The following is a 129,744-nucleotide window of genomic DNA, read 5'->3' on the forward strand; positions in this document are numbered from 1 at the left end:
TCTAGGCGAAGAGAAGACAATTCATTAAGCTGCGAGGTTAATTGGATTTCATTGACTTTGACTAGTGCAAGCAGATTGCCCTTGCGAAAGGGCAGCATAGGCCAATTCAGGGAAAACCTGTTATTATTAAAGATAACGATGCAGGAAATCTGTGATCAATATACATGTCACTTTACCTATTGTTGCGAATGGTGTAAATAATGTTCATAAGACTCGTGTACACCAGAGCCGTATAGTTTCACAGAGTCCCGCGACCAACAGAAGTGTATACGGGAGCTCGGTCGATTCCAAACAAGCAGGCCACGCCTCCTATTTTTATATAAGTTATAATGGAGAGGCCGCAACATTAATCAACAAAAACTACTCCCATTAGCAGTCACTTGAAAATTGATTGTTGTATCATGAACCATTTGAAAGAAAACAAAATTTCCTACATAAAGCTACTAATAACGTTTTTGTAAACACGTAAAGTAAATGCAAAAAAGAGCGGTATTGAGAGCGAGGTATGAATGTTCCATTAGAGATCAGTATGTCGATCGGGTTTGTTTGGAATCAGACGTTTTTGTTTCCGGTTTTGGTCGCGAGACTTTGTAAAGCTGTATGGCTCTGACAGTACAGAGCTGTATAACTTCACAGAGTGTCACTGCTAACGGATGCGTATGTCAGAGCTCGCACGGCTCCAAACAAACAAGCCGCACCCACTGTTGTTTTATATAAGTTATAATGAAGAGGCCGCAACACTAACCAACAAAAATTACTCCTATTGGCAGTCACTCTGAAATTGATTGTTGTATTATACACCATTTGAAAAAGGACAAAATTCCCTACAAGAAACTACAAATGATTTTTTGTAATAAAGTACCGTAAATGCAAAAGAGTGAAACTTTGAGAGCGAGGTAAAAATATTCTATTAGAGATCAGTATGTCGATCGGGTTTGTTTGGAATCAAGTGTTTTTGTTTCCGGTTTTTGGTCACGGGACTCTGTGAAACTATATGACACTGGTGTACACAAGCTGACAAGGTCAGCTAGTTCCTGTCAACAGGCTAACAATTATTTTAACAATATTATCTTTAGCTCTTTTAATAATGTTCCATGTAATATCCATTCTATTTATAGAGAGAGGTATTTTAAATGCTACAAGTATACGTCAAACCATTTATTTGATTCGATTAACTAACGGTTGCTCTTTTTCGTGATTTTTCTGTGGCATAATTTGGAAAACATGTTTTCTAAGATGAAATTATAACCAATGATGTACGCTAATAAAAAGGTTAATTGGTTTGACTATGGCTGGAAGGTAGAGGGTACCGACTTGTATTCATGTGCGTATAGTTGGAGTTGACTAGGCTAATTAAAATATCCCTGTGTAGTTTGCGTGGCTGGATGACAGGTGTTGTCTGACGCTAATATCAATCATCAGGTTTGAGAATGGTGCATGAGGATGCTAGCTTTATTTTGTTTTTACAAATGGAATTTATCCAGGACTCAATTGTATTTCTCTCATCAATACTGCTGCTTGTAGTAACATCAAACTCAGACTGTGTGAAAAGCCTTTGCACTTTGGTACTGGTCATTGTATCATCCTCTCTTTTGCTCTAGGGCATTTAGCTTCTCTATGTCTGACCTTACTCTAGCAATCAGTTGATAGGCATAGTCGAGTCACTGCAGTCATGATTTGTCTGCTCCTCGAGTTGCTGCTGTTCTCACTCGCCATCCCTGCCAGGGATTGTCAGGATATGGTTTTTACTTACCACGGCTATAGAGCTATTGTCATGTACACAAACGCTAATGGTCATGGCCAGTGGATGGGGACTCTGCGAGATGTAGGTAGTGGTATGACGCAACCACGAGCTGTTTTTAATTTTTCACAAATCGGAGTTGTCGACTTGTCTACAGGGATATTACATCAGATTTACAAAAATGTGACGGGTGAGTGAAACTACTAGCTTGAAACTTGATAAACTCTGACAATATTACAGATACTAGTTCTCTGTGCCATGAGAGACCGCCAGGAGTGCCAATAAAGCACAGAGAATAAGTATGTGCACAATGATTCGTAAGTATAGAAAGTAAATAATTGGCGCAGTGGTTAGTGTGTCGGTTACACAAAGCCTATGGTTGGAAGTTCAAATCCTGGACGATGTAATCATTTTTTTCACCGCCCAACCGTGGCGAGGGATCGACACGGTTCATATTATCGTAAATATTTTCCGTTATGAATCTGCATAGTTTTACATTGGTCTTACTAGAACGATTTATTATGCTGGTTGAACATTGTAGAAAAAATGTCAATTGTTTTACTGATGCATATATATTTGTAAAAGGTTAAAATGTTTTTTGTTACTTTATTTTCTGTGATCATTTCAAAGCGCAAGCAGATAATTATTCAAACTGTTTAATGATTGCTGACATGAGCTGGCCAGGAGAGACAAAGTCATCTTGAGAGTTCAGCAGCTAAAACTGACGTTGCAGTTGTTTCGTTTGTTGTCACGAAAACATGAGTTTAATTTTGCTCCGCCCTATGAATGACGGCTAAACTAGACTGTAAGTTGATCTAGCAGCACCTTTGGATAGCTGCCATTGCTTGGTTTGTCTTGATTAGCTAAAGTTGATGTTATCAGGCTCATAAACTAAATACCAATGCCAAATATTCCCCATTTATTTTATTTTCACTAAAAATACATGTATGAAAATACATGTATTTTTAGTGAAACATATACAACAAAAAAATTTTGTTATATATGTTTATGAGAAATATTGAGTGAATAGCAGCAGAGGCATACTCAGCGGTAATTAGGCATTTCATTTTTGAAGGAAAAGGACAAGGGAGGCAAATATTACTTTCATTTTGTCATAAATCATAACATGAAGTTTGTACCGCAAAAATTTTGGAAAATTTTCATGTCACGCTTTCTTTAAACTGCTGATAAACATGCAAATCAATGATAACAGTGCTATTGTTAGCACTTAAGCTTTAGCACTTGTTAAAGGAGCTTGATGTGGTCTGTTCTAATACCTCTACTCTGAGCTTATCTGCAAGTCTAGAGGTTTTCTTACAATTGAAGATGGTTAGTAAAGAATCTCCATTATACATATGTTGATTAATTACAGTTAAACATCTACCTTAGACACACAACACTTCATACATATTGTGCACTTTCAGGATACGGTGTTGTTCCTTTCCAGAGTTGGCATAGTATGTAGGGATGTAGAAACCATAGTAATTATATAATGCAAACATCCCCTGGTAAAAAATTATCAAAATTTTATATAAGGGCTGTACATATTAAAAGTTAGTAACAAAATAGTATGTTAACCTTAGTAACTATAGTTATCTACAAAAGCTTTATTATATTTAGTGAATTTATTGGTTACGATCTGCATTAAAATGTAACATTACAATTTTGCTATGAGTACTGCGTACTGTAGAAAGTTCTTACCTTTAAGACAGACATGTGTATAACAAAAACTTTGAATTCAATTCAAATAAGTTTAGCTTACTAAGCACACACACTTAAAGCTAAGTATTGGTATGTATTTTCAACGATTTTACTGAATTTCAACTTTTTATCACTAAAATTTTATCACTCATCAGTTTCTGTCTTTGTTTTCACTATAACTTTTAGCAGACCTGTTTAAAACAATTTTCCACTGAATTCGGCAAGAAAACCATACGATGCTGTTTTCGTAATGAAGTAGATTTTTGTTAGCAGGTCAAGTCATTCGCTACTGCATTAAATTCTGACCGAATGATTATTCTCCCCAAATTAATTCAAACGGATTTTCGAAAAATCGATATACCGCTAGTATTTAAACAATATCTCGAGAATAAAAACAAATATCGTTTGACTGTAAAATGCATCTTATTTAGAAAGAGATTCTCTACAAGATATGTATAAAATTGTTTAGTAAATAAAATATCACTCTAGCCACTTTTTGCGTTGAACCAACGCGGTGTGTTTCTTATATCTATGACGACAACGATCTGGTTTTGCCGTTTTGAAAAATAATTAAAAATGGAATTGTTGAGCCAAAAAATTTTCTCTTGGTTGCACGTGATTGGCAACGAGGTTGTTTCGTTAGAGACAAAATTTGATTAGTCTAGCTAATGTGTGGGCTTCGTCGTACTTATATTACTGTGCAAGCCGAAACATCGACTTGCACAGTAATATAAGTATTACTGGGAGCTTAATAACTCTTAATTCCCTTAACTCTTTCGCTACTCTTTGAGTTCGCTACCCGCTAACTCTTTTGTGGTAGCGAAAGAGTTAAGGGAAGTTGTCTGACTTCTGTATGAAGAGATTGCAACTCCAACTTTGCGACTGGTTTTGAAGGGAAACTATTACCGTTTTACACACGAGAATTGCTGAACTGAAATAAATCGATCATCATATCTCTTTTAGGCGTTGTGAAAATATTTTCAGCGGACAGCATTTCGGTGTCTTTTTTATTTTGACATAAGCATACCGATTGACAAATTTGAACTTGGGCAAAGATTTTATTGAAATCGTATGGTGAGGTGAAAAAATCATTATGTCCCACTTCGTAAGGTTAAAAAATCGTATATCAGGGTAATCGTATCATGAGGGTGCACTGTATTAGTAAGAGCAGTAGACAACTGGCTTACTTGAAAACCGTTCAATAAAAGCAATGAATTAATATTAACTCTTAAATGTTGACTGGCAATAAAATTCACATTACAGTTATTTAATATCAAAAGATTCACCATGTCTTACTCTGCTGTGTTGTAGGTGCAAAATATGTGGAAAGGTGATTACAAGCTCTTAAAAGCTAAAAAACCAACACTTAATCACAGCCACACGAGACCGCCGTAGTTTGGATTCTCTTTCCAAAACGGCTCAAATGTGATGTACCCTAGGACACTTATGTATTCGCGGCATCTAACTTTCGCGTTTTCGCGGCAACAGCCTCTCGCGAAAATTTCATGAGCGAAACTAAACTATCATAACGAACGAGCGAAAACGCGAAAATAAATGGCTTTCTTCATTGATATTCACAATAAAATCGTCATATTTGAAATGCAGACAATTTTCGTGTGTGGTTGGCTCATTGGGCAAGTTTTGCTAAACTCATTATAGCTAATACACCGACTGAGCAGCTTGGCAAAACAAATTACGATAATAAATTTTTTTTGGAAAAGCCTAGACAAATGAAGAAGATGATGATATTAGTTTAGTCATTGAATTTGTAACTGATGAGGATGACAGTCTGGTAGGAAAAGTCATAAAATTGAATAATAATTATTGTGGTGATGAATTTTATTACCAACCAAAAGCAATAACAACCCAGTGCCATGGCCACCGCGGTGCCGCGTGCTATAAATACTTGAATTCTAATATTGGTACCAATCAGTCACTGCGGCTTTGACGTCATTGATAGTCTAGGAAACAAATGGCAGCAAGCGATCAAATTACATTATTGATCTAGCCTACACATTTCTACCTGCGGTTCACAAATACAAACTACCGTACTTTTCGGACAATTAGCAGCTACTTTTTGCTGATGATTTGAGCCATGCGGCTTATAGGTAGGCCTACAAGGGTGCGGCTAATCACTGTGGCTTATTCTGTGGCTTTTTCTTTCACTAGGGCGCACTAACGGGAATCTCCAATTAGTGCACTTTTAGCTGTGAAAGAAAATACGAAACAATGCCTCACGGTACTGTCCCGTTAGGCACTAAGTTAAAAAGCGTCGGATAATACGAAACTGTGCCGTTCTGCACTGTTCCCTTTTAAATGGCGTTAAAAAGCACAGTCCTTAGTTCTGCGGCCTATAGTAAGGTGCGGCTTATGTATTGTTTTATAATCGTTTTTGGAAAATAAAGCATATGTAGCTTATATAGAGGTGCAGTTTATAGTCCAAACAGTACGGTAGTCCCAAATTGAAAAATATTTCGTACCAGCGAACTGGACAGGAATCTGTTTGTTCCACTGCATTTATTTTCACATCACTATATTTTCGCACTCATCAGAGCTGCGAAATTAAGTTCCAGCGAAATTTTACTCTGTATGCTACTCACGAAACTAAATACTAGCGAAATATAAGTGTCCTAGTGTAGTTGTGAAAGATGGTTTCTGTTTACACTTTCATGCAACCTTATTCGTCAAAATATTTTCACAAATATACTTCACGCATTCAATAACACCATGGCTATTGTTCTTACGCGTCTATTTTATCATCATTGTAATTCTGTCACTTTTAGCAGTGATATCTTATAACTTACCGTAAAAATTCATTTAATTTTTTAACCTTAGCTCGAAGGAGTACATATCATTGTCTGATAATCATGACATGGTAACCTGTGATAATCGAAAAGTGCTGCAAAAATTATTTGCGAAGTATTGGGTCACATGATCAGATTACGACTTGATGATTTGATCAAGCCAAAACAAAACTAAAGTAGCGAGCATCTATATTTGATACGGGGTCTTCGGTAAAACCCGAAGTGTTTGTCATAAACTAGTGCTACGATAAGTTTTATATTGAGCTTTTTATTGGCCTTTCAATTCCTGTGAGAACATCACGTGACAAGACAATAACCAAACTGTAATGAATACGTCAGATAAATAAAGAGATTCCAATCTACGGCGGCTTTTCGTTTTACAGCTTTTAAGAGCTTGTAATCGCATTTCCACATATTTGGCACCTACAACACAACAGAGTGAGACATGGTGAATCTTCTGATACCAAATAACTGTAATGTGAATTTTGTTGCAAGTCAACCTTTAAGTTAGCCATTGGCAATGTGCCAGGCTAATGACAAGCGGCAGCCCTCTGAATGACAAATGAATGGCTTACCTCTCTGTCTTTCACCTTGAGTTTGCAAATAGTTGCATGTAATGTTCATGGCCATAAAACTATGTCACAAATGTTAACAACAAAGCACATGGTTGGCATGGTCTCCCCTAATATAGTGCAAGGTTCAACGTATTTGAACTGATGTTCAACTTGTTTTTAAGTTTGAAGTTTAGTGTAGCAAGAATAGAGAGGCAGTCCTTCTGTTCCAAAGGTCTGCCTGTTAATGGCTTGATGGAAATGTTGGCTTGAACTCCTTCGTTCAAAGAGCCTAGGTTTTCGCCATTTGCTAGTCTGTCATCCTGTGTGATAAAGATCAATTACTCGATTAGTTTTGAAATTTTGTTATCGTTCTGCTAACTGTCATACAGTTAGACTACTTGGTTTTTTATACAAAGCTCTCTCAAAGCAATTGCCTTGCATATAAAGCAAAAGAGATCTCATTCTTATGTAGTGCAATGTCACAAATAATTTCACCTTTGTTCTTAACCAATCTGTGGATCAGGCATTGTACGCAGACTAGCGTGTATCTGAACTGATCTATTTCATAGAATACATTCTGAACAAATATATGATGATGGATGGAACATAGTTCATGCATTTTAGTTGTTTATATTGAGTAGCCAACTTATGAGTGCAATAAACAGACCAGTGTCAATAGGACAGTAAGCACGATTCACATGATAATGGGAAAGGTCCACATAACAGTGGGCATGGTCCACATAACAGTAGGCATGGTCCACATAACAGTGAGCATGGTCCATGTGACAGTGGGCATGGTCAACATAACAGTGGGCATGGTCCACATAACAATGGGCATGGTTCACATATCAATGGGCATGGTTCACATAACAGTGGGCATGGTTCACATAACAGTGGGCATGGTTCACATGACAGCGAGGATGACTTACATGTAGTTTATATGACAGGGCATGATCTACATGGCAGTGAGAGTGGTCCACATGCAGTGGGCATGGTCTACATGACAGTGGTTATGGTTTAGTCTTCAGAACAGTAGGCATGGTCCGCCCAATGATATATAACCTCCCCACAAATAATGCAGGTTTTACTAAATCTGGTTTTATGTTTGTATACAATTTTGGCTTGTAGATTCAGTATGGATACAGTGATGTGAATATTCCATTCTTCTTGTGTTCATATTATTTTTATTGGAAATCTCTAAAAAAGTGTCTCTCTGCTCATGCTACCAAATGCGCTATAACTGGGTTTTATTTTCAAAATGTGTGTATGCAGATGCACAGACAGTACGCCTCGTGGGTACCAGGGTTGATGTGTACGGGCGAGGTGGTGAAAGACTGGGCACAATAATTTCAGATGGCGTGCCTCATTTTAACGGGTCCTGCGTCAACTACGTTCTGGCTGATGGAGAGGTGGAAGCTACTATCTATGTCGGTTTGTAACTATTATAATAAGCGGAGTTACCCTACCATCACCTTAATTTCTTTAGCCATGTGTTATGGAACTTTGTAAAAAGTTTTCATCGAATGTGTTAAAGCTGCTGTTAAATCCATAATGCTGGAGCTCAATGGGATCATTCTCCTTTACTTTATATAGTGAATATAGTTTATACAGCCATAAAGAAAATTGGGCTGCATCTGCTACCTCCTCTTAGATGCAAACTATACATGTTTTGCATTTTTGATTTTTTAAATATTTGTCAGAAACATTCTTGTATACTAAAATGTGCATACGATCATATCCTTTGATCAAAACATATTAAGGTGAGACATCTACCCAAATTTATCAAAACTGTCTTTGTTTATCTAGTACATTAATTTGGTTTTCAAATAGAGGCTGGTGTTGTATTTTTCAAATAGCTCGTTAGAATTTTGGGGAGATAAATTTGACCCTTCTGCGGGTGAAGGGATGTCGTCTACATTTTGTTTTCTTCTTCCAGTGGAGTGACATTAATCTTTTTGGATGCAATAAATTTCCAACTTGTCAAAGATCTCTTAATAAATATGCATTGGCAAGCTGAAAAATATCTCTACCGGTTGATATCTATTGCTTGCAATTGACCTGCAATGATATTATAGCCTGTGCCCTGCTTTGCAATTTTTGCAGTTTACAATTTTTATTTCGTTCTAAATTTGAAGTTATAATTTTATTTTATAACTGTATTTAACAACGTTGCATAAAAGCTCACTGCACTCATTGATATGTTTGCTACAGTTTGCAGCCAAAACTGGCTTTTTATGTGCAACAGAACACGAGTTTTGGGCGTTGATCCATTGTAAGCCGTTTTAAGATAACCGCACGTAAGCTATCAAATGATATGGTATAAATCTACAAGTTTACAAGTTATATTACAATCATAATAATCTATTAAATGTTACAAATATATATTCAAAAACAAGTGACATAAACAAACCATGCTTATAATATGTGCAGAAACAAAAATTAACAGTTTTGAAACAAAAATATTTGATTCGTTTGCTCGAATAGCTGCATTGTAATTGTTGCTTATTTTTCTTTTTCCGGTGGTGCGGCATTAAACCTTTTGGATGCCATAAATCTGCTAACTTACCTCCAACTCGTCAAATATCTCTTAATAAATATGCAATTTACTTACATTGCTTTACCATATTGCTCATGCTTTCCATTTTAGGCTATCCGGTGCAGGAAAAGCTAGAGAATGTTGCAGCTCGGGATACACTGAGTTTAGACATGCGATGGGCGGAGAATAACTCTTTTATAGAGTTCTTGGGAGAGCCAAAAAACTGCTCGGTCTATTTCGATATTAATGATGTGCTCAGACGAGAGGTGCTTGTCAACAGCACCCATTTCATATATGGCACTAGAAATGAATCTCTTTACTTGCCAGGTATTGCTCTGATAATATTATCATGCCATGATTGGCCTTTGTAACAATCAAGTGATAGTTGCCTCCTCTTTTTGTTATACTGTGGCCAATTGTCAAATATTCAAATAATTAATAACAATTATTAGAACTCATGTTGTTGTGGAAGTGGCTAGCTAGTTTAGTGTTTCATTCTGCGTGCTTAACCATGAAACACCTGTCATACCAGATGAAGGATCTTTTAAGATTTCTTGAGGTTGTCCTCTTATTTTTTACATATCAAACATATTTGGCACCGAGACAGGCAAGTCGTAGATTTTAAGGTACTTTAAAATTAATCAGGAAAATAAACTTTTTCCTGATTAAAATAGCCAAAAAATAAAAAAATAAATTTTCTCGTTAGTTTTGAGTTTGACGTAATTTCTTGTAATCATTAGCAGTGACATAGCCAGGTATGCATTTTTAACCTTGAGTTGTGTAGTGTAGAGCACATTGCATATATAGTTGCACTGTATCTGTAGTTCATAGTGACGAATTTTTGTGACTGTTTACTTATTGCCTAATCCACACAGCTATGTGGTTTAGGTAACTAAACCAGGCTGCTAGGCTTACTACATGGTATCCCTTGGGTTAGTCATTCCTCCACAGTGCGCAGTACACATGGCTGAATTACAGCTCTATCACTGTTCCAAACTGTGCACTTCCTTTATCTATCACATAATTAGTTGTCATACTAAACTGTCAACAACAATATTTCAGATGTTTGTCCTATAGCTGTGGTGAATACACAATCAATTTTATTCATGACCAAAAGCTGTAAACCATCATCTAACACCAAAAGAGAGCAACAGTTACAAGTACTATTATATGAAACGTTCTTCAAGTACATTTTATTGTTAGAAGTGTTCTCATATCATCTTAAGCACTGCACTGTTTGTGTACAGCTTGAGCGAAGATTTCGTACATAAAGCATGTTTTGTTAACACTAAAAATGTTACATCAAATTAAATAAATGTATACCAAAAGTTGACAGTGTCGTATATGTTATGGGACTACAGAAAGTGTCTGTATGGTGCTGTAAGTAACTCTACTCGATTGTCTGTGTGTGAGAGATTCTTCTGTTTATCCACCATCTTAGGTCTCTGCTAAGACATTGCTCTTGATTACAAATTACTTTTTGGGTATTAGCAATAACACCATAAAATGTATCTGTCAGAATATATTACAAAGATAGACAACTCCAAGTATCTGAACAACTGATGATAAATGGATAGCTTGTGAGTATATAGAAATTTACATTAGACACATTTGAATGCTCATTAACATGTTGAAGACATTGAAGGTCCACGTTGTGTAGTCTACTAAAAAGCTATCAGTAAATCTATCGAGTCTATAAAGTGGACACATTGCAATTATGAGCAATGTTCTTTTGTAGGAGATATGTATGTGGGTGGTTATGATTCTGTCCTTACCATTGCGTCACACTCATCCAACTCCACACTACACATGCCTGCGGTTCAGCCCCATATAAATATCACCAACAACACAGTAAGGATTTCATACGATCCTTTTGCCATCCTCATGAGAGGACCGTATGTGACAGTGAGTGAAACTAGTGGCAGCTTTTCTATCGCTGTTGGTGGCAGAGGTAAGTTGATGGTCTTCTGATTTTATGTTAAATATAATTTGCAATTTATGACATGTTTTGTAATTCAGTGTAGCAACAATTGGTTTATGTTTCACATGATAAACAATCATGTTTTATAGGTAAATAATGGAAATATTTTCCTTTTTTGTACATCTAAACCGGGTAATTTTTACCTTCCAATACTTCATACTTCACTTTCACATAACATAATTAAAGACTTAATGAAAAGTACTTGTTTGGTCAGAAGCGAAAGAATGAAATTTATTTTCAAATAAAGAAATTTAATGAGATCTCTTTAGTCAAAAATTGGAGTTGCTAGTATTACAAACTATTGGTGTCGGTTTAAGCAGAGTTGTATGACCTATCCTTCGTGATGACTAATTTGTAAATTCTCAAACCAAGACTGGCATCTTACTCACACTGGCTTATGTCAAGATCTTTCTTTTGTTTTCATGAATATAGGAAAAATTCTTTTGAATTTCAACTATTTACATCTCACCGATAAGCATAGCATTTAATAGTTCATTTTCCAGTGTAATAAAATTATTACCGCAATTCTACATTTAGCATTCTACTAGTTAGATAGGATGAAAATAAAGATGTTCGTCGATAATGTTGAACAAACATATGTAAAATTTTTACCAGACCACGAAACCTGCAGCTCGGTGAATAGCGTCGAAGACATTTTCTTTGGTGAACTTTTAGAAGCTACACCTGTGGTATGCATGTGCCGTGTTTCCTTATTAACCATTGACATTGATACACCGCATTGTCACTATATATTATATATGATGTATATATGTATATATGATGTCAGTATGTACATTGTATTATATATGATGTCAGTATGTATTATATATGATGCTAAATATTAGCTATGTGTAATTATTTATTGCTTTGCAATTTGTAGTATTTTTTGTACTCATGCAATTCTGTAGTGAGGAATGGCTTGTAGTCAATACATGCACATAAAAAAATTGAGATTTTGCCACTTTTTTCTGTTGAACTTTGAGAAACCTTTCCATTTGTTAGCGCTGAAGCTGGAGTACTTGTCAAAGGAGCCTGATGTGGTCTCTCCTGGTACCTACACACTGAGCTTATCTGGAGGTCTAGAGGTTTCTCTTTCAATTGAGGATGGTTAGTGAAGAATCTCTGTTATACATACATGTATGTTGATTAATTACAGTCAAACATCTCCCTTAGGCACACAACATTTCATACATATTGTGCAAGGTTCAATGTATTTGATGTGATTTTCAACGTGTTTTGAAGTTTGTTTTATAAGTAAAGAGGCTGAAATTAAGAATTAAAAGGAAACCACTAAAAAGTTGTAGTATTTAGAAGCTAAAATAGTTTAAACTTCACTTAGTCTGTGTTAGACTAAGTTACCGTGTGTATCTCTATTACTTCGACCTAGTCTATGTTAGACTAAGTTACCGTGTGTATCTCTATTACTTCGACCTAGTCTATGTTAGACTAAGTTACCGTGTGTATCTCTATTACTTTGACCTAGTCTGTGTTAGACTAAGTTACCGTGTGTATCTCTATTTTTTCGACCTAGTCTATGTTAGACTAAGTTACCGTGTGTATCTCTATTACATCGACCTAGTCTGTGTTAGACTAAGTTACCGTGTGTATCTCTATTTCTTCGACCTAGTCTGTGTTAGACTAAGTTACCATGTGTATCTCTATTACTTCAACCTAGTCTGTGTTAGACTAAGTTACCGTGTGTATCTCTATTACTTCGACCTAGTCTGTGTTAGACTAAGTTACCGTGTGTATCTCTATTACTTCAACCTAGTCTGTGTTAGACTAAGTTACCGTGTGTATCTCTATTACTTTGACCTAGTCTGTGTTAGACTAAGTTACCGTGTGTATCTCTATTTTTTCGACCTAGTCTATGTTAGACTAAGTTATGCTGTGTATCTCTATTACCACCTCTAATCTCGCACCTCGATCACCGAGTCTACACTTCCAATCGCCGGTTGTTCAAGGTACAGTAACCATAAAAACTTCTTTATTGATTATTTCCTTATATAATTATTAATCTCTTTAAATTTCTTCATAATGTATTTATTTAAAAATGCTTTTAGATTTCCTATGCATAGGAGGTATGTAATGGTTTGCCTCATGTGTTATATTATATGTAAGAGTTCACATTACACATGAGGCGTGTGGATTCCAATCAGGTACCCCCTACACATTTTTAGGCATGTTTGGGTTACCTATGTTTTTATTGTTTGGGTTTTACGAGGCTAAATGATAAAGTGTATGTTTTGTAATTTTTATACACATTTCCTGTCTTTCAGTTACTGAGAACTGAGCATCGCATTATAACGTAGCAGTTTGGTGTATGCTAGAATGTATTATCAGACTTTTTCTAGGATCATGGATGAATTAATTCATTAATTACATCTCATTGAAATTCACATGTAGAGGACAACTTCACGTAAGATTGCAAGAGTGTTTCATGTGTACCCTATCCTAAAATAGATGTTTTCTTTCCTGGGTATGTGTGAGTGCGCTTATTGCAGTGTGTGATTAACTATTTGCAGCATTATTAAGGAGTTGAATAAACTCTGATGCTATCTTACTGGAGTGTATGACTGAACACTCGTCAGTTTTAACACATACCGTCCGTTTTAACACATACCGTAAAACCTCTAATTAAACACCATGGTGCTCTATTTTTCATCCCTTTCTCAATAGTGGCAGTCAATTCGAGGCGGCGTTCAAATAGGAGCTAGCAGTGTATTTTGCAAATGCCTCGTCAGATTTTTCGGGAAATAAATTTAGCCCTATTACAGACCAAGCGAACGTCGCCTATATTTTGCCCTTTTCTCCGGTGGAGAACCAATATTAAACCTTTTGGAAGCAATAAATCTGCTAACTTACCTGCAACTCGTCAAAGATCTCTTAATAAATATGCAGCGAGAAACCGAGAAATACATGTATCTCTACTAGTTGATATCTATTGCTTGCAATTGACCTGCGATGATATTATAGCCTGTGTCCTTTTTTGCAATTTGTTGGCATCTTCAATTTTTATTTCATTCTAAATTGGAAGTTATAATTTTATTTTATAACTGTATTTAACAACGTTACATAAAAGCTCACTGCACTCATTGATATGTTTGCTACAGTTTGTAGCCAAAACTGGCTTTTTATGTGCAATAGAACAGGATTTTTGGGCGTCGATCCATTGTAAGCCATTTTAAGATAACCGCAAGTAAGCTATCAAATAATATGCTATAAATCTACAAGTTTACAAGTTATATAATGATAATCTATCAAATAGTACAAATATATATTCATGGACGAGTGACATAAACAAATCATACTTATATTACATGCAGCAACAAAAATTAACGTTCAGGAACGAACATCTTCTAGTTGTCCAATACCTCCCACAATATCTTCTGGCTTCAACTCTTCTTCTGTACTGCTGAACTAGTTGATATTAGCGTCCAAACAATTTTTTGGCAAATTGAAATGTTCACGTGCTGCATGTAACACAAATGCAACGTGTCAAAGTTTGCTCGCTAAATGTAAATTTTGGCCCAAAATTTGCAAACTGTTTTTCTATGCATGTTCTTCGAAGTATTAAGACCGCGTTAAACAAGGAACTCTTATTAGTCTGAGACAGTAATTTTTTCTATGGCGTTGCTTTCAAAGTTCATTTACTATCGTAAATTTACACCCTTTTTTATAGATACATGTACTACGAAGTATCAAGACTGCATTAAACAAGGAACTACTATTAGCCTGAGACCGTTATTAATTATTTTTATGGTGTTGCTTTCAAAGTTTTAACGAAAAAAAGCGAAAAGTTTCAGAATTGGACAATGGGAGACTTGATTGTTATTAATGTTAACGATTCATTATTTATATGATCTTGTGGGCACTTTCTACTAATCACTTGATATTATAGATTCATAAAGATCAAAGATAATCAAAGTGGCCGTCAAATGGAGATGGCGTTCAAATAGAGGGTGGCACTCTATTTTTCAATCCATCTCTCGTAGTGGCGGTCAAATAGAGGTGGCGTTCAAACAGAGGTGGCGTTAAAATAGAGGTGGCGTTCAAATAGAGGTGGCATTCAATTAGAGGTTTTGCGGTATGTATAGCACTGTAGTAATGGTACACAACTCTGTTTTAGGACTCCTTACCATGGAAACCACAACTAATGGTCTAGGAACAACAACAGAAGATAATATGGTTGTGACGAGCACTACTGCTGCTCCAGCTACAACTGACCACACCTTTGAAATGAGAACAGTAACAACTGATATTGACCTAGTTACTACGACGAATGATCCCACTGTTGAAACAACTGATAGTGACCCAGTTACCTTCACCACTGACCTCAAATATGAAACTATTACTGGTTTTCATCATATGACCCCGACAACTGATATTGACCTAGTCACATCGACAAATGATACCCCTGGAACAACTACAGACATTGATCCAGTTACCACGATAACTGATGTTGACTTAATGGCCTCGACAAATGTCTACACAATTGAAACAACTGACAGTGACCCAGTTGCCACTACAACCGACTACTCCTTTGAAGCAACAACGGATAGTGACCCAGTTGCCACTACAGCTGACTACACCTTTGAAGCAACAACAGATAGTGACCCAGTTGCTACTACAGCTGACTACACCTTTGAAGCAACAACTGACAGTAACCCAGTTGCCACTACAGCTGACTACACCTTTGAAGCAACAATTGACAGTGACCCAATTGCCACTACAGCTGAATACACCTTTGAAGCAACAACAGACAATGACCCAGTTGCCACTACAACTGATTTTGATGTACTTGCAATGACTACTGACAAATTATTGAAAACGACATTTGGTGGGAACCTAGTAACAACACAAGAATCCCTAATGACATCTGATACTGACCTGACTAGCACGACAACCGGTCAGACATTTGAAGATACAAAAACTGGCATGGCGACCTCTTTGACAGATGAAACACTAGAAATAAGAACTGACACCCCTAAAATTGGTGTTGCTCTAGTCGCCATGACAACTGACCATGCCTCAGAAATAGTGAGCGGTACTGGCCCAGCTACTACAAATACCCACCTTGCATATGAAGAGGCCACTAATATTGGGGAACATGTTATCAGAACTGACCATTTATTAGAAACTAGAAGGTTGCTTACAACGACTGATATTGACCGTGTTGTTGAAGTGAATAAATCCACTTCTCAAGCAACTGAAACTGACTTGGGTACTACGAAGCACAGTTTAGACTCATCAGGTCAGAGCGTAAACACGACAGCAGATTTTGACCTAGTTGCTTCATCAGATGACCCAACAACTAATATCAACCTCAGTGCCGTAATCACAGAAACCCATCAACAAGTAGCAACTCGTGAAATGGTCATGAATGGACCTGACAAACATGGCACAATCCAGGATGTACATCAAACAGTTGACACAACAGCATCTTCATTGAGCACACAGAGAGCCTTACCTGAAACGCCAACAACTGTCAATACAGCCAGTTCATTGCGGACTAATGAATATTCTACCGTTGCAGATATAGCCAAAGACACGCTACAGGTTTTATCAGCCAATCAAGGTAATGTGTCTACAGAGAGAGCTATCCGCCTAGACACAACCGCGTCATCTACTTTTCGATCTTTGTCAGATAGCGCAAGACAGGCGACCGCCACAGCTGGCAATAAGTCTGATGCTATGAGAGTGACGACTGGCAAGTCGACCACGCAAAAGGAGTCGCTTTTAAACGCACGTCAAACATCTTTGCAATCAGTTATGGCTACAAGAATACACAGTATGCCAGTTCAACATTTGGTCATACCCACTACAGTAGGTCAGAAATTGCCTTCCAACAACCAAACAGATCATGACAAAACTAGCAAACAAGCCATTCCACAATCATCGCTTGGTGAGACACCTCATCAGGAGCGTACTACAATTGCTACACCATTAAACAGTACTACACAAGACATCCGCGTATCTCGTGATGCAAATGTTTCTGCTATTGCAGCTACTTCTGACACATCATATCTAACAAGGATAAATTCTCTCCCAAGCTTCAAGAAGGCCTCTGAAAAACACCTTTTTACAAAGCTGGAAAAAAATGATGCAACAACGGCTTCTGGAAGTCTAACCACAGGTACCATTGACATGGATGGTACGATCTTGATGACCGATGAGCAAGGTTACACAGAGAGTCTTACACCCATAGGTAGATGCTTTAATACATACTTTTCCTTACCTTAACTTCAACCATATTACTCTTTGCCTCAGAGTTGTTTTGGAGAATAACTGACAGCATTTTAAAATAATCCATTGATGACAATACAAACATGTTTTTAGTTTTCACCAATAATCTTGATATTAGTAGCATGACAGACATACTTCAGAATAATTTTTTAATATACGACACTGAAAAAAATATTTTGCCTAAACATAGATATCTGTACTTCAGAAATTCAGAAGAAATTTGATGTCAAGGTAGGCCACCAATCTGTGAATGTGATGTGATGGCTGCTGTTTCAATCATTTCTTTGCCAGCTTTTCATGCTACTAATTTGGTGGTAGTCAGTGTGCCGCGCAAGTACCGTAAAACATTCTGTATGGTATTTACACATCCTACATCAGTTCTAGAGTGATGGCTATAAAATTACATCAATATCCCATGTATACAAGTTGAACATTTGACAAAATTCTCTGTGCAAAACAATGACTATTAAAGGTCAAGCTCTGCTTTAATAATTAAGGATTTTGATCGACCAATTTTTAAACATTCTAGCAGAAAAACTGTGGTTTTAATATAATCAAATAGTTTTATTTTATTGAACTTACATAAAAATATTATTTAACCAAAATTTTAATGCTACCAGTTACTAATAATGCATGTACAGTGCGTACTGTCAGTTAATTTTCAACACAATGGTTGGGGAAACCATGAGCATGTTTGGATTGGCACCTCTTTGCATTATCGCAACTGCATGCCTAAATACAAACAAATACTTTAAAATCCAATTGAATTTTCACCCTAAATAAACTACATGTATATAATTTAGTACAACTGGCTTTAGTAGATTTACCAAAATTACCAAATCTCCATTTACTGAAACAATATGAAGTTTTTTTTTACAACAGTTGCACTTATTACAAGCACTTTTTTAATATTAATTTGTCCTAGAAAGGTTTGTAGCCCTTTGTTATAAACAATTCAGAGTGTCATGAAAGTGAAAGCTTTATCTTTGTTTCAAATTAGCTGTTTTAAAGAAGATGCTAAACACCCAAATTTTGTATATTTGTATTGAGTAGGCAATTCCTATTAAGCATACATTGTTATGCGTTAAACTTGTTGCACGCTGCAACAAACATTTTTATAATATTGTATTGTATTTTTGTTTAATATGTTCATCTCGCAGCGGAAAACTTAACAGATATGTCAAGTAGTTACATTTGGTAGTAAAATGAAGGCGCTATTTAAAACAACGTAAAAACTACATGTAAAAAGCTAAACGATACATACGAAACTAGATAAATAAAATAGTAATGAATGCAAGAGGTTTTCTTTGACACATCACTTTTATGTTGAAAACATTCAAATGATGGTACATCTGTGGCAATACAGGAGACAGATGTTGAGCAGGTACATGTAGCGATAGAGATATGGAGCCTAAATTAAATGAACTTCAAGTTAACATCAACAATGCTTTTTTAGTTTTCACATAAATTTTCAATTATCACGGGCAGCTTGTCAGCTTTTACCAGTTTTAAGCTTCTTTTTCGTCACAGCACTTTCACAAACTTCCTAATAGTAGCTACTTGACAGCTTTAAAAAAATTTTAAAGAATTGATCCCAAGGTGTTTTTCATGTTTCCATGATATGCTGTTTTGATTATTTAGCAATCATTGCCCTTTTCTTTTTTTCGCTACTATTAGAGTATTCTGAAGCTCTAAACTAAGAAATAAGGTATATAGCAATTTAACACCGGTTAGGAAAGGTAGTACTGATTTACAAAACTACCACAAATCATGTTTACATGATCGTGAGCTTTGTTATTGAAGATATTATGATCTTGCTTGTTTTGGTAGATTTACATCAAGTGTCAATATGCTAATATACATACTTCTAAATACTTATTCCATGTAAGAATTTTATACACATTGTGCTGGTTCTGCAGTCATTGTTAACCATTCAAAATCGTTCGAATTGCAGTCACCAATGAAACACAGAAATATGAGATGGGTACACATGGAAACATTCTAGTCGAACCGAGAACTGGTCAGTCAGAAATGGATGAAGTCATGTCAGCGATTATGAAAGAAAACGATGAACCAGTACGTCGCCGGAGCATTCAGATAGCCTATGCAATTCTGTTGTCAATTGTCGGCTTTGTAGTCGTTGTTTTTGCTGTCGTGGGAATAACATATTACGTACGGTATCTTAGAGGCGAGTCCTACATTGTTAACAAGATGTAACCTGTGAATTCGAGTATGCATTTTTTGTTTTCGGTTGATGACTGTCAAAACTGCTGAAAGTTCCTCATTATTATTCATTTTTCGTTTTTCAAGTTTATCAATGTTTAATATAGTATAGTTGAAGTAAATCATTTGATATATATATATATATATATATGTAAAGACAATGTCTATGCACAAATGGTAGTGGCAAATAAAGAAAACAAATGCATTAAGTTGCCTAGCAAAATGAATGTGGAAAAAAATTTGTAATACTAATGCATGGTTTGACAGGAGTATGGTTAGCTGGGAGCCTCCTCAGCAGTTGTGTGTGTATCGAGAGTTGGAGGCTTTTTTGCGTCTTTCCGTTGATTTAAGTACATGGAAAGTCTGTGGGTAGGCAATTTGTTGTCCTTTTCTGGGAGCATGTTTAGCCAGCTGCATTTAATACATCTATCGGCCAGTGGTCGCATCCTGCTTAAAGATATACATGTTTGTAGGATTTATATTGCCTTAAATTGCAAATGACCATAATTTAAATCCGTGGCGAATTTTCTTGTGAAATACAACAAAATAATACGAAAATGCAAGCTACAGAAATGTACAAAAGTATTTCATGCTAATTAAAACATGCCTTGGATTTTTAATGAACATCACTTTGAGCAAGGTCAGGCAGCCTTCTGATACATGCGGAAACAGCTCATCAGGAAATGAAGGGTTTCCTTGGATGATGTTATCTTTTGTAGCTTGGACATCTTTATGATAAAAGGGTGTGACTCCGCATAACATAAGGTAGGTGAAGACTCCTACAGACCTGTTAGCAAGAGCGTCATAATGTAAACATCTTGCAAATGATAAGATGTTTTAAAACAATTTTAATGCTGGCTTTTGTTCAGCACTGCATTCCGTTGCACAGTATCAAATGAAGTTCAACAAAAAAATTTTTGTACTTACACAAAAGAAAGCATAAAACAACATTTGGAGTGCTTTATGTAAGGCTGGTATAGACTAAAAACTATCAGCTTGAAGGAGATTAGAAAAAACATTTCTATGAAATAGCACTTAATTAAGTATATGTTTGTTTGTTTATTTTCATCTATAATATAACTACAAAAAATAATATGAAGAGTGTTTCTTACAGTATAAAAGAACAAGAGAAATAGAAAAAAAATGTCACTCCAGGGCTATGTAGTTAGGCTATGTGGACTATGATTTAAAACAATGATGTCTTTTTCTGCAAAACGTAGTATGAAACATTTCACTTGAGGCGCGAATTGCTTCTGTGCTGCCATATATTATTGTTAATCAAAAAGGGATTTGACGTTAGGAATAATAGAAATTGTGTTGAAGATATTTACCAAATGTCTGTGGTAGGAGCAACACTTTTTGTACTGATAACTTCAATCGACTGAAACTCGATATCATCAGACAGATCAGGTGATTCACATTCCTTGGCACACGTATCTTCATTGGCATCGAGAAATCTTGCATACTCGAAACCTGTTAGTTTTAGAATTCGACTTTCCGTAACTAGTACAGTTTCAGGCTAGAAAAGAGAAAGGACAGACAATTACTGTGAAATACATGCAGCCCTGAATGTACATGTAGCATAGATTTGCCAAAGAATTTGAGGAAGGTGTGCCATAAGTTTATGAAAAGGCTCCTTGGAAATCTAAATCTCGAGTCAGCTTATATTACCCAGAGACTACAATATAAGGTGCAAAAATTGACAAATATTTCTGCCAAAATTTTGGACAAAATGTTTTTATTATCTAGACAACTGACCGCTTTTTCAGCCGTTGCCAAACAAAGACCAGAACGCAATATACTCACAAGGATGTTGAGGTGCAATACATTGATTTCTTGGAGGCGCTGAAGAGCTTGCATTAGTTGCCGAGTGTACAACACAAAATCTACTTCACACACAGCTTCTTCCAAACACAGGCGCTCTAATAACGGTTCTTTTATGCTGTAAAATACAGGTTAATGATGTAATATGCAAAATTGAAGCTTCTAAACAGTTTCAGTACAACCTGGTTTGCCTTCTTGATTTTTATTTGAAGCAATGATTTATGACGAGAAAAATGTTTTCATAAATGATTCCCAGGAAGTTTGCAAGACACCAACTATTGAATCTGAGTTAGTGAACCATTAACATAAGGTGTTATAGCAATGTAGGTCAGATGGTATTTTACACAAAGCTGTTGTGATATGTAAAATGTTATACACAGGTTGCTAAGAAAAGGTATGCTTCCACATCCAAGCCACATGAACCAGTTTGACAAAATTTCCACTACATTAGTGACAAACGTTTTTAACTTTCAAATCAATGCTCGTAATGATAATAGGAGTTAACATATAATATAACTTGAAAGTAGAAACTGCATTAATAATGTAATAATAAATTGGTAATTTTAAAACAAGTAAATTGAGGTGTGGACTCGACAATACAGGGAATTAACAGATCATGACAGAAATAAGGAGCTAGTCTAATTTAGACTGCACACACTTTATAATTCAACAGAACATATTCATTTTTATATTTAGTATGCATTTAAAAGTATATCATGATCAGCCTACTACTATCACTATTACTCATTTGTAGCTTTTTTCTGCATCACTCTCACATTCTTTCTCACATTAGCTACTAGATGGTTTCAAAGATTTTACAAGAAACTAATCGAAAGATTAAATTACACGAAAGATATTGGCTCATATTTTTCGATATTTGTGGTTTTACGTAAAAGAAAAACACTGACTTCTTTTTTTTACGACTACCATCACTGGTGCTAGTCTTCTTTAGATCAATGATTTTAAAACTATAACAAGAAATTATGAAACTCTGCTTGATATTATTCACACACTATAGAACCAATGTATGTGAAGAAGAATTTGGTACGTATGTACCACTTTCGTAAACACCCGTAAGACAGGAATTAGTCTGTCGGGGCGAATGTCTGCTAAAATTTCACGTCGTTGTTTAGAAGATTTTTACATGTAGATGTAATCGAAGGGTGAGGTTTGATTGTGGTTCGTGTGAGAATATAAGCGATTCTTAAAAATAAACTTGCACAAAATCTTAGTACATTTAATCAGATAGTATCGATCTTTTTCTTTCTTTCATCTGTGATTTTTTTTTATATTTGCAGTGATCTGACTGCCAGGATGTTTCAAGATTAAATTGACAAAACTTTATTTAAAATTCTGTTAAAACACTCAGATCAAGCAAAAGTGATATTATGACATCTATAGTTGCAAAGAGACCGACAGAATAGCAACACGTAATGCTGCAACTTAACATAATAACACTTATCAACTAGTGACATAATCTTAGCACATATTTTTTTTCTGAGCGTTTTAAACATGATCAAGTTTTATCGATTTTAATCTTGAAACGTTCTTGCAGTCAGATGACTTCAAACATTAACAATAATAAAAAAATAAAAGAAAAATACTGATAATTTCTAATAGAATCTACTAAAACTTGGTGTAATTTCATCTTTAAAGAAAGTTCTACAAAAACCTTTAATAAAATAAAATAGGGTGATTAATGTTACTAGTGGGCAAGAGTCTTCAATTATAATTATAAAGTATTCAACAGAAAATTACTTTTATATGTACATGTATATATCTATAAATGTAAATTAACTGCAACTTTTGAGTAAACTGTACCGATCTGTCCTGTGGCTATATTCGAAAATGCATTATACCTACACCTACAGTATTATACCTCCTTTAATCTTTGCCAGTGATACTAAACATTACATTGATCATCTATTAGTGTGCTTGGGAATCCTTTCGCTTCATGATATAGTAATGTTTAGTTTCAGAAAACATACTTGGGCATGATGAAAATGTTGTTAGAGTCAGATCTGTAGTACTCTAGAGGTGTAAGTATATTGGGATGTGTGCACTGTGAGAGTATCTCTTTCTCAATTCCAGCTCTTTCACCACTCTCGAGGCATCTTGCTATGATCATTTCATTATCTAATATCCTTTTGTAACATCTTATCTCACCACCGTTAAAACTGAAAAAATCGACACCTAAGATATTGCGCATGGGCACTGAGAACATCCGATACAAACTAAATAATGCTCTCCTCATTTAACGACGGGCTCGCTTATCGATGACTCAAAGTTACGATGATAAAATGTTAACAAATATGTGTAAAGAAGCAAAACTAGAATAACAAGAAAATACATTTCTTGCAAATTTTGAAGTAGCCATGAATGTATAGATATCACGCATATATACTAGTTGTGGCATTGTTTTTATGTACATACTGTACTCGATGTTTAGGTACATAGCTATTTAGGTACATGCGGTACTTGATGTCATCCTAATATCAGCTATTTAGGTACATACGGTACTTGATGTCATACTAATATCAGCTATTTAGGTACATACGGTACTTGATGTCATACTAATATCAGCTATTTAAGTACATACGGTACTTGATGTCATACTAATATCAGCTATTTAAGTACATACGGTACTTGATGTCATACTAATATCAGCTATTTAAGTACATACGGTACTTGATGTCATACTAATATCAGCTATTTAAGTACATACGGTACTTGATGTCATACTAATATCAGCTATTTAAGTACATACGGTACTTGATGTCATACTAATATCAGCTATTTAGGTACATACGGTATGGTACATACATACAACTATGGTACATGCAAATGCTAAATGAAAAGAGAAATGCCAAGAAAGTAAATATTAAGAATGAGTAAAAATATGTAACATCTACCTCAATTTACTCTACGATAATGTAACATTTGTTTACTCGCTTATGCATGCACAAAAGCTAAAAGAAAAAGTTAAAATTTAATTTAATTTAAAAAAATTCACATTTATTATTTAAACAAGCCAACAGAAAATAGAGAAAGAGAAATGATGAAGAATTACGGTATAGAAAATAAATAGTTTAGACAAATGCAACGGAGGTTCAAAGGACGGTTCATTTAACAAGGTCTTTATACTGTAACCCCGTCGTTAACGGGAACTACCTGTAAATAATGAGAAATCGATAAAAAGATGTTGCAATAATGTTTGTGACCAAGGAGTTGGAGATAGTAAACATTCGACTCTGTTTCTGTTTGAATTGATATCCAAGGAAAAAGTTCTGTAAAACATGAAATGACCTCTTGCCAGAGTTGAGACTTTTTACAGAAAATGACTTGTTCTAAATACAAAAAAATCCTGCCATGTACGTACATTGTCAATATTTCTACAGCCAATAGTTGCCAAATTTTTCAGTTTCTGAACTAGGGGTGACACATAAAAACAAGTGCCGTGATTAGAACTCATGTCATTTAATATTAAAACCAAACTTCTACACCCAATTGTCTTAACACTCAAATCTTTTAAATTATGTTGTAAAGTTTGTGGAAACTTTAGATTCTAAGCTTGCTTTATTTCCCAACACATGATGTTCACAGTCATTTTAAACAACCCAGTTTCATAAGTAAATGTTAAAAGCCTAAAGGTGAAAATCAGGAATAAATTGTAAAAAATGTTACATAAAACTAATAACCTGTTAAATAGTGTCTAGCATATACTTACTCCAAGTTAGTTTGCTTGTCATCTCTTACTACAAACCTACACATTGCATAGCCTACACTTTCTTTCGTTTGTTTCTCGATTTAGCAAGAATGAAAACCTTTTACAGATTGCTAGTTCATTTATACATTTACGGGTACGCCTATGTATTTTATGTCTCTTTACATCCGTTTATAATGCATTTACGGGTACGCCTATGTATTTTATGTCTCTTTACATCCGTTTATAATGCATTTGTTTCATTGTTACGTATAACTTCATGCAATATTATCTATAGAGTTATCATGCATTGTTTTCTACTATGGCACAAACTAAATCTCTTGTAGGGTATTCTTGTAGGAATATCTGCTCCTATGCAACAGTTTGAACACATGAAGCAATAATCAAAACAAACCAACACCATATATTGAGGCTTGACTGTAATTTATCCTGCATTGTGTCAGAGATGAAACTAGCTGAATCACCCAGAAACCTCTATGATATGACCAAACTTAGCTTAGTTTTGGCTAAACAAAATCTATCGCGAATTACACTGGAAAAGAATATTAGCATGATAATGAGAATCGCATGAAAAATGACACGCTGAAGATACATCGGCTTTGTAATAGTTTCTTAGTTTAATCATTGGTCTGTAATCAGGTTTATAAATAATGTTTAAACTTAACATAATAATAGTAGTTTGCCTTTATTTGTAGCAGAAAGTATGCAAAGAGGCATACTTTAAAGAGACACTTTCAAGTATGCAAAGGGACACACAGAAAAAGTTAACATGAATTCTTTTGTATCATGTTTTGGTTAATCATAGATACTAAACACAGCCGCTAACCTGGAAATTGTGGAATTGTGTCTATGCAAATCCTCAAAGTGTGATTTCCATTCTGAAGATGACGAAGTCTCCATAGGATTATCTGTAACTATCACAAGCGCAGTAGTTATACGAATACAAGATCAAGTAGCCCCGATAGTTTAACAGAATAATAATCAGATGATGTCCGGTTTTCAACACAGCAGGAGTAAAAGTTCAAATGTAGATGTTTAGAGTGAGAATGTTTTGATATCAAATCTGTATGTACAATAACAAATGGGTAACAGATATCTAAAATAACAAATGGGTAACATATATCTAAAATAACAAATGGGTAACATATATCTACAATAACAAATGGGTAACAGATATCTAAAATAACAAATGGGTAACAGATATCTACAATAACAAATGGGTAACAGATATCTAAAATAACAAATGGGTAACAGATATCTAAAATAACAAATGGGTAACAGATATCTAAAATAACAAATGGATAACAGATATTTATGATAACAAATAGATAGCAAAATAATACTTATAATAACAAATGGATAAACAGATAAATATAACTAGTTGAATGCCAGCGCTGCGCAAGTAATAAACTAATTACCCAATGAATTTGAGTAACCTACCTGATAAGCTAGTAACCTGATCTAAATCTTTACTATAATAATAGCTGTGAAGCCAGCTTGACAGTAACGTCATTACGCGTAATGTCGAGCTGGTCAATAATATTTTTGCATGTGCTGCATCAGTATGTGCCCTATTTTTCCATAGTGTGAGAAAGACAGCGTAGCGTATTGGATTAGCTTCCAGTCGGCGGACCCGAAGGTTCCGAGTTCAAATCCAGTGAGAAGCAGATTTGAATGATGGAATGTATATCTCTGCTTATTATGAATCGAAAACACCAGCACATCTGTATTGACATATGACCAATGAGCTGACACTTTAATAATAATGAGCTGCTCTATGTACATGATTTTAAAATATTATTAAATGGTGGCAAAAACAATTTGCCCAGCATCTTGTACCGCTATTACGCATATTAAGAAGAACAACTCTAGCAATATTGCTGAGCATAGATTTGTAGGACTAGAGTTTTAGCTATGATTTAGTGGTAATTTAGTCAGCACCTAACTAAAATCGTTAGAGTGAGTGGCTCATGATTGGCTACCTTTTTTACAGTGCTGAGGTATGCAGACCGGGTCAGAGACCGGTCCAGGCAGACTGACTCCGGCACCATTGAGTGTACGCACTCTAAAAAAGTAGGTTTGGGCATCTGCAAGTTTCTCCTTCTCGATGAGCTGTGAGTTTTCCTTGACATACGCTATAACTTCTTTCCACTCCCAGGATTCTAAAACAACAGATTTCCTCTTAGATTTGTGATGTGAGAAAAGGTTGAGGAGTCTGACTTGACCACAAAGTTAGTGGTGACAAAGTTAGTGGTGACAAAAGGACACTGGTGGTGACAGGAATGACACCTGATCTTATTGCTCTGTGCAACTGGTTATGTCTGCCGTCGTCGCAGTTCCCTTACTACTGGACTCTTACATGCGCAGCCAAGATCACAGAGCCATTATTTGTGCAACAAAAACAATGAAAAAACATGCACAGCCTCTGCTAGCAATTAGTTAAGTAGGCATCATACTCAATCTTACAAAAATTGCTCAAACACACTTCGATAGCAAAGATGACCTATAAAATCAACTTCCTGTAAATCATCGTTTCATAAATTCAAAACGAATGTGTGGTTTGATGCAATACAAAGTTTATTAAATAGGTGGTTTGATGCAATACCAGGTTTATTAAATAGGTGGTTTGATGCAATACTAGGTTTATTAAATAGGTGGTTTGATGCAATACCAGGTTTATTAAATAGGTCTGCATATTAACTAATGTAAAAATCTACTGAGCAAAATGTGAAGTAGCTTGTTTGACAATTGCAGTTTTACGATAGAGAAAACCTAATTTGAGGCAGATATTTACATTGTACATCCGATTAGTGACAGTTCTCATATAATTTCCTAACCAACCATAAACGCCGATGGTACAAAAAATCTGGATAACTCAATTCAGTGTTTACATAAAAATGTGGTTCTGTAAAATTCCTCAACCAAGGGATAGAGAAAAAAAGTAGACGACTCCTACCCGTGTGGCTGCTTTCAATTGCATAACCCTCTATTGGTGAACGACCCACGTATCTAGGAGGATTCCAACTAAGTACGATTGAGCCATCATCTGTGTCTTCCACCAATGGTTTATCTGGCGGATCAGCAACGTCTAAATGTCACATGAAAACAAATTCTCACATGTGCTTAACCGATGGAAGAAGCAATGAGTTTAAGGTAAGGCTAAATCTCGACATAGCAGAGCAACATGAACTAATTATAATATTGGCTGGTCAACCAAATGGTATAAGATGTGGTTGGACTACAATGGATGGTCTGGGCAGATTGTAGATGCGATCTGAGAATTTTAGACAGCAAATATATACAAACACAGCATCAAGCATTCAGGGCATTTAGACGATGATCATAACTGTCTATATCAGGTAGCGTAACCATAAAACATAATTTTTTAAAGTGTTCTAACTTTTTGTTGATCAGGCAAAATGATACTAGTTTGTAGTAGCAGAAAACAGAATGGACAATATACGATTCTGGTAAAATAGCGATAGGCCTTTTGGTTTTACAGCCATCTTTCTGAGCTGTAAATAGGCATTACACGTAAATAGAAAATATTGCAGATAAAAATTAGTTTCTTTAAATTTGTTTAAAAAATGTTTTACGTGTTTTATTTGAAAAATTTGTCAAAAATTATCTCAACTTATTCTGACTGAAAAATAACAACTTGGCCATTATAGTGTCATTTAGATCATACGTATATCTAAAAAATAATAGAATCTATAAAAAGTAAATCTTGTAAATTTTCTTTGGAAGTCAAACTAGTTTAACAAACTGCGGTAGGAAAATATTAGATAGATGTTATATGTCTGGTCATACCTATGACATCTATAAGGGCTGATCTTTCAACTTCTCCCATTTCACTGACAGCATAACAAGTGTATGAGCCTGTGTCAGCTATTGTAGACCTCTTGAGCTGAAAAGGTCAGCAGATGTTTTTCATCATTGGAAGACAGGTGTGAAAATGTAACAATAGCTAGTGGCAAGGAATTCAAAAAAATATTCCTGCATATGCATTTGATTATGCTAGCATTTATTGGTGTCTCATCACTGAGCATGTATCTCTGCTAATATCTCCGTTTTGTATAATTGCAGAACATTGACAAAAAACTTTGCAGTAGGGTAATACAAAATTGAAAAAATCCTTACACTGAAACCATAGTGTCCATAATCTGATTCCATCCAGTCTATTCTCTCATCAGGTAAAGCAATTTTACCATCTGGTGTTTTCCAGTAAATGTTTGGTTTTGGTTTTCCTGAGATATGGCATTCTAAAAGTGCTTCTTCGCCCACTTTTACTGTAACACTGTCAGGTTCAAAATTGAAGGAAGGTTCCATCATGGAGTTGCTCAGTGCTGTGATCTGTAAATATAAACACCGATATTATTTCTCCTGCCATGCATACCAAGAATGTACATCGAATTACACCAAAAGTCTGAAACTAACTTTAAAACTGAGTTTTTGCTGCCAGCTGTTTGATGACTTTGCATTAGGACTTCTGGATCTGCGCCGAATCAATTTTAGTTTCATTTTCTTCTCCGACTTTTCCTCATCGCCTGCTGAGAGATAGTGCGAGGTGGCATTTCCAACATCAAGAGGAAATCTGTCTTGACCTCTTCCAATAATTCCTAAAACAGCAAACAGCTGTTTTCACTCCGCACCTGGAATAACTGGGTTGCTTCTGCACGTATTTTTGTTACCCACCTAAAGCTATGCCAGATATCCATCCTTGCTGGCCAGGGTGGTGAGCACACGCAGGTTTGAAGACATGAAACCTGTTGGCTTCTTCATCTGTGCTTAGCAGTTGCACCATGTCTCCTCTTGAGCAGCTTATATCATCAGCCGTGTCAGCATTGTACTTGGACAGCACACGCACAAATGGTAGTCTCTGGAGACAACATGTAAAAGATGTTTAAAAAACTTTCTCATCTTGGATGATTTATTTTTAGTTTAAGTGTCAGAAGTATCGACAGCAATTTGAAAAACTTCATCAAGACTGAAAATAAGTTAAATTATTTGTAGAAATAAAACTAAGATACGCAGAATCTGTTTGAATCAAACTTATGCTTTTTCAGTCATTAACCGATGCTAGATGCTTTTAGTATGACAAACAGCATCAATATTCTTTGTATAACTGTTGCCACAACTGGCACCAGTGAGGAGTTTTGCTAAATAATTGGATTGCAGATATAAACAGTTTGAGCCATGCGCGGTAGCGAAAGGAATGTCAACAAGCTGTATGTAGCTCTCACCTGGTAATGCTGGTGGCAATGAGAAAACAGGAGTAGTCGATGCTAGAAATAAGCTGAGATGCATTACAGCGTTTTGCAGTTGAAGTGCACTCACTCTTCAATCGAATGACTGAGGGAACTGATCAGAAATCTGTGAATCTCAATTTATAAATAATAACACAAATCTTTAAAATAAGACGGGGACACATCAGGGGGTCCAATATTATATTCTCAGTGTGATGCACAGACACATTGCCATCTGCATTCATGATAACAAATATACAGACGCACCATCACAAACCTTTACTAAACACATATTTTCACACAGATTAGAGGTTAGCCAAAGAAAACAAAAAAGTCACAATCACCGCTTTGATTTTTTTCAAACACCAAAATGAATTGCTCGACATAAAAAAATATATGCTGATCTCAAGCATAACATTAGGGCATACGTAACAAACTATTTCTCAAAACATAAACACACATCAAAAACTAGAAATCGTATTTAAATGCTTATGTAATATATGTTTACAAATAAAAAATTCGTATAAGAAAATATACAGTACTGTATTTGTTAATATTTAGAAAAATGTGTTAACTAATTAGACGAAAACTGGTAAGTATGAAAGTTGAACAAAGATGCATAATAAATGATATAAATGGAGTCAGAGTCAAGAAGATGCGCATGCACACGCCTGGGCAAGAAACACTCTTAACCGTGTCCGGCGAGCATGCAGACCTCAGTTCAGCCATACGTCACCTGATACTCACGTTTGGCTTAGGCTGGTCTGCACAAACGGACTTATGCTTGCCTTTCTTAGAAAACAACGAGGATTTTCTTTGAACCGGACGACTGATAGTTGTGCTGTCTACTTGGTCATCTAGGCCGAGAACTGGTTCGGGCAAGCCTGAAGGTTTACCTCCTTTCACATAGGACATCGGGTTCTGCAAAGCTACAAACAAAAACATTGTCTAAATGACATCCCCTATGCTCTACTCCTACTCAATTCACGTAGTCAATGTAACCAGAACTCTCTTTATAAAATATTTTTCAAAATACAAGGTTTCTAAATAGACAAAAAGATAAGCAAAGCCGCTGAAGCGACTGGTAACTCACCTCGTAAAATGTCTCCCTGCATATCTAGCATGTTCCTTATTTGGGAAGTCCACTGCTCCTTGTGTTTGCTGTTACTGGTTTGTATGAAGACTGTGAGAGAGTGACCTGGAGTTTTGTCTAGTAACTTGAAAAGGAGGGGGCTGTTTGGTACATCACTCTCTAATGACATCTTGTTAACCTGTGTAGGAAATTTTAACAGTGAGACAATTATAGTGTATAATAGTCATGCGCCATAGCCGTCTGTCCAATGCTGCCTGAGTAGACAACTACTAAATATGGCCAATCATTTAAATAAAATGTAATTAAACGCTGATACATTTAATGCATGCGTATGTACAGAAAATTAAAAGCTCACACTAGTACCTGGTTGTTAGTAATTATTAGAATCTGCTTTTGTGCGCTACATTTCATCTTATAATTGGGGTTTTGAAATGACAAATAAAAAATGTTCACAAATGGTAAAAAGTTACTGCTTGCAAATCTCTTTGCGTTTTAGCCATGTATGAAATTATTTAATAAACAAAGTGTAAAATATATCAATCTTTCAAAGTGTACAATACATCAATCTTTCAACTATAGATCTATGTAAACAAAACACCATAATAACAATTACATGATAGTTTAATAAAAATATTGTGCTACAAGTGGTTATCTTGCGGCATAGTGGAGAGGTCAATGGAAAAGGGCAACTTTTTGTTGCACATAAATATTGCTGCGAAAGTTTTAAGTTTTTGTCACAACTGCCTGTTGGGAAAAATTGCAACTATTTTCCAAAATAAAGAGAGGCTTCAAATTTAAGAAAATAAATTTTCATGTTTATCATCCCTTGCAGAGTTGGTTTGTGGATTAGGTGTTAGATCAAACTTTCTCTTTTGAAAGATAACCAATAACGAGCTCCACAAAGCCAAATTTTTAGCTAGAGCTTTTTACTGTAAAATTAACAATTATCAGTTTACCGCAGAGAGGGCCCCAAAGCTATGGTCCTTGTCAGGTCTTTGCATGCTTTGCATGGCAACTAGCAGTAAAGAACTCTTTTCAGAGTACGTTGATGTCTAATACATAACATAAAAAAATGTCTTCATGTTTTTTAAAATAATATAATGCAATAAATTCTATTTTAATCATGGAGTAATTTTCATAAAACGGAATTGAATCAAATCTTTTTTTAAATTCAACGTAAGACGGATAGCCAAGCAATACATAAGTGAAAAAATAAGGGAATATGAATTCTTTATACGTAACCTAGAGGAGTGAGCATGATAAAACATAAAAAGTATTTATGATTTAAAGCTCAGAGTCAAGCTTTATGTTGGCCCATAAATAAAAACTTCCAGCTTTTGGTCTGGATAGGAAGCAAAGATGGTGAGTTATTTAGTCAGACAGCTCAGCAAAATTTAAATCCAAGCTGATTTGGGTGCCTTCAGGTTCTCTATAAGTAACCTAGATGGTTGCAGGTGACAAAATATAAAAAACTAACAATAACAGAATAGGGTAGGCGGTAAACATTCTTTTAATCCAACGCGTATCTTTAAACTTGGAGTTGTCCTTTACACATCGACATCAGCAATTTATGACTAACATGATAATTACTCTATTGATAACCCACAAATGAATCCAATAACACATTTTGAGCATACACTAAAGCTATTTACTGTAGTTTAAAGCATTTAAATATTTATGCAAATCTCTGGAACAGCTTTTGTTGATACATCGATGATGCATCGTTGATGCATGTCCATATCTATTGTCAATGATCCCATTCAATTCGGTTAGAGGGTACTATCTTGTAGCCCAGTCAAGGCAAACACTGCCTGTAAGGTTCACCCAAATCGAATCCACACCAATGACCCAATAAAGAATTTGATATCACATCAAACACTAGATTTTATAAACATCTAAGAAAGCTGCAATGAATACACTATGATAGATGCACATGTTAGTAAAGCTTGCTCTGGTTGGTGGCTCATTCTACAGCACGCTGACTGCTGACTTCTAGTGAGTTCCGAAAAGTAGAGGTCAGTTTAGCGGCATCAGAATTATTGAAGAACCAAATATATGCTGTTTTAAGGTTAACATCATCACACAAAGCTATTACATAGATATATCAGGCTTCTTTCAGCCTTCTGGCCTCTGGCCCTCACCTTGATGGAGTGTTTGAAGATATAATGGGGTTGGACAAGGGCGTTCTTACTCTCTATCACTTCACTTAGAATAATAATCTGCTCAAACACAAATATTCTTCTCTCTTTGAACTTCAAGTCAGTCTTATTAGGATGATATTCCGCCACTGGCAGCGTATCTTGTAATAGCAGCTTTCCATGAGCTGTCAGCTTCCCCTGTACAGAGGAATACGCAGTACGATATCAAAAGATAGCAAAGCCGCACTTGGCAAAGCCTTAGCTCCAGACATTAAACATAATATGTGATTGTATTAGAGGCAACACACAGCTTAAAGAATGACCTTGAATATGGTAAGTGTCAAACCTCAAAGCCCTGTAGCCTGCCAACGTTCATCATGTCATTGGCTTCCTTGGGCACACGGTGCATCACTGAGATGGCATCCTCAAGTGATCTAGTTGGCTCCCCACTTCTCTTTGTGTACTTGAGGATGTCCTTGAGCAGCAACTGGTACTTCATAATGCGCTGTACAGGCTTTATAAGCAGGTCTGTCAGCTGTAGTCGGTGGTTCAGCACTCCTTTTATTTCCTACATAAAGCCCCTCGATTAGTTAGCAAAGGGGAGAAACATCTGTTTGTAAAATTGTATGTATTCTTTGATATAAAGACAGCTTATGCGCTGACACAAATGCAAAGCTAAAAATTAGCCTCAGGCAAAAATAGTTGCATCATCTCAAATAACTAAATTTCAAAAACCTGTATATCTTATCATTCTGTATCTGCATAGCACCAACTTTAATGCATTACACACCACGGCTCAGCTAGAGCAACTCGACACAGCGTATGACAAAAAGTTGCGTATGGCCAGGATAGGCGTGGCTTAAATAGCCTTCTTCATACAAAATGTTTCTGATTAGTGAGTAGCTAATTAATTAGCCTATCGTATTTGTACTTAAACAAAAGGAAACAATTATCTGCCTGTGTTGAACTAATAGAAAATATGTTTACAGCCCACCTTGAGCTCAGTTTCACTTTGCAAAAGCTATTTTTCTATCGCAAATTTTTTGTCTGCAATGACCAGTCGTGTCAGACGCATTACAGCTATAAGGTTTCACTAATTGTAGATCAATGAACTAATAATGATTTTCTATTGAAAAATAGTACTACTGAGAGTAATTGTATTATTTTTAGCAGTAATAATTATCTTGTAAGCTATAATATTAAGATTAATAACTCGTCTAACTTGGAACACGCTCGACTTGTTACTCACTGTAGTAGCGTAAATGGCCGCAAATGTTTCCATTCCCATTCTGCAAACCATTTGTAGCCGTTTATGGATCAAGTGATGTAAAATTTTAGTCTCATTAATTTGGAATAGAAATATTTTATATAAGCCATCTGACTCAAAAGTTGTGACAATTTTTATGTGCTCTTGTCAAATTTTAGGTTTTACTGAATATAGATGCTACCCGACAGACGAACATTCGTGTTATAACAAAGGTAGATACGAACGGAATTGTTTGTACAGACGCCACCCCATAACTACCCTTTATAACTATATTTACCAGAGTTGCATTAAAGCTCATTGCACTCATTGATATGCTTGCTATAGTTTGCAGCTAATCTGGCTTTTTATGTGCAATAGAACAGGAGTTATGAGTGTCGATCCATTGTAAGCCGAATTTATATAACAATGATGCTATCAAATAATATTTTATAAGCTTAAGCTATTAAAGTGGGGGTCCTACCACACAAAGCTGTCGTCAGAATAGTCACTTTTAAAATCACTGTCGTCACTTTTAAAATCACTGTCGTCACTTTTAAAATCACTGTCAACCTTTTTCAAATTGGTAACCAAAACAACCTCTTTCTTCACATTCGTTATTTTAATACAAATATCTATACTGGTGGCACTGGGTTGCGTTAAAATTCTGAAACTTGCTAGGTTTGAACTTCTGCTAACCGAAAGCATGGCTCAACCAGCGACCTTCACAAACATATTAGTGATGTTTGGGAGCGTTGCTGATTACTCCGCGAAGAGTGACAGCCGTCTTAGGTTTTTAGAGCTATATTTCTTGTACGGAAAATAGACCGAGATTGCCTTTAATAATCGCTGTCAGTCACAGACTTGGAAACGGATTTGCTGTCAATGTCGTGGCATTTCATTGCTTTAATTATTTGGCAGTCTATAAATGCTGGGCCAGATGCTTCAAACCAAAACTAGTGAAGTTTCGGTTGACCGTGGTGATTTATGAACAAATAATAAGTTGGCCTAAGTTAGTAATGGTACGGCAACACGTAACAAAATTTCCGTTGGTTCTAACCAAAATCACGAAATGATTGAAACACACAGAATTATTCTGCGCTGCTAGAATCGTGCTAACGAGCACGATCTCAGCAGCTTTTGCAATTAGTATAGTCAAAGAGACGTATAATGACACACAATAGTAAAAGTATAAGTGCAAATCAACATAGTACACACGATGCAATTACTTAAATTGCGTTATTGAATGTATTTATTGTTTGGACACTATAGCTACAATTTGTTTATTTTTTAATTATATTTCCTTTTTAGCAGCAAAAGTTTTGCGGTAGAGAATGTCGACATATCTAGCGCAAACAAGTCAGTTGCATCGTATTTACTATGATAACTTTCTGTAATAATTTTCTTGTGTGTCGCATTATGTTTTCGGACTACGTATATCTTAAAATTTGCTAGTCGTGTTTGCTAACTAATAATAGCGCGACTTAGACAGTTACATCGTGTGTTCTATGTTGAAATGCTTCCGTATTTTTATTGTGTGTCACGGTACATGTCTTGGACTATACTAATTGCTAAAGCTGCTAGAATCGTGCTCGCTAATAATTTGTTTAATCTGTTAAAAGCGTTTCGTCGACGATCTCGGTGGGCATGCACAGCTCAAATAATTCTGTGAATTTTGACCGATTAATTCTGCGTTTTTCGTGATTTCGGCCAGAACTCCAAACCAACGAAAAATTCGTTACGTGCAGCCGTACCTTTAGTAATCCTATTTACGCAATCCTCGTCACCTACATTGGTAAATGGTCGTCTCGTCTGTCACTTTTTAAATATCCCTGTCGTCGGGTCGTCAGAATCGTCACAAAACATGGGAGGACCCCCTAAAGTGTGATTGATGTCATGTTTCTATGATGCCCATGACTTGCATCATGCGGATTTGGAGTTGTGTTACCATGTAAATTAAATGTTTCTACAGCCATTCGCATTATGTGGACTGACTCCGGCGCCTTGTTGAAAAAAGGTAAGGAATTGTACGCTATAAGTTAATAATTAGCGACGCACATGTTAACAATGCAAAGGAAATTAGGACGACGGAAGTATTGAAAATGTTTAAAATTGAATAGCTGGCGTGGTATTTTAATGCACATCATTCGCAAGTGTTGTTTCCATTATTCGCAAGCATAATGGATTCGATAAAGTTTTGCGAATCGCAAAATTTGCTTAGCTGGCGGATTTATGCCGTTTCCATGATGCGGTTAATTTGAGAATTGGCTCAAATTTGCGAATCATGCGCGTCATGGGAACATAGTGAATAAGTTTCTGTTATATAATAATCTATCAAATGCTACAAATATATATTCAAGAACAAGTGACATAAACAAACCATACTTATAATACATACAGAAACAAATATTAACATTTTTGAAACAAAAATATTTGCATCGTTTGCTCGGCCAGTTGCGTTCCGATTGTTGATTTCGTTTTGAAACATTTTATCTTCCTCTGGCTTTTAAATACTTTCCACAGTGTCTTCTGGCCTCAACTTCTCTTTTACACAGCTAAACTAGTTGATATTAGCTTCCAAACAATTTTTTTAGCTGAGAAAAACTTTCATGCGTTGCTATTTGAAAAACTTTCAGCGAAAATAATGATCAACTTTTATCCCATGCGAGCTGCACAAGTTATAGTCTGAGATAACTTATAAACGAAATAGCCTAACGAATGACCGCCCGAAATGTATCTCGTTCACAGGTTTAGGAGCATCTGTATGTAATTGCGTCCCGATAAAACTGATTTGGTAGCAAAAGAGTTGATATAACTTTTGCGGAACTTTCTGAGCAAAGTATGTCAACCATGAGGTCAAAATTATTTAAATAAAATTTGTTACCCACTACCTTGCGTAACGACATTTTTATCTCTACCTTGTATACAAACATGCCTTGTATAACAGAAACATGGGAGCATAAATATAACCAGGAACCTCTGGCTACCAGCAACAAATCCTAGATACACCTTTCCTTTTATACAGTGTAATCATTATAATGAGTCATCAAGGAACTAAACAGTTCTATCATAAAATTGATGATTGTAACATATTCTTGGATTCCATTCAACTATGTGGACTATTGTGCTGTAAAAAGAGTTGAAATTAGGACATAATTGGAAAAGAAAGTGCTACCTACATTGAATACAGTGTCTAGATATTCAGCAACGATGAACTCCGACTTTGGTTTGTTCTCACAGTACTTGACATACATGTACAGCCGCTTTTCCTGCAATGGGCATCAGTTCTACATTAATACATGCATAAATAAAATAACAAAATATTTGGATGTTGAAGATTTCAGTTGAAAGAACTAAGAGGATTACATAAGATTATTAATGAGTAGAAAGATTATAGAAATCATCTCTTGGAGTAGTATAACACTGCATAGCTACAGAGCCATTGAGTGTAGTATAACACTGCATAGCTACAGAGCCATTGAGTGTAGTATAACACTGCATTGCTACAGAGCCATTGAGTGGTGTAGTATAACACTGCATAGCTACAGAGCCTTTGAGTGTAGTATAACACTGCATAGCTACAGAGCCATTGTGTGTAATTTACACTCAATAGTGTATTACACTCAATGGCTCTGCATAGCTAGGCGTGCTGAGGGGGCGCTACAAACTGGGGCTATAAGACTGAGCTAAAAGACGGAGCTAAAAGGCGGAGCTAAAAGGCGGAGCTAAAAGGCGGAGCTAAAAGGCGGAGCTAAAAGGCAGAACAAAAAGTGATACCAGAAAGCCACAAGTCAGTTTCTATGATTAATTTCTACTCACATATCTCTTGAAAAGTAAGCCAAGACCATGAGCATCTGCAACCAGCCTGTCCACCTCTGGTAGGAATGTGCTAAAAGTTAGCCCAATATATATTTGAGTAGAGCATCAAGTTTTCCACACTACGATGGGCATATCCATATATAGACAACCCACCATAGAGTAATCCATAGAATTATTATAATGTACCATAGATTTTACCATAGAGTGTACTATAGAGTGTCCCATAGATGGCACCATAGACATACTATAGAGTATACTATAGAGTATACTATAGAGTTTATTGTAGAGTAAAGGGTAGTCATGACCAAATGGCAGATTTCGACCAATTTTAGGATTCTGTTTTAAATTTTTCTGGGTGACATTTTCAACTGATTTTTGAAGTATATTGTGAAATGGAGCTTGTGTCTATTTCGAAATTCTTTCTCATTTCATAACATCGCATTTGCAAGACAAAAACGCAAAGCTGACAGTTCTGCAGTTGAATGGAACATCAGAAATGTTGTTTGGCCAACTTGTTATTAAGAGTTCGGAACACTTTCAGCAAACCTCTCCCACCTTGACATTGAAATTGACACCGAAACTGCAATCACTTGAATCAAATTTATATGGATTAGTTAATGTATTTCAGAATGACAAATGTTTAGTTTTGAACCACATAGTTTTACATTAGATTTGGTTGCAACTTAAGGACTAAATCGATTTTCAATACAGCAGAAGCTACTGCTGTACAGAACAGGTGCAGGTGTTTCTAAACACAAATGTATCTGACATTCGAATATACAGTTATGAAAAACAATTTTTTATGCAAGAAATATTTGTGAATTTGAACAAAGGATTTACTATGATAATGCAATTAACTAAAAACACATAACAAACCTCAATTATCAATGAAGTTTTTAGAGCCAGTAGAGGGCAGTTCAACACCCCTTCCTAAAGGTATATAACTAACCTAAACAATACATTGTATAATATTATTGCTGATGTAACTTACAGCTTACAATTCCGTACACAAAACCCCTAAACACAATGCACTATTATCGCTAGCAGAAAAGATAGCATTTTTTGTTGCGCTCATAGTTTTCTTATCTTTCTGATATTGTTGCAATAGACATATTATAGTTATCTTAATGTTCTTATTTTATAATTTATGTTATGGGCCCTACTTACTCCTTGTGGAAGTCATAGATCTGATGAATGTTACCAAACACTATCTTGTCTTTTCCGATCAGGTCTTCTGGTAGGTCCATAGTTTTAAGAGTTTCCATATATCCCTGTAAAAGTTGTTTCACAGATTACAGTGCTAAAACCTGCTTTTAATACTAGACATAAGCCACTTTCACCTGGCTGCATGCCCTTGTCACCACCTAGCTATGTTCATGAACAAAGAATAACCATCAATTTGAATAAACTATCTGCAACAGAGGTTCAAATTTAAACCTTTGTTTATGTTATTATGCAGGTCCTCCAATCATGACCAACTATGCATCCAGAATAGGACTCTAGTTGGCTTAAACCATAACTGTCACGAACAACTTTTATCGTATTTACTAGGTAAATCAGACACGCTGATTCCGATTTTGTACTCAAAATAAAGATTAGTCCACTAACCTTCAAAGTCATTTAGGCTTTTTTAAAGCGTTTCAATATCCGTTTCGAAAACAATACAATCGGCATTACAAGCTCCGCCCATAAATATGTGACGAAACCTAGCTTTTTCAGGAACTGAAGTTAGGAATGTTTAGTCCGATTTAGAATAATAGAGATGGGTGTCTTAAAACCCATTATTATCTAAATCCAGCCTGTAAAATAATTTCAGTTTTTTATGAAAGGGATATAAACTATTTAAAATTGCTCGTAGCTTGTTACATGACGTTTAAATGGGCTGGACGCCGAGAAAAATGAGCTCAAAAAGCGCGGTTTTATCACAAGTTAGTGTTGTTATCGCGCTTTATAAATATGCAATGCTAAATAGCTTATCTACCTTTCAGAAAAGACTGATATTATTTTTAAGGCTGAATTTAGATATTAATGGATTTTAAAACACCCATCTCTATTATTCTAAATCGGTCTAAACATTCCTACGTTACTTCTGTTCCTAAAAAGCTAGGTTACGTCACGTATTTATGGGCGGAGCTTGTTATGCCGATCGTGTTGTTTTCGAGACCGATATTAAAACGCTATAAAAAATCCTTCATTACTCTGAAAGTTAGTGGCCTAATCTTTATTTTGATTACAAAATCGGAATCAGCGTGTCTGATTTACCTAGTAAATACGATAAAAGTTGTTCGTGGCAGTTATGGTTTAAGTGAATATAGGTCAAGTAAAAGTAAAAATGCATTCCCTCCATCATGTAAAATGAAGACTTGCTCACTTGGTGAATCACTAAGTGTCATTGGATTAGGCTGGACCAATAACTCGGTTGTTTGGTTTAGTCTAACTGTGAAATACTGATCTCAATTGGTTTAGTCCGAAACAAACTTTAACCAGCCAATAGGAAAATCTCACCTAACGCAATCTTCTGTTAACTTCAAAAAGCAAAATATAATTCTGTTATTTTCGGGTTACTGTTAGAAAACAAAAATACTGCAAATAAACACAAAGCGACAAGCAACTATTATTGTTATTCTCTTCAGCATTACAAGCTGCCAGCAAGAGCAAAATAATAAGAAGTGTAGCATTCGTATCGCAAAAGAGCAAAACATTTTTTGTTAAATCGTTTGTTGAGCAGAAATAAACATGCGCACCCAGTTTTTCAGATCATCTCAAGTATTTCATCTGTCAACTTTGACAGCATGACACCTTACTGCAAAGGTAAACTATTAATTAAAAGATTTTTCTAGAATAGGGAAAGATAATTTTGTAATCCATCGGTGACTTCATTGCAGATTTAGCCAGTATCTACTTGTTTACAGCTTAATGCGAATCTTGCTAATTCGGCACAACAATGACAGCTATAATTAAGCAGCTGGTTTAATGGCATCATTTGAAAAAGAACTATATAAATCATGAGTATATAAATCACGAATGGACAATCATTGGAGCGACAATCTTTTCAGCAAAAATCATTCGACCAAAGTGCAATTGTGGTAAGTGTTACCAAGGATGCATTTCAGCGTCTATAAATTCATCCCTCTCAGCAGATATTGACAAATAAGCACCGACACAAACATAAACTGAGAGATAAACTAAACACAAGATCTGAAAGATCGTGGTTAGAAACACAAAACAAGGATATGAATATAGGGCACGAGCTTTCGACCAAAGTATACGCTCTGCTGCCCCTGCTACCACAAGAAACCGAATCATTGAACAATATTCATTAAACCGTCCGTGAAAACCGCACCATTACAAAATTTGCAAAACAGACTCATGAAAAATAATACTTTTTTGAAACTAATCAGTTTAAATTTTAAAATTATTTGCTAAATAAAAGTCTATTGGCATAAATGAAATATTGTCCAATTTTACTCTGATAGTTTAGAAAAATATAACAAGAAAAGCGAGCTTTTCTACGATGACGCAATTGTGATGTCATGATATCTACCTTATACAGACAATCACAGCTAACTTACATTTTTTTAAACAGATTTGTTCACATGCAAAGTAAATATTTTCACTGAATTTTGCAGCAGCAATTGTAAACAAAAGCAACCCATAGAGAAAGTCACAAAATATTTCTGCCACATCCTTAAAAAGTAAAACTCTATTGCCATTTGTTTCTTGTGTTTAGTCCTAATTTTGCATAAGATTACCTCGGGTGGGTTAACAGCCGCCCACAGATATAGATTATAACTACAAACACTGGATATCAGCAGCGCTTGCATGGTACATTTACAATAACTTTGTACTTCAAACACGTACATTGACTATCCTTGACAAGTCTTCTACATAATCCTTCTCTGTCTCAAGCAACTCCTGCAGTACATAACTGAAACAGAACAAGAAACGTATCAGCTCCTATCAATACAGCTAAATAAGCATTGACACAGATGCTACAAATTCATAACTCTCAAGCTAAACTTTCCCATGCTTCTTCAATTATTAGGACAAGATAACTCCGCGAACATTAACTGCTAAGCTGACAACAATTTATGCATTATCATAGAGTTATGATCTCCAAATTGCATAAAAGACCTTCAAATGCAACCATCCAACATATGAGATAATAAACCGTGATCAAACTGCTGATAATATTTCTGTTATTTACGATAACCCTCCTTAGTTTTGCAGATGATAAGGTTGAAATCAAAGCATACATTTAGGATTACTGTCCTACGGATCGACAATAATGCAAGAAAATAAGGAATACATCACCCAAAGTTTACCAGATTCAAGAAGCCACAAGCATATTATGCTGTCTTACAAGTTTAACTAAGCATTTCTTATACCAACTCAATTATCAAATATTGACAATAACTCATTTATATAAGATTCAACTAATTTGTAATCATGTTTAGATGAGGTTTCCTTACGAGTGACTCTATTTAAAAGTCTAACTAAATTTCATCAGAGTTGATCAAACATCGTAAAAACCTTGAGGAGTAACCAGTTGGTGGTTACACACTACTTAAAAGTAGTGTGTGAACACCATTTTAAGAGTTGTATTCCCTACACGACATGTATTAGCTTAGCGCCTCAAGAAAACAAATCATTCTGACTAGCAGTTTATTCATTTGTGTTACAGGCTTTTACTGTGAAGATGACTTTAAAATAATTTTGCATGCAATTTCATAATCTCAGTTGAAGAATACTAATAACTAACTCAAATCTGTCATAGAAATTCCAAACTTTGTAAACTTTGGCATCTTAGAAACATTCAAAAGTCATGACTAAGGAAAGGTAAGCAGTAATTTATAATTTAGGTAGATCTCATTTCCTGTCATTTTTTTTTGTAGCAACAAATTTTGTCATCAGTAAAAAGTGAGGCTATCTATTAGTCCTACCATATATTTAGTATCTTGCCTTCAATCTACAAAGATGCTTATGTGAAATTATTTCTAGCCAAGTAGCGGCAGAACACTTACATGTAAGTCATGTAATCATAAGTATTACATATATAAGTTACAGGTGTGGTGCGCCTGTCGGTAGAGCAGACATTGTAATGTATGCCATTAGTTCATTAGTTCACTTGTACAATCAGCTAACTCAGCTTAATGGAAATCATCCAGATGCGCAAATACAAATTTTATATCGTCATCTACTAGTTCAAGACATTTATTCATATTTCTGTTAAGACAGGCAAACAGAATCTAGCCTTGACAATACATGAGATGAAGAGATAAAGATACGCAGATCAATTCACCAAATTTAATTTTAAGAAGTTTGAATAAAAGTAGATTATACTGTATTGCTTCATGATTCTTTTTATCTTATAATTTAGTCTCTTCCTTTTATTATTAGGCAGCGACGCTTTGGCAACCTTTGAACACGGTATGCTAGAAACCACTTGTGTGTGAATACTTATACTTGCTTGATATCATTATTATATTATATTTTAGAATATTCGTATGTAAAGGAAACTGCAAGCAGAAGTTTCACTATATGTATTTGTATACATACTATTTTCTATACTTGGTAAACTCTCCTACCCAAGCAGTACAAAGCCTGCCTACATTGTATTATACAGAGAGAGACATGGTACTTTTTATGAAAAGTTTAAAGCAGTTTTAATTTGGGTGATTTCTTGCCCGGCATCTATAAAGACAAATAGACTCATTCTTCAACAAATAATGAGTAAAGTAAAATATCAACTTGAATTGTTAGAGCTTGAAGGCTTTCATGATTTAAGGCTCTAGGGCTAACCTGTATAAAACTAGGCAGATATTTGCCACAACCACTTAGATGTCTCAAGTACTAATAGTGGTTGTTGGTTTGTAAGGCTACAATCACTTAGCCTGTGATTTAGTGGTTCGACAATTTAGGCTTGGAACATATAGCTATAAAACTTATTGGTGGTAAAAGTGTGCGACATAAAACGCAAGCTATGCATCGAATTAAAACCTACTGCTATATCAATTATTTATACCTTATACAATAAATAAAAATTATACCATTCTCATATTTTATAATAATCAGTCAACATTTGGAACCTAATTTTGCTTACATAAATTAACTGCTCCTTGGAATAATTTTAAGCAAACACAACAGAATAATACTTTTCTATAACTTTAAAATACAAACATTTTCTGCAACACAACCGGTGTTGACAACTCCTATTCATACTTGCAGCCAAATTTGCATCAGGAAATCATGTCAATACCAGCCACACCTAATTGGATCAAAAACTTATATCAAGGAGTATAAAGGATTAGTCCTTGCTACTAGCTGCACCTGCGTGTTGTTTTAACCTCAATCTAAGAACTAAGGCTATAGAGAATCGTTTCGAGTTACTTATTTATAAACTATATACTATGCTACTTTTAGATGTTACCAGCCCTTGGTCATACATCGCATAGACTGTGCTTCAACAGGTATGACATCACATAATGAAAGTCACAAGTTACCAACCTTCTCTTCTGTTTGGCTATTTCTTGTAAATCTTCATCAGACAATCCTGGTTTAGATTCTGTCTAAAAACCAATGACCATCAGAGTAGTATATGAACCACAGGCTAAAAGTAAACACTGGCAGATTTTCTTCCTCTCAGCCAAAGGCCAACCAGTTTGCAGAGAAATTGTTGGCCTTTGCTGTCCAATTGCATCCAATTGAATTTGGCTAGCCTGTACTTATTGAGCGAAAAAGAAGAGGTCAACAGTAGTACTTACAGGTCAAAGAATAACAAGATATGCTGCAGTAGCTGCTCTTACTGAGAAAGGCCTATGTATAACATTGGAAATTGCGTTAAAGGTATTATACTACCTACTTATAGATTCCATGTCAACACTATACCTGGCTGTCCTCCATGCATCCGTTTAGAGTGTTGTTGTTATCTTCTTCTCCTAGCTTGCAGCTACCTTCCTAAAAGAACCATACAGAACTCGGTGGAATGACAGACCATACCAAACCATACAGCACTCCACAATGGAGTGAACTGCTGTACATGTTCAAAGGAATCTACACACAATAAGGAGTTATCTTCCCCTACCAAAGCAAAGCTATTTTTTAAATTTTGGTACTTGAAACTCAACTATCAGGAATGACTACACCACTAAGGCTACACCACTAACTACACCACTAGGGCGTTTTGTTGAAGACTTTTTAACACCATTCAATAGGACATCATATATTATTCATAGCACGGAAGATACGCCGCCAAGGGAATGTTTTGTAGTCAGCCCTCAGAGCTTTATAAATAAAACTAATGAAAAGACCTCTTTTTTCCAGACTGGCCACCCAAACCGATGACAGACATGAGTTTAAAATAATTTTGAATGCAATTTCATAATCTCAGTTGAAAAATACTAAAAACTAACTCAAATCTGTCATAGAAATTCCAAACTTTGTACACTTTGGCATCCTAGAAACATTAAAAAGGCACGACCAAAGGTAAGCAGGAATTTATAATTTAGGTAGATTTCATTTCCTGACATTTATTATTTGTAGCAACCAATTTTGTCATCAGTAAAAAGTGAGGCTATCTATGCCATTCTATGGTGCTACCACATGCTTAGTAGTAAACTTCAATCCCAAAGATGCTCATATAAAATGATTTCTAGCCAAGTAGCGGCAGAACACTTACATGTAAGTCATGTAATAATACGTGTTACATATATAAGTTACAGGTGTGGTGCGCCTGTCGGTAGAGCAGACATTGTAATGTATGCCACTAGTTCTATATGCTTACATATACTCCATAACACGACTTGTACAATCAGCTAATTCAGCTTAAAGAATAGAGAAAGCATAATATTATTATGCTTTATTAGTTATCTTGAGGTGTTGACTGATGTTCTAAAAAAAGAATCAAGGAGATTGACCCCCTAGAAGCTGAGATATAGACAGCCAAACACAGGTCTACCTAATAAAGAATCAGAGGAAAACCCTTCGAAAATCCCGAAAACTGTGACGTATAAAATCGACTTAATGGTCATGTGCCGGAGTTGCGCACCCTTACCGCCGTTATGTATAATGATTGTTTTGGCTACGAGATGTGAAACGCTTCTCGCGATAGTAAATAATTTACATACTAGCTCTGGTTTCTCAGGAAAATCATCCAAACATTGTGTGGTAAAGGCATTTGCCCACAACCCCTCGCCATGATTTTTTAAAGCAGAAGAGCAGATTTTGACTATTGTGCTTCAAATTTTAACTCGATCTCAACGGATATGCTCCGAAGATCATCTGTTCAACGAACGGCGCGTGTATAGTCTATATGCGATATCCGCGATTGCAGTTTGTTTAGAATAAGAAATAGGAATGGGACTTTTTGTTCCTTCATCATTTTTCTACTGTGTATCTACTGCAGCATTCAGTTGATTTTCATGATTATCGTCACTATTAACAGACTGGAAGTTCACTACAGCCATAATCTTAAAAAGACTAACTTGACCGTGCGTGCTGCTCTTGCTATAAGAAAAGAAAACGATAACTTTTGCTTTGATTTTTCTATTGATCTATTATCTTATCTATGATTATTTTTTATGATTTATATAATATTCATAATGCATATTATACAAAATAATAATATAACTGCGTATAGAATAAATGATGTAACTAATATAATTTGTAGAAAATTCCAAATGATAACCGAGATTGATGATTGATTCTATTTATTAGCTATAGTTAAAAAATCTGAACAGCGCTAAAGATGAGTCTGAATAGGGAAGCTAAGTAAGAGAACAACAAAACTGAGCTGAACTAGCAAGATAGAGAAATGTTGCGAAATAATAGATGCGTGTAATTATTTTATGCTAAAACTAATCTACACGTCAGAGGGACTGGTTCGGAATTCTAGGAGCGATGATTGTTAGGCCCAATTTGATTGTTCTATACTTGCAGGGATTAAACCAATTAAAACGCCGTGATTGTTATAGGAGAGCGCATTAGTTGGCTTAATTGACCAATGGCACACAAGTCGATTTCATACGTCATATATTGATGATTACCAAAACACTTTTGTTTTTTGGTAGACCTGTGTTTGGCTGGCTATATCTCAGCTTCTGGTTGGTCAATCTCCTTGATTCTTTTTTTAGAACATCAGTCAACACCTCAAGATGAATAATAAAGCATAATAATATTATGCTTTCTCTATTCTTTAATGGAAATCATCCAGATGTGCAAATACAAAATTTATATTGTCATCTGCTAGTTCAAGACATTTATTCATATTTCTGTTAAGACAGGCAAACAGAAATCTAGCCTTGACAATACATGAGATGAAGAGATAAAGATACGCAGATCAATTCACCAAATTTAACTTTAAGAAGTTTGAATAAAAATAGTTTATACTGTATTGCTTCATGATTCTTTTTATCTTATAATTTAGTCTCTTCCTTTTATTATTAGGCAGCGACGCTTTGGCAACCTTTGAACACGGTATGCTAGAAACCACTTGTGTGTGAATACTTATACTTGCTTGATATCATTATTATATTATATTTTAGAATATTCGTATGTAAAGGAAACTGCAAGCAGAAGTTTCACTATACTGCATGTATTTTCATCCTGTAGGGTACAAACTTTATATTGTCATTTACTAGTTCAAGACATTTATTTTTTGGAGTTTTCATACCCGCACAACTATTAATCAGCATTTTTATCGCTTCATAAGTAACACTGCATGATTCTACATGTATGAGGTTTGGGATAAGCGTGAGTAAATATGAATTTAAATGGAAAATAATGTAGTCAAATACATATCTAGAATGTAGAGAAATGGGGAGTTTGATCTGTTCACTTTTGACATTGACCAATAGAAATTGAACAGCCAATCAGCAAGTTTGAGACTCAGCAATTGAGGACCGTGTGGTGGCATCATTTGTTCACTTGAACAACACAAAATTTTTGATCTTTGCACCTAGTTTATTCTTCAAAGAACAAGTTCTCGAGAAAGTTTTTAAAGTGAATGAAACGGATGAGATTCAAATATTTTAACTGATGATGTACTTCACATGCAATCTCCAGATCCATTCAAAACCACCTATAATAGGTTTCACTTTGGCTGAACTCCTTAAAATCTAGTAATATTTAATTTCATTCAAATTTAAACTTAAGGGCAAATGGCTGGTTTCCAACAAAGTTTTCAATATGAATATCCTATAAATCAATTATTGTGGTGTTAAACCACAGCAATAATAACCTGACTCAGTTAATATCAGTCATTATTTAGTCTGCAAGTACTTAGGGATAATAACTCCTATGAAGGAAATCTTCTAAGGATGAAAGCGTATTACATGGTAGTAAAAAAGGGTATTAAAATATCCATTTAAAATCAATTCATAACCCTAAAATACACACAATGCGCATATGAAAGTATTAGTAGTTAATGAAAAAAGTGTAATCGTTGAAGAACTTTGTAATCTATAAGTGCTTATTTAGTTATAAAAAATTACAAGTGTTTGGCTGGCAGCAGCCACTGTGACTGACAGTTCAGTGTTCATATAGTAGATTGCTGTGGTAAGTACATAAAGATGGCAGTAGTAAGTACATGAATATTTTTATAGTACATGTAAGTACATGAAGATTTCTATAGTACATGTAAGTACATGAAGATTTCTATAGTGCATGTAAGTACATGAAGATTTCTATAGTACATGTAAGTACATGAAGATTTCTATAGTACATGTAAGTACATGAAGACTTCTATAGTGCAGGTAAGTACATGGACTTCTATAGTGCATGTAAGTACATGAAGATTTCTATAGTACATGTAAGTACATGAAGATTTCTATAGTACATGTAAGTACATGAAGATTTCTATAGTACATGTAAATACATGGAGATTTCTATAATAAGTACATGGAGAGTTTTATAGTAAGCAGAGAGAATTCTATTGTAAGTACATGAAAATCTCTGTGGTAATTACAAGATTTGTATAAGACTACAAGATTGTACAAGATTATAATTTGCATAGAGATTTCTGTGGTAAGTACATGAGGATTTCTGCAGCACGTATGAGAAGAGCTCCACCGCAAGTACATACGAGCCTCCATTGTAGACAATATGAAAGCATAAAAACCAAGTGTAAATCTAACTCGAAGGTTACGAAACTGTAAACTGTGCAATGCTAGCATTGTCTTTGATGTAAAAGGGTATATAACGTGTATGATAGTCAAAATACGCCCACCTTTAAACACAATCGCCTGCAGCCAGTCGTCATTGGAAATGAGTGATGACGATAAATCACTAAAGGAAAAGGCCAAGACATAAAACGCACATCAATCTTGAGAAACCTACGAAACCTATTAGAGCTGACAGACTAGAAAAACAGAAAATACATAGATAGGTAATACTCAACGATAAGCCTCCTTGACATACTCGCTCAGTAACTAGTAGCTGGCAACCAGCCTCGCATTTGGTGCTGATCTTAACTTGTTTTTGTATGCTAAGGTTCTGCTCGAGAAAGGATGAATCAATCATAGAGCTAGGTTGATGACCCGTAAATATGATTCCTTGTAATCACTAGCATTTCAAAATATGTACATTTTTTAAGGATTTCAACCCTGTTGTGCAACAATGCTTATTGTATGTATGCTTATTTCATAGTATTAATTTTGTATTAGAATTTTGCAACTCTTATGTTGTTCGTTGTGGTCTTACTTTTTGATCAGTATTTGTGACAGTATCCATGACATCTAGAGACAAGTGATACGAGATTGTATAAAAAGTTTAAGTAGAGTTTAAACATGATATCTTGTATATAAGAAGTTATATATGAATTTGTGATATATATCACTTTACCTCTAAGATTTTTTGCAGCTCATTTTAACAATGCGCTCAAAAGATTTTTGACCTTTTGCGCCTTATAAATTTGTGGCCTACTCAAATTTTAAAAAACCGTTGTCAAAACTGAAAAAAACGTACACGTTTGTCGAAGGTGTGGTAATAATAATCATAGCAACAATAATAATGTTTATTATTATTAAATATGTTTATTATTATTACTAAATAATAATACAGTAATAATAATTTAAGTGGCAAGTAAAAATAACAGTTAACGGGGTACTAGGAACGATAATATCTGGAGACACCTATCTCATCTGGCTGAAGTTGGAGCTAACATGTCTTTGGACACAAGATAGAAATCAGCAATATTTGAAGCAGTAAGAATACTCAGAAAGGCTCTTTAGTAATATCGAACAACGCTATGGTATCCATTGACTTTTAGCTTAAGCCTGGGACCATTCATCTTTCTGATAGTTACACCGCAATGAAATACTGTATCATAACAATGGTCACAAGTATGAAGGAGACCTGATAAATACGGATTAAGGATTATTTGCAGTTTAGTACACTTGACTTTACTGAAAACTTACCTTGATTAGCTAGTAACAATGTTAATATTTTTATCTACATACGTTTCACCAAAAATGAAATAACTTGATGCACATGCACCTCCTCATTTAACAACACCTCCAAGACTATCTTTTTATAATATGGAAGCAAAATACAGTGCCAACATAATTTTCACTGTCAAACTCAGGCACACAATGTTGATATTGCTAATAAATTGAAAAGCAGAGTTTAGGCGTACGCTACTAGTAATACTGGGTTCAAAAACACATAAAAATTGACTCGAAAACCTGATTAAATATTAAAAAACACTACATTGAAAAATATATTTGATAGTGTAATAAGAAAATTTAAGAAATAGGACACAGAAATCGATTGCTACATTTCTCTAAAATTTAGGGGCATATAAATAAATGTATGTTTTCAAGACCAAGAAGTCACACAACAGCTATAATGACAATATTTTCAAATGTGCTAAAAGAATGACTCCTGCAACAACAGAAAGCAAAAAGAATCTACCAACAGGCCAGTTTATACAGATTCAAACAACCATAGGACATAATATATTGTATTCTACGAGTGGCAGAGAGAACAAGGGCTAAAAACACAATGCTATGTGCTAGCCAATTCTTGTGATTGCAGAAGCTACTCCTATAACAAAACAAGATATCGCAATCATTGCTTTGGTAAAAACCTGTCGCTGTCCCACACATATTCAAAGTGCAGACAACATAGCCATGATTGTATTGCTTCACAGCATCTCCTGCTGCCCTTTCATGATCACCACGAAATCACCGAAGCTAAAAGTTTATGCTCAGGATACACTTTGGGCTCAATGAATCAGAAATGTTGCATACAACCATCTCTTTATCTGATGCAAGAGGTTAAAAGATCACGCTTATACAAAATTGACTTGATTCCTTGCAATTTCTACTTCATCGACAAAGAGCTATTATATGAACTCAAACTTGTCACTCAAACTTATCTGCAACGATTGCGGGCAAGAGACCATGCCATGCGTTCCTGTTCCTTTATCTGCAACAATTCAGGCAGAAAAGCTTTTTAATCAATCTCCGCTTTACCATACAAACAACTCTTGCTCGTGACTAATACGGCTGGGCCATGTCTGGACATTGAAAATTGAGTACAATGCTGTACATTATACAGCCTATATATTGTCTCACACACATACTGTTAAACTACAAGATGGTAGAATATGCATATACAGTATACATGTACACGAGAGAGTAAAATATGGTTATACCTGCAGTAGGGTACAGTATTACATTAATAGCAGTAATAATAGCAAACAAAAATTACAGTACAACACTTTGTCACAAGAGCCACCTATGACTCGAAGTTGTCATTCCTTGGACAGACAGACACGGTCGCACCGGACAATTGTTCAGACCTGGCCAGACAACTGAAAGTCTGGGAAAATGAAGTTCAAAGAATTGGGAGTCGACTGATTCTCATTTTGTCATAAAACTTTGTCTATCTTTGGTGATCGTTATCCACGCTAACAAATATTTGATACCAACTTAAATGTGCATAAGTTTTGGGAAGAGGATCAATATATTGTATTTAAGGAATTTGGATTTTTGTACCAACTTTAATAGTGGCAAGCCGCAGTGAGTTTCATTCACTGAAACATGTTTACTGCAAAACCTGTATTTGAACACCACCTCTATTTGAATGCCACCTCTATTTGAATGCCACCTCTATTTGAGCGCCACCTCTATTTGAATGCCACTATGGGAGAAGGGTTGAAAATAAAGCGGTACTCTTTAATTGAACGCCACTTCTAAATAACCGATACTATTTGACATTCTTAATCTTTATGAACCCATAATGGTAAGTGATCAGTAGAAAAAAAGCCACAAAACTGTACTAATAATGACTTGATTACATCAATAACAATTAAGTGATCCAGTGTTTCTGTTCGTATCGAAGTCCGTTTTCCAACTCCAAGTATTTAGATCTTTCGTTAAAAACTTTGATTGCAACACCATAGAAATAATTAGTAGCTGTATCAAGCTAATAGTAGTTTTTTTAACGCTGTCTTGAAACTTAAATGTGTAAAACGTTTTGCATTTACGCTGGAAAATATGCTGGAAGATTTTGAGGCTAACATTTTGATTACATTTCTCTTTATTTGCGCTAAAAGTTTTATATTCAAAATGGCATTGTGTAAAAGTTTTGCTCTGCTAAAAAATTTTTTGTAGGCCTACGCTAATATCGACTAGCTCAGCTTTGCAGAAGACGGGTTGAAATCAGAAGACACTGTGGAAGGTATTGAACAGCCAGAAGAATATGACATGGTTCCAGACATTAACAACAATCAGAACGCAACTGACCGAGCAAATGATGCTAATATTTCTATTTCAAAAATGTTAATATTTGTTTTAAAATGTTAATTTTTGTTGCCGCGTGTATTATAATTATAGTTTGTCTATGTCACTTGTTCTTGAACATATATATTTGTATCATTTGATAGATTATTATTAGACTTATAAAATGACTTATTATGACTTATAAAATTTGCAGGTTTATAGCATATTATTTGATAGCATGATTGCAGTAATCTGAACTCAGCTTACAGTGGATCGACGGTGGTAACTCCTGTTCTATTGCACATAAGAAGCCAATTTTGGCTGAAAACTGTAGTAAACATATGATGAGTGCAAAGAGCTTTTATGCAGCCTTGTTAAATATAGATATAAAATGAAAATATACCTTCAAATTGAAATAAAACCTTTAAAGCTCAGCGAATAGCAAGTTGGAGCCAAGTAACAAATTTTTTGCGTCCAAAAGGGTTCATGTCACACTTCCCGAAGGAGAGTACAAAATATATGCGACATTCGATTCACCCGTGAAAGGGTTAAATTTATTTTTTCAGCACTGATGAGGTGACTGGAAAATACAACGCCACCCTTTGTTTGAACGTCACCTCGAATAAAGCACTACTCTAAGGGAAGGGTTGAAAAATGAGCACCACGATGTTCACATGAAGGTTTGACGGTACATACTATTTTAACAATAATGAGAAATGTACCATTTTTAACTACCTTAGAACTATAAAAATGATCTAACGCTCCATGTTTGTTATATAATCAAATAACAAATACTGCACAAGCTATGAAATGCATCATCAACATTTCGTGAATATTGATTGTGAGAATGACAAACAGAAGAAGGCAATCCATATTTGGCTTCAGCTAAAATTAGAATATAGAAAAGCTGTTCCTTGTTGATACTTTGAAAGTTGACCTCTAAGACAATGTCCTTGAGTGATAATAATGCATTAGAATCAATATTGTCACCTCGAGAGCATAAGGTGGACATATAATGGCAGAAGGTTTCAGGCAATATCGACCATTTAAAAAAAATGGAAAGATGGCGGATTTCCCTTTTGTTTAGGTTTTGCCTTGACTCGGCAAAACAACACCAATTTATTATTTTAAAGACTAAAAGTCTAAAATAGTTTTACTATTTTATTTGTGTTATTACTTCTTTGTAAAGGCAATTTTCACCAAATAGCCAATACCATGAAATAGTTCTTGGAAATATGAAACTGTCAAAGCAATGAGTCTGATAAGGAGATAATGTGGTAAGGTTGATGGCTCTAGAACGCATTAACACGCATTAACAAGGAAAGAGCACCCAGCAATCAGAAGGCACTAGAGGAGTGGTTCTTAACCTTGCTGGACACAGAGAACCCCACCAGTTTCAAGTGCACTTTCGACCAACCCTTCTTTAGTGAAAAAATGATTTTGTTCACATTCAAGACAGGTATAAGTTTTACTAATACACAAAATGAACTGTGCATTAACATAACTATATGTTCAAAGAACAAAAACCGATACAATGCATGAACTGCCAACAAATTATGTATCTTTTAATGAAGACACGACCTTGCGAATCAGTGCAACTTCTACTGGTACCTTTGAGTGACCCCCTCCAAACCCCTGAGACTGATTCATCGAACCCCAAGGGTTTTGATCCCAGGTTAAAAACCACTGCTCTAAATTGAGAATACCTTGAAGCTAAAGTAAAACCCAGAAACACAAATTTATTTCGTTTCACGATCATTCTACCATATTTTCACCAAGTCTATGTAATTGAAAAAGGTCAGAAATCGAATTAACTCATTCCTGACCAAAATCATACCTTTATCACTATGAATTACTGGATGATAATAACCATGTCATTGAATAATACCAATCTATTTATACTCGACCAATGTATCACAAAAACAACATGATATTATAAAAAAGTTATTTCATAAAAATATATATCGTCAACCTTTCTTAGCTTAACGTCAGATTAAATCGGCTGACAGAAGTCAAATGGACTGAAAAAGAAAGTGCTCGATTGAAAACAAACAAGAAACACTTGATATATAGGTAGATAAGAACTTTGTTATCACCTGTTAGTGCCATTCAAAAAGATTAGACCATGGGACAAAAGTTTGCTCTGTACGGGTCTTGAAAAGCCAACATTCAGACTGGCAACAACACCTCACTACCAAATAGGCTAATCAGTCACCCTTGTCAGTCACCCTACTGTTCTTTTCCGCTGTGCATCCCTAATGGCAGCTCTCCCAAAACAATGACTTGTGTCCCAAATTTCCACACTTATACAAGTACATTAATAGCTCATAAGCTGTACTACAGTAGTACAGCTTATGAGCTAACTAATGTACTTGTATAAGTGTGGAAATTTGGGATACAAGTCATTGTTTTGGGAGAGCTGCCATTAGGGATGCACAGCGGAAAAGAACTGTAGTTAGCTAGAATGCATCTCAGAGTCATTTGCTAAAGAATGCTTGAAAAACTACATATGTAATGATTAGAATGGTAGCTTAGCCTTCCGGAGCAGCATAACAATGTTCAGAAATAGAACTATCATTATTTATATCTTCAATGATACATTATCAGTCTACTGACAATCAGATGTTCACCAACCTCCTCAAGTAACCTAGCCAAACCACACTGACATAAATTAGTTCATTCGCAGTTGAAGAGCTGGGGCTAAAATATTCACTTAATCATATGTATACGCTCCTTCGTCTAATCAGGATGGCATTTTTTATTACTGAAATGACAGATATGCCCTCAAACATGCCCACACCACCAATGTTACAATTACCTATGGCTTTACCATCTCGAATCGGCTACAGATGAAATCAAATCCAACTTTAAAACACTAATAATGAAACCACAAAAACGTAGCCAGCCCTTCGTGGTTTCCATTTAACCTCCTGTGCATTTTCATCACCATTCTCTAGCCAAAAAGCATTACTAGAACATCATGTTACTGAATGCTGGTTCACACTGTATCGCTGTATGTCAGAGTCATCCTCTCAGCGATTATTCGTCGACTATGTACACAGTTAGCCGATGGCATTGTTGAAGCAACTCGAATACGTCGAGAAAGATTGCAGCTGTCAAACTTTCTCGATAGTTTGCCGAGCATCCACAACAGCTTTGCAATGATGATTGGAAGTCGCGGATAGCTTGATCTATATTTTCTTCCATGAAAGTTGCTGCGGGACTAGTTTTTTTCTTGTTTTCACCACTGCATCCTGCTCGAAATTTCGTGGCCGAACCCTTGCTCTTATTGGCTGGTTAAAATTCTAGCGAGCACGCGTCACATTTCTCCTTACGTGCGTGCGAGCAAAGTCAAAAAAGAAATGGGACGATACTTTTATTTCGTTAAATAAACAACATGAAGCAATTTACGACAAGGCTCACCCGGACTTGTGATTGTGTTGCATAAATGTAAGATGTTGTATTTAAGTTTTGCATATATGTAAGACAATTGTTGTGATTTTCTTTCGTGTAGAATATAAGTAATGTGTCATGTCATATTCATCCTGATGAAGTATCTTTGACTGATTTATTTATGTAAAACCACAGTACTATGATAAAGACTGTTTTTGTTTGTTATGTACTCAGCATAGAAAAACATTCATAAGTTAATAAAAAACATAATTATGTTAATGGGAAGGGTTGGCAAAATCTTTGTATGAGTGATTTATTTTGAGCAGCTGAACGATCTTCTGATAAATCTGCTGTGTAATTATAATTTATAATTGTTCCTCAAAGTTTTTTGTTTATAATAGAAACGTTTAACTCGAATACATAAAAACTACCAATGAAACAGTGTCCTGTCTCTATAGGTATGGTATCTAGGAAGCGAAGTGACTTCGGATGCCATGTGACATGTGCCACGAACCGAACCAGCCTCCGAACCGAACCTACGTCGGTTTGGTGCTCGTGTGACCATGCCTTAACAGTGAGATACGGTGATATAGTGTGAACCAGCCTTAGTATGAATGGAAGCCATAAACTAACAAGACAGCATTAGCATCCCCAAACACAATAGCCGATCTTTGTATCACCCCTGATGTTAATCCTACTAGTTTCATTATACTAATTAGTGGATATAGTAATACTTGGCGTAGCCCAAAGACATACCCTCGCGACTACAGGTAGGAGTGGAGGATGAGGAAGACTCAATAAAAACAGAAAGCTTGCTGAGCAACTGCATCATGCGAACGACATCGAACAAAACATACATTTTTACAAATTATCAAAGTAGATTACAGTACTACAATTGCCTGTTTTATTAGCAAAGAAACACATTTACAATAACATGTGATGAAGTACCTTTTTTAAAAGGAGGTTCATTCTTGTATTTATGAAAACAACAAAGGTTTTTTCAACGATACAAGCAAATTTATTCTGACCAACTGCACATGGTATTAGCAAGCTTCCGGAGGACTGCTACAGGTTGAAGTAATAGTCATAAAGGCGGCCATATTGTTTTAGTTCATATGGTTGCATGCGAAAGTTTTTTCTCAGTTTTCTGTATCATCTCATTTCTTTTCCTTATTCCAATCAACCACCCACTAGGATTGAGTACATCCTCATAGATTAGTAAATGGTTTACAAAAGATAATCTTTTGAAGCATTTTATTACCTCAAATCGCTCACTAATACTATGAAAGATGTAAACTATGAATTGCGGGTTGTTCTGACAGTGTTTGCATTTGATCGTGCGGCAGGCCCAGTCGACTAATAGCAAACTGCCCTTGTTTTTTGTGTGACTGCACATGTTCTCCTTTATTGGTGCTACTGCATGATTATTTTGCTCATGCAAATTGCAGTTCGTTCTATTAACAATATAAAATTATTTTTAAAGAAAATGGCTTGCAGCGCATAAATTCTTGATTATGATCTCTTTTGGTGCGTGTCAAGTGTAACCCAACAGTGTTACAAATCAATGGGTAGAAAAAGATTAATCACACGGTACTTGGCTGTGATTTTCTCTAGACTGAACCAGAAAGGCGGCATCTTCAAACTTTTAACCCTAAGGTAGTCTCAAGAAACTTTAGCTAAGGTAACAATCAACAATTGTATTTGTGCCAAAACCTTCTGCTACTGGTGAATACTATGATTTTATCATGTAAAAAACCTAACAAATACAAGAGTTTAATCAATAGTTTTTTGCAGTATTGCAACCCTTTCTCATGAAGAAAATCGGTGATCATCGTCAACCAATCACACGATTTTGCTGACAGCAATGTAAAAAGCCAAGAAACTTAATTAAGTGGTGTTAAAACTCTTTTTACTACAGACTTGATTGCATTGTAGCAAGTAGTAAAGACACTGACCAAGTGCTGCCAATATTAGAAAAACAACAGATACAAAGAAAACTTACAAGGGTTTGAGCGAATCTATAGCTGCCGTAGAGTAACCAACTTATCCGAGCCATGGCTAGCTTGTATCTGTAAGCATCTTATACTGATAGGATAGTGATAGGTGAGGCCAACTAGCCGCCACTGGGAGGAGCTATGCAAATTAGGTTTGCGTTTCCACGTAATGTGTTGAAATAAACAGGGCAATAAAGGCCAGGAGAGAGCTATTGCTTTATGTGAAGGTTGTTTACACCGGTGGTAAAATTAGTAACAATATTTCTAGTAAATACAACAAACACACAAAAACAATAGGCTGGCCTTGTTGCCGCAGGTAAAAACGGAGTTTAAAGGAAATGCTGGATCTATTTAGATAGAATGATGTTGACCCATCATGTGTGAGTTTGACTGACAGCACAATGTTTACCAGATGTACCTATCACTCCACAAACCTTTCACACATGAAAATACCATAGCGTCTGCAACTAACAGCTGCAACCTAGAATAGCCTAATCACATTATACTCGCACCATGAGAGGAATAGTGCCCCAAATATACGGGTAAAAGAAAACCTTTTACCAAAAATGCAGTTAACATTTGTGTTGCTAATTATTTTGATCTTTTGTCAACAGACTTAAGATGTATACCTAAACATAGTAATTTCAAGTCCTTGCATAAACTTTTGTTTTTGCTTTTGCGTATGATACCACATGGCAGTACCTTTTTATTTATTGAATTTTTTTTGTTGTGGCACCACGCGTAAAGGATTTTTCTACAAAAATGATTATGGACAGCCCTATCTATATATATATATATATATATATATATATATATATATATATATATATATATATATATATATATAAACACATATATATATATATATTATAAATATATATATATATTTATAATATAAATCTATATATATATATATATATCTATATTATATATATATAATTTATATATATATATAAATATATTGTTTATATATATCTATATCTAGGTAGAGAAATATCTCCCTCTTGGAGAAGAAATTGAAAAATGCTGGAATGTAAGAACAACTGTAATCCCAGTAGTCATTGGGGCACTGGGCGCAATAACACCGGCGCATAAAATGTGGCTTGCCCAAATACTAATAACAATCAACTCGGGTGAGTTGCAGAAAAGTGCGCTATTGGGAACAGCTAAGATCTTGAGGCGAGTGCTCAAACTCCCAGGTCTCTGGTAGGAGACCCGAGTTAGAGCAGAATTTACCACCCATACGGGGTATCCGGGGTGAGGAAACAATTTTTTTTTTATATATATATATGAATCTTAATGTTTGTTTGTTGGTCTGTCAAACGTGTGTCCAGTTGTAACGATTAAAATCTAGCAATGAAAAATCCGCTTCGCAGAATATTCAATCGCAAAACCTCCAGGTCTGAAGACCAGGGGTTTAAACCACTCCAACGTGATGTCCATCTGACCGTAACAAATGAATGATTGCGATGACATTCATTACATTGGTTAAAATACTCACACTTGAAGTGATTGGGGTTATTAACTAGCACCCAAATGATTGTTACATTTAATGTAAAGATTATTCAGCTGGTTTTAAACACGGCTTCTGTTTTAGTAAAGATTTAGACTACCAGCTTATGAGGTGAGTTACTCAAATTCATTGGGTAATTATTTTATTACTCGTGCAACGCCAGACATTCACCTAGTAAAAGTATATATACATATATAATAAATATATATATATCTTATTGAAGCCACAACATGGCCAAGTCAATGCTATTCAACACATAAGATGCTGTATCTAAACTTCATCTAAATGTCCCTTGGCTGATAATCATCAATTTAAAAATATTTCTGCATGTCTTTGCAATTAAAAAACCTTGAAAGTTGCAAACTACTCTTCAATTTTAAGCAAACTGCCTGAATAAAGCAGAGTTAATATTCCTGAGTACCCTGGCAGCCGAGTTTGCCAAGAAAGCTCAGAGAATAAGTATCTGCGCAATTATTCAGGTGTGGGGATGTTGGGCTACCCAGCTGAATGTCATGTGTTCGATTCCCATATTAAACAATCTTTTTTCCAACCTCCAACCCTGACTTCGGACGGACAGACACAGCTCTTATTATAGTTGACATGCCTTGGCTTATAGTCTATCGAAATTGAATAATGTCTTTGTTTTTTATTATGATTAAAAAGTAGCATAGTTATGTCGATAAAACATCCTTATAGCCTGCACTGCACAATCGAAGACTACATTCCATTCTCACACAAAGCAAAACACTTGTGATTCATAGCTATCACACAACGGGTATTACTAGCGATATACGTAGGATTCATACGTGGAATTTTAATAATGGATGATTTATGATTATAAAATCATTAGTCTCTTCAAAAGTGCGAACATGTACAAACCAGAGGTGCTTCATAGGCAACAGTCTATGAAATCACTTAGCTTAGTCAATTCTAGTTGACTCGCATGTTTATGTTTTTGTAGCTGGAGTTATGCAAAAGCTTTAAAATTCCATGTAAGAAAACTTTGTGTAATAAAAAAGAAAATGGGTGGCTCGAATTTGTTTTTGGGCGATGCTTTATCAGAAGATATCAGCCTAACTCTGAGCTATAGACGTAATTTGAGTCAAATAGAACAAAGGGTGTTTAGGGTTTAACAGTCCATTAACAACCGCCTAATCATGCGAGGGGCAATTTGTCCTTTTTTATTTATTAAAATATTATACGATTCAGCATTTAGATACGAGCTAGTGTAATACTGACAGCTCTGTTGAGACTAGTAAAAGCTGGACGGTATATCTACAATGTACATTGTTAATGTCATCAGACAGCTCAGAGCCAAAAATATTTTATTGTTTTAGCTTTAATCAATTATAAAAGTGTCATTTGCTCAGGAAGAGTTGGTGACATACAATATTAGAAAAAATTTGATAAAGGACAAAATTTTGCAAGAAAAGATACTAGACTGAGCTCCACAAGGCGTAAAGTAAAATATGTATTATTTACATTCACTAAAAGAGACTCCTCAAAACAAAATAGCTCACAAAAACAGAAGCTAATCAACTGACACGGAGCTTCATACCCTGGTTTTGGCAGATTTTTATAAAAAATGTCAGTATTGATGAATAATTACCTGTCTGTATTTACTTATGCGACGTTGGTAATGGTAATAAAGTGAAATCTCCATAAATACTTTTAAATAGCATTAGTACAAATTAATACATAAAAAACAGTACATAGACTAAATGTGACAACCAAAACTTTATGTAAAAAAGAAATTAATCCAGTGATAATCATAAGAATATTTTTTTATTTTTTTATGTAAACTCGGCAAAGTGCAAGTTTGGTAACAGAGTGAGTGGCAGAAGTATGCCGCTTAACTTTATCTTACATTAGATATAACTAGAGATAACTTTAAATATTTGTTATTATTTTTATGTTTTACTTTTAATTTTTACCAGCTTTTACCACAAATACTTACACAGCTGCCAAGGTTCAGAGTATGCCGCGAGTAGAGACCAAATCTTGTTCGAATTTTATGTCAATAATATTTGTACATGAATGTGACCAAAACAGAAGTTTGACTCTACTGTGACTTTTGATAAATCAATAATCAATCCCTAACTAATATCTAGCCAAATATGCACCATCATAGTGAGGTATGTTGCAGAGTTCCAGCCAGCACACATATTTTAGTTAATAAGCTTGCACAGATTATATAGAGCTTTTTCTGAGTAGATCTTTTTAAATCAACTGTAAGTGGCTTTTTGTTATTAAGGAAATCCTAGATGCACTGCTAAGCTTGCCGACAGCTAGCAGAACTATTCTTGCTAACAGTATTTGTTATTTTGGATCATTTGACCTTTGACCTGAGGTTGACAGCAAATAAAGCTTATTATTTTCATTGTTCCTTTAGATGATGCAAAGCTGCTTTTCAATTGAGATTGTAAACAAGAAATGGTGAATATCCATAATAGTACCTTATATCTAAGATAACAAAGGATTGTATCATATTTTTTCGAACGATCTATAAAACTTTTAGTTTTACTTGACAAAATATTTAAACCAGTCGCACAATAAAACAATAGAATAAACAATACAACAAAATTGAGAATTGTTAGAGTATGTTGATTACAAATCCACTAATCTACTCTGAAAAGCGTCAAAAAACCATGTTAGTCAGCGTATCAGAGAAACACTTGGTGTAAAAGGAATCATGTCGCTTGCGTATTGATGTTCTTATAGATGAAAGGCTGTACTACCGTAGCATAAAAAACATTGCAAAATATTTACATCATTGTTATTAGCCTTTGTTTCAACTTTACAACATGCCCTTCACACATTCGTTATGCCTCGACAACACATTAACTAATCCTGAGTGTGGAATACTGTTGGATATAAAGCATCACTAAATAGAAATAGCTTCAAGAGAGATGAATGAATATACAGGTTGAACAGACGCGATCTGCAGATTACCTCTCTCAGTCTATGATTGTTAGATAGCCCCATACTATTATAAACACTTCCCATAACGTAAACACGGGTGAGATCCAAAATAATTTTTGCATAGGTACACAAAATCACCACATCAATCTTCCAGCTATTAGGATTGTCAGTCCATCTATCTCACAATGAGACTGAATGTCAGACAAGGGTAATTTATTCATTAATAGGGCAGGTGAGCACGCAACAGCGCAACATTCCAACAAAAGTAGATGACTCTAACTAAGAAAGCTTGTAAAACACTAAGGGTATGGCCTCGTGTGCCAAATGTTTCAGTCGAAATCACAAAATATAAAAAAATATTTAGCCGAAACTCATAGAATTGTCAAAGCTGTGCATGCACACCGAAATTGTTGATGAAACACTTTCAATTGGATGAACAAATTGTTAGCGAGCGCGATTTTAGAAGTTTTCGTGATTGGTTTAGCTTGAGACATATAACGGCACGCAAGAAGAATGCCAAGGCAATTCAACATACTAAATACGATGCGACTAATTAGATTGTGCTAGAGATTGCGCCCATTTCTAATCCGTTGCATCGTATTTACTCTGTTGAATTGTGTTAGTATTTTCCTTGTATGTCGTTATAGTTGTCTTGAACAATACCAATTTTGAAAGCCACTAAAATCACACTCGCTAATAATTTATTCAGCCAATTGAAAGCGTTTTGTGCATGCACAGCTTTGACAGATCTGGGAGTTTCGACTGAATATTGTCCTGTTTCCGAACATAGAGATAGTCTACATGTGCGGGTTGTTGACACTGATATATTTCGTAATCCTTATAAAATAATACTACAAACAATTATTACCCAATAAAATTATCAAGCTAATCTCTAAAGTTGAAGTGAAGTCATGGTACAGAGTATATTGTGTCACTGAATCAACAGCTAGCAAAGGTGTGAAGGCCTGGCTCATAACCTGCTGAATGGTAAGAAATACTCATATATAATTATATATCCTCGTGTATATCCACTATTTATCTTATTCATTATATATCCTATATGTCATTATATATCTATTACTGCTATGCGGGCAGCTGGTTGACTTACCATTTGTGAAGACAGCTGGCTTTCTGTCTCTGTGTCATTAGAACTCAGTTTTATCAGACTTTCAGTTCCTGACTCTTCCTGTTTTTGAAATAATCCGTTGCCATTACCATCCTGCAAACGGTCATATATATCGGCTGAAAATATGTCTATGAATTTACATTTAATTTTAGCAGATTTTAACAAAAAGTATCTACATTTTTCTATCATTTACGATTGTTTTTGATGTTTGAGGTGATCTGGCTGCCAGGATGTTTCAAGATTAAAATCGACAAAACTTGATCGCGTTAAAACGCTCCGATCGAATGAAAGTGTGATTATGACATCTATAGTTGCAAGGAAACCGACAGAATAGAGACGCGTAACACTGCAATTTGAATGCAATAGCTGATAACAATAACGAGAAAAAGAGACACGCAGCCGTACAACTAGTGATGTCATTTTGACACATTCTTTTCTTCTGAGCATTTTAACGGTGATCAAGTTTTGTCGATTTTAATTTTTAGATCACCTCCAATCTAAAAAAACAATCACAAATGATAGAAAATATTGATAGTTTCTAATAAAATCTACCAAAATTTTGTGAGTTTGTTTTTAAAAAGCTTTATTGCTGTTTTGCTGTGAACTCCCTATTGCATCACTATCGGTGCCGATGGCCATGAAGAACAATTGCTAACTCAGCTGGAAAAGCTATTTTTGACATGCGAGAGTCTTGTTGTAGATGACATGCCTTCAAGGGCAGGATGATTAATTTCTATGTTATGTATGATTCCAAAAGAAACTCATTCCCGTGGGAGACGTGCAAAGATGTCCCACATTGTCTGACATTATCAGACAAAACTTCAACAAATACCAGATGATTAAGATAAATAGCGTTATTAAAATAGAAGTAAGTCAAAGATAAAAATACTGCAGCAATAGTCTTGGATGGTCGAATAGTTTCGCTTTTAATTTTTAAGCTTTCGAATTCCCTCAAAGTAGGGGTATATGACTAGGGGTACACGACTAGGGGGGACACGACTAGAGGGTACACGACTAGGGGGTACACGACTAGGGGTACACGACTAAGGGGGGACACGACTAGGGGTGCAGGACTAGGAGGTACACGACTAGGGGGTACATGCCTAGGAGGACATGACTAGGAGGTACACGACTAGGGGGACACGACTAGGGGGTACACGATTATGGGGTACATGACTATGGGGTACACGACTAGGGGGTACACGACTAGGGGGTACACAATTAGGGAGTACACGACTAGGTGATACACAGCTAGGGGGTACATGACAATGGGGTACACGACTAGGGGGTACATGACTAAGGGGTACATGACTAGGGGGCATATGACTAGGTTGTACTTGAGGCATTCAGATTCCAATCACACACCCCTCAAAGTATTAGAAGAATCACAACAGTTCTTGGGGTGCACGAGCTACGAGATAGTCGAGTCGGGCTGAGCCTGTTGAGAGTGGATAAACCCATGTAATCTTTATAAATACTAACACTCTGGCAGTCTCCTGCGTCGTGAGTGATCGGCAGGAGTGCCGATAAAGTACCGACCAAGTATCTGCACAATTATAGTAAAACACCAGAAGGTAGACGATTGGCGCAGATGTTAGACCGTCAGTCTTCTAAACCGAATGCCGTGAATTCAAACCCTCCTAGTAGCAACCTCTTATCTCAACCTCTAACCACTAACCTAATCTACGGACAGAGTGACACAACTCTTATCATAAAAAAAGTTTTCAATGTTTTTGGTTTATCATAACCGCGTGCTTGCCTTATAGAAAATACATTCAGGATATTCTAAAAATATTTTATTATATCCATTCGTAGGTGATTGAGAGAGTAATTACCATGTCAGACACACCTCATTGAAAGTAGCATGTGGAGAATAACTCCAAGTTTATGATTACATTTAGGCCTAAATGATGCTTGCCGCATACCTACATGTAACACCATGATAGATTTTATTTCGATATTTTGTTCAACATAGCTATTTAGAATACATAAAGAGAATTTAAAAGGACTGTCACAACAACTACATACATTGGACTACATAAACATTATTACGCATGGAAAGTGTTATATTTCACATTACAGCTTTTAATATACTTTTATGGAGTTACCGCTTTTCGTACAGGCCAAACCTACTGATTATATATGAGTGAGATATAATTTACCATTTTATTGTACAATTACTTTAGTATACAAACACATACAAGTATCTGTGAGAACACAGTGACAAAGCAAAACGCTATGATGGTTTTGTTTTTAAATTCACATACTATGATCTATAATTTCACATTTGTAGCAAATTTTCTTAACCATTTAATTCAACAATTATCTTGATGGATCCTAATACTCCCTTTACTTGCAAAATTTTGCAAGTAGTCTTTGAAAACGTAAAATATATTTGTTTTCATCTTGAGCACATAAGATTTGCTGCCAAACATAATGCACAGTTAATATGAGAAGAGAAATGGTGAGAGTAGGTACTTGTAGCAAAATTTGCTTGGCAGGTGGAGGCTAAGGACAGAGTGTGCCAGAGGTGAAATAAGAGGCGCAGCAAAACACTTGAACTGACACCAACTGTGCAGTGACCCCTCTCCGAGACACTCCGAAAACAAAAAAAACACTCAAGTTTTGCCTTTAACATTTCTACATACTTATTTTGTTATAAAACTTACATAATACAGATTGAAAGGCAGTTTTAACTTTAACTTTCCAACCAGTTTGTATTTTAGCTACATTATATCATAGATCAACACTTTCACTTAAAACTGAATTTCTTTTGGTTCAAATTTCTTTTTAAACTGAAATGATAAAGCAACAAACATAAATATTAAGCCTTCTTAAATACACATGAATTCACTGTCATTCATCCTTGTATCAGCTGCAATGATAAACCTTGAAAATTATATATAATATGCATTGTGTATTCTACCTCAACTATTGGCATTCAATCCTAAAATAAAAACATTAGACATTCCAAGAGATAACCTGCTAACATCTGACCGTACAAACCTGTCACAATAAAATCTTGAGTAATACTCAAATATGAAAGTGGAGTGAATTAACATCGAATAACTCATACTAGATATGGTTTAAATTTACTTTATTTCTAATTATTTTCATGTTTTACTTTTTAACAGTTTTTTGCACACTTACATGACTGTCGTGTTTCGCAAAATGCATGTTGAGAGTCGAGACCAGTACTGGTTCCAATTTGTAAATAAATTTGTTTCAATAAAATTTACATGTAAATGCAACTAAAGCAGATGTTCGAATGTATTGCGACTTATAAAAAATTAATAATAAATCACCAGCTAGTATGTTTCAAGTCTAAATAAGTACATGCATGTACCATTGAATTACGAGCACCTCTAAATAGGAATCTTTTGAGATAAGAAGTAAAGTTTGAGCAAATATTTGTCTTAACATTTCAAGTAATTACCAAATTACGTATAAAATCTCTTGAAAAGTAGCAGTTTGTGAGCACGAGTAAAAGGCTATTAGAAATTACAAGCAAATAAGTACTAAAAATTTATATAAATAAGGTAATTTGAAGTATATCTAGTTTAAATTATAGTAAATCATACCAGCTTATAGTGTGGCAGGCAATCGCAAAAAATTTAAAAGAAAATTTGCTCATTATTACTATAAATAAGTGTTAAGAATAACATTTAGGCCAAATAGTAACAAAGCGCCAACACAAGTGTAAAACCTGCCTCTAAATTGAGCTTCCTACCTGCGCCTTTTGTCTGTCTTTAGAAGGTCCATATGGAAACAAGCTCGGTTTTACTACATAACCGTCAGTGAAACATGAACAGAGTAGCCTTAACCAATGGCGATAGGGTGACTCATTCGCCATCTTTGCGGCAGTGTGGATAAAACTCGTCATGCAAGAACGGTAGCTTTACGAAAAACACACACTCGTCCTATTGACTGATACAAGTGCATAGTGATGTAAATATTGCCAACATAATGTCATCTCATTTTTATATGAAACAATAGAAAACTCACGGGAATACTAACACAGTGAAAAAGGTAAATCAATAAGCTTTAGTTCAGTAGGGCATGTATCTATATGTATATATAAAATTCTAGGAAACATCCGCAAGGGCTAGCACTGACACGACTCCCTATTGATAACACGTTATGCCCCGAAGTATACTTTGAAGATATCCAGATCTTTGTGACTCAAGTAGTGCTTTGCTATCTCAAGGTATAAGGCAGTTGATGTAGTTGATACAGTTGATGCAGTTGATGAAGTTGATGTAGTTGATACAGTTGATGCAGTTGATGCAGTTGATGCAGTTGATGGAGTTGATGGAGTTGATACAGTTGATGCAGTTGATGAAGTTGATGTAGTTGATACAGTTGATGCAGTTGATGTAGTTGATACAGTTGATGCAGTTGATGAAGTTGATGTAGTTGATACAGTTGATACAGTTGATGTAGTTGATACAGTTGATGCAGTTGAATCGGTTGATGTAGTTGATGTAGTTGATACAGTTGATACAGTTGATGCAGTTGATGTAGTTGATACAGTTGATGCAGTTGATGAAGTTGATGTAGTTGATACAGTTGATGCAGTTGATGTAGTTGATACAGTTGATGCAGTTGATGAAGTTGATGTAGTTGATACAGTTGATACAGTTGATGTAGTTGATACAGTTGATGCAGTTGAATCGGTTGATGTAGTTGATACAGTTGATGCAGTTGAATCGGTTGATGTAGTTGATACAGTTGATGCAGTTGAATCGGTTTATACAGTTGATGAAGTTGATGCAGTTGAATCGGTTTATACAGTTGATGAAGTTGAATCGGTTGATGTAGTTGATACAGTTGATGTAGTTGATACAGTTGATGCAGTTGAATCGGTTGATACAGTTGATGAAGTTGATGCAGTTGAATCGGTTTATACAGTTGATGAAGTTGAATCGGTTGATGTAGTTGATACAGTTGATGTAGTTGATACAGTTGATGCAGTTGAATCGGTTTATACAGTTGATGAAGTTGATGCAGTTGAATCGGTTTATACAGTTGATGAAGTTGATGCAGTTGAATCGGTTGATATAGTTGATACAGTTGATGCAGTTGATGTAGTTGATACAGTTGATGTAGTTGATACAGTTGATGCAGTTGAATCGGTTGATACAGTTGATGAAGTTGATGCAGTTGAATCGGTTTATACAGTTGATGAAGTTGATGAAGTTGAATCGGTTGATGTAGTTGATACAGTTGATGTAGTTGATACAGTTGATGAAGTTGATGCAGTTGAATCGGTTTATACAGTTGATGAAGTTGATGAAGTTGAATCGGTTGATGTAGTTGATACAGTTGATGCAGTTGATGTAGTTGATACAGTTGATGTAGTTGATACAGTTGATGCAGTTGAATCGGTTGATACAGTTGATGAAGTTGATGCAGTTGAATCGGTTTATACAGTTGATGAAGTTGATGAAGTTGAATCGGTTGATGTAGTTGATACAGTTGATGCAGTTGATGAAGTTGATGTAGTTGATACAGTTGATACAGTTGATGCAGTTGATGCAGTTGATGAAGTTGATGTAGTTGATACAGTTGATGCAGTTGATGTAGTTGATACAGTTGATACAGTTGATGAAGTTGATGAAGTTGATGAAGTTGATGTAGTTGATGCGGTTGAAGCAGTTGATGAAGTCGATGCAGTTGATGAAGTTGAATCGGTTGATGTAGTTGATACAGTTGATGAAGTTGATGTAGTTGATACAGTTGATACAGTTGATACAGTTGATGTAGTTGATACAGTTGATGCAGTTGAATCGGTTGATGTAGTTGATACAGTTGATACAGTTGATGAAGTTGATGAAGTTGAATCGGTTGATGTAGTTGATACAGTTGATGTAGTTGATACAGTTGATGTAGTTGATACAGTTGATGCAGTTGAATCGGTTGATGTAGTTGATACAGTTGATGCAGTTGAATCGGTTGATGTAGTTGATACAGTTGATGCAGTTGAATCGGTTTATACAGTTGATGAAGTTGATGCAGTTGAATCGGTTTATACAGTTGATGAAGTTGATGCAGTTGAATCGGTTTATACAGTTGATGAAGTTGATGAAGTTGAATCGGTTGATGTAGTTGATACAGTTGATGCAGTTGATGTAGTTGATACAGTTGATGTAGTTGATACAGTTGATGCAGTTGAATCGGTTGATACAGTTGATGAAGTTGATGCAGTTGAATCGGTTTATACAGTTGATGAAGTTGATGAAGTTGAATCGGTTGATGTAGTTGATACAGTTGATGCAGTTGATGTAGTTGATACAGTTGATGTAGTTGATGAAGTTGATGCAGTTGAATCGGTTTATACAGTTGATGAAGTTGATGCAGTTGAATCGGTTTATACAGTTGATGAAGTTGATGAAGTTGAATCGGTTGATGTAGTTGATACAGTTGATGCAGTTGATGTAGTTGATACAGTTGATGTAGTTGATGAAGTTGATGCAGTTGAATCGGTTTATACAGTTGATGAAGTTGATGCAGTTGAATCGGTTTATACAGTTGATGAAGTTGATGCGGTTTATACAGTTGATGAAGTTGATGCGGTTTATACAGTTGATGAAGTTGATGTAGTTGATACAGTTGATGAAGTTGATGCAGTTGAATCGGTTGATGTAGTTGATACAGTTGATGCAGTTGAATCGGTTTATACAGTTGATGAAGTTGATGAAGTTGAATCGGTTGATGTAGTTGATACAGTTGATGCAGTTGATGAAGTTGATGTAGTTGATACAGTTGATACAGTTGATGAAGTTGATGAAGTTGAATCGGTTGATGTAGTTGATACAGTTGATGCAGTTGATGTAGTTGATACAGTTGATGCAGTTGATGAAGTTGAATCGGTTGATGTAGTTGATACAGTTGATGCAGTTGATGTAGTTGATACAGTTGATGTAGTTGATACAGTTGATGCAGTTGAATCGGTTGATGTAGTTGATACAGTTGATGCAGTTGAATCGGTTTATACAGTTGATGAAGTTGATGCAGTTGAATCGGTTTATACAGTTGATGAAGTTGATGCAGTTGAATCGGTTTATACAGTTGATGAAGTTGATGCGGTTTATACAGTTGATGAAGTTGATGCGGTTTATACAGTTGATGAAGTTGATGCAGTTGAATCGGTTGATGAAGTTGATGCAGTTGATGAAGTTGATGCGGTTGAAGCAGTTGAATCGGTTGATGTAGTTGATACAGTTGATGCAGTTGAATCGGTTGATGCAGTTGAATCGGTTGATGTAGTTGATACAGTTGATGCAGTTGAATCGGTTGATGTAGTTGATACAGTTGATGCAGTTGAATCGGTTGATGTAGTTGATACAGTTGATGCAGTTGAATCGGTTTATACAGTTGATGAAGTTGATGCGGTTTATACAGTTGATGAAGTTGATGAAGTTGATGTAGTTGATGCGGTTGAATCGGTTGATACAGTTGATGAAGTTGATACAACTGATGAAGTTGCTAACTGATGAGATGCTTTTCAAACTAAATATAGTTTTTCGTGGATGTTGTTATTGTTGGGCACCAAATTTCGCGAAACAGCCAAAATAGTTTAAAATCAGAGTTGTGCTCTTTATTAAAGATGACAAAACTCCTTGATTAAAGTAAATTAGAACAGCATATGACCTGCATGTATAATCATCATAGCAAATTATGGTAACAACAAATTATCATAACATTTATTTGGTTAAATTCACTAGTTTTACTGCTTATCCTCAGCTTTCAAAAATTGCATAAGATCCCTACCATGCAGAGGAACTGCCTAGGCAACTGAAGAGGGCCCCTGCCTATTATTATTATTACAAGTGTAACGGTACACATACCAGATATAAAAAACAAGAGTAATATAAACAAATGTGTCTCAGAATACTGAAGTGTTAAGCGCAAACCGGAATGAATAATCCACAGCGTCCTCAGGCTGACAAAATGTCGATAAACACGAATAATTAACGTCCTTGACATATCTCTGGATCCTCAAGCTTAATGATAGCTATTGCTCTCTTCGTTCATAAGTCTTTATAACTGATAAATCCTTACTATAATAAGAGTCGTGTCCGTACGTCTAAAGCTGACAGCGTTTGAAATAATGATTTCACACACACAGAAATTGAAACCAGATCTCGAATTCAACACTCAGACACGCAACCATCTGCGCCACTCAAACACCTTTCCACATCTAGGAATAATTGTGCACATAGTTATTACACGTGACAATCCCTCAAGGTGCACAGGAGTGCATGCATACTATTCTTAACTATAATAAAAACTGTGTCCGTTTGAAGCCACTGTTAATGCTGAAAAAAAATTACATCGTACAAGATCTGAACTCGTGACATTTAGCTTCGCAGCCCGGTACGCTAGCTTGTGTGCCAGTCATTCACCTTGCAGGATTTTGGCATTATTGTGTACATACTTATTCCGTGTGCTTCATTGGCACACCTAACGATACTGCACAACCGTCGAGACAGCCAGGCTACTAGTGAGAAATAATTTATGTATTTGGTTTGTCGAAATTAGTAGTCCTCTCATTGGACAGATTACAATTTACTTAGAAAATCCTTACATCTGAAATCAGCTTCATATGAGATATATTTAAAAGAATTCACAGATTCGTCATTAATAAAAAGTGACTTTTGAACCAATGTTAAAATTTCAGAAACGATAAAGTGCAGTATGGGATGTCAGAGCATTTTATTTTTGTATTACAATAGTGGTTGTTTTAAATGTGTCTACTGTTCCGCAATTACAAAATTCTGTACATACAATTAATGAGACAATTAAAATATTGGCCAATATAGGGCTCGGACCCATGACGTTTGGCTTGTTAAACATTTACAATGCCTACTTTGTTAGATGCAAGGTAACCTCCAGATTGGCAGACACCAATGAGTGTACAAGTAAGTGAGTGTGAGTGAGTGTGAGTGTGTGTGTGTTTGTGTGTGTGTGTTGACCTCTGATGGAGGCAAGAGCAGGTATACCACCTACGGCAATTATTCAGCAGTTTCCTCCTATGACTGTTAACCCTTATTGTCAGTAATAACGATTAAAAACCAGACTTTCAATCGGTGAAAAAGAAACTAGTATAAATAACTATATTACCATATCGTGAAGGAACACAAGCAAAGGCGTTTTGGTATTTCACGATGAAAATAGCTCCAGGTCATTCAGATGTAACAATGGTGTAAACTTCACCTGAGTTAGACTGTGTTCCATGGCTCCTCCTGAGTCAGTGCTGTAACCTTCTGTATCTGGTGTAGCGACTGACAGCTGACTGCCGCTTATGGCTTGTTCATCAGAAGGCTTGGTTCCTATCACCGAGTTAATGAGGTCTATTATACTGTCTCGATGATTACTATGGTACTCAGGCTTAGGGGGTTTCTTTCTAGGGGAGCCTTTGATAGAAAAGAACCTTCTACAATAGTCAAAATATGAATATGCTCGGATGAACTAAAAGCATAAATATGTTTTGTTACATCTTGCATGTATTTCATTATTCTAAAATCGATGACTAAGGAAAATCTAGTATGCGCTGCTTTGGAAATATTTGAACAAGTTTGAGAGAAACAAAACATTAAAATTTGTCTTCCTTTGAACTGTTGTCATAACAATATACATGTACATGTTATATAACTCATATCGATACAGAGCGAAACAAAATAGATTTAAATTTCCTACTGACACATTTCTAAAAAGTAGATATAATGACAATATACCAGTACTTAGCTTTGCAATAGAATTGATTTTTGTAATAACTATAAGGCTATCTTAACAAAATTCTACAAAACTCTCAGCTAAAAAAATGATGCAATACCAACCCATACCGCAGCGGTTTTTTAAATATAGTGTACCAAGTAGATAGTGCTAGGTTGATAGGCTATACATCTATAGCAACAATATAGCAACAATATAGCAACAATAGCAGCTATATATATAAGAACTGAGTGTTTGATGGAAAGTGTGCTAACAATTTACTGTAGTTATGAGTTGTGAATGGCTAACGAATATATCTTGAATGTTTGTTAATTAGTGTACTATCTATAAAAAGGAAAGTAAGAATTGTTTACTCTTATCTATTACAAAAAGATCAGACAACCCTTAGCATTAATTCGTTTTATTTTATAGATGATTAGCCCAGCGTTGTTTCAGATTTCTTTTATTTTCAATGCACAGTTGCTAAAACGCTTTCTCGTCAACAATCCATGAACATGTTCATTAAAGGCAGTTGTCTTTAATGCATGTGAAGGAGCATTCATGAGTTTCTAAACGGATAGACCATGGCACATTTTTATGGAAAGTGAAAGTTCTAAGATTACCAATTGAGCCTCTGCATTACATGGAGTTGTCCTACTGTTCCACATTAAATAAGCCGCAGGTAATACATACGTAGAGCTCTGGTGGTCTGCTCTTATAACTCTTCCATCACGCGAGAATTTTGTCATGTCATGGAACACCACTCTTATTATAGTAAGAATTATTCTATTAGTTTTGGAATAAGATCAATTAGCACAGGTGACTAATTCTGAACTTTTGTGAAGATCACTTACATTTGTGATTCATTTTTTCACAGAATACCACAACTCCAAACTTTAGAAAGTTGTACAAAATATATTAAATGAGTTATGTTACACCTATTTTAAACCTCTTCCATAAAACTGGATCAGCGTTTATTGAAGGCAGTTGTCTTTTTATGCATGCAAACGTACATGTTTGAGTTTTTAATCAAATATATTGTTTCACACTTATATGGAAAATGAAAGTTCTAAGATTGCCAATTTAGCCCGAGATTGATCGGAGTTGTCCCACTTTTTCACATTAAATAAGCCGTAGGTAATACATTATAGAGCTCTGGCAGTCTGCTCTTATAACTCTTCCATCCCGCGAGGACATCGCAGAAGACCGCTCTTATTATAGTAAATGTTATTCTGAAAATATAGATGACGGGTGGAATGGCCCTCAGTATCTTATGCTCGATGTCGAGTGTGTCAGCCCTGTATAATCCCTGTAGTAATCTCACTTTAATTACCCCACATTACATGGAGTTGTCCCCCTTTTTCACATTAAATAAACCGCAGGTAATACACAGAGCTCTGGCAGTCCGCTCTTGTAACTCCTCCATCACGCACAAACTTATCAACTTCGCAGACCACCGATCTTATTATAGTAAAAGTTATTCTGAAAATATAGATGACGGGTGGAATGGTGCACTTGGTATGGTGTCCTCATCAAACGCTAAATGCCACGAGTTAGAGTCCCGTACATACTAATGAAGCACTTAAATTATCACCTATGACATTTCTTCAGTGCGATGGTATCCAGCAATATTGCGGGACGATGATAGTTTTGTAGATTATAGCTCAATTTTTATCTATGGTTGTCCACATCCATGATAATTCTATAAACAGGTCGAGTTGAACTTTCCTTACTAGTACCGTACTTGTAACTAGCAGAGCACACGGCGGATGCTTCATAGTCACATGATTTCGTAAAAACAAAACAAAGGAAGCAAAGACCAAAAACCTTCGTCTTTCTTAGGAGTAGAACTCCATTGTGTGACTTTTGCTGCTACTTGCAAACGACACTAGTGCAAATTGGCACTAGTGCCAGACCAAGGTCTGGTGCTTCTTTTAAGAAAAAACAATATGAAACATTTTATTAAAGAAAAAAATTAAAATCTAATGAATTTCAGCACAATACTTGCGCAGTGTTATGCTGACCCATCGCTGTTACTAAATCTATATACCGTACAGATATTCCACGTTGTAACCAGATATAAACAGGTCATACCTAATCATGGACATATCCCGACAAACTATAGATATCCTGACAATGGTGCAATTGCTTGAATTCTTTTTAGCTTCATGAAGATGAGTACTTCCTGCGAAGCCAAACTAACCAAACCACTAACTATTATCAAAAGCACAGAGAGAAAGATAACCTACACATATCCCTATCAAGTATTCCTGAAGATAAGGTCTTGTATCTTATTGGCTGATTCAAGTGTCACTTGCTTAAGTGAATTCACTAATATCAGTGTACAAAATTAATCACGATCTTACAAAATTTGTTACTGCTATACATCAATATTAGATAAATTTAAAATTCATTCACGAATTACTTTTTAAAAAATTACAAAACCGTTTAACAAAGCGATCACATGTAGGCCTATATGATAGACAGCTCTGAAAATGAGCACAAAACAACTAAATTAGTAATTGTCTCCTTTTTCAATGCTAGCCACCAACTGACAACTCGTAATGTCATATTTCACAGTAGTTTGTCAAATTTAGTAAACGCTTGTCAGAACCAAATAATCATCGCCACAACAGCTTTGCAACACTGGAGAGAATATTTAGTATTTCATGATTTTTCTACACAACCGGTTTGCTACTGTTTATAACTTTCAGTCTTTGAAGTTCGAGCAAAGGCTGTCCATGATCATACGTGAAAATAAAGCTGTTTCATGGAGTTACACCCTCTCTGAAGCGTTAATCATGAGAAACCGAGAAGTTGTGCTATTATTATGAGGAGCAGCATAGACTGCACTAATCTAGTTTCTTTGATATCACTAAACAGACTGCATTCTACATATTTTGAAAACTTCTAGGATTGAGACACATAAACATACATACAAGATGGTTAAGACATTTTTACTTGGGTATAGCTGTATTCCCTTTACCACCTTATACTGCTGCAAAACTGCAGAGTGCTCCATTGTTAGAACCATCCTTAACTTATAATTCCATCGATATTTAAGCGATAGTTACTAAATAACTCTACTTTGGTAGTAGAAAAGCAACTGGAAAACGCACGATCAGCAAACAAATTATGCCGTACCACAATGAAGTACGAGCGTATCAGATGCCTAATCAGGGCAGACAGGCAGACCAGAGATCTAATTACACGGCAGCGATAAAATTATATGTAGATGGCTAGTCATAAATGTATTTATTATTACTTATTGTATATCATATACGCTAGTACGAAAGATATCCATCCAGCAGTCTAATGTAGAGATTAACTAGGGCATACAGATAAGGCATGCTGCTACCAGCCTAGAGTTGAGGGGTAGATGTACGCTATTGTTCTCCCAGTCACCAACCTTCCCACCTACCTGCATATATCGCTGCTCAAGTCAGCGGAACCTTAAAGGATGAACCCAACTGACCTTTTAATGTTGCTAAATACGCGCTGCCTCACACCAGGCCTATGCAAAACATTTGTTACCGTGTGATGTCACTGAAAGCCTGCATGTCAGAAGCGTTTTTATTCACATAAATATTATATAAGCTCTACTTGGATATCCGAACAAGTATCATCCTACCATTCCTAACTGTGATAATGACATAATTTTTAGGACCTGATATGTTGAAAAAAAATTGACTCGGTGAGATCAGAGAATGGATGCTTTTGAACCCTTTTGTGCGCAATGTATAGCCATTTTCAGCGAGCCTCTTACTTCTTTTTGGCATTCTGGCATAACTATTCTTAACGATAATTCGATCAATTGTATATTTGAGTTGATTTTAGATTAATTAGCTTTGATCAATTGTACATGTAATTGAACATATCATCATTAGACCAATTGTCCAGGACAGGCTTTCACCGTTCCGCAGCAGGCAAAAACTCGGCTAAAAGATATTGACTATATTCGATAAGCTAATATCTGCTTAAAAGTTCCTGACTCATTCATGAAGGTTTTACCAGCATGTTTTTAGCGAATTAAGGTGGCGGTTAAGTAAAAAGCTAGCAAATACATTACTAACAGATGTACATTTCGAGTTACAAGCCAAATAATGAAGATTTATCTTCTCCTTTATTCTAATAGATATTTGGAAAAGCACAAACAACTCGAGTCGTATTTGCGTTTTTTGAACTTCATCAAGTCTTGTCCAAGCCAATATTCTATCAGTAATTCGGTGAAGAGGTAGAAAACTTTCATGCTGCTTACACGACTTCTCGGCTAAACTTGGATGTTTATCGTGGTGTAAAACGCTGCTGATTATTTTTCATCAAGCTCTACCTACACACTATCAACATAATTTACTAACAAGATACATGAAAATAAGAACTTAAATATAAAAACCATAACAGCGTACTGAGTAAGTTAGTTTAAAATTTACCTAGCTCAGGGTAAGTTACCTACAGCAAGGGTAAGTTACAAGGAATATCTCAATCACCATCTCTATCGTTGAGCGAAGCCTACAATTCCCTTGTGTGTCTTTATTGTACAGTAACAATACAAAGGCCTTTTTATTGATTATCATTTCGTTAATTTTCAACCTATATTTTCATTTTTCAGTAGTTTGCTACACACTTTTACATAACTGTTTGTATTTACGCCAAGTGTACTTAATTGCTTGCAATATGTGGCATTTATTAAGAAGTTATTATAGATATTTCGATTGATAGAATATAAATGAATTACTGTGCATTCTCTTATGAATATTGCTCCACTATCCGATGGCTCCAACATAACATATCTCAGAATTAATTAATTTTTCAAGCAGAGCTTCAACAATATGGACAATGTCATAACAAAGTTGTCTGTTCAGCTGATAAATATTCGTTTACTGTGTTTATATATGCATTTGTATTCTAAACGAATGTGAATATCGAATAAAAAATACCGAATATCGAATATTCATCTGAATAAAAAACCTGCATCTAAAAGCTTAGCTTTTCTCTATATAAAACTAATGACTTTTTATTTATATTAGTATGATGAGTTTTAATATCACTATATTCATGGCAGCATGGTACAAAAGAGAATAATGTGGAAATAACCTTCATTTGTTTAATAGTTCGTTATTATCATAAATCTTTGTGTCCCAATGAAACCAGAATTGTTTCCATGAAACAACTCAGGGGAAAATGACGGGGCATGTACCTGAGTGTTTTGGAAGAATGGCCTGTGGGTGCTGTGCTAGTCCTTGACCTTCTACCAGGTGTTGATGTGCTACGACTTCGCGGTCGAAACTCTTCGTCTTCGAGGCCTAAAGATTCTAATTCTAAAAGGAACAACCATAAATTCAATAATTTGTAAAACATAATAACATTGTAAAATATCAAGAAAATTAAAATTTTATGAAATGTAAAATCAATGGATTCATTATATGTTCACAAGCTACAGTAAACTAATATTCCCTCGGAAGAGCGTACTAACAATAATAACTGAGCAATTTTTTAGCTCATTAAGGGCCACTCAAGCCAAATTTCAAATGATGGAATCACAAACTCAGAAAGGATAGATATTTTTCTATTATTAGAGATTTTGTTTGTTGTTTTAGGCGATCTGACTGCCAGGATGTTTGAAGAATAAAATCGACAACATCGTAATTTTATAAACAGGAAGCGCGACTATTGACATCACTTTTCGGCAAGTCCGAGCATGCCTTTTTCTGCAATCAAGTTTTGACGATTTTAATTTTGAAACATCCTGACAGTCGAATCACCTAAAACAACAAACAAACTCTCAAATGATAGAAAAATATCTATAGTTTCTGATAAAATCTTTTAAAATGTGAATGGCATAAACATGAAGGGACTCTTTTGGATACCCTATAGATATGGTGTTCGTATAGCAGGTACACAAAAGGGAGCTGAAAACTATGTATTAAAAAATGTTATTTATAAATAAACATTTGATATATATAAATAAACATTTCATTGTTAGATACTTTTAAAAAACTCTCTATGGTCAACTATTTCCAGGGCAGTAGTATGTGGCTTCAAAGTATTACATCAGCACGCGGTAGTTGATGCTGGCAATGAAGTTGTGCAGAACCGAATTCAACTATATAGAATGCAGTTTGTTTATAAAAATCTGGCTAATCAGAGTTCGTAACAATAGCAGTACAAATCTGTCTTTTTTACCCGTGATTTGCCATCTGTTATGTTCTGTTTTTATCCTGAAAATTAAAGAGTGAAATTGTAACCTAGTCTTATCACAAAATCTGTGAACATTTGGCCCGGTCACAAACTTGCAATTCTGCAATTGTGGTACAGGTTTCAAAATCCTGCGTAAACTATGCCTAAATTATTTTTATATATCCTTCCACACATATAACAAACATCATTTCTATTTTATGACACCTTCATATGCTTCAGTCTATGAACTTTCTGTTACTACATCCTACAATTCATCACAACCTGACTTTCAACTACAAGACCACTGGTTTGCACAGTACAACCATAGGCAAATGAAGGAACAAGAACGTACAGAATAAAAATATAACATAAAGGTTTATAGCTAGTACCTTTTCAAGTCCTTTTGTCTCCTGGTAAATAACTTTAAGACTTTGTACAACAAGAATTATTTTAGTAATTAAATACTGCACATGATTAGCAGCAAGTACAGCAGACTGGTACATTTTAACTAGCAAGCTAGATGCGTGTTCGTCTGCTAAAAAGGAGTTCACAGGTCAACGACCAGCTTTGAAATCACATATTACCGGCTAACGAGTATGGTCCACTCGCACCAGCCAATCATGCGATAAGAACACCGAAGGCCTAACCAACCGTAAACTGATGCACGTGTCACGCAACCTGATTGAAGATAACGGTGTATTTACGTATTAGAAATGATGCAATGCGGTTGATGAAATTTATTGTTATATACAGTATATTGTAAAATATGGCTATTACTTACTACAATAAAGATTGCTCATATATATGAACTAGGAGAAAGATAACTTCTTCTATGGTTGAGTCTATGAGAAATGAGCATAATAATACACAATCTTCACAGTTAGTGTTTAGTTAGTGTTATTTAATATTATTAGCACTGGTATGTAGAACACGGGATTACTATTATGATTGATATTTATACCGCCACCATGAATTTACTGATATGCGCTAAAACAGATATGAAAACTGCGACTACACGAAACAGTATTCATAGAACTCGCTACAAAAATTCTTCGATTTACCAACAAAGCAATAGCAATTTCTGTATGACAATGATGAGTTGATGATATATCATCCAATGAGGTTACGAGTAGGTGAAATATTGTCCAATGAGGTTGTGAGTCAGCGATATATTGTCTAATGAGGTTGAGTTAGTGATATATCATCCAATGAGGTTACGAATTGGTGTTATATCGTCCAATGAGGTTATGAGTTGGTGATATACTATCTAATGAGGTTATGAGTTGGTGATATATCAACCAATGAGGTCATGATTTGGCAATACATTATCCAATAAGATTATTAGTTAGTGATCATGTTGAGTTCAGACTCAAAAAGTAGAGACTGGGCTAAATTGAAGTGATACAGCTATGGGGCCAATTGCTAACAATTCTAAAGTATCTGCAAAGTCCACCAATTTTCCTTTTTAAATTTCAATAAGGCATATCAATTGCAATAACTATACAGCTGCAAAAGCTAATGGGCTTAAAACATACTTGACGGATGCATTGATCGCCGACATCCTATTGGATAAATCTGTTACATGCAAACACACTTTTTTATGTTTTAAAAATTATGATAAGTTATAAAGTTACCATAATGATGAAACTACTGTTTCAGAAAAACTTTCTTTTTGGTTATTATGCATCATGTATACTGGAAGCAGGTAAAAATCTGAAAACACTATTCCATATGTAGCAACTTAATGCACTGCAATCAATACTAAACAATGAATCCATTTAGGTTTGGGTCTGGCAGATATTATAGCGGTGTAAGCTAGCGGCCTCATGATCTGTATGCTGATCAGCTTGGCTTACATGTGTGTGTTTATTATCTTGGCGTCCTGTACACGATACTCGTAGTCCTTGATGTACCGGTTGATGTGATATACACGTTAATCATACACATCCTACCACCATTGCCTTTTTAACTTCATATTATTCGTTAACCAATGTGCTATGCATATTAGTCCCTCTACTAAACGGCTCAACTGGCCCTGGCGCAAATCAGCACTTAATCTAGGTGGCAAATCTACCATCCCATTTGAAAGCACTGTTTATAAGAACGTATAATTTATAGTCAAGCATTGTAAATACACCTGCTGATAAACTCTATGTTTACACTGATATATTTAGCGTGCAATTCTTAGTCTTTTCCAGAAATCCTATACTCGCTAAATTTTGACAGCTGACAGAATCCAAACCTCAAACAACTCACACTATATACTGATGAGTGTTTGAATAAAATATAAAGGAATCCTTCACTGCTTTGATTAGATGATTTAGTAAAGAAAGGCCTTCTGCTAAAGATAGTCAATGCAGACTTGAGACGGCCGAAAGCAGTCTTTCTTTCAATGTATCAATATACCCAGAATTTGCCCATTTGACAAATATTTGTACAGATTGGTTGATAATTTATTAAACAGACTATCAGGTGAACATGTAACGCCGTTGCAAGTAAACAGAGGTGATAGAGACTGAGTCCTGCATATGGTTGTTCACCTGATGATCGCAAAAATGAAAAAATGTTAATAAGAACTGAGGTGAATTCTGAAAGCAAAAAATTCAAATGCAAATTAAAAATGTTACACGAAATGTTGCAGACTTCACCATCACGGCAAAACTCATTTTGATAGAATAAAATTTGATAGAATAAAATACAAGCAAACTAGACTCGGTCTAAATTCTTGGTCGAAAAAAGGAAGATTCAGCCAAGGTCATTGTCATTTCATCTAACAACGATAATAGTTTTCTGTTTGGGGAGAGTTTAACAACAGAAAGAACATCAATTTGCGCTCCCAAAAATATTGTTGAAACTAGCCAGCCAGCAGCAGGGTTGCAAATAAACAAGAAAGCAAAAGATAATTTTCAACCTTTTACAAATATAGCAATGCTTCTTTTATGAAATTTCAAAATTGCTAGAAATGACTCACCAACCAGATGCAGCAAAGAAACGTAATTATGCAGTCTTTAGTTGACCGGTGGGATAGAGGTAAAAAGATAATAAATTCACGGAAGAAAATGACTTGCACATCCTTTCTGTAGCTTCAGCGCAGATATAATCAATCTTTCATCGATCCAACTATCGGCAGAATGCGCAATCAAATGTTGGGGCGTATTAATGTTTGACATGAGTAGTTTATCTAACATTACAGGCACACCTACATAAACTAGTAGTCAAATATTATACAGACATACCTCATCTTACCGTCACCTCAACATACAAACTATTCTAATCATGATATAAAATTGGAGCAAATATTTGACTCTGCAATGTGACCTTTAACTCAAGATTTTCAAAGTTCATTTAAACATTGTAGTTTTTGAGTGAAAGTACACAAACTGATAAAAAATTAAAATAAAATAAAAGTTATATTAAATGATGCCTGGAGTAAGTTAGAGTAAATTAATCTGGAGATTACTGAAGATTAGATCTGAAGATTATCATTAATCTGGAGATTTATATCATTTACTCTACTTTTGAATGCCCGAATTGCCGAGCCTACATAATCCGCTAATCTGTATGATAAAATAATAATATAAATCTCTTTTTATTGATTACTTATACAATTTTTCACTCAATATTTAGTTTTTCACATGGGTATATAAAATACATTTGATTTAATACTATGCGCAATTACCTGCAGTATATATTAAAGAGTTGGCATAAGCCTGGAACGCAGTAAATAAACTACAGTACACATTGTATTCTAATAGTACATTTGCTTCACCGTATAACACACAAAGCAAAGATTGGAACGAACAAAATTTAGACCTTCTTGACTGTATCACAAAACTGTGGCGCAACTTTTAGGCTACTGCAAGTTTCGAGGGGACATAATTATAAACAGTTTTTATAAATGAGATTTTTACAAATTTGCTTATGTACCATTTTGTTCATTTAGTATTCCGTCAATTTAAAGAAATGTTTGGTTATAGGATTTACAGGTTTAGTATTAATATTGTTGAACGAGAAATAAAACACAATTTAGAAGCAAGTATGCAATGTCCTTTGCACTCTAGCTTGTTGAAACTCAACTGAGAGCTTATAAAAAATTCAGGTTATTCGTAAAGGCCTAGATGAAAAAACAGCTAGCAGGATTGAATGCTTTTGAACTTAATGGCGTGACCGAACAGACAGATGTTTCAGGGCACCAATGTTTAGCATAGACGGACATAATACTGATGCATTACTAGTGACTTTATACAAAATCGGGATGCTTTTTTAAATAAAATCTCAATTTTTTGTTAATGTGAGCGCTGGTTGTTTATTAGCTAATGAAGTTATCCTTTAAAGGATATTGTTCTAATTTAAGCAGCTGTGAAAAACTTGTCACAGTTGTGACGTTGTTTCTGGCAGCTTTTCATGATGTGAATGGCATGTCTGTAGCTAACAGAATTAGCCAATGAAACGTCAGCAATGCAAGAGTGCTTCGAACAAAACTAACACAGTGGACCCAAATTAATGGTCCTTAATCTTAGTGGATGTACCGAACCAACCAGTTTCATGCGTACCCGTAGTTTCATATGCGCTTTTACCAAAACTTTCTTTATTGAAAAATAAAATACGACTTTCTGTCACATTCAAGACATAGGTATAAGTTTTACAGGGACACAAAATGAACTGTGCATTCAAAGAACAAAACCGATACAATGCATTACCTCACAACAAATTACATATCTTTTCATAAAGACATGACCTTGCAAATCAGTGTGACTTCTGCTGTTACCTACAAGCGACCTCCACCCAACCCTGAGACTGACTCACCGAACCACTAGGGTTCGATCAAACCCAGCTTAAAAACCACTGATTGAGAGACAATGTCACTGAAGGTCTGTGCAGAACACATCAGAAGCATTAGTTTGTGTAGATACATCTTAAACTGATTACAGAGAAGAAAATATTTTAATATGATCTGAGCTAATTTCTAAAAGCATAAAAATCAAATTAAAAAAGACACAAAACGTTGTAGATTTTACCGTTGTACAAAAACTCATTTTGATAGAAAGAAATACAAGCAAATCAAGACTCGGTCTAAACCAGTTGTCAAAAAAAAGGTTTAGCCAAGAGCTCTGTCGTTTCATCGAACAATGTAAGAGTTTTTTGTTTGGGGAGAGTTCAACAACAGGAAGAGTTACAATTTGTGCCCGAAAAATACTATTGGAACTAACCAGCCAGCAGCACAGTTGCAAACCAAGTAAAAATCAAAATTTGATATTCAACCTTTCACAAATATAGTAATGCTCCTTTAGGAGGTTTTAAAACCATCAAAAATGACTCACCAACAAGAAATACACAATACGTGCAGACGCCTATGACTACGCAATTGCTAGTTGATCGATTGGATGAAGGTGAAATGCTAATGAATTCGCTATACACAACGTACTCCCGTCGTACGTCTGCTCAGTGTAAATATTTCCTGCTGCCTACTTGTTAATCCCTGTGGCTGACCTTTAGTAGAGCGAAGGGTTGAGGAAACCAGCTGCAGTGATTGTAGTAGTGGAGTCTGATTAACTAACACAAGAGAGTATCTGTTGTAATTGATGAGCAAAATTTCATTGGTCATTTATTAAAATGTATACAAAAAATCTTGTCCAATCAGAGCGCAAAGGAGCATCAATCCAGTGAGCTTATTGCCTGTTCCCTGATAGCAGTTAGACTCTACACTCAAAGGCTGCAAGTTGAAGTTATCTGAGCAAACATTGTGATGTTGAACAAACAGGTTTCCTAGCGATACATGTTCACAGCTACTCTTCTATAAGTACATGTTCACAGCGACTCTTCTATAACTACATGTTCACAGCGACTCTTCTATAAGTACATGTTCACAGTGACTCTTCTATAAGTACATGTTCACAGCGACTCTTCTATAACTACATGTTCACAGCGACTCTTCTATAAGTACATGTTCACAGCGACCCTTCTATAAGTACATGTTCACAGCGACTCTTCTATAAGTACATGTTCACAGTGACTCTTCTATAACTACATGTTCACAGCGACTCTTCTATAACTACATGTTCACAGCGACTCTTCTATAACTACATGTTCACAGCGACTCTTCTATAACTACATGTTCACAGCGACTCTTCTATAAGTACATGTTCACAGTGACTCTTCTATAACTACATGTTCACAGCGACTCTTCTATAAGTACATGTTCACAGCGACTCTTCTATAACTACATGTTCACAGCGACTCTTCTGTAAGTACATGTTGACAGCGACTCTTCTATAACTACATGTTCACAGCGACTCTTCTGTAAGTACATGTTCACAGTGACTCTTCTATAAGTACATGTTCACAGCGACTCTTCTATAACTACATGTTCACAGCGACTCTTCTATAAGCCATCAGAGTTCTGTTATGGTCTGTCATATTAATAACGTTCTAAGAGAAATTGGAAAGGCATTGTCAACGAGCCTTTCAGATTGGTCATCTCACAGTAATCAGAGTCAAAACCATGAAAAAATAGTTTTAATCAAATTAAATATTTTATGTAAAATCATATATACATATATATGTATATACAATGTAGGCCTATATATATACAATGTATATATACATGTATATATATATGTGTGTATATAAGTCCCTAATTTGAAAATGTTTTTACTGAGCTTTTTACCATTTTCACTGACTCCTGTCGATGTCATTGTAGAAAGACCATTGCCAATCGACCAGCAGCACTAACACACACCTTGACTAGCACTGCCCTCAGTTTTCATTGTTCAACTCCTATGACTGCTGAAGGCAAACTTGAACCCTCTTGTTTTCAATGAAACTAAGAAGGCTCAAAACGATGAAAAGCATGCATATTTGGAATACAGTGGAACCTCGGTTCTCGAACGCTTCAGTCCTCGACTGACTCGGTTTTCGACAAAAACATTTGAGATTTGTTTGTCTCGGATCTTGACCAAAAATTCGGTTCTTGACCAAACTGGGGAATGCGCATTTGAATTAAATGCTCGGAGCAGCTCCGGAAACAGCATGTTTATACGTTTAACGGCGTTGTTATGAGTTGTTACTGCAGTTGTTAAATCGATTTGGAATGGATTAAAACTTACATACATTAATTCTAATGGGAAAACTTGTTTTGGATCTCGAACAACTCGTTTTTCGAACAACCTTTTGGAACGCATTGTGGTCGAGAACCGAAGTTCCACCGTATATGAAAACAATATGTTATTGGACGGTCATTCTAAAAGTCTAACATTTTCACAAAGCAACAACATATGAAAGACTTGCTGATAGGTTGTGACTAGTGATATAAAATCTTAACTCAAATTTTTTTAGGTGATGACGGATACATTTTCTTTGTCATCATGATTGATTCCTGCACCCCAGGAATAACAGGTCATATACCTTAAGGGTGCAAGCACCACTCATCGGAAAGCCCTGATCTAGACCCAGCTTACTAATCATGAATGAAATCTATGGTACATCAGGTTTGTCAAGACCGCTGAGAGAACCATTGTAAAATATTATCATTGTAACGTGGAACTCATTGAAAATGAAGAAATACTTGTGGAAATAATTGGCGGAGCCGCGAAAAGAATTGGTCACTTAAATTTTAAAGGCACTTTCAAATTGCCTGCACGATCTCTCAGCACACATGAAAAAGTTTATCGTTGCTTCCTGCTTATGATTGATACACATGGATTCATAAAAGTATCCATTGATGATCTTTGATGATTCATAAACATGGCATTTCTCTCTACACACTACATTCATCAATAAAATAATCTAACTGGTAATAGCTAGGTCAAATGGAGGATGATTAACATATGAACCCAATTAAAACATTTTTAGCACATACCAAACACGTATGTTATATGGCAGGCGGTTGGTAGTAAAAGCCTATGAACATTTACTAGTTCTCTATTTTTGTAGACTCGGGCCGATTTTAATGATGCACCAAGGTGCACATGCTAACGCAATGCCATGAGGCCTCCTCATTTCATTATTGCATTACTATTACTTTGACCATGTTTCTGCAATTGTGTTACAGGTTTCAAAACCCTGTAACACAAATGTAGAACAGAACATGTGTAGACTATGCCAGAATATTTGTATTTATCCTTCAACACATATAACAAATATCCTACTAACAACATAGGTTACATAGGTTGTAACAACCAATAACCTACTACATCTACCATCGCATGATTTAGTTTATAAACTCTCTGTTACTACAACCTACAATTCACTAACCCAACTCCTCTGCAATACTATTAGATTACTAACTTTTAAAACACTCATGTTCAACTCACTCACTAATTCCTTATTTCTGTTCTCTCATTTTGTTTAGGCATGTTTATGGCATATAATGAAAAACATCAAACTGTTGATGATTACCAATGCCAACAAAAAATTATATATATATATACGAACATACATACGTACGTACATACATACATCGCCTACAGTTACATACTATAATCAAGGTGAAAAAAAGGGTTATTCCTCTCCAAGCAAAATTTGAACAGCTTGCACGTACCTGAAGCACTTACCTCTTACATGTAGTCTAAGAGAAAAGTGAGACGCAACTCTCATTACTTTTAATACTTTTTCAGTTATCAGAAGCTGATTCTTTTAATGCTAATTGCAAGCAATAAATGGCATGAAAGCATTAAAAATGTATTTGTTAATCTAAAGAGTGGCTGAAAGCATGCTATGTTTTTTAAATGGGTAAAGCCACTAGCAGTTTACCTTTCAAGTGCGAACCAACAGCAGGCTATAAAATCCTTTCACGATCCTTAAAAAATGGTGCTCTCAGCGGCCCAAGCTGAGCTGGTACTCTGCCAAAACAAGACTAGTTAGCAAAAGTCCTTGTGCAATCTTGCAAAGTGTTAGCCATTAACCCAGTTTTAGTTGTGACAAGAACATAGAGCGATTCTTATTATGCAGGTTAACTATTGCAGGTAGATACGCCTTGAGCCTATTTTTTATAACAATCATGCAGCATCACTAATTTAACTAGTTCTGCCAGTCGTGATTATAAATGAAAATAACACGCATGTAGGGTCCCTGACCAATACGCTAAGGAAAGCTTTACTTACCTGAAACTGCCTACTGGCTTGAGGTGAGCCAAATGGTGGCTAACATTTTTTCTCACGTGGCACACGATTGGCTCACCTCAATCTGGGCACGCCCCTGAGCAGGCCATATTGCCACACTACTAATGATTGCAATTAATCTAACATTACCATAATCTGTGATTCCAGTCGATACAAGCAGTTGGCTGGTTTAGATTCAGGAGTTTCATAGAGCGACCACATTGCGCTACCAGTTAACCAACCTGATGTGTATATTTTTATTATCTGCTGTCATACGATCACCTGATTTTAGCGTTAAATCAAAACAAACTTCTTGTACAAACATGTGGACATGTTAACGCACAGTGCAAATAGAAAGCAAAACTAAGACATTAAGACATTAAGATACCCTCATCCTTTATTAAGCTGTTTGCTCGGTAAATAAGGTGGTGCCACAAAAACCCAGCACGTGAGTGACCCAGCAACGCATAACAGAGCAACTTGATTTCTGACACAGGACTTTTTGTCGCAGGTTACAAGTTCAGAATTTATCCATCTTTTGTCATGACTTATGGCTCAACAAATTTTAAGTAAAAGTGAACTAGAAAAATTTGTACATAATGGCTACATTTACATATTTGATAGATGCAGTTTACAAAATCCTTCAATCAAATTTTGGCGATGTGAACGTAAAACTTATTTTTTTATGTATTTTGAAGAAAAAGATATTATGTGTAAGATATGCATTTTTTTGTTATTATCGTTTATTTATCATATATAAGCCTAAATAATTCTTTGAGATATAAATAACAGTGCTAAAAAGTCTGAGCCAAAACATCCTACGCCGGGAAATCTGCGCCAAAACATCCTACGCCAGAAAATCTGCGCCAAAACATCCTAGACCGAATAATATGTTTCTTCTTGCCACTCATACATTTTTAATGCTAGACAATTCCAGCCCAATATCAGCTGTGAAATGATTAAACACTGAGACACACTGGATAATTATCAAGCAGATTTGCCGGTGAATTTGCTGATGTTACAACTGACACTAACTACGAGTATTTATTAGGAGTGCTTGATATTTACACTCGTCACTTTGTCATGATTGGCTACCGGAGCATAAGCTTTGTCATGATTGGCTACCGGAGCATAAGCTTTGTCATGATTGGCTACCGGAGCATAAGCTTTGTCATGATTGGCTACCGGAGCATAAGCGCGGAGGTTTTAAAATAAAACCAGAAACATAGCAAAAGTAGGTCAACTTGTAATAAAAACTCGACCGCTATAAGAAAATAATAACAATCAAAAGGAAATTGTTTGAAAAAAAAATTTAAATCAAATACAAAAAAATATAGGTGTTATATTACATTCGTCATAATAACGAATTGATTTAAATAAATGTCAAGGACAAATATTGCGTATGTGTTTGACGCTTATAGTGTGTTTTTTCAGAGTGTTCATTGCAAGACTAACATTAGGGCCAGTGTTTCGTGATGTTTATTATTTTGCCTCCAGTTTCCCTCAACCTTTATAATGCTGCTCTGAGAATAACCACATCACAAACACAATTGTGAGACTTCATAAGCTAGTTTAATTGAAGTAATGTACACTAATTTTCACTTTACCCTTATAAAGGGTAAAGGGTATGACAGGAACAACGCTAAAAAACTGTAAAAACAATTACAAGAAAGACAGCTTTATTTTAAATCAGAATAATTTTTATCAAAATTTGCTTAAATAATGTAAAAAATATTACAAGGAAACTCTCTTGTTTTTGATGTTTTAAAAATAAAACTAACATTTCAAATTTTCGCAGTACATGTAAAGTTTATACGAACAATTGTATAAGCAGCTATAAAAATGTGTAGTCGACAGCACTCAAACCTAACGCCATGCAAAAGACAGACCAAGGAAGACAAACTTGAATTTAACATTTGCATAAATAAAAATATAAAAAAATTATAACTTTTGAATTTTTTTAAATTCTCATATTACCTTTAATATATAATCAGGATGTCGATAATCTGTCTCCTGTTTCATATTTACCACAATAAAAATTATTAAAACCGATCACCAATACTTCTATTTATTAACATTATAAAAGTGAATTAAATTATTTACATATGTGTTTGTTGATAACTACAAAAATGAATATAATTATATATACTAAGTGAATGCCCGGCGTAGCCCAGTTAATAAAAAAAAGTCTTTGCACAGAAAATTTATTTTTATTCAACATATACAACATGTACCATCATAACTTTTTAACTTCATATCATAATTAAAGTGTTTTGTGCAGTTCAAATGAATTAAGAGAAAAACTAAAACAACTGTAAAGGTGTTTAAATGTGAAATAATTAGCAAGTACTGGCTAAATAAAGTATGATTTGTTACAATGGTTACAATAAAAAATGAATTGATACAATTAAAACAAACTGATAACAAAATCATGAATATGTTGAATTAATAACAACAAAGAGTACATGAAAGTGTGTGTATAAAAAAGTTACTGTTGCTGCAGAAGCGATCAATCAAAATTTTAAATACAACTATACTGGTACGCTTCGATAGTCGATACTGGCACAAACGTAAAAATGCAATATCGAAATTAAATACATTAGTGAAGCGCACAAGGGTACTGTCCAACCGAACTGAAAGAAAATGTAGAGGCAATTCCTACTCGAGAATGTCCATGCGAAAATTTTTTAGTTTTACAATTTCTACCAAATGCCCTTCGCAATAACCAGAAATTGAAATTGTGCCATTACAGTTGCACTGTAACGGAAAATTTGAAATTGAAACGGCACAATTGAAAATTACAAATAAAGAAAATTGAGTACGGATTTTGAAATACCTTTTAAAACAGATTTCCAAAGAAGAACAAACACAAAAGGTAATATTAATTCATAATAAACCAAACGTATTTAGCTTTATCCACGATAAGGATACCCTAGATAAACTGAATAAGATGAGAATGGTTTAGCCTAGTGGTCAGGTGCATGCGTTTGCACACACGCAATTGTAATCGCTGTGAGTTCTATTCCAGCACAGTGAAGATTTTTCATTGTAAGATTTTTATCACTATCAATAGCTGGACACATCAACGACAGCAAAGACTAACATTGAAATTTATATTTGTATTTTCTGTCAAGAAACCAACTCTCAACCATGCAGCACAACTTATTTGGGTCAGTAGCTGGAACAGTTAATGTTTCTGGTACCAGTGCGTCTTTTCTGCACACTCATTAAATAAAAATAAATAAAAAATGGCAACAAGAGTGATTGAGTTTTAGCAGTAGAATACCATTAGAAAGAGAACAACTCCTTAAATTTAGAAAGTGTTCCTGTTTAACTTTTTCTTATTAGGCAAAGTACTGGTCACTACTGGTCAAACTAAACTAGAGTGACAGGCGCTGGCAATAGTTGTACTGACAGATCATGAGTGTTCTTAGGTTGTAGCCGAATCAAAGAGAGTAGTAGAATATGTTGGCGGATGGAATGATGAAATGACTGCAGTTTTATGACTACTTCGCAACCAAACAGCTGTCTAGGGAGCACACCATTGTCTGAACGCATGGAAATAGCTTCAGAACACTTACATACATTTCTGAATAACCGCATGTGGGTGTTTAAGAAATTACAAAGGTTGAGGCTATAACTTGAAAAGAAAATGTACATAAACAACGAAAATAAAAGCACCCATTTTACTACCAACACAAAGAGCTTGTTCTTATGTCTATGAATATTTACCCTCTTTATGTACAGGCGATCAATTACTATTTACTCAATATACTCACAAAAGAGTCATGTTTGTCCGTTATAAATAGTCAAATTAATACAGAAAGAGTTCAAATCTAAACCGCTCATTGTGTGCATATGGTAGTGTTACATGTATATACCAAGCAATATTTTAGGCATATATGTAATTTGAAACAACCAAAATGTACACAAGGTGCCAGATTCCAGTTGGAGCAACATCTTTAGATGTAAACAAACTACAAAACTGCGAGCAGTTGCCTTGAGATGCCACCATCTCAGCCAACCGTAGTCTGCGTTAGAGGTAATTGAAAGTGAACAGTGCACTCAACGGATTATTACATATGCCATGTTCTGTGGCAGCGATGCAAGAGACACATGCCGCTCTTTTTATTGCAGTCTGTAAACATATGAACAACAGCGCTACTGCCTGTAAACTGGCAGATAGCTAGTAAAGTGCCGGTACAGTGTAACCTCGGTTTTCGAACGACTCGCAGTTCGAACAAATCGGAGTCCGAACAAAAAATTCAAGCAATTCTTGGTTCGTAGTTCGAACAAAAATTGGAGTTCGAACGCCGGATGCTGAGCGGCGTTGACCGTGACCAACTGTTGTCGCCAAGAAAGGATGCCCCGATGTCCGAGATTAAACAAATGTGTAGCAAATGGGCCGAGTTACAGAATTTCGGCGAACTCCACCACCCCGATAAAGCTGCAGCCACAAGAGTCATCAATGACTTTAACGGCACTATCATGAACCACTTCCGAAAAGGGCTAAAAAGAAGGCAGAAGCAAGTGTCATTGGATAGATATTTTAAGAGAAAAGAACATCCTGTATCCTAAAAAAATCCTATTCATAATTCTTTTCTTTATCCTTTTTTATTTTTACACGTTCATGTTAGCGTAATCTTTCGTATGGAAGATTACGATAGTAATTACATTACGTTTTACGGGTTACATTTATGTTATTTGTGTCTTTGCCATTTTGCTGTACAAATAAATGTATGTGTACTAACAAGGTAAACATTCAGGGTGTCGGAACAGATTAAAATGATTTACATTATTTGTAATGGGAAAAATGATTTCGGTGTTCGAACAACTCGGTGTTTGAACAACCTTCAGGAACGGATTATGGTCGAGAACCGAGGTTGCACTGTACTAGTCAATTATGATAGCGAGCTGCTGTATATAGTAGCAAAGTTTGGTGGTATTTGTAATGTACTGGTATTTGGCTAGAGGCAAGCTCTTCATGTTTCTTGGTAGTTCTTTATATATAATCCTTATTTACCATAACATTCAAGCTGGTGATATATTGTCCAATGAGGCTATGAGTTGATTATATACTGTCCGACGAGGCTAAGAGTTGGTGATATATTGTCCAATGAGGTTATAAGTTGGTAATTTATTGTCTAATGAGGTTATGAGTTGGTGATATATTGTTCAATGAGGCTATAAGTTGGTGACATATTGTCCAATGAGGTTATAAGTTGGTGATATATTGTCCAATGAGGTTATAAGTTGGTGATATATTGTCCAATGAGGCTATGAGTCGGTGATATATTGTCCACTGAAGCTACGAGTTGGTGATTTTTTGTCCAATGAGGCTATGAGTTGGTGATATACTGTCCAATGAGGTTATGAGTTGGTGACATATTGTCCAATGAGGTTATGAGTTGGTGATATGCTGTCCAATGAGGCTATGAGTTGATGACATATTGTCCAATAAGGCTATGAGTTGGTGATCTACAGTAACTGTTCAATGAAGTTAATGAAAGTTAATCTTAAAACTCCTGCGTTATTTTTAACTGAGTTACACAAGCTGATCATGTGTGAGGGTTCAGCAAGTGGTATCACAGGCTTCAATGGTTGATCACACTGGTCATTGTGTTTTTCACGGTGCTTTGACATGTGTGTATCTGATATTAGTTTTTTCCAGATTTTAGTTACCGGTACTGATAAGTTGTTTAGCAAATGAGCCTAATCAGCCAATCTGTACTGCCAATTTATATTACACGGGAAATCTGTTCATCGTTCTTATTGGTTACTAAAGCACGCTAGCTTGTTTACATCAGAAAATAGAATCGCACTCACTCTGCTCTGATTGGTTGTGGTAACTGAACAATCATTTGAAAAGTGAACAAGTACAAACTGCGGTTTGGCTGAGTTTTTTAAACATTTTTAGCCAGTTCAGAAGTTTTTGGAAATTGATCAAAATATTAAGATTTTGAAAACTTCGGGTTGATTATTGGCGGCTATCACATCCGCTGCTTTGGATGGATCTGCTGTTCTTACAAATATCAGAATTCATACTGTTTATGGCAGGCACTTATTACCTTGACACCGTGTCCTATAAATCATAATATGGGCTAATAACCTTCCAATGGATCAACAAACCGTGACTACACTATTTGAACTGATGGCGGCTAGCTGACACGAAAACTTCAATAAAAAAATGAAGACACGGCTAAAGGCTGGTTCACACTATATCGACGTATTTCGGTGCTGTACTCTCGACGACTATTCATCGACTATGTTCAACGTAAACCCAAAGTATTGCCGATGCAAACTTTCCTGATAGTTTCTTTCCTGATAGAACCCTTCTTGTCAAACTTTCCTGATAGCATCCATGACAGCCTGTGCAACGTGCCCCAATTCAGCGATGGTGATTGGCCGCCGCAGACTCCTTGATCTATACCTTCTTTCATGACAGTTGCTGCAGGACTAGTGGTTCACGGTTTCCATGAAGGTGTTGTATGAGAAAGCTATACCAAAGAAGGCTATACCGAGCCTCATATACCTCAAAAACATGCTATACCAGGAACAATTTGATGGTGTAAACCCGGATGAGTTTGCATCAGTTGCATCAGTTTGCACTGTGAACGTTGTTATCACAAACGATCACTGAAGTATTGTGAGATTAACAGCGGAATACGGCGATATAGTGTGAGTTCGCAGCCTTTATGCTTGCAGAGTTGTTTTCTAGAGGAAGAATATAGCTATATTGGAATTGTTAGAAGGTGTATCTAGTTTATGTTAACCTGTTCAAATGACCATTTCCGCCCAAACACTAGCAATTTCTACTGACTTCAGGTTGTTCCTTAGATGCTCATTATATACTAGCTATTTTATGGCAAAAATTTAAAACAATTTAAATAAATGGAAAACCTAAATGAGTATGCTAAAAAAGTAAACCAGCAAAATTTACAGTAATGCTGATGAGTTTGCTGAAAATCATCCCGATCTTGAGTTACAAAAGACAAACATGCTAAGATATGAGTGATAGCGCAGACCTCTCTCCTCCAGCTATAGATGTTAAAAACCTGATATTACTCGATAAACTCTTCCATTGTATTAAAAGTTCAGTATTTTTGCATCAGGTTCGTTTCTTAACGTCCACGAGCAGACAACTTCTAATCTATATATACTAGTCAGCCAGCAAAAAAGTTTGTACATTTTTCATAAAACGTGAAACAATAGATGTAGACTAGTACACAGGCAGTACAGTGCGCCGTGAGAGATCATCAGGTGTAATAACTATACAGTAGACACTCATACAACGTAAATAATCCGTTCCAGGAATGTTTACGTTATAGAGATTTTACGCTATACAAACAGTAAAATACATGTAAATTGCTTAATTTGTTCCAACATCTTTGGAACTCACCCATTTGGACCTTCAAAAATGAAAAAAACTAGCCTCAAATTTTGTTGCTACTGATTTTTTGTGCTTTATCGATACACCTGACATTCTTACTCCAAACTAGACTGCCAGAGTGCGGGTATATATAGACATGTACGTTGTTACTCTCACAAGTGTGTCAAGAGAGAAAGCGATATTTTCAAGGCCAACAAAAAGATTCGCGTTAGTTAGCCTTAAAAATTGGTGGAATTTCTCAATTTCCCATTTAAGAGAGAGAGGGGGGAGGAGAGAGAGACAACTCTTATCATAGATGTAGATTGTCATATCACTCAGCGACAGTGCCTCTATATTAATCACAAGCACTTCTGATATTAGCTATCAGATCAGAATTAAGTAAAAAATTTCACAATCTCAAAAATTTGTCTCCTATGGATTTTAGTTTCAGTAAGACATACTGAAAAGTCAGATACCAGCAGTTCTTAGTAAAACTTCCAATTAATGAATTTATTAATTTCCTCATAACTTTTTAAATGCAGAGTCGAGCTGAGTTGAGCTTATATTATAACATTTTGATTAGGTAAACCAGTGCTAGACACTAAAGTATAGATACAGGGGTCGTGTCAAAATCATATCCAGTAGATGTTTTTCAAATTTATAGGTGGGAAGTGGCCAGTGGACATTAGGAGTTATCTACCCTTTTAGGTATCAATATAATAAGTATGAGCATGAATAGTCTTGAGTGCCAGCTATCTTCATAATAGCGCATCAGCAAGTATTTAAAAAAAAATTACAGTTAAACTACTGCTATGGGTTTTAAAACCATGCTTTTGAAAAGAACAGGACAATAATAATTTTCAAATATGCTAACAATAATTATAATTTTATCTTTAAAACAATCGATTTTCTATTTATAATAGTTTTTCAAGCTTGGGTCAAATTCACATTACCTAAATGCTATAGATTATTAATGTATTCCATTCTAGAATTACAACCCTAAAGCAGTTGCTAATCAGCAACTCATCTTAAAAAACCAAAAAAAAATGTCCTGTGTGTCAAAAACATACAATCCTACTGATTTTTTGTAAATTGCACCAAAAAACCTCTGTAGTCAGATTAGCCATGTAAAATTTGCAATCTATCCATAGACAAAACGTTTGAAGAGCATATTTATGCCTATAACTATAAATAAAAGTAGTAGACAACTCCAAAACTGTGCTGTACGTATTCACACATGATAAGATAGATACAGCATCTTGGACCTGAGTCTAACGGAAGTTCACAAGTTTAAGAAATTCTAATGTTTACGAATAGTGAATTGCAGAATAAGTAGATTTAACGAGATAACCACTCAGTAGAACATCATTAAAAATCGACCATGACTACTTCAACTATAAATAGTGCTCTGAATGTGTGGGTGTAGAATAGTTGAGCGTTTTATAAAACATTAACAGGTTTTTAATTGTTTTTAAACAATGTTTAGAGGTTTAAAGCTGTCACAGGCTTGTACAGTAGCGAAGCTAAATGAGAACTGTGAGTTTTAGCCGTCATGTAGCAGAGAGGCCAGAAGTTAGTAACATAAAAAGACTACAAAGTATAAAATAGAAATATTCCCTGCGTGTTCTCTTAGTTCATTTTAAATATTCAACAATTTTTATTGTGTTGAGTTTTAGGAATGATATATTTTCAAAGCTCCAATTGCTAAAGTTCAAATACAATTTTCTTATAAACGATGGCAAATTTTTGTAATGGCTACATGATCATATGAACAGATGAGTTGTCAACAGGGCAGTTGTAAGTGGGCTAAATTGGACAAGCTATAAAAATCATACTTTCAAACTTCCGCTAACATCATTACTGTATAACAGCTATTAGCTGACCTTCACTAGATGGTCTTTGATGTGTGGTCGACATTAGACTGTGTACCCTGTCGTCATGCCCCGTCGCGGCATGAGTGTGCAAGTTAGGCTCTTGGGCTTTAGGGAATGAGTTGAGAATCACTGAAGGGATGACTCCTTCTTTGGCCTCAAAATCAGGCGAGGCTTCATCACTTGAAACTGTCCTCACAAGACACCATGGAGGACCTGCAGGGTTGTGATATACCTCTAACACTAGAACCTGTAAAATGTGAAAATTGTGGAATCTGAAGAGAAACGCTGTCAGACATAAGTCGCATGAACTCCAGGTACCTTGAGAATTCTCACTCATCTCAGTGTTTGTTATTTTTTTGGTCATTCGTGTGTCCAGTTATAGCGATAAATTAATACGAATGAAAAATCTACTTCGTACTGGAATTGAACTCTGAAACTCCAGTTCTGCAGACAGGCGTGCTATCCATTACACTACGCGCCTAACTGGGACTACAATGAAATAATTGTGCAAATACTTATGTACAATCTTTAATGCTGATTGGGTTAAATAGCATGCTTCAGCTAGCACGCTTGAAGATCATGATTGGGTGAGAGACCATGACGCAATCTCTTTCCTAATGCTGGATTCAGAGGGACTGACACGACTCTTACTATTAATAGTACAGATTTAAACTAACTCAAGTTATTCAAATGCATTCGGTAAAGAAAATTAGTCAATTAAATATAAATTTGCAACGCAAAAACTTTTTTTTGTTATGCGTGCAATGCCCGGCATTCAGCTAGTCACTTATAAACAACAGATAGTCTGTAAGAGCCAGCTGTTCAACTACCATCGATTCCTAACGATCACCTACAAAACAAATCCTAAATTGTTTTCAAAATCTTGGGGAAAATTCACCTTACAACGGCAGAAGCTACCATAAAGGTTTCAGTAGAGATCATAAAGTGGGCGTCATTTAATTTTGTCAAGAGAATTTCTGCATACTTACTGTTAACAGGACTGTTTACTGAACTATAGTCCTAAACACTGCAAAACATTTGACTTACTTATCAGAACCAGATAATGTATTTAAAAGAATATATATATATGTAGTTTGATATTGTTTTTATTATAAACTGGTACCCTGACTGTCTTGAGTGCTTCGAAAGATAATCAAGTTGGCAGATAAAACACAGGAAAAAAATATCTGCACAATAATTCTGAAGTGCCAGAAGGTGGTTGATTGATGGAGGTGTTGGAGAGTCAGTCTCCAAGCTAACTGTCTTGAGTTCGAATCCCATATGAAGCAATCCTTTTATCCAACCTCCATAGCTTTGGACTAATAGATGGAGAAGGCTTTTGTTATAGTTAAGATCGTTATTGAGCATGTATATTTTTTATAACGCTTCTTATCTTGCCAGCAGAGGCCGATCTACAGTATTTCGTACTCATCAGTCTGGCAGACATGCATTAAAAGACAAACTCGTTCAGTGTCAAAGTTGATCAGAGTGCAACAACACAAACTGTCTTGCATAACCTACTCAGTAAGCCCTGAAAAAGCTGATAACTCCTCCTTGCAAAACACATAAGTTATTTAGAAATTGTATTATTGGAACAAGTATAAGCTTCTTGGGTAGTATAGTTGTCTACACTTGCCACGATAGCGAGACAACTCTTTTACCTGGATAGCAGCGACGCAAATCAGACAATAATAGGCACATGCTACCACTCAAGGCAGCTGTGTCTCCTTTTGAAAACTACCCTTGCAAAGAGCATAGCTAAGTGCCTCAGCATTTGCGTCTCTTTCAGAAAGTTGAATCCCAGGATAGTAAATCTACTACAAGCTTTGCTTTCATTTGGTTGTGTTGTCATAGCATTATTCTGCTCTTAGTAATTTGACTTGTTTATCATAATAAATAATTGTTTCTAAAATGAAATACATGTATATAAGAGGTGTAGTAATTCTTTATTATCTGTCTGTCCTACGATAAACTCTAGCAGCCAACATTTAAGATGAATTAATTGTGTAATAAAAAAACACTTACAAGGAGGTAAATTGCATTCCAGCTTTTATCGTTGCTTTCCCAGTGAATTGTCTACAAACTATATCTACAAATTGTCTTCATATATGGCAAGTGCGCTAAGAGGTGAGAATAAGGTTTTAATTTTAAAGGAATTCCAAAAAGATGATGTATCAAAAATTTTAACGGAAACATAATTCACACAAATTATGTTTATTAGTACGAAGTAGCAGCCAGAGCTCCATTATCATATTTATATTAGGAGGCCTGTGAGTTCTGCATTCACAGCGATTGAATGTTCTAATACATGTTATTTCCTTCATGCTACTCCTTGCTATAGTTTTATTACACTAAAAATCTTATTAAAAATATCAACGGAATGTTCTACTTGAAACTAAATTAAGCTAGTTTACCTTCTCCTACTCCAATCAGAGACTAAATAGAAAACACTAGGAGATGAGCGTGTCTATAAGTTAGAGAAGAACAATAATCTGCTTCCATGTTCAGAGCTGACATAAGTTGGAAAATTGTTTTTGGATTTTCATACAGGTCCCCTGCAAACCTGTCTGCAGCAATGTTCAAGGCTTTTTATTAGCTTAAAGTTTTGCAACAAGCATACGTGGGACCAGCGCTAAAGGCAACAGGTAGACCACAGATGTAAAAGTCAATACGCTGGAGGGGGTGTGGTTATATAGAATCCCAATATTGAACTCTCCTCTATGACATAGGCAACTGCTTCAATAGCATCAGCCCACGCAAGCGCAGCATACGATTCCCAGAGCACTCTTTAGAAAAGTACATGTTGTTCCCAAGTGAGAAGTTATTAAATGTCTGATATTGTGGGTGAGAAGGCTATAGGTTTACATACCAACATTGTGGTTATTTTTAACTAAATCACAATGAAATTAAGGATTAACCTATTTCGATAAATACAGTGAAACTTCAGTAACCCAAAAACTTCAAACTTGAACGATTCGAAACTCAAACGAGAAATTCACGAATATTTTACTTCGGAAATATATTCGTATATACAGCATACTCATACATGAAGTATATTTGTACATACAATATATTCGTACATACAATATATCCGTACATGCAATATATCCGTACATACAGTATATTTGTACATACAATATATTCGTACATACAGTATATTTGTACATACAATATATTCGTAATACAGTATATTCGTACATACAGTATATCGGTACATACAGTATATTCGTACATACAATATATTCGTACATACAGTATATTCGTACATACAGTATATTTATACAAACAGTATATTCGTACATACAGTATATTCGTACATCCGGTATATTCGTACATCCAGTATATTCGCACATCTAGTATACGTACATACAGTATATTTGTACATACAGTATCTTCATACAAACAGTATATTCGTACATACAGTATATTCGGAAGTCGAACAGCGAAGTTTGCGCCAACGCGGCAGCATGAGTTGGAGTAAGTCTGCGACTGAGGATAGACTTACGATTTGTGTATGCTTCCTGCGTTGTGCTAAAACGTTTTTTCACAGTTTTTTTGTGACTAATTTTTATCAATAACGGTTTCCAAGAAAGCCAGCAGAGATGAGAAGTTAAAAAGAAAAACCATCAGGACCATGATAGAGTTGAAAAAGGAGATATTAACAGAGTTTAAAAATGGCAAGCGTATATGCTATATTTATTTTTATAATTTATCGTTAGTAGTAGTTTATATTATTTTCCAAATACTTTATTAGTTAATTATTTTCTTTTAGAAATATATACATAATATTATGTCAAAGAATGCATTATTTGATATTCTTTTTCTTCTGGGGAAATTGATTTGGTATTCGAACAATCCGCCATCTTGCACAAAACTGTTGAAAGGATTCATAAAGCATTAAAGAGTCCAATCATTAGACCAGAACTATGGCCTTATAGTCTATTAATTCTACAACTCAAGGGCAGGATAAGAGACTTGAAAGACATTTATCTAAGACAACCACCACTCAAAGGACACATTGTGTAGAGCAGATAACTCTAATACTAGCTGTATCAAGCCTAAGCCAACATTATTTTAGGAAAGTTGAGTGGAGAGCTGCAGACAAACAGGTGATATAGACAATACTAATTGGCTAACATACCAAGCTCTCTGCACCCAATCATCCAGTTAGGGCTATAATAATCTATAGATAGAGACTACTTAGTTAAACTAGATCCTCTCAAGTCTCTATAAATTAACACAAGCCAGCTTCTGCCAGCTAAAGCCAGTAATTACTCATGCATGTGTCTATTTAGCTGCCGCAGGTAGGAAACAGCAGCAAGAGTCTTATCTTCACATATATGCAGGTGAAAGTGGTCATCATACCAGGCTCAAAGTTGAGCTGCTGACCGTTTTTGCCACTATGATTACGTAAAAATTATGTCACTGTCACAAATTTTGTGACAGTGATGTAAATTTCTCAATGAAGAGCTAGAATGGCAACTCAAAAATATTGATGACTAGCATCGCTGCCGAAAGATACTAAATTAGCAAGTAGGATGGTGGGTCAATATTTTATCATTTATTTGTTTGCGAACCCGTTTTCACCATAACGGATGACGCTGAACTAAGATACAATCGGGTCAGTGACTGTGAGCCAAACAAGCTAACCCTATTCCACTCAAAAATTGTTTTTTCCCAAGAAGTTTCAGTCAGGGAGGTTTGTTAATTAATAGTAAACTATATGAACATGTCACAAGTAACATGATAAACATGTCACAATGATAAAAGTAGAAACCAAGGCTACAGCTTCAGCAGTAAAAGCACAGGAGAAACTTAGATGTAGATGTAGAGGGCAAAAGGAGAGGCAGCTTACTTCATACCAACAGAACAATGAACGCTTTCACTCACGTGTTATTTGAAGGTTTCTGCGCGTAAGCGTATAGGCTATAAGTCAATTATATTTAGCAAAATACATTTAGAAAATTGGAAAATCATTAAATCTCTAGGAAACTAAAGATAGAGAAGCCTACCACCGGCCTGTGACCTCCTCTACCTTTTATTTCAATTACACGCGGGTTATTCTAGGCAATCCTCCTTACTAAAATTATTTCGCACTGATTTTATAGGAAAATATAATACAAGAAGCCATATTATAGGAAGAGATTATCACTCAAATGTATTGACCATATTTAAACAATATCAAACTTGACTAAAACAGAGAAATTTGTTGGCGACTGATGTTTCTACCGTGAAATACATTTGAGAAAATAAGGAAAAATATTATTATGCATTATATATTATAGATATATTATATATATATATATATATATATATATATTAAGTGACATTAAGGTCTGGTGCAACAGTGACTACAACAGACAACAACATAAATGAAACATATGTAGGACTTTGTCAAACTGACTTCAAATTTAGGTACAACAACCACGAAGCATCATTTACCCAAGCAAATAAAACAAACATTTTCATTTGCATTTTCATGTAGCCATTTAATCCATTTACCAAAAAAACTAGACCTTTTTTCATTTTTCACCAAAAAAAAGATTAATTTTCATATTTTTAGCGCAGTCGAACATGGGTGGTTTCATATGAACTGTTTTAGTAATATTTCAATAAGTATGGTAAAAACGCAACAGAAATACAACTAATATGAACTTGCTGATTTTCAAGCTTCTGCCATAGAGACAATAATGATGGGATTGGTAAAAAGTGCCATAGACTTCAATTCCTGTGCAAATTAGGCAGCTTGACAACCCCCCCATAATGATATTAGTAATAGGATTTGCTTTCATGAATATTATTAGGCCATTTTATAAAAAGTTCTTCCAAAGCATCTTGCGACATAAACGATATGGTAATTAATTATAACACAGTGAAAGCGCTAGAAGATTTTTGTTTAGTTGAACAGGTAGTCGGTGACTCAGTGAAGCATTTGAAATGTGTTTTAAATTACCTGTGTTAGTACGAGTGTACTGAACAATTATAAATTATTTTATGCAAAAAAGCTCCTCGTGATTAAGGTAAAATTGTCTACCCCATAACGATTTTCATAAACAGTGCGGAGCTTGCCGTAGTCAAATTTTCTTTAAAACAGCTTCCACAAACTTTAACAAGTGGAGAATTATTATCAACTAAATGTTAACACTGATTTACAAATATTAATGGTTTTGACACAGCACCAGAAAACTGAAATAACTTTCAAAAACATATTTTAATTAAATTGAATAAGAAAGCAAGCGGTGAAAGTTCTGCTTGATAATTTTGTTTGCAAAATAAAAAATTGGATTTATAATTTACAGCATATTTGTGACACTCATTGGTTGACTAAATTAAAAGAAAAACTTATCTATTATTAAACTTGCTGACTTTTGAGCTTGTGCAAAAATGATATACTCGTATAAACATGGTAATAGACATGAATTCCTTAGCGATTCGTATTTAAAACTTATGATAAAAAGTCATAGAATTTGTGTTATTTGCAAACTACTGAAAGAGGCTGTCAAACAACCGTCAAAGTCCCCAGACTTGCTCAACGTTGAAATTTTGATAATAAAATTGCTCATTAAACCAATACAATAAAAGCATTTGCGAAACAGTTGACTGCCTGTTACGGACATTGCTAGTTCACACAAATACAGAGCATCATTTCTAATTTTACTTGAGTGATTCTTACAGGAGCTGAATGAGTTGATTAACTAACTTTCTTGAAAGTTGGTTAACATAAAATTTGCAAGATGAGTAAAAGAATTGGAATGTTAGTAAGGGATTAAGCTCATATGTCGAGGTTTGAATCTGTATCTAAATTAACCAAGGAATAGTTTTTGATTCAGCCAGGGAGGGCTTTAGATTTAACTTTCCACACCTGCCTTATTAGCACTATTTTGCTAGGTGATGAGATATGTTGTTCATTATCTACAGCATAATGGCTAAAAATAACATGTCTACCTGAGTTATATAATACTCATTTTGTTTATATGACAAAAGAAAATATTGTACCAAAAATGGTCAAATTAAGACAGCAGACACACAGACAGACACACACAAGCTGAAAATATACTTTAACACTTTAATTTCTAATTTGTATTCTAGTAATTTTCAAACAAATACAACAAACAAATGATATCATTATATTTTCCATCTATTTTCAGCAGCCTGTGATATATATTAAAATTGTATTACAGCGTCATTTTGATTCATACAAAGGTCAGTTTTGGTCCTCACACCATTTATATATATATATAGGCTATATATATGTGTATTAATAATATAGACATGTATATACTAGCCAAATACCCGACGTTGCACGCTAAAAGAACAATTACCTAATGTATTTGAGAAACTTACATGGAAAGCTAAATCTTTACAAAAACAATACAACAAACTTTAGTGACATTGTGCGCAATGCTAAGTCGCTATGCGTATTTCAACCCAGATAATGACTATTTGCCCAACAAATCCATTATATCCTGAGTAGCTTAACAGGTTAACTTTTCGCCTTGTGAACGGGAGGTTCCGAGATAAAATAGGTTTTGCATTGCTAGATTTTAATCACTGTAACAGTACATAGGGTGTAAAAAAAACAAACAATGAGATTTATAGATAAAAAATATGATATACAATAAAAAGTAAAAACATAATGACAACAAGTAAGGTGAGCGGGTATTTAGTGTCTCTGTTACTAAACCTGATATGAGGTAAAAACCTTTATATTGGCGTTCAAGATGTGATGATATGGTTTGCAAGTTGTTTAAGATGAAATTTCAGGATGTTTTAAAACTTGTTGCATATGTGAAATATATTTATCAATATAATAGTCGGTATACTTTTAGTACTGCTAGAAGCTAAGTAGGAAGGCAAGTAGGAAGTATTAATGAGCTAATCAGATATTAAATAACATTGTCCCCCTTCCTACTCAAAGCATAATTTTTGTTTTATTCTTGTAAGTACTGTAAAACCTCTAATTGAATGCCACCTCTATTTGAACGCCACCTCTATTTGACCACCACTACGAGTGAAGGCTTTAAAAATAGAGCGCCACCTTCTATTTGAACACCACTTCCATTTGACCGCCACTTTGACTATCTTTGATCTTTATGAACCCATAGTATAAAGTGATCAGTAAAAAGCGGTCCGCAAAACCGTGTTAATAATGAATCATTTACATTAATAACAATCAATTCTCTTGTTGTCCAACTCCAAAGCATTTCGCTTTTTTTCATTAAAACTTTGAAAGCAGCACCATAGAAATAATCAATAACGGTCTCAGGCCAATAGTAATTCCTTGTTTAATGCGTTTTTACTACTTTGAAGTACATGTACCTATAAAAAACGGTTTAAATTTACGTTGGTAGATGAACTTTAAAAGCGACACCATAGAAATAATTAATATCTGTCTCAGGCTAATATTAGTTTTTGTTTAACGCGGTCTTTCTACTTCGAAGTACATGTATATAAATGACGGTTTAAATTTACGATGGTAGATGAACTTTCAAAGCAACGGCATAGAAATAATTACTAGCTGTCTCAGGCTAATAGTAGTTCCTTGTTTAACGCGGCCTTAATACTTCGAAGAACATGCATATAAGAAACGGTTTGCAAGTTTTGGGCCAAAGGTTACGTGTAGCGAGCAAACTTTTACAATTTTTTTAAAACAACTTTTGCGCACTGCATTTAGCCCAAATGTTTTTGCTCTGCCAAAAAATTGCTTGGAGGCTAATATCAACTAGTTTAGCAGTGCAGAAGGAGAGTTGAGGCCAGAAGATATTGTGGGAGGTTTTGGTCAATTAGAAGATGTTCATTCCATCGAAAGCGACAATCAGAATGCAGCTATCCGAGCAAACGATGCAAATAGTTTTGTTTTAAAAACGTTAATTTTTGTTTCTGCATGTAATGTAAGTATAGTTTGTTTATGTCACTCGTTCATGAATATATATTTGTATCATTTGATCGATTATCATTATATAACTTATAAATATGTACAATTTAGATTTATAGCATGTTATTTAATAGCACCCTTGCGGCTATCTTAAACCATAACTGTCAAGTACAACTTTTATTGTATTTACTAGGTAAATCAGACACGCTGATTCCGATTTTGTACTCTAAATAAAGATTGGTCCACTAACCTTCAAAGTCAATAAGGTTTTTTTAAAAGCGTTTTAATATCGTTTTTAGGTAAAGCGTTAAAAGCGTTTTTAGGCTTACAATGGATCGATGCTCATAACTCCACTTCTATTGCACATAAAAAGCTAGTTTTGGCTGCAAACTGTAGCGAACATATCAACGAGAACTATGAGTTTTTATGCAGCGTTGTTAAATATAGTGTAGATATAAAATAAAAATATATCTTTAAACTCAAAATGAAATAAAAATTGAAAATTCTAACAAATTGTAAACAAGGACACAGGCTATAATACCATCGGAAGTCAATTGTAAGCAGTATATATCAACTGGTAGAGATACATGTATTTCTCGATGCAAATTTATTAAGAAATCTTTGACAAATTTGAGGTAAGTTAGCAGATTTATTGCATCCAAAAGCTTTAATATTGCTACACCGGAAAAAAGAGCAAAATATAGTCGACATTCATGACGTCCGGAATAGTGCTAAATTTGTCTTCCCAAAATTCTGACGAGTCATTTAAAAAATACACCGCCAGCTTCTATTTGAATGCCACTTTCAATTGAATGCCACTATAGAAGAAGGATTAAAAAATAGAGCACCATGGCGTTCAAATAGAGGTTTTATGGTAATTAGTCTTTTCGATGCCTTAAAAGTAAAAGTCACATAGAACTACTTCAGTAGTAATAGAGTACTCACATCCTGTCCAGACATGAGTGATAACTCCTTGTCATTAGCAGCCTCGTAATCCTGAGTAACTGTTGTGATGACATTGGCATGCTTCTAAAATGTATAGATAGTTTTTTGAGCACATGCTAACAGAGAGTACAGTAAAACCTTTGCATTTGAAGCTAACTCCAAGATCTATATCAAATGTTAAAACCATCGTATGTTGAAGCAAATATTATTATAAGATTATAATACAACTCGATAAACCTGTTCTTTGGCCAAAAGGCTTTGATAACTCCCCAACAAAGAGGACATAGAAGCAAATACATCATAAAAAAATAATGTAAACACAAAATTATGATAATCAATAAAAAGAGGTGTTCATTGTTGTTCACCTCAAAGGCACATGAATGACAGGACGGGTGATGTGCAGGTTCAGAAGTAAAGGCGGTGATAGAAGTATACAGTCGAACTTACTCTAACCCTTAACTAACCCGAAGGCGGCCATGTTTAAACTAATCTAGCTTACGTGTTTCTATTATTTGTATATTTTTATATTTAGTTTTAATTTTTACGAACCTGCCTACGAAACTTCAAATATAGGAATCACTTCAGATGTTCATATACGTAGCCTATATACTTTCATTGGGCAGTCCATAATGATTTTATAGCAAAAATGTTTTATATATAGTACCACCAAAAAATATATAAATAAAAAAAGGCATTACCATGTGGTGTCATAAAGACAAAAACAAAAATTTATTCAAGAAAGACATGAAATTACTAAGTGTATGTACACATCTTATCCCTTTTGACAAAAAGGACCAAAAAATTAGCAATGAAGTAGTTGAGGGCTTCTTTTGGTAAGTACCAAATAATATCAACGCGTCATGGACATCCGGTTCTTGAGAATTGAAGCATATCAATAACTAGTTGAATGCCCAGCATTGCATGAGTAATAAAAAAGTTTTTGCACAAAAAATTCATTTTTACTCAATATATACAAAATAACCATATTACATAGAACATTACATGTTACCTAATGATTTTGAGTAACATACCTGGAAAGCTAGATCTTTACTAAAGCATTCCTGGCGTTTTAGGCCAGCTTAACAATCGTTACTCATAACGGTCAAAAGTGTTAGTTATTAACCCTAAGCAAACGCTTCAAGCGTATCTTAACCAATTTAATGACTATTTGCCCAATGAACCCATTGCATTCTGTATAGCTCAAGGGTTAAGTTCACTACCTCTAGATCTGGAGGTCCCGAGATCAAATCCAGTGCCAAGAGAATTTTTCATTGCTGGATTTCAATTGCTTTAATTGGACACAGGGTTGAACAAAAAGACAAGCACTGAGATTTATAGATATGCATGCATATACATATGCATATGCATATACATATGCATATGCATATGCATATACATATAGATGTAAGGAGTTGAACCATTCAGTAGTTTGAAACCAACGACCAAATTATTTGCTAAAATTTTACGTGTATCAGAAAATATGAACAACGTTGTGTAATTTCTTTTTTTACAAAGAGTCATTACCGAAATAAGATAAAATTAGCCAGCCATTTGCAATTATGATATATATTCACTGCCAACACTGAGCTATAAAATAAAGCTAATGAGTAGCCATAATCTATGTGGTGGCAATTAGTAGGTAACACTATTTGTGTTTTTATTGCTGTTATGCATAGTTTTACTCATACATTCTTTCTAAACAGTATCGCTATCATATTTTCTTTAAGAAAAACATAAGTAAGATGAGAAGTATTTTATGTATAACATAATTACTGGCGGATCACTTTAATACCAGCGTTTATAGCCGAAGTTTGGAACAGATGACCGTCATTTTGAAATGGGCTAATATATTTCCCTATATATTTCGATACATCAAGCTCAATATAGCCTTCTTTTTTACATGTAATAAAAACATCATTTTGTTGATGATTGACAATGCCAATAAAAAGTTGTACATAAATACATACGTGCGTACATACGTACATACATACACACATACATATGTACATACATATGTACGTACATACGTACATACATATGTACGTACATACGTACGTACGTACATACATACGTACATACATATACTTTCAATGCTGATTATATATTGGCTAGAATTAATGTTACAATATTACAGTTTTTTGATGAGGTAACAGACATTTATTTGTGTACCTATTTTATAGTTGACAAGTCCCAAACTAGCGGTCATAAACAAAGATAGATAATAATGAAACCACTCATTCTGTGTATGCTTCAACTATCATTCAACTCTGATGTCTATGGCTAACTTGTGTAAGATAAGGGCTGGCTCACAATGTATGTCATGGTTGTCCTCTCAGTGATTAATCGTCGGCTATGTGCAGTGTAAACCGACGACATTGCCGAGGTAACTCAGATATGTATGTCAAAAAAACATGGTAGTAGTCAAACTTTTCCGATATTTCATCATGCATCAACGACAGGCTTTGCAATGTGCCTCATTTCGGCAATCATGATTGGCGGTTGCGGTTTCCTTGATTTATATTTCTCTTAGAGATATTTGCTGCGGGACTAGTATTTCATCGACCACAGTGTATAATAAGAACACTATATTGTGGAATATTCAATGATATAAATGTGGATGGGTTTGTGATAGTGTGAACACTGTTATTATAAACGATAACCGATGTAGTGTGGGATTAACGCAGACGTACTGCGATAAGCACTATGTTTTCATGACGCAATGAATCCGCATGTTTGCGTCATTCGCAAGATGGAAATGGAAACGTCCCACAAATTAGCAAGTTTTGTTTCTCGAAAATTGTTATCAAACGTTTCATGCTTGTAAAAGATGGAAACAGCACTTATGAATGATACGCCAAAAGAATGTCGCGCAACCTATTCCATTTTAAACATTTTTCACACCTGCTGCTATGTGAGACAGGAGGGTGCTACTATGACTTTTGGTGTAAAATTTTTTATTTTCTTCAACAAAGAGCCTGCGTCAATCCATAAAATGCGAATGTCTATTGAAATACTTATCACACGGTAACTCAACGTGCACACAACTCCAAATCATGGAAACAGTGCTGTTGTGAACCAATGTTCAACAATCGTTCCTGTAGCCTAGGGGTCTCGGGTGCCTGTGAACAGCAGGTCGGAATTTTCTAGAAAGACCGCTGCTCATGAGGGGATCGATATACAACCTTATATTCCGCTCTCTACCAAATCAGCAATACAGACAAGTCAGCACTCCGTAGTTCGGTTAGATGTAAGGTAAGCAGTAGGTGTTGAACCTTGCTTACCCAACATGTCTAAATATAGTCTCACCAAAAGGAACAATTGGCACAATTATTTAAATCTTTTAACTTCTGGCAGCGTTTTACAAACATACATGTTATCTTAGTGGCAACCAGAATCATTAAGTTCTTTTTGCAGTTTCATGGAAAAACAAAGAGCCATTCTAACTGCACTTTTACTAAGAAAACAGACACCAGTTTGTCCCAGCCAACCAACAATGACGGCATACAAACTATAAAAAAATACCTCCTCTATTAATGTGGATATTAGATATAATTGGCAGTGTATGAGAGGGTTAAAAATCAGATCATCCATGTGTAACTTGCTGATGCATGAACTATAAGCAGAGCTGTCAGAGATGATACATCAGTATTAAGGCACGCAGAATGTTGACCCACGAAAATCATTGATGAAGAGGCCCTTCATATAGCGTTGCTCTACAGCTGTGCCGCTACCGCTACGAGAGATAAATGGAGGTAATATTAGCAATCAGTCCAACTGTAAATCATTGTACAAATGTGTCTATTTGATTCACCGATGCTAGCTAGTTGTCCTCAGTTATTTTTTCGCTGCATCAAATAACCCAGAAAGTTTTTGACAAGTAGTAAAAAATGAGGCGTCTTTTGTTTTTATAATATAGAGTTGAACGTGTTTTCAGAGAAAGGAATAGAACCTAAAAGGGTAATACAACAAGGTGATGTGAGGAAGTGACACAACCAATGACGTAGGAAAAATTATATGAAATGAATGCAAAAACACATGAGCTGATGTAAGACAATGTTTTGATAAGGCTAGATAGAGCAAAAGTCAGTTGGCAGCTAGTTTGAAAGACTTTGATCACAAGTAGATTCAATGGAGGTTAACAACCCTAGGGAAGGCGTATATAAACTCGAGTGAATACGCAATAAGCTTTGAGCATCAAAGGCATCCTGCTGTGTCAAATTACAGATCTCACCCAGAGCTAGAGTAGAAGCCTAGAAATTAGCTTCTGCCACTTAGTAGGCAAACGCAAAATCAGTGTTCCTTATTAATTTTTTTGCAGAATGTATTCATCTCATACTTCTAACTGAAGTTAAAGATGAGCATGCACAAATTTTGTAGATTTTATCAGAAAGTATCAGTATTTTCTATCATTTGTGATTGTTTTTATGTTTGAGATGATCTGACTGCCAGGATGTTTCAAGATTAACATCGACAAAACTTTATCACAGTTAAAGCGCGATAATGTTTTGTCGGTACTCTCGCCGATACTTTCTGGTGAAATCTACAAAAATTTTGTGCAAGTACATATTAAACTAGCAAACTGTGTGATATCGAGACACAGCCCAAAATACTTTGTTCCATACATGTGAAGTTTAGCACAAACAATAGACAGGACCTAATCTATTACCATAGCAACACTCGAAACTTGGAGATAAAAGTTTGTGCTATAGAAAGAATGCTTATGGCAAATCATTATTTTTGCCTGTGTCCACTCTCAGCATACTGTGTGGGCGTTGCCAGCTTATTTCTCACTCTAGTTAGCGAGCTACTAGGCATTTGGTGAAATAATTTCTTTATTATATTGAGCACAGGCCTGTTTAGCGTAAAAGGGCAGCCGATCATTTGTCAGAGTGGAGTACTGACTATTTATATCGTGTATGGCATGTAGTGTGGCAGCATCTTTCTTATTACAATCTACCGTCGACAGCGAGTGGCAGCAAAAGCAACTGATCTTAACAATCAACTTACAAATTTAGAAACATTTCGCTCTACTTTTTGCTGCCATCGTGCGTAAATATAGAATAAATATAATGTATTCTATTTAAACACTAACATCGTAGTTACTTGGTTCGCTAGAAGAGGATGAGTTTAGAGGGGGGAGATGTGCTCGAGGAAGGGAGGGGTGGGCGCTTACATTCATGGAGACTTAACCAAATGTTTTAAGGGAATAGACACCTCCCCTGCTTTAAGGTATTATCCGAGGATTGGTTTCCTCTGGGATGGTCCCTCAGATGTGGCTATATGGCAACCAAACAGAAGCTTTTAATATCAGAAGCATCGGTTGGAAGAACCAGCAAGAGAAATGGAAACTAAAAAGCCTATGAATAGACAAGTGTTATGGGGTTCAACTTGGTTGAGTGAGGGTCAACCAAAGCTTCTGCTCGGTTGGAAATTTTAGTGCCAGCGAATATAGTCGTCACAGAATTTTTTCCCTGCAGGTTGATTCGCGTTGCTCATTAACTAAAACTGGAATCGCACGAACATAAAGCATAAAACTCAAGATCAATGCTAATTTTTTAGTGAGCTTGATTTAATGTTGTATGATTAGCAACTGCAATGTCTTTTCTATTTTGACTCTTTATTTGTTATTCCAGTGAGGATGACAGTTTGCGACTATGTGGCTGCTAGTTATCACCTTGATCTATTCGGTTGAGATATGTGCTCATTTACTTCTACAAACTCTGTGCATTCTGTAGAAATTATGTAATATAGTTATGTAAAGATTACTCTACAATTTATCTGTTATCCGAAGGTTTTCTACTAACAACAAAATCAATGTAAGGGCAACTCGCTGTAAATTTACTGCGAAGAAATGCAAGTAATTCTCATAGCCTGCACTTGATAAGAATTAACTCAACATTTGTATATCATCATGTAAGACACCTGACTACAATTAAACAGTGGTGATCCTCTACATAAAATTTTTTCTACATACAACATAGTTTAAACAATTCTTTTTTGACATATGCAGCAATTCCAGATACGCATTCCAAATTTTTCAGTATAATACCATTTTGTCAACAAAAGTGAAAAAACTGGCAGAAAGTAGAACTAAAATTGATTCTTCTGTAATTCTCTATAACGATTCACTCATTCGATTATTCAACTATACCTTTGATTGTAATGCTGCTGCCAAATGCAATGAGAATGTGATCGAAACACAAATAATAACAATAATAGTAACCACTTTGTTCTAAGCAACAAGTATAGCACTAGGTGACTACTGTTGTCATGGTTACACAGTCACAACTTAAGACAGCATGGCAGCATCACCAGATAGACTCTAGTGCAGGAAAAGATAGACTTAGAAATCTTGGTATCATTCATAGCTGGCTGGCGAGAGAGCCTTCTCTCAGCGACTGTGTAAAACTTATAGAACTTTAGGAGAGTACACCTTAAGCTTTAAAATGATGTATAGATTTACGCACTTAGAGCTAAGATGAGATATGAAATCTTTTAATACACAACGAAATTGGGGTTGCCACAATTTTGCACAAGACTGTATCTCTAGTGGGAGGAAAAGTGACTTACATCACATAATGTACTTCTATCATTCATTCTTCCGTGGAACTTTTGGAATGCCAACACTGCTTGTGTTTCAAAAGTAACAGTAAAACACCCTTTTACTGTTTATTACTTTAATAATTTAGTTTTAATTTTAACATATAATTATAATTTTAACATGTATTGTTTGTTTCAATGCCATATGTAATTATTGATTTTTTATTATTTTGATGCTCTGGAAATAAATTAAACAAAATACTATATATTTGTTCCAACACACGACGGCGTCGACGCACAAAGCGAATTTAAGAACCTCATAAGTAGAGGTTTGAATCTGTATCTAAATTAACCAAGGAAGAATTTTTGATTGAGCCAGGGAGAGCTTTAGATTTAACTTTCGACACCTGCCTTATTAGCACCATTTTGCTAGGTGATGAGATCTGTTGTTCATTAGCTACAGTGTAATGGCTACCTCACTCACTCTATAGGTAACTAAAGTCATTCGACAAATGCTTCTGCGAAGCTACATCGGGTGTATGCTAAAATCTTTAGCAAAAACTTGCAAGGTAAATTGGTAATAAGTTGTGCAGGTGTTTTTTGATGTTTACAAGACTAGCATACTTACCAATGGCACTTAGCAAAGAATATAACAGGTTAAATTTCATGCTAACACAGATGTTATGGGTGGGATTTCAACTTTTTACAGTATTTCGCACATGGAAAACCTCTAATGCCACTTTTAGGTAGGGAAAAGGAAACCGTTTAAGTTTACGAAAGTGTAAAATGTTGCTCATATCTGAGGATAAGACGACTCTCTAATTGAACCTTAAAGTAAAATTAAACTAAAGACACATTCAGCGGTGCTAAGATGCAGAGTGATGGCAAAACACCGACGTTACGGCAGGTGAGGATAAGCAAACATATGATGAGGCTTTTAACACTATGTTTTATTATAGGGATTATATGGATCTGGAGTTGTGCACACTTTGAATTACCATGCGAAAAGTTCTTCAATGGACATTAATTCGCGTGTTGCAGATTAACGCTGATGCTTTTTTAAAAAAAAAATTATTTCCATACCAGAGGTCATAGCGACGCACTTGGAACTGCTTGAAACAAAGTAAGAATGACTGAAGTGTGGAAATTGTTTAAAATGGAATAGCTTGCACAAGATTTACTTGTGCACCATTCGTGAGTGCCGTTTTCCATTTTTCACCAGCATGAAACATTTGGCAGAAATTCGCGAGTAACAAAATTCGCTTGACTTGCAGTTTTTTGCCATTCCCATCTTGCAGGCGATGCAAACTTGCAAACTAACCCGTTATGGAGACATGACATAGTGTTCATGCACCGTTATGGAGACATAGTGTTCATGCACCGTTATGGAGACATAGTGTTCATGCACCGTTATGGAGACATAGTGTTCATGCACCGTTATGGAGACATAGTGTTCATGCACCGTTATGGAGACATAGTGTTCATGCACCGTTATGGAGACATAGTGTTTATGCACCGTTATGGAAACATAGTGTTCATGCATTGAAAAAGAGCAAACCAACAATTGGCATTGTTAACAGAATCTGGTAGCGAACGACAGGGTGAACTTGATTGAAAAAAGCCTCTCTTATGATGGTCCCGTGATCGCAACAGCCCTTTTCTTAAATGCAGTAGTAAAGCTATATCCAAAGAAGACTGTTAAATCTAAAAATGTCTTAACCATTTCATTTGTGCAAACAAATGAAAAAATATTAGACAAACGAAAAAAATGTAGAGCGATGGCCATGGAGCAACTAAAGTGAAGCGTCCGATGTCCGAATATTTTGTGGTGGGAAGACAGAATGCTTACAACAGTTATGTTCCCGTCTGATTAGACAATTTACTATTATTAGTGAATGCAATAAGTTCCTTACTTTTCTTACAAACGATCAGTTTAATCATGACTCAAAAGGCAACAAATGGAATCAATGATCATAAGACAGAAAAAAGATAGAATAGTGCTAATTTGTTGAGTTCAGTTCTGACTCATGTGAATTATCCTTGCAACCTTTGTTTACATCAGCTAGACGCTCACTTCAGACATTTTGTTCCAGTTACCATGTGGACTCCTCTTTAGTCATCTCTGCATGGTTTTGTTAGATACTTTTTCAAACAAGCAAAATGGTATTTTTAACCATATAATACCATATACCTAACATCTAGTTTTAGAATTATTTTGTGTTGCCATGACCACATCATTGACATATCTGCATTGATTGGTCTACGTGTTTTCTCAACATGCCTCCTACCAAAATGGCAAATATTTCATTTTGTAATTTATAAGGTCCATGAATCTATTAGTTTTGAAAGTTTAAAGTCATTAACAGAGTTGCCTATAATTGTCTCATTGTTTACTAATTGCGTTCACCAAATATCTACAGTATGAACAGTGAACCTCTGATTTTATTGCCTGAGCGATTTCATTCCCCGATTTCATAAAACTGTTTTTGCATATTCACATATTTTGAGTAGAAGATTTCAAGCAAAAACTTGAGCATGCCCAGCAGCCGCACGATACGGCATCCTATGAACCTCGCCAGGTGTCCACAGTGTGGAGTCCTATGAACCTCGCCAGGTGTCCACACTGGAGTCCTATGAACCTTGCTAGGTGTCCACAGTGTGGAGTCCTATGAACCTCGCCAGGTGTCCACACTGGAGTCCTATGAACCTTGCTAGGTGTCCACAGTGTGGAGTCCTATGAACCTCGCCAGGTGTCCACACTGTGGAGTTCTATGAACCTTGCTAGGTGTCCACACTGTGGAGTCCTATGAACCTTGCTAAATGTCCATACTGAAGCCTGGTGAACCTCGCCAGATATCCCCACCGTGGAGCCTATGAACCTGGTCTTGTGTTCCTGGTCTTGATGTCAAGAAGAATTTGAGCTCAAGATGAGAAAGGCTTTATCTTTTGACTTGACAACCTCAGGGTTTGAACCCTAATTTGATTCAGTAGTTCCAACTGGTGTAAACAGCCATGGAGCCTCCAGTAAAGATAGGGAAGATCATCTATTCGTTTGGTATTCTTGCTAGGTAGTACAGAGCCTTTATTAGCACCGAGGTTTCTTTGAAAATACGTCGAGTTTCAGCAAGGCATGAACATCAGTTCGCGTATGAATAGGGTTGGAAAGAGTTGAGATAGTGAGAAACAAGAGAAATGTGAAAGAAGGAAAAGAATGAGTTGTTTTACTATAAAGAGATCGATTCGAACAATCTTTTGCGCAAGTTGGCCTAAGTTAAGCCAGCCAATCAAATTAAGTACTGGAATACATTAATCCTATTGCAGGTAGTTCAAAGACTACCAAACGCTATTGAATAAATGCACAATACCGAAGCTTCTCGAGAAACTGTAAATATAACTCAAGAAAGTCAGCTGTACTTGAGAATACCGATGATAGAAACCCAAAAGTGACACCAAATAGCCTGGCAAATTCAGGTGTGTTACGCTTTCCAACTAGAACGGTATTCAATGAAAATTCCATATGGCAATTATTCACTGTTTCCATGCTTTGAATGGGTTCAGAGTTGCCCACCGCCGACTAATTTGCACACTAGTTGCAATGTTTCGGTGTTGCACTACCTAAATCTTTTCACGATTCGCGATGCATCTCTCAAAACAGGTCGGCTCAGTTCGGGTCACGGTCACTTTTCAGTTTATGTAGTAAAGTAGTTGCACTAACTAAGCCACGATGCCTGATCACAATTTTATCTTTGTGTTCCTTATTGCTGCGCTCTGTATTACAAAATATCAACAGAATTTACTGCTTAGTATACAGGTCTTACTTCAGAAGTCGCATGAACGACAGTTGCTTCTAGTAAGAAAATTTTTTGCAGCTAGAAGAGTTAAGTCTAGGAAGAGGTCAGGAGCAGTGGAGTGCTGAATTTTTTACCTCCACTGGGGAGAGCTTAGCCAAATAATATTGATTCGGATCCATCAGCAGAGAGCGTTTTGTCGAATAGTACTCCTACAGCGAATACCTTCACACAAATTTAGCGAAACAAAATAACGTTGAATGTGTTCAGATCTTGCCGTTTCTATGATTCGCAGTGGAAGCAACTCCAACCTAGAAGCATGGAAACACGGTTATTAACTAAAGCTCTTTTGCAATTAGCAAAGAGATGGAAGTCTTTGGAGCTAAGTTATTTAAGGGAATATTATATTCCTTTAATTCATCCTTTAATATTTCAATCATCCAGTACTGCAATAACGTCGGTGAATGGCACACTTGAAGGGTATAAAATCGAAGTAGAATACAGGATAGTTCCAATGGACATTATTGATTAGTTATTTTATAATCAACACTCATTCCGCCATCCAAGCCGTGTGCAAAGAAGCTTTTTCAGGTGTCAATGAAATGTTACATGTAATGAATATTGGCCTGTAGTCCGCTAACACTTACCCAGTATATGTTCAGGTAGCAACCATTCAACAAGAAAGATGTGTATGTGCCAGACATAAAGATGGAATTACAAACTAACCTTGCTTCCTAACGATGAATATAATATACCGAAACATCACAGCATAAGATCTGTGATGTTTTTAACCATTTCAATGAATAACATTACACAGTTTATATCCGAATATAGGGGATGGTTTTCAAACTGTTTCCCAGGTATGTGCTAGGATAGTCGCAAAAAAGATATCCTAATTAATCCTTTCCAAACCTAATAACGACTACTTAAAAGAATAAGTTGATAAGATCAGAGCCGTTCAATCTAATAGTATGAAATATTATTTTCAAGAAAACGACTTACCGGATGTCTTTGGAATTTCTTAAATAGATTGAGAGAGAAGGACTGTTTCAGTTTGGGACCCATAGGAGGATCCCTCTAGTTCTGATGCGAGATAAAAAGAGTTGGCAGCAGAATGATTATCCAATAGGTTAATGATCGCTTTTACAGAAATTATGCTCACTGTCTAGCTATTAACACTTGCCCCACAGTAGCAGATATAGCAATAACGACCTTGAGCAGACAGTCGATGATAATATGAAGCAGTATTGAATGTTGCAGCGTTGAGCAATCATTTCATGAATAATTATATGCAGTCCAAACGTAGCCTGCGAGCATGTGCTTAATACATAGCAAGGATATAATGAGACAGAGTGTGCGTTAGTGGGTGTACGGCGCATATGTAGTTGTCTCGGCTGGCAGAGCAATAATTGTTGCATCATCAATAATATTGGAGATGGATAGGTTCACATTTTATTGCTAGAAAAAAGCTCTGCTTTCATCTTCAGACGTGTATAGCTTTTAATTTGTCACAAATTATATCAATTCTTTTAATTGGCACACTAAATATATGTTTCTCCTTGATTATTGTACAAAATAAGTTAGTAAAATGATGAAGCTTACAGCTTACTTTGTTTGTGTACGAAACTCAGTTGTAAAAAGGGGAATTCCAACTAGGCATGAATCGGCCAGTTATATGAACCACACAAATAGTGACCATCACAGAATTAGCGTTTCCGGTAAACCTTCGGTAAAAACCTCGGATTTCTTTTTTAAACTCGCTAAAAAAGACCTGAACTCGCTAAAAAAAGGCCTGAACTTGCTAAAAAAGGCTATAATAAATGGCATAAGGAAAAGCTACATTGAAATAACGAAATAAAAAAGTGTCAACTGCCTTTGGTATCGTTTTAAACGATACCAAAGGCAGTTTAACCTTATAGTAGGTTTTAAACTTACAAGATACCCACAGAAGTATTATTAGTACCACACCTGTTTCAAGATAAAAAACTCAAACTGTTGTGTTTTTACATATTCATGAACACTTCAAGGTTGAACAGGCTCATTTGTTGTTTGCCAAGCTGTTTTTCTTAATGATTGTACGAATCTGTGTAATTTCTAAAAGCACGATTAAACTTTTAAAAAATCATGTCTTACTTCCATTCCGTACCTATGACTGTAAGACCCGCTGCGTTAATATATCCGCCCATTTTATACGAAATAGCTTTTTGTTATTAGAGTTTCATTCCATGGTCCAAACAAATGTATGCCAGCGAAGCATTTGTGTGATTCTCAACATATCAGCAAAAAATGCTTACATGTGTATGACAGCAGTGGCCACACGCAGTTTAAGAACTTTTTCATTGGGTAGACGAATAAGAGTGACTTTGGGATCAATAGTTAATTAGATTATGGAGAATTGCCCTTTAAGGGGATGATCACTGCATATCACTCGTAATATCATTATTTTTCTTTGGTAATGACTGACTACAAGGCCCGACAATAGTTTGACACCGAACAACATTCTGACAGGTCATACACGAGTTACATAATATTGTTATAATGTGTGGTTAACAAGTTCAATCATATGGTTGAGCTGTGCAACATCTTGTTGTGGTTTTGAGATACCAAACCTTCCCTAGATACGGCAAGTAAATATATTATTACGTAAACTATGTTAAGTTTACTGATTCAGACATTTTTAGATCTACATGTAGCTTCTCAGATTGGTCCATGTGAAATAGTCTACACGCAGCTAAACTAACTATGCAGACACTTTGATCAGCAGAATGCCTGTACCAAGCTATCAAATGAGGTATAAAACTAAGTGTCTTGTTTGTGATAGCAGTTATGTTCTCATGAAGTTCAAAACTAGAACAACTCTTGCAGTGCAAATGCTAAGCAACTAGAGCTTTTTTAGTTTATATGTATATTAAAAAGTACTGTAAAACTAATGTTTATGTTTAGAAGTATTATGCTATTAATAAACTTACATAATATACAGAGAAAACACTTTTTCTAACAAGAAGCATGATAGCATCTATTGTGAAATGTGTTGGTTAATTGTTACAGCGTATTTTTAAATGAAATATTTAAATATATATTTGATTGCAATGGAAACTGACAGACTAGGAAGATGACGAAATCCAGTTTAAAAATGGTGACATAGATTGCAGAAGTTTGTACAACTTTCTATATATTTGTTGTATGAAACTGATAGAGAAACCATCTTAAATATAATAATATGAACACAAAGATGTTTTAGATATATGCAAAAGGAATAATGATAGTGTTTCTGATGGATCCAAACTCAAGAACATTGGTGCTATTCCCTGATGATTTTAGTTCAGTGTGAATTGCTGATGAGTATTAACTCGCATACTAGTTTTCTCTTATGCTAACTTTACCGGTTTAGACTCTGTTCCATAGATTGTTAAATCCTCCAGGCAGCCATTTTAGGATGCTATGTCATTCTAGGTTTAATTTTATCGTAACTAGCCCCCAGAATGCCCCACGCGCCGTGAGAGATCGTCATGTGTAATAAGTATCTACACAATTATTTCGCAATTCAGCAGGGTGGTCGAGTGGTGCAAACAGTAGTGCGCCTGGCTGAGGAGCTGAATATATCAGGGTTTGATTCCCATACGGTGCAATCTTTTCTTCTAACTCTCTTAGTGTGGCTTCAGACAGACGGACATGGCTCTTATTATAGTAAAGATTCCAGGAGACTGGAGATAAGCTGTCCAAAAACTGGTAAATTAGCAGTACTTTAAGCAAAGGAAGCTTGTGTTTTTCTTAGCCCATTCAATCATCACCAAACCATGACTTCTTCTGTACGTTATGTAAACTACGTCGAAGTAGCTTCCTCACAAAACAGAAAATAAAATCCCTAATCAGTACATCATTTGAATTTCAAACTCTGTGTAACTACATGCAGTCAGATGTCACAAATAGTTCTTTAAAATAATAGCCAGCTGTGTGTATTTTTTTGTAAATCTTCATGTTTTTGCAATAATCTCTCTATGCATGATAAAATAAATTGATCGTAGTGTTTTTCCCATATCTTCTAATATAAAATTAGATCCCACAAGTAATTTTTTGCAGCCAAGTGAAAATGATAGGGGATTAATTTGACACTACCACAAAACGTTTTTTTAATTGTTATTGCTCTCTAGTGCATGACAAACCAGCAAATGTGATACTGTCGATGTAAGTATCGTTTTGGTCTTGGCAGCAAGATCTACGACTCTAATTATAACTACATACATATCTCCAGTAAAAACTTGAATAAAAACTGGAAGACAGTTTCAACAAAGTATTCGTACTAGCGCCCTGGCAGTCTAGTGTGCCCTGAGAGAACTTCAGCTGTGATAACTAACCGAACAATTATTCTTGAATGCCATTGAGCGATTGATCGGCGCGGCTAACGATCGGCGCGGCTAACGATCGGCGCGGCTAACGATCGGCGCGGCTAACGATCGGCGCGGCTAACGATCGGCGCGGCTAACGATCGGCGCGGCTAACGATCGGCGCCGATCGTTAGCTGCGCCATTGGAGTGTCGGTGCAGCTGTTGGAGTGTCGGCCTACCATGCTTGAATCCCGTATGATGCAACCTTTTTTCAAATTTAGCTTTCAAATATAATCATCTTGATAATTTTTTCAAATAATCATGATGATTATAAACGCGAGTTACAAAGAAATGTGTATGAAGTGTCTGATAGCATTTTATTTCTTGGTTACACTGATTCTAGCACGCCCTAAACAAACAGGATGTTTATGTGAACACTAAGATAAAATTCTTCATATGCAAAAGGGAATGTTTAACATTTGGCTCAGTCACATTTTCCTACCTCTGTTGATCAATGTGAACCATGCTGCAATTAGTTAAATAGGATTTTCTATACTAAAATGAACGCTAAACATTTCAGACTTCCAAATTTCTTTGTAACTGTTTCCCGTTATTTTAGCGATTATTCTAGCAATGTCATCTTTTAATGTCTACCAAAACTGATCAGAATATGCAATTCAGTTACGATGCATAAAACAGAATGCTATCAATAAAGGAGTGTATATTCTTATGTACTTGATTTGTTATATAAACTCGTTTTATCCTATTTGATATTATGCATTTAAACTAGTTTGCATATTCTGTTTCGAGTTGGTAAGCGAAAAAAAATGAAAAAGTTTCGATAATCATCAAGTCTCAGAGCTCGTTATATTGATTAATTACCCTACAGGATGAAAATATTCGTTGGTCATAAAAATTCGCAATTTCGCGAACAGTCAATCCCGCGAATTATTAAATTCAGTGAATAATTAGTTCTATTTTTAATCACAAGAGAGAATAACTACTGCATCAAATTTAAAACTAGTCGCTAGCCTAGTTTTTAATGTAAATACTAAACATAATTGAGTTCCAAAACATTTTTAAAATCATTGCCTGAGCTTTGAGCTAACACCATTGGCAATGCATAACATTTATTTACAAAATTATTCGAGGTTGTCACAAGATATGCAGAATGGCGTCATCGCGAAAATAGCCGCGAGGCAGAAATACTAAATGTAGCCGAGTTCCAAAACTCCTTTAAAATCATCACCAGGCTTCGAGCTTTATTGCCATTGCGTCAAACTTTACAAAATTATTCAAGGTTTTTACAAGTTATTCGGCATGGCTTCAGCATAGCAAAAAAGCTCTCCTAGTCTTTTTACATTAGAATCAACTCCATCAATTTCTAATACCGAAGTCAAGGATGATCATGATTCTGATCTGGACATTATGGTATGTATTTGATTTGCAGTGCAGATACGTTTTTTCATAATCAACTGCATTAGTTAATTCTTTTGTTTAAAAACTGATCGCTTTCATCAAATACTTCAGCTATTGTTTTTGTACTTCCTCAACACTCGTTAATTTTTTTTTTTTGTGTTTACTGCAGATTGACTACGAAAACTAGAGACAAGTAGTAATAATATTCATCAAGGCAGGAATATTGGCAGAGAGGCAACCAGTCAACCTAGAACCCCTTCATCGACAACAACTCCTTGATATCGCTGTAACAAACATGATTAAATTATATATTTTATTTCATGTATAGATGTATTATAATTTATTACAAACTTGAGTGTACAAATAAAATATTTCAAATACAAATAAAATTTTACAAACGATGAATGGAGTAAATATAAACAGTTTAGTCCATATGGCGGTTGTCTAGCAATAAAATTAAACTGGTACTCTTGATATGTGAATACTAGCGAGTAAAGGTGCTTTCTGACTAGTTATTTTGGTAATAGCAGCTCTGTCGCTGTCACTGTCTTGGGTATGTGTTGAAGGCGATTCTCTCGCTACTACATGGCTGGTAAGGAAGTTATCATCAGAACTCTCCTCGTGGCTTACTATTGCAAAGTTCTGCCGGTTGGCCAAAGATTTGTGCTCGTAAAGGCGTTTTCGTTCCTTTTTTAAAAACAGATATATTCTTCTCGTAAGTAGCTGCGGTCACTTCAACCTCAATTTCCAGACCTCCCTGAATAATTGGTGATCTTCTAAGAATGACATCTACCACCCTTGCAATCATTGTTCTTCGGTGTATGATGAAAAATCTCTCTCTCACACTAAAACAAATAATGAAGCAGTAGGGATGGAAAAACTTAGTATTGCGTTTTACTGAAGAACCAAAGTAAAATTTAACTAATTTAGTAAACGTAAAAAACTCATTACTTACCACAAGTTGTTGGCTTATCAAAGGCCTCCAAAGCGATGAATATTCGTGAAAACCTCTGGACGCAGCAAAAATTGTTTACCGTAGAATAGCATGATCGCTTCGCAGTTGTAAGCTAAATATAAACCGGAACACGCGGTGTGCGCATGCGTAGAAATAACTATTACCAGCCGCAATAGAGTTAACTTTTCCTAGAGAGTGGCAGTTTTCTACCGCGAATAAATTCATCCGCGAATATGCATGTAAAGACAATTTTCGCAAAATATAACTCCGCGAATAAATTCATCCTGTAGGGTAACTGTGCTTCACGGCGTTGCACGAGTATTAAAAACGTTTTCGCTCAGAAAATTGATTTGTGTTTAACATATAACAACATTTGCCATTCTAACTTTCAAATACATATTATGAGAAAAGTGTTTTGTGTAATTGAAATAAATTAAGAGAGAAAATATAAACAACTGTAAAGGTTTTCAAACTTTGTCAAACAATTTTTAAACTTCATATCATGAGGAAACTGTTTCGAGGCGGATCAAATATATTCAAAATAATAAAACGACTATAAAAAGGTTTAGATGTAAATGTGAAATAATTAGCGAGTAATAGGTAAATTAAGCGGGTTTTGCTACAATTAAAATAGAAGATGATTCTGTAATGATACAATTAATACGAACTGAGAAAACAAAATAAAAATCCTAAATATGTTGAATTAATAATAACAATTTTTGCATGGAAACAAAAATGTGTGCATGAAAAAGGTTACTGTTACACCAGAAGCTATCCATTGAAACTTTGAATACAACGATACTGGTACCTCTCGATACCGGTACAAATGTAAAAATAAGATATTGTATTGTCTTTGTATGACCGAACGGAGAGATAATGTCGAGGCTTTCCCACGGAGACGATATAATTGTCGGCGTGAGAAGAATTGGTCTTAACCCCAGATATAGTAATTGAAGCTTACGAAAAATATTTCTCAACAGGGGCACTGTAATGCGTATTCACATTGGTAAAATAATCAGCGTGCGCTAGAGCTATATCTATAGCCGGAATGACAGACAGATCCACACACATACTTTGAGATATATATATGTAATAGGGATGCTGTTTTTAGCTAACTATTTTACATTGAGACCCCGTCTCCCCTCGCCTGCGCAGTGTAAAAGTAAGTTCAGGTTTCAAATAACAATTGTTAATATGAAAAACCAGTCAATTTGATGATCTTCACCTATATGATTGTCACGATAAACTATGTTATGGACAGAGTTTGGATTAGCTCCAAGTCTGGAACGTGAAAGAAAACTCCTATACTCATGCGAGTGGACATAACTTCCTGAAGTCAAAAACAGTGCGTAACTCGCGCGGAATTTAGGTGGTATCCAATGTGAACGAAATTTAACTTAAAACTACTTCAAAAGTCTTTCGATCAATAAGATCTAATGCTAACAATGGCTAACAGGGTCACAATTTACTGGTAGTGTAACAATTTAATATAATTGAAGCATGCTTTGTGCTTTAGCTCGATTTGTATTCAGAAATTTCACTACCGGTAAAATCTGATTTGATTTATCTTTAGCAATAAATGCAGGAAAATATGTAGCAGTATATCATCCAAATTTGTTGTATGAATCGTTTGCTCTTAACCATAACGCATACTTTAAATTGATTTATCGAAGTCAAATATATACAAGTATATTATAAATGCATTACAAGACCACTCTGGTAAAACTGCTTAGAACTATGCTTATTCACATTAGATAACATGAGTGGAGCAAGCTACTGTTTAGTCACTGACTGACTACGAAACCATCTACTGTCTCAGACTAGTTTCAACCAACCAGGTTGGTCGTAGTTTTGACCAACCTGGTTGGTCATGTCTAACAAAACTGAAATCACAGTTGATTAACAGCTGCTCAAGAGAACGAAATGAATGACTCGGAGATGAGAGCATAACACAGCTATTCATTTCAAAACTATATCTAATAGTATCCTTGAGAGCAATCTTTTTGGGAAACAAGTTTGTCTGGAGTAAATCCAACCTTTCAAAGAATGGTCACAACAGTGCAATATACAAAACCTTCTAAAAAGTACTGATTGACTCCAAATTTACACATGAATAGTTAGAAGTAGCATGCAAGACATTTTTGTATTTTTTATAATTTATACGCTTTTTGCTCAATGTGTGAGAGTGCGTTTTACCCATTAGCAATCTTTTTCAAGATCACAAAAATGAAAGATAAGCTTACATCCTATAAGCCTGATAAGAACAACAATAGTGAACAAATACATGACAAGGCATACCAGATAGATACTCAGCCTCACATGGTGGCAGATCAAATGAAAAGAATCTAGAAATACCTTGACTACTAAGCAAGTATGATATCATTGTCAGTAGAATACTCAGGTGGATGGAACTAGTCCTGGACGATTGGTCTAAAACCGATTCGTCCAAAGCAAATTAATCTGAAACCAACTCGTCTAACGGTACGATTGGTCCAATGACACCATTGGCCTAATGCCGATCGGTACAAATATATGGATTGATCTAATTACTGAGCCAAGTTTCTTTATTTTAGCTTCCGCTAATTTTTTGTTCTTGCCCAAGCTAAAAAAAAATTCGAAGATGTTGGAGATAGAAGTAGGCTTTGCACATGTTGGAATTTTTAAGCTAATTTCCAAAATACTAAAAGAACATAGAAATGAATTGTATTTTTACAGTTATTTTTTTTATACACAAAAATTACTCGAATTTACATTTCATCCAATAAAATTTTCGCTATTTTATATTATGTGTACTAAATATAAGTCTCTGATTTATGTTTCATATTTCTATTCTTGTCTTTATGCCAAATTTAGACTAATCGTCATTAGAGCAGATGCCATTAGACTAAATGGCCAGCGCGTCACCGGGCTGGACAACCAAAGTTCATACTGTATTTTCAACTCTCAGAGAGTACTTGTGGAATACGATGTCCAAAGCTAAGATACAAGGGAGCTATAAAAAGGAACCTGAAAGACAGCAAGATTTCCCTTGGATCCTGGGAGAGTCTAACTTAAAACAAACACGTTTGGAGACAACAGAAATGGAAGCAAAACCCGTCATCATCGGACATGATAAACAGCTAACTGCTACCACTCATTCAGTGTAATAGAGATGCTATTGAGATGCTGATTGTAACAGACAAACTTTCCATCTCGTACTCGATGTTGTCCTGCTGTAGAATACGTGTTCAAATCTTGATACCAACAAAATATCTTTAATTAGAAGTCAGCTTACTTGAATTGTTAAGATTTTTTAAACTAAAAAACAGGCATGTGCAAAATTGAATGTGGGAGAGCACTGCCGTACTGCAAACCCACTTGTAGCCAACATAATAATAGTTTTAAAGTCAATATATGAAACTTATAAATAATTATAAATTTGATGTGATACAAACTTTTCAAAACTTGCATTATTGTAAAAATTTGTTTTATCATAAACTTGAATCAACTGTTAAAATCACTATAAAATTAAATTTTATGTAATTTATTACATTTTTGAGAGAATATATTCTATAGATTCAAAAATGAACTTGCACAAAGTTGTAGCAGATTTTTATCAGAAAGTATCGGTATTTTTCTATCATTTGCGATTATTTTTGATGTTTGAGATGATCTGACGGCCAGGATGTTTCAAGATAAAATTGACAAAGCTTGATCATTATTAAAAGGCTCAGAGTAAGCGAAAGTGTGATTATGATGTCTATAGTTGCAGAGACTGAGAGAATAGAGACACATGACGCTGCAACTTGAACGCAATAGCCGATGTCAACTATAACAACTAGTGATGTCATTTCGCACATATTTTCTTTCCGAGCATTTTAACCGCAATCAAGTTTTGTCAATTTTAATCTTGAAACATCCTGGCAGTCAGATTATCTCAAACATAAAAACAATCACAAATGATAAAAAAATATTGGTATTTTCTGATAAAATCTACTAAAATTTTGTGCGAGTTCATCCTTAATCCCACAAACTATGACAGACAGACACACAAATGAACATGATTGGTTAGATTTGTAGTAAACACGATGTCCTTTCAAAGGAAAGAGTAGGAGTCACGAAAGATAACACAGCTATCG

General features: G+C 35.4%; 6 protein-coding genes across 7 annotated transcripts; 3 read left to right on the forward strand and 3 right to left on the reverse strand.

Annotated features, from left to right (window-relative positions):
- The first annotated feature begins 9,431 nt into the window (after positions 1 to 9,431).
- LOC137394091 (uncharacterized) lies at positions 9,432 to 16,086 on the forward strand. The gene is made up of 6 exons (XM_068080810.1): positions 9,432 to 9,663; positions 11,075 to 11,287; positions 12,320 to 12,424; positions 15,447 to 15,929; positions 15,982 to 15,988; positions 16,071 to 16,086. The coding sequence occupies exons 1-6, from the start codon at positions 9,432 to 9,434 to the stop codon at positions 16,084 to 16,086; spliced, it is 1,056 nt and encodes a 351-aa protein (XP_067936911.1).
- A 6-nt stretch (positions 16,087 to 16,092) lies between these two features.
- Positions 16,093 to 19,780, forward strand: LOC137394885 (serine-rich adhesin for platelets-like). 2 transcript variants are annotated; one of them, XM_068081661.1, is made up of 3 exons: positions 16,093 to 17,525; positions 17,769 to 17,794; positions 19,518 to 19,609. In XM_068081661.1, exons 1-3 carry the CDS (start codon positions 16,124 to 16,126, stop codon positions 19,566 to 19,568), a joined length of 1,479 nt encoding a protein of 492 aa, XP_067937762.1. In that variant the 5' UTR covers positions 16,093 to 16,123; the 3' UTR covers positions 19,569 to 19,609. The 2 variants fall into 2 exon arrangements, with proteins under 2 accessions (XP_067937762.1, XP_067937761.1); XM_068081660.1 differs by lacking the exon at positions 17,769 to 17,794 and having other exon boundaries at positions 19,518 to 19,780.
- Positions 19,781 to 19,983: 203 nt separating this feature from the next.
- Positions 19,984 to 30,641, reverse strand: LOC137394092 (kalirin-like). The gene is made up of 14 exons (XM_068080811.1): positions 30,578 to 30,641; positions 30,438 to 30,493; positions 30,030 to 30,213; positions 29,772 to 29,953; positions 29,475 to 29,687; positions 29,145 to 29,241; positions 28,291 to 28,422; positions 27,317 to 27,496; positions 26,161 to 26,242; positions 23,599 to 23,787; positions 21,593 to 21,728; positions 21,118 to 21,305; positions 20,394 to 20,573; positions 19,984 to 20,233 (listed from the first exon to the last, which is right to left on the reverse strand). Exons 1-14 carry the CDS (start codon positions 30,639 to 30,641, stop codon positions 20,062 to 20,064), a joined length of 2,055 nt encoding a protein of 684 aa, XP_067936912.1. The 3' UTR covers positions 19,984 to 20,061.
- Positions 30,642 to 30,773: 132 nt separating this feature from the next.
- Positions 30,774 to 68,397, reverse strand: LOC137394093 (rho guanine nucleotide exchange factor 25-like). The gene is made up of 14 exons (XM_068080812.1): positions 68,275 to 68,397; positions 64,527 to 64,637; positions 59,418 to 59,464; positions 58,992 to 59,058; positions 45,762 to 45,830; positions 45,381 to 45,442; positions 42,735 to 42,801; positions 40,041 to 40,144; positions 38,874 to 38,943; positions 38,234 to 38,323; positions 34,158 to 34,379; positions 33,815 to 34,009; positions 31,674 to 31,851; positions 30,774 to 31,509 (listed from the first exon to the last, which is right to left on the reverse strand). Exons 1-14 carry the CDS (start codon positions 68,395 to 68,397, stop codon positions 31,313 to 31,315), a joined length of 1,602 nt encoding a protein of 533 aa, XP_067936913.1. The 3' UTR covers positions 30,774 to 31,312.
- Positions 68,398 to 68,425: 28 nt separating this feature from the next.
- Positions 68,426 to 69,887, forward strand: LOC137394094 (homeobox-like protein HDP1). The gene is made up of 3 exons (XM_068080813.1): positions 68,426 to 68,436; positions 68,752 to 69,775; positions 69,861 to 69,887. The coding sequence occupies exons 1-3, from the start codon at positions 68,426 to 68,428 to the stop codon at positions 69,885 to 69,887; spliced, it is 1,062 nt and encodes a 353-aa protein (XP_067936914.1).
- Positions 69,888 to 69,969: 82 nt separating this feature from the next.
- On the reverse strand, positions 69,970 to 99,116 carry LOC137394096 (spore coat protein SP96-like). Its single transcript, XM_068080814.1, has 6 exons — positions 99,098 to 99,116; positions 98,789 to 98,992; positions 79,459 to 79,579; positions 73,764 to 73,983; positions 71,128 to 71,220; positions 69,970 to 70,239 (listed from the first exon to the last, which is right to left on the reverse strand). The coding sequence occupies exons 1-6, from the start codon at positions 99,114 to 99,116 to the stop codon at positions 69,970 to 69,972; spliced, it is 927 nt and encodes a 308-aa protein (XP_067936915.1).
- Between the last annotated feature and the right edge of the window lie 30,628 nt (positions 99,117 to 129,744).

This window comes from Watersipora subatra, chromosome 4 (assembly GCF_963576615.1).
Source record: "Watersipora subatra chromosome 4, tzWatSuba1.1, whole genome shotgun sequence".
Classification (NCBI taxonomy): Eukaryota; Metazoa; Bryozoa; class Gymnolaemata; order Cheilostomatida; family Watersiporidae; genus Watersipora; species Watersipora subatra.

Coding starts and splice junctions, on each gene's coding strand:
- LOC137394091 (XM_068080810.1), top strand. CDS start 9,432: ATGCTTTCCATTTTAGGCTATCCGGTGCAGGAAAAGCTAGAGAATGTT. Junction 11,288..12,319: donor TATCGCTGTTGGTGGCAGAG/GTAAGTTGATGG, acceptor TCCATTTGTTAG/CGCTGAAGCTGGAGTACTTG. Junction 12,425..15,446: donor TTCTCTTTCAATTGAGGATG/GTTAGTGAAGAA, acceptor ACTCTGTTTTAG/GACTCCTTACCATGGAAACC.
- LOC137394885 (XM_068081660.1), top strand. CDS start 16,124: ATGACTACTGACAAATTATTGAAAACGACATTTGGTGGGAACCTAGTA. Junction 17,526..19,517: donor AGAGAGTCTTACACCCATAG/GTAGATGCTTTA, acceptor TTCGAATTGCAG/TCACCAATGAAACACAGAAA.
- LOC137394092 (XM_068080811.1), bottom strand. CDS start 30,641: ATGCATCTCAGCTTATTTCTAGCATCGACTACTCCTGTTTTCTCATTG. Junction 28,423..29,144: donor AGCCCTTATAGATGTCATAG/GTATGACCAGAC, acceptor TGTGACATTTAG/ACGTTGCTGATCCGCCAGAT. Junction 27,497..28,290: donor AATTGAAAGCAGCCACACGG/GTAGGAGTCGTC, acceptor CTGTTGTTTTAG/AATCCTGGGAGTGGAAAGAA.
- LOC137394093 (XM_068080812.1), bottom strand. CDS start 68,397: ATGGCGAATGAGTCACCCTATCGCCATTGGTTAAGGCTACTCTGTTCA. Junction 38,944..40,040: donor ATCTATGACTTCCACAAGGA/GTAAGTAGGGCC, acceptor GCTAACTTTTAG/CACATTCCTACCAGAGGTGG. Junction 34,010..34,157: donor GCAGGCTACAGGGCTTTGAG/GTTTGACACTTA, acceptor TCCTCTGTACAG/GGGAAGCTGACAGCTCATGG.
- LOC137394094 (XM_068080813.1), top strand. Junction 69,776..69,860: donor ATGTAGTTGATACAGTTGAT/GTAGTTGATACA, acceptor CGGTTGATGTAG/TTGATACAGTTGATGCAGTT.
- LOC137394096 (XM_068080814.1), bottom strand. Junction 73,984..79,458: donor CATTCTTCCAAAACACTCAG/GTACATGCCCCG, acceptor TGACTATTGTAG/AAGGTTCTTTTCTATCAAAG. Junction 70,240..71,127: donor CTACATCAACTTCATCAACT/GTATAAACCGCA, acceptor TCAACTACATCA/ACCGATTCAACTTCATCAAC.